The 115,103-nt window shown below is 37.8% G+C and overlaps 4 protein-coding genes and 3 non-coding genes across 11 annotated transcripts; 3 read left to right on the top strand and 4 right to left on the bottom strand.

Annotated features, from left to right (window-relative positions):
• The first annotated feature begins 13,934 nt into the window (after positions 1-13,934).
• ACAT2 (acetyl-CoA acetyltransferase 2) lies at positions 13,935-28,636 on the top strand. Its single transcript, XM_031937540.1, has 9 exons — positions 13,935-14,093; positions 15,850-15,984; positions 21,851-22,032; positions 23,457-23,574; positions 24,570-24,713; positions 25,949-26,071; positions 27,392-27,546; positions 27,898-28,008; positions 28,274-28,636. The coding sequence occupies exons 1-9, from the start codon at positions 14,039-14,041 to the stop codon at positions 28,442-28,444; spliced, it is 1,194 nt and encodes a 397-aa protein (XP_031793400.1). The 5' UTR covers positions 13,935-14,038; the 3' UTR covers positions 28,445-28,636.
• On the bottom strand, positions 28,574-53,816 carry TCP1 (t-complex 1). 2 transcript variants are annotated; one of them, XM_031937539.1, is made up of 12 exons: positions 53,722-53,816; positions 39,411-39,496; positions 39,065-39,193; positions 37,753-37,850; positions 37,109-37,219; positions 35,259-35,440; positions 32,682-32,808; positions 30,930-31,105; positions 30,325-30,448; positions 29,409-29,601; positions 29,156-29,319; positions 28,574-28,955 (listed from the first exon to the last, which is right to left on the bottom strand). In XM_031937539.1, the coding sequence occupies exons 2-12, from the start codon at positions 39,492-39,494 to the stop codon at positions 28,733-28,735; spliced, it is 1,611 nt and encodes a 536-aa protein (XP_031793399.1). In that variant the 5' UTR covers positions 39,495-39,496; positions 53,722-53,816; the 3' UTR covers positions 28,574-28,732. The 2 variants fall into 2 exon arrangements, with proteins under 2 accessions (XP_031793399.1, XP_031793398.1); XM_031937538.1 differs by lacking the exon at positions 53,722-53,816 and adding an exon at positions 41,749-42,146.
• Positions 30,131-30,254, bottom strand: LOC111720961. Its single transcript, XR_002770370.1, has one exon. It is a non-coding gene; the product is annotated as a small nucleolar RNA SNORA20 (small nucleolar RNA).
• LOC111720711 lies at positions 37,323-37,457 on the bottom strand. Its single transcript, XR_002770290.1, has one exon. It is a non-coding gene; the product is annotated as a small nucleolar RNA SNORA29 (small nucleolar RNA).
• Positions 38,130-38,266, bottom strand: LOC111720712. The gene has a single exon (XR_002770291.1). It is a non-coding gene; the product is annotated as a small nucleolar RNA SNORA29 (small nucleolar RNA).
• On the top strand, positions 50,313-55,901 carry MRPL18 (mitochondrial ribosomal protein L18). 2 transcript variants are annotated; one of them, XM_031937541.1, is made up of 4 exons: positions 50,313-50,472; positions 50,826-51,012; positions 54,654-54,885; positions 55,722-55,901. In XM_031937541.1, the coding sequence occupies exons 1-4, from the start codon at positions 50,421-50,423 to the stop codon at positions 55,791-55,793; spliced, it is 543 nt and encodes a 180-aa protein (XP_031793401.1). In that variant the 5' UTR covers positions 50,313-50,420; the 3' UTR covers positions 55,794-55,901. The 2 variants fall into 2 exon arrangements, with proteins under 2 accessions (XP_031793401.1, XP_031793402.1); XM_031937542.1 differs by having other exon boundaries at positions 54,654-54,740; positions 55,726-55,789.
• Positions 55,902-58,505: 2,604 nt separating this feature from the next.
• Positions 58,506-78,806, top strand: PNLDC1 (PARN like, ribonuclease domain containing 1). Of its 3 annotated transcripts, XM_031937535.1 has the most exons (20): positions 58,508-58,777; positions 59,905-59,962; positions 60,707-60,780; positions 63,287-63,326; positions 64,545-64,668; positions 64,868-64,956; positions 66,249-66,349; positions 67,342-67,418; positions 67,737-67,880; positions 69,343-69,412; positions 70,405-70,490; positions 71,656-71,711; positions 72,462-72,526; positions 73,020-73,073; positions 74,681-74,723; positions 74,894-75,043; positions 76,129-76,225; positions 77,179-77,354; positions 77,516-77,614; positions 78,116-78,806. In XM_031937535.1, the coding sequence occupies exons 1-20, from the start codon at positions 58,702-58,704 to the stop codon at positions 78,183-78,185; spliced, it is 1,749 nt and encodes a 582-aa protein (XP_031793395.1). In that variant the 5' UTR covers positions 58,508-58,701; the 3' UTR covers positions 78,186-78,806. The 3 variants fall into 3 exon arrangements, with proteins under 3 accessions (XP_031793397.1, XP_031793395.1, XP_031793396.1); XM_031937536.1 differs by lacking the exon at positions 74,894-75,043 and having other exon boundaries at positions 58,509-58,777; positions 78,116-78,805; XM_031937537.1 differs by lacking the exons at positions 77,179-77,354; positions 77,516-77,614; positions 78,116-78,806 and adding an exon at positions 76,363-76,886 and having other exon boundaries at positions 58,506-58,777.
• Positions 78,807-115,103: the final 36,297 nt, after the last annotated feature.

Genomic DNA, 115,103 nt, shown 5'->3' with positions numbered 1-115,103 from the left:
TGTGTTTAGCACAATGAAAGCCCATTAAAAAAAAAACAAAACAAAACTGGTATATAAGTAAATTTTAAGTCTTAAGTGGTATGTAAAATGTTCCACTAGACTGCCTTGAAATCTTGGTATATATGTAACATGTCAAAATGAATTTCTTAGTATTCTGCACTTGTAATTTTCTTGTTTTATGTTTTAATTTTTAAAAGTAATGATTGGTTTCCCCAAAATATCCGATCAGAATATTGTGTTTTTAAAATAATTGTACTTGTTCTTGAAAACACTGATCCCCCTAATATATCAGTAGTGCAAGCATAGTAAATGTATTAGAAACATTGGATGTGGTAAATGTTGATAATTTGTTTTTACTAGGGTTGTATGCTTCTATTAATGAGTAATATCAAATGTAGATTCTTGAATGTTGTAGGAACTTTTCCCATGTAAATGCATCAATATAATTTCATCATATGAATTTCCTACATATGATCCAGAATTATCAAAATGGTTGATCAACTTGTACAAAGTATTCCTTATTCTCCAGATATAATTTTTCTTAGTTATAGCTTCATAGCTTTAATTTAAGATTCCATTAGTAGTCTTCAAATAAGCAAAAAGGATGCTTTGTCTTTAATTTTTTTCAATGTTGTGCTTTGCTTCTCTCTGAGGATGATGGAGAACAAATGACAGTGTCCTATAAAATTATTCTGTTGTGTTTCCTCTGGGAACACCTAAAGAGAAAAGTTTTATTGAAGCTTCAACAAGGTTAATTCAACACATATGCATTGTAAATCATTGAAATGGAAAGAAAATGACATTCTGTGAGACTTTTCTTAGGGAGGGCATCTGTATCTTTTATGTGTGCCTTTCAAGAAGAATATTTTCCTCCTGTGATGAGTTGTTACAAATTCTACACTGGAGGTTAGTTACAAATGAACATTTATATAGCTGAACACTAAGGAAATTTCAGTAATGTATATGAGGATTTACTTGGCTTTCTATTCATTATACTAAATTTTATTTTTAACAAAGTAGTCTATGATTTCTTGTCTCCCTTATAAACATATCAGCGAAAGCATTTTTTTTACCTTAAATATCTTTTGCAAAGTATTTCTGAATAGAAGGAAAGAATATGCCTTTGCCAAATGTTTTTGCCATAAGTGCTAGCATAAAGATGAGTAATAAGGTATGAGTTTAATAGGCAAGACATTTTGGAAGTTGTTAATTTTTTTTAAAAATGTGTAAAATAATTGTGACCAAAGCTAGAGTACTCTTTTTTGTCTACTCTGTGGTATGACTGGTCATGGAAATCATTCAATCTCTGAACAGTAAGTGCATTTTTCTAATGCTTTTTGTTTGACTAGAGATGTAAAGAAAAACAAGAGATTTAAGAAAGCCCCAAAATGAAGTTAAATATGAATATTATAGGTCACGGCAGATAAATGACATGGCTTGGACATGGGTAGTTTTTGTAGAATAGAAAGGAAGGCTCCAGTGGCAGAACTTGAGAACTCAATGGAAAGTAAGCTAAACTGGTGGTAGAGGAATAGGATGTTTAGAGGAGAAAAATGATTTTAGTATTTCCAACAGCAACAGTACTAATAGATATATGACCAGTAAGCCAAGCAATTGCAAACACAGATGGTAAATGCTGGATATGTAAGTTTAGAAGAAGGTAGGAGATGAAACCATCAGCGGACGAATTTCCTTGAAAGGAAATAGATTGGGACCAGTAGGGGACCTAGGCTTAGAATCCTGAGGATGCTCTCACAATTGAGCAAGAAGGTGAAAAATTACCAAAGACAATTACTAGGGAAGTAGAATTTCATAAAACTCGGGAGAGGGAAGAAAATGGAGTGGGGTGGTCAAGAAGAGTAAAAAGGCATATATATTAGAACAGTTAAAATGATAGTTTTGCAAAAAGTTGTAGAGGGAATTAGGAAATGGGACCTTTGGAATAGAACACCTAAGAATGTTATAAAAAGTACAAAAATAGGATGATAGAGAAAATAGCATAGCCAATATATTGTTTTTTGAAAATACAAATGGATTTTTAAAGCCAGTGAGAAAAAGTAGGTAGAAAAAAAGATTAAAGATGCTAAAAAGAAGTGGGTGAAAGCTTTTCAAAAAATTGCAAAGGAAAATGAGGAAACTTAGCTGTGAAGGGACTAGAATGACCATTGGTTAATAGGGTCATAAGATTTGGGACAGATGATGGGGTCGAATCAGTACATTCATAAATTCATCCTATAGAGTTGAGTTTATCTAGGGCCTGTGAAAGGTATCATGCGTCAAATCTTTGTTCTGGCATTTAGTAGTGATATGTATCACATAGAAGCAAAGAAAATAAAAGAATAATGATCCTTTGATCAAAAGACTAGACTTTTAGGAATATCTAAAGATCAGGAGGGTGAAATAAGATGCTAAGTTAAGTGTTGAAATTATTAATAAAATTTATAAGGCTTACAAATCATCCCAAACCTCAGTAAACCCTCTGAAGTGGGTGCTGTTCCTCTCAGTATGTTCAGAAAGTTATATTCATACCTTGATAGGATATAGGAAAAGTAGGCAAGCCCAGCAAGATAAATCCATTCTATGAATGATGTAGATGATTTGAAGAGTAATAATGGGAAATATTTAGTAGGATTGTAGGGAAAATTGCTGTCAAATTCAAGTGATAATAAGGAATTAACCAATTAACTTTTTGATGTGATTCATATATAATTTTAAACGGCTGTAAGCAGGATTTGTTGCATGGTAGAGATGAAGAGACATTCTCAAAAAAAACAGAAGCTGAAGAATGGAATTGATGTTGAAGGGGCAGTGGGGAGCATATTTTTAGTCCCATTGAATCAGTAACTGAAGGAAATGGCATCTTTGAAATCAGTTTCTTAAATGAAGATTATTCAGAAAGACCACAAAAAAAGGCTTATTTCTAATTGGAATTGGTGAATGAAAGTATCCTCAGGCAAACCACTTAAATATCTCTGAGCCTTAAATTCTTCATCTGCAAAATAGGGATAATCTTTGCATTATCTGTCTCGGGAATTGTTGTGAGGAACCAAATGATCTAACATGTAAAAAACTAAACTGAAAAGCACTGCTGTTTTTCTTCCTTATAGACATGACCACAATTTAACATTTTTAGTGTTTAAGTAAATGTTGGGGAATGATCTGTCCTGAATTGCCTTGAGTCACTTATGCTTTTCTTATTCTTTCAGTATATATAGTAAACCAAAGAACAAAATCTGTTTGAAAGTGGAACACAATTTTACTGTGAAGTACTCTTGTGAAATTTTTTTTTTTTTTTTCAAATAAAAATCTATGAGGACAAAAAAAAAAGTCTCCAACATAGAGGGACAGTTAACAGAACAGGGGCAGAGGAAAGAAGAAAAGAAAGGCATGCAGTGAATGTATAGAAGGAATTGGAGATAGAATATCCAAAATGAGAAGGTAGGATTTGGGGGAAATAAACATATCTACCCTATATTCAATGCTGTCCTATCTCTTCTCCCTTTGATGACCTAAGTTCCTAGAAAAAGCTTTCTGTCTTGATGGTTTCTATTTTCCTTGCTTTCCTTTTGTTCCTCCATCCATTGAGAAGCAATAAAAAGAGTGGAAAGAATACTTGAGTAGAATTCAAAAAGCCTACATTCATACCTACCTGTTACCTAGGCCTGCATAACTTTCAGGGAAACCTATCTCTCTGTGGACTTCAGTTGTTCAAGATGACCTCTGAGATCCCTTTCAGTTATAAACTTGAGATCTGTGATCTTGTTAGAGATTTCTATTTGATTTCATTCAATGGCAATTACTGTCTAAAATAATATTTCTGAATACTTTCTCTTTGATGGCTTTTTGTGATGATGCTCTATCATCAGTCTCTTCCTAGTTGTCTCCTTTACAGGTGATTCATAATATCTTTCTGTATTAGTATACCTTGAAATTATATCCTCAGCCCTTTCTCTATGTGGACTACTGTGATACTATTACCAGGCCCTTTGGATTAAATTATCATTTATATAGATGGCTCCTTTCAACATATCCCATTTTCTATTTCTGTCCTGCATGTCAATTCTGAATCCTTAACTGCTTGCTTGACACCTCTATCTAGATGCCCTATAGTCTTCTCAAACTTAACATGTCCAAAACAATCCATTATCTTTACCCTAAAATCCACTTATGTTGAGGGTACCACCATTCTTGAAGTCACCAAGGTCCCTCAACCTAAAAGTTAGCCCTTTTTTCTATCTTACCTCACATATCCGAATAATGGCCAAGTCTTGTCAATTCTATATATTTGATATCTCTTAAATCCATCTCTGTTTTTACTCACAAAACCACCACAATCCAGGTCATCACTTTTCCTTGGACAATTGCAATAGCCCAATGTCACAATGAGTCAGACATGTCCAAAATGACTGAACCGAAAGTGCTACCAACTGGTGGTCACCGCCTCTTCTCCATCCTCATCAAGTTTCAGCTAAAATTAAATCTTTTAAGAGAAGCCCTTCCTGATATTCCTTAATACTGATATTTTTCCTACATGTTTCAGGAAGGGATTAGACTCAGATGAGTCTGCATAAATTTTAATATTCTGTGATCCTAATGAACATATAGACTTTTTTCTAAGGTTCTGACCATATCTCAATCCTATCCTGTTGTGAATTCAGAACAAATTGAGGAAATCTAAGTGGTGCAGTAGATAGAGCTCCAGGTCTGGAATTGGGAAGACCAGTTCAAATGTGCTAGCTGTGTAACCTGAGACAAGGCACTTCATCCTATCTCAGTTTCCTCATGTGTCAAATGAAATGACAAACCACTCCAGACTCTTGGCTAAAAAAAAAAAAAAAAAACACCAAATATGGTCATGAAGAATCAAACAACTGACTGAGCAATAGCACCTATTTACTAGGAAGGGGGCTAGTGAGGATCAAATGAGATGTTTTAAAAATGTTTAGCACATAGCAAGTGTTCTGTAAATATTAGCTCCTATTATCAAATACAGGAAGCTGACAAAATTCTGAGAGAGTAATCCTAACTTAAGTCTCTTTGGTCCTAGGCTCCTGGCTTGGGCGGAATCACTGTACTCCTAATTCAAGGAAGCATCCTAAACATATTAAATACAAACAGCTTTCCAAGGAATCAGTGCATCTGGGATATGAGGAAGGAATTGAGAGAATTTTGGAGAAGCTGATAGTTCAAAGCACTGCTTTTAGGAAAAAAAATTCAGAAATATTTTGATTCAAAATATCACCATGAAGCTTTCTAGAAAAATACATGCATCCACTTTCAAATGGCTTACAAATCTTGTTATGATCCTTGAGAATAGTTTTCTTCCACCCTCTTCTCTCACATTCCATTCTTCACCCTCCACCCCACTCCCAAGTCCCCACTTAAAGCCAGCATTTTCTCTGCCCTTTCCTTTACCATAATTTTACTGATATAATTAAACCATGATAACCTTCCTGTGGCCTTGGCCACTATGAAGAGTGGGTGGGTGGGGTACAGAGAAAATGCAAATGCTCACAGGATCACAAGTCAAGCAGTTTTATTTTTCACAGGTATATAAACATGGAACTTCTCAGTGCTACAGTCAAAAATGGTAGCTCATGCAATGGAATAAGGTATCCCACTTGGAAACCTAGATCTCTGGATTTCTGCCCTTGTCTTCAATTGTGACTGAGCAGATTCATAGGGACTGAATAGGAAAGAGACCATAAGGGACAGCCAATCATCAGGGAATCTGGACTCTGACCATCCCCACCCCTTTTTATTGATAAGGGCTTTGTGATTAGGAAAGTTTCCTAAATTTAAACGGATTAAGGTAATTTACTAAATTGATTATAATCAGTAGACCCTTGTATTCTTTATCTAAACTTAGCTGGCTCAACTAATATTGCATACTCTGGAACTTCCTGGTACATAGGTGAATCAGTGGTCAAATTGAAGTTACTTCTGTGACATAGGGCCAACTGGTCAGTCTTCACAGACAACCTTTATATTTGTGGGCAGTGATTTCTTCAAGATCTACATTTTGAGACCTACAGCTGCAACTATAACTCAAAATAAGGGCTTTTATGATCCTCACTTTATAGTTATGGAATCTGAAGCAGACACCAGCTAAGTGACTGGCCCTGACTCGGGAGGCCTAGTGACCTGACTTCCTCAATAAGCATTTGGTAAAAAGGATTTAAGGTCTATCCATTCAAATTAAAAAAACAAAAAAAAAAGTGACCCAGATTGCTAGAACTTATCATTTATCCAAAGTTCTAATATTCAAAACTCTTAATATCAGTGATTTCTGAGGAACTTGGGAATACAACATAAAATGTTTTAAAATTTTTCAAGTATGAGGAAAAGATAATTTGCCAAAAATCCATGGCAAATTTCAAGAATATCAATGGGAGGAGGAATGGAAAAAATTCTCACACTATCTTGGGAGCTGATTCTAACTGGGTTACAGAGAGGAATTCCTTCCTGGCATCAAATACATTTTTTAAAATAAAATTTGGATGTCATTACTGAAAAATTATTTGGTAACTCATTTGGCAATGAAAATTCTTCAGCCACAAAGTACTATGGACTATCAACAAGTATGACATATATTATTCTCCTGTACCATTTTCTGCTTTTGAATGATACTATTTGTCACTACAGAGTGTATTTATTTAATAATTTAAGTTAAATTTTATTTGTTTTCAATCAACAGAAATCTGACGACTTTGACTCTTCCCTCATTAAGAAAGAAAGAAAATTTTCTTCCTGGGTTATTTCTACTTTCTGAATCCAATTCTCCCTGTGCAACAAGAAAACTGTTTGGATCTGCACACATACATTGTATCTAGGATATACTAGGACATATTCAACATATATAGGACTGCTTGCCATCTAGGGGAAGGGTTGGAGGGTGGGAGGGAAAAATCGGAACAGAAGTGAGTGCAAGGGATAATGTTGTAAAAAAAATTACCCTGGCATGGATTCTGTCAATAAAAAGTTACTATAATAAAATATTTTTTAAAAAAATAAGAAAGAAAGAAAACTCAAAACCCCTATTGCAAAAACATTTACAATCAAGCAAAACAAATTTCCACACTAGCCATTCTCCATGCCATAATCTTCTCTTGCTCCCAAAAATTCTTTCTGATACACTGAATCTTTCATTGTTTCATATGGATAATAAATTTCATTCTTAGTTATCTGGAATCTTTATATTGCTCAGAGTGCTCAAGTCTTTCAGTTTTTTGTCTTTATGTTACTGTTATCACAGGACAGATTATCTGGGATTCCTAACCTAATCAGAGATTCCTCTGAAAGCTTCCAATTGGGCTAGAAACTGGAACTGAGACTCTGATCTGCTTCTGAGTTTTGAGCCAAACAATTGCTCTCCCCAGTTTATCAGTAGGCAGCTTAGGGCTTGAAACCATTCCTCAGCCTGGCATTCTCCCTCTAGGTACAGGTCCCCTTCTCAGTTGACCCTATATGATACAAAATAGGGTAGTTAACAACAGAGCTGTTAAATGTCACTTGTTCCTGCACATTATACAAAGTCAGGCCACTCTGTCCTAGATCTGGGCCCTCTTCTAATTCTAATGAACAGCCTCTACCTGTATTGAAATGCTCCACTAAGCACTCCTCTGGCCAGATCCTGACCCCAGCAAACAACAGAATTTTTCTATTTCCCTATGGTAACTCGCATGCTAGGAAAACAACTCACTTTTTTTTTTTTCTCGGGTTTTTCAAATAGGATTTGGTCTGGTACATTTTCTTGTAGTTTTGGGTGGTGGGGGTAGAAGGAGCTTGCTATATTTCTTCATATTATTCCAACATCTTAGTTTTCTAAACTAAATGTCTTTTAAAGCCTCTGCAACCTACTTTTGACTGCATCATTCTGCTGAAACTGCCCTTTCTAAAATTACTGAAGTTGCAAATCTAATGGCCATTTCTCAATTCTCATTCCTCTTGACCTTAAGTATGTCAGTCTCCCTCTTTTCCCAGATATTCTCTCCTTCTTAGTTTTAAAGATACTGCTTTTTCCTCCCTATGTAATTGCTCCTCATTCTCCTTTGCTGGTTCATTATGCAGTCCACATCCCTCAGCCTGTTATTTTTAGGATATTATCATTTTATATATTACCTGGGATTTCTATTTTAGCTATTCCTCTGAAAGCTTCACATTGGGGTAGAAAGTGAATTAAAAGATAATTAAAATGAGGTGATATCTATGAAGTGCTTAGCATAGTGCCTGGCACGTAGTAGGCACTTAATACATTCTTATTTCCTTCCTTCTTTCCTTCTACCAGCTCTCTCTTGAAAACCTCATTAGCTCCATGGGCTCAATTGTCTTGTCTATGTGGTTGGTTTCCAAGTTTATATATCCAGCCTTAGTCCAGTTTCTCCTGAGCTCAGTCCCACAATACCAAATGCATTTTTACAACTGAAAACTGAATTGATGATCTTTTCCCCAAATCTACCCCTCTTCTAAACTTCACTATTATTGTTGAAAAACTCACAATCCTCTCACTCAGATACAACATTGATGGCATCCTCAGCTTTTTCTTCTCATTCTCACACTCTCCCAGTTGCCAAATCTTGCCACTGTTATCTTGATGGCATCTCTAATATACATTCTTTCTCTCCATTTAGTCATGCCTTTATAAATGGGAATATGACTGAAGTGCTGCTCCTCTACATAACAACTTCTTTCCAGAGTTTTTCTCTCGATTAAGGAGATTTCTCCTTGAAGAGAATTTGGGACTGCTAATCTCTCTTGAAGCTGGAAGCCAAAAGACCAAGAATTCTCTTCTCCCAAGCTTTCTTAAACTCAAATTTTAAGTAGATGTAAATGCGGTAATCAATATCCATCAATTAGGGAAGTATTAATAATTAGGCTTAAGCCCCTTCTTAATTCCATTTGTTGAGCTGAATTTGCAATCTTCTTTCAAGATATTTTGCCAATAATTTTATAAATATGTATGCATATATTGGATTTAACATATTTCTACCATGTTTAATATATATTGGACTACTAGCTATCTAGGTGAGGACATGGGGGAAGGGAGGGAAAATTGGAATACAAGGTTTTGCAAGGGCTAATGTTGAAGAATTGTCCATCCATATATTTTGAAAAAAAAAAGATACGTTGCTAATCCAGTAAGCCAAAAAACTTTTGCTTTTCCAGTTTGGGCAGAACTGGTATTAAGAAATGTATAGGAAGATAGGTGACATCTGCAAATATCCTATTTGCAAATATAACTGAAACATTGATGAATCTTACCCTTGATACTTATCTACAGATAACTACATAACTACAAATGTGATCAAGCATTTTACTTAGCTATATTTAAGTAAGTTTAAGTTGATATATAAATGCTTTTTGTCATTGTTCAGTCAGTTTGTTGTGTCTGACTCTTTGGGATCTCAATTAGGGTTTTCTTAGTAAAAATATTGCAGTGATTTGCCATTTCCTTCTTCAGCTCATTTTACAGATGAAGGCAATAGTGTTAAGTGATTTACTCAAGAGCCCACGCAACTAGTAAGTTATCTGGGGGTCACATTGGAACTCAAGTCCTTCTGACTCCAGGCCTAGTACTCTATCTGCTTCACCACCTAGCTGCCATAAATACTCTTAGCTTGTCTGAATACAAAAGATAGAGAATAAGGGCCATCATTTGGACAATCAAACCTGCCCTCCTCCTTCCCCTAAAAAAAGATCCCAAAATGATTGACAAGTATTTTATGGACTGAATTATCTAGATAATGTTCTTAATCATCCAATTGACTTTGTACATATGGGATATAATCAAGGGTATGCTGGAACCAGCTTGGATCTGCTGCCTAGAAGATTGTTAAATTTTCAGTGGGAGCATTGACACCTCAGAAATGGGCAAACACTACACATCAGAGTTTTATTTGTTTTGTTGATCATCCAGATTTAACAAAATGATTTATAAAAAAATTTTCCCCCCAGAGAGTCTGTTATTGAATATTTACTTGGGTTCCACAAGTTTTTTTTAATTTTAAGTTTTTTAAGTTTAATTTTAAGTTTTTTTTTATTTTAAGTAGAACAGCATAGGCCAGTTTCCAAAAAGTTACAATTCAATCTTTACTTCCTCAATATAGATGAGAACATTTTCTATATAAATTGACCTTCTAGGAAAATACCAAAGGAAATCTTTTTGTAGAACATATAATGCCTTGAGGACACAAAAGTTAGATGAGAACCTTTGAAAAGCAGAAAAATTGTAAAGGTAAATTTGATTTTATATTTCTCTTTCCTCTGTTCTCCTTCCTCAGTCCCTGTGCCTGACCTCCATACCTTAGGCTTAGGCTTTTAAGGTCTACACAGGCATGAGATTATGGTTGTCCTCCTGTGTTTATCAATATAGGCTTCCCAGAGGTAATCTTGCTGTGACCAATCAATTTATTTCCAAGTTAAGAATGGAGTGAAGGGGAAAAAAAAAAAAGGAATGAAGAAACTGGCTGCCTTTCAGTTAACTCTGCATGTTTGCCAATAATCATTGGCAGGAGGAGGTTTGCTGTCCCTAGGAGATACTGAGTGATCCAAGTCATACAATAGCATTCCAAACTCCTGACAATGTCCCTACATGTTAAGAATGATAACTAACATTTGACTTTTCAATAGAGAGCCACTGAAGGCTTTGAACAAAGACATAATTCAACCAAGGCTGACAGTAATGTGGAGGGTGAATTGGAAGGATGAGAGAAGGGAAACAGAATGGTGAGGATTCTATTTCAATCATCTAGGCAGGTATATAGGAATATTGGAATAGACACTCAGATGCTATAATTGTTTGGATATGAGAAGTAAATAAGAGGAAAAAGGTCAAAGCACCAAAATTTCCAACATGAAAAATAGGATAAATCCTCTCACACGGACAGAAATGGAGATTTCAGAAGGGTCAAGTTTTGAGAAAACACTATTGGTTTATTAACCCAGTTGAGGACATACTGAGTTTTAGTAATTCACTGCCCCACCATAGTCCTTACCCTTGACTTGAGTAAATTGAATACTATATTTCCTGTTTTTAATATTTAATCCCCATCAGCAATCTGCAAAGATTATCTGCATCTCACTTTAATTGACCCCATTTTAATTGTATCTGGGGTCTTTGATACACATTACATAACCAATAAGGCAAGAACTGAGGATTTCATTCCCCGAGTAGAGTATAAAGAACCCAGGAACCATGAAATGATTTTGTTTTAGAGTAATGAAGATAAGAATGGCTCAGAGGTTCAAAAGCTTCCAGACAGAACCTTAAAGGTCATCTAGGCTAAATCTAAGAAAATTTCGGCTCAGAGGAATGAAGTAACCTGCCCTTTCAATTTTAGGTAACTGATAAAAAATCCCTGAGGCAGCAAGGAGAAGGCTCTGCTAGAGATCAGGTGAGCTCAAAAGTTATCTAACTGTGCATACCCTTTGATCCAGCAGTGTTTCTACTGGGCTTATATCCTAAAGAGATACTAAAGAAGGGAAAAGGACCTGTATGTGCCAAAATGTTTGTGGCAGCCCTGTTTGTAATGGCTAGAAACTGGAAAATGAATGGATGCCCTTCAATTGGAGAATGGTTGGATAAACTGTGGTATATGAATGTTATGGAATATTATTGTTCTGTGAGAAATGACCAGCAGGATGAATACAAAGAGGCTTGGAGAGACTTACATGAACTGATGCTAAGTGAAATGAGCAGAACCAGGAGATCATTATATGCCTCAACAACGATACTGTATGAGGATGTATTCTGATGGAAGTGGATTTCTTTGACAAAGAGACCTAATTCAGTTTCAATTGATCAATGATAGACAGAAGCAGCTGCACTCAAAGAAAGAATACTGGGAAATGAATGTAAACTGTTTGCATTTTTGTTTTTCTTCCCAGGTTATTTTTTACCTTCTGAATCCAATTCTTCCTGTGCAAGAAGAGAACTGTTTGGTTCTGCATACATATATTGTATCTAGGCTATACAGTGACATATTCAACATGTATAGTACTGCTTGCCATCTGGGAGAGGGGGTGAAGGGAGGGAGGGGAAAAGTAGAAACAGAAGTGAGTGCAAGGGATAATGTTGTAAATGTTGTGAATAAATTAAGATATATTATCCTTGGCAGGGGCATTATCATATTTATCCAGGTGGCAAGTTAAATCAACATTAATTTAGCAATAAAGAATCAGTTATTTGTCTAGCACCATATGAAGCAACAGGGATACAAGAAAGGCAAAAAACCACCCCTTCCTTCAAGGGCTCATAATCTAAAGGGGGGAAACATGTATACAATACATTCATAAAAGACTGCGTGATAATCCCTGAGGGAATGTATTAGAGGGGGATCCGAAAAGGTTTCCAGTAGAAAGTGGAATTTTAGGAGGCAGAGGGAATTCAAAGCCTGAGATAAGAGTTGAAAAATAGCCAGTGAGTTGAGAGGCTGTTTCTGGTATAAGGGTCTTTGGATCGCAAGGAGGAGAAGTGCTAGTGAGGGGAATTTTCAACCAGGTCCTCCAGCTGGAGAATAGCATTCTATTGAATCCAATAACGATATATATGTATAGCATTTTAAACAGTTCTTACCACTTCCTTCACCAACACAAAAGATGGAATAAATAAGGAAAGAGAATGAGGTTTCTGAAAAGGTAGAAAGGAATCGAGTGGGGAAGGACTTTAAAAGGCAGCTTTTTGGTTTTTCCATCGGGGTAAATACAAAATGCTGTTTGGCACTCAAAGCCTTTCATAACCTAATCCGACCCCTCCCCGCCTCCCGCCTATCTTTCCATTCTTCTTACACCTTACTCCTCTACCTGTACTCTGCAATCACGTGAATCAGGCCTCCAGGTTGTACCACAAGCAAACTAGACCCTCCATATCTCTCTCCCTCTGCTTTCTCTTACTGACCTCCCTGGCTTCCTCCAACTACCAACTAAAGTCCCATCTCCTACAAGACCCCTTTTAATCCCAGCGTCTTCCTTCTGTCAGTCATTTCCTATTTATCCCGTATTTATCTCGCTTCGTATTTGTTTGCATCGCGTTCCCTCCATTAGATTTTTTATTTTGCTTCTTTTTTTATTCCTAGCGCTTAGCACAGTGCCTGGGGCATTGTACGTGCTTATTGGCACATGTGTTGAATTTTATATTTGGAAAAATATATTTTATATATTAAATTATATATTTATAAAATATAAAATATATTTATATTATATATATATATATATATATATATATATATATATATATAAAACCCTGATTTGCTTATATAGAGATAATACAGAGCAAATTGAGATTATTGGATGGCAAGGCGATGTGGTCAAACCTGCACTTCAAGAAATATTAATTTGACAGCTGAATTAGAGACAGTATCCTGGAGTGAGGAAGAGTTTCCTCCTGTGATCATGATATTGAACGAAACGAACACGCAATGATACACATTTGAAAAGACCAGAAATCTTAAAAAGAAAGTCCGGCTCAGGAATCAAAACTCCTAAGTTTTGCATGATTTCACACGTACGACGGACATCATATTGCTTGCCTTCTCAGTCGGTGGGAAGAGACGAGAAGAGAATTTAGATCTCAAAAAAAAGAAACTTTAGCTGCTCCCGGTGTCCAGTTCTGAGGTCTTGTCTCAGGGCTCACGATCGGGAGGTGGCAGGCCTCCTAGCAACGCGGCAGCGCCGGCTAATGCCCTCCGAGGGAGCTCCCTGGCCGGGGAGCCCGCGCTGCCCAAGCGCGACGCAGGTGTGCCTCGGGATGCGGACTGCGCTCCGAAAGGCAGCCCGGGAGGGCCGCGATCCTGCTTCAGTTCCTCCCAGGTCCGGGTGGGCTCCGCCCACCAGGAAGTGCGCACAGGCCCGGCCGGCGGGCCCGGGAGGAAGGGGCGGGGAAGGCGGGGGTCTTTTTCCCAGACCCCTCCTCCCAAGGCGCAGTGCTAGCGCCCCACTCCGCCACAGAAAGACCAGCCTGAGCGCGCTCCAGGGAAGGCCTCGACCAGCAGCTCCCGCCGCCGCCGCCGCCGCCGCCGCCGCCACCCGAAACCATTGAAAGATGAGCGCCGGCTCGGACCCCGTGGTCATCGTCTCTGCAGCCCGGACCCCCATAGGTGAGCGGCCCTCTGTGCGCCCGGAGCGGGGCTGGGATCTTGCAACCCCCATCAAGAGGTTGCGGGGACCGGGGGGACTTTGGGGGCTTCCTGCGCTACACGTACTGCGTGGGGGGAGGTGGGGACGAGCAGGCAAGAAGCCGGGCTCGGCCAGAACCTGTTCGCCGGGACTCGGGGTACGTTCTCCAGGACGAAGGGTGGCCCCGCCCCCAGCCCATTCCGGCATCTCTCGCAGGGATTGGCTCGCCGAGGTAGGACCACCTCGAAGGCTGACCTCGCCATTGGCTGGTGGAGACATACACTCTCGGAACCGGCCTCTGATTGGTCGGCGCCCAGTAGAGCCATCGGCGTGTCACGTTTTCGGGGAGCGGGGTACTCCTGTTTTGGGGCTAGGGAAATGTTCGTCTAAGTAAGAGTTGGAGGTTTCCTCCTTGGGAAATAAACGTTCATTGGATCGTAGTTTTACTGTGGTATTCCTAAGCAGGCAAGAGGAAATTAATGGGGAGTTCTTTGGTTTATAGTTTTATAACGTACACATAGGCAAGCAAGGGTATTGTTCGTTGGATTCTAGTTTTACTGTGGTATAGTTAGACAAATAAGGAATAATAAGGAAAAATAAAGGAGGGTCTGTTGGATCATAATCTAACACAACAAAGTTGTGCTGATAAATGTTTAACAATGATTAGGGGGCAGGGAGCGCATACGCAGGCTTTCAAGTTGAATTAGCATCATTAACACAAATCTAGACCCTGAGCAAAACCATAAATTAATCCCTGATTTGCTTAAAATATGTAAACGTTTTAAGGTCTTCCAGTTAGAACGGGCTCCTACAAACCCTAATAAGAAGAGATTGTGAGCAACCTAGAGAATTGTTATTAACATGTCGGGGATCTTAGATAAGCATGACTAATGGTTAATTGTACAAAACAAGATATTCCAGCCACTGAAATGAAAAAATCAACCAGAACAAGAAGTAGGTGAAAAGTAATTGAAAGCACTGAACACGCATGCTTGAAAAGTTAATTAATAATGAAAAGTTAAATAATAATACGTTAATATTCTCTTCTTCAAAGAAGGAATTTTCTGACATTTTTTGAACATGGGCTGTATGATAAGGGAGGGGGAACATATCGGGCAGTCTATCCCCAACTGATGGGGGCTCATTCTCATGTCTCCAAGGGCATTCACCCAGGGACTGTCCTTGGACTGTCCCCTTCTTGCAAGAATTGTGAATAAACAAATATAGGTCATACACTACTGGCTCCTTTTTATCTCTGTAGCACGTTTCTAAAGGAGACCATAAAAGGTCATTTTATAGATTAGGAAACTAAAGAACAGAAATTAATCTGTTATTAATCAGGATCACACAGTTATTTTCTTTGGCAGAATTTGAAAGTTCAGTCTTCCAGACTCCCAGCTCCAGTCTTTTGTTTATAAGTAAAATTTTCATTTTAGTACCTCAGGAATTAGGAAACTATATAATGTATCTGTTTGTATCATCATTGGTGAGAAGTTATTGAGTCATGTAGCAATGGAACACAAGCCCTGAATAAAAACGCCCAAGCTTCCTTTAAAAGAGAGCTGTCTTCATTTATCATAATTTAATGCCTAACATTAAATAATTAGATATTTTGATTAACAATGGGCTGGGGTTGTAGGAGGTGACAGTACCTTAGAAGTGTGTTTTTTCAAAACTACTGGTTCCCTGTGAGTTCAACTAAGTTTTCAGAATTAATGTTTTAATATTTTCTTTCAGGATCCTTTAATGGTGCTTTATCTACTGTACCTGTCCATGAGCTGGGTCGAACAGTCATAAAAGAAGTCCTCAAGAGAGCCAGTGTTGCTCCAGAAGATGTGTCCGAGATCATTTTTGGGCATGTTTTGTCAGCTGGTAAGCTCAACATCAAATTTTGGAAGTTTGGATTTGTTAGAGATTTTGGCCTTTTAGTACCTACCTACCTACCTGCTCTTGAACATTCTGCTTTAATGTCTACTATTGGCACCTCCATTTCAAGACTTTCAGAAAGCCATCTCAGAATTATGGCAGATTCCCTGATAACTCCCTTCCATTAATGTTCAGGTGCCACAGAGTTTCTTCCATATAATTCTCTTTACAAATTCATAAAATTTTACATTACAGATTCATTCTTTTATGTTAAAAACATTTTTTTCTAGGATCCTCTTTAAAATGTAATTATCCCTTGAGAGGCTAACATTTTAATCGAATAAAATTAGCAAATTAATTTTTCAAGGTGTTAGGGGATCTGAGATACATAGGAGTAATTGACACTCACCCACTGTTCCTTTACCTTGGAAAAATAAAGAAGGAAACGAAGCATTTATTAAGTACCTTTTACATATCAGGTAACATGCTGAGTGCTTTAAAAGCATCTTACTTGATCCTCTTGAAGAAGGTAAGTGCTATTATTACTACCTCATTTTGCAGTTGAAAAAACTGAAGCAGGCAAAGGTTAAGTAAGTGACATCCTCAGGGTCATGTAGCTAACAAGTATGTGAGGCTAGACTTGAGCTTGAGCTTTCTTGACTGCACACCTGGGTGTTTTTTGTAGTTTATCTAGGAGCTGCCAAATAGGCATAAAGGAAAAAAAGAGAACCAGTTTGACCATAGCTAAATCTGCTGTCTTATTTTCTTTCATTTCTTTTTGTTCTTTAGTCATTCCATAGTTGATTGAATCAAAAAAGAAATAAAGATGGGGACTAGATTTAAGATTTCATTGGTTAAAAAAAGGAATTTCCTGATGAGCAAGATGTTCTCAGGGGTGGGGAAAAGCCTGGAAAGTCCTCCATGAACTCAAGCAAAATGAAATGTACTGTACACAAAGTAATAGCAATGTTCTGAGATGACTGTGAATGACTTTGCTATTCTCAGCAGTGCAATCATCCATTACTATTTTGAAGGACTTAAAATGAAAAATCCTATCTATACCCAGAAATGAAACTGATTGTCTGAATGCCAATTGAAACATTCTCTCTCTCTTTAAAAAAGAAATTAATTTTTCTCGAGGGTTTTTATTTCCATTACGGTGGGAGAGCTATATTTTTTTCCCACAATTTGACTTCCATGGAAATATTTTGCATAACTTCACAAAGTGGCTTCTTAATTGTGGATGGGGAAAGGGGAGAGAATCTAGAACTCAAATTTTTTAAAAAACAAGTGTAAAAAAAATGTTTTTGTTTGTTTTGAATATAATGGGAGGTTGGGGGAGGGGAGGCAGGGGAGTTAAATAAATAAATTAAATTAAAAGGAATTTCTGAGGTTGGAGCCACAATATTGCCTGAGGTCTTCCTAACTTCCCTTAGAATCAACTCTAGGTCAAGCCTCTGAATGGATTTCAGAATGACATAACATACAAGCAATTAGAGTATAATAATTTTCCAGCTTAAGATATATTGGAAGGACTTCAGGAAGCCCTGTCTCAATTGGGCAGGGGGAAACTTGACCTAGCACGGTGGGGAGCAGGAGGCTCTTGGCTAAAATACAGCAGTGTTGGCTATTCTGTCCTGCTTCAGAAAGCCAGTGGATCAGCAGACTAGCTGTGAGAACTCCAATGCAACAACAGAAGACAAATTTAGAGCCCCCAAATCCCAGCATAACAGACAGGACTAGGCCAGCCCCAGTGCAGTCATTGAGATACTCCTGTGTCCCTGCAGAGAAAGCTCAAGGCAGTCTCCCCTGTGCCATTCGAACAGAGCTCAACCTTTAAAAATGAGCAAAAACAACAAAGATCTCTGACAATAAAGAGATAGTAGGGAGACAGTAAAGATCAGAACACTAACTCAGAAGACAACAAAGGCAAAATGCCTTCAGGTGAAGCTTCAAAGGGGGATATGAACTGGACTCCAATTCAAAAGAATTTTAAAAGTGAAATAGAAGAAAAATGGGGAAAAGAAAGGAGAGCTGTCCTGGAAAGTTAATGAAACTGAGGGGAGTGGGGGGTGACCAACAGTTTGGAAAAGAAAGCACAGAAATTGATTTGAAGAAAATAACTCCTTAAGTAATTTGGTGAAATGGAAAAAAATATATACTGACAATAACAATTTTTTAAAAAATAGGTGTGGTGAAATGGAAAAAGAAAACTTAAAAAAATTAGGATTGGTGGAATGGGAAATCTACTTAGCAACTCCTTTAAAAAAGTATAATTGACCATATACAAAAAGAGGTTTAAAAAAGCTAACTGAAGAAAACAACTCACTAAAAATTAGGAAATGGAAGTGGAAGACTCAGTGAGACATCAAGAATCAGTCCAAAGAAATGAAAAAAATAGAAGAAAATGGAAAAACTCACCTGGAAAGTAGATCCAGAAGAGAGAATCTAATAATTGGTACTTGAAAATCCTAATGATAAAGAGCCTAAACATCTTTCAAGAGATCAAAAAAAAAACTGCTCTTATATCCTAGAACCAGAGAGTAAAATAGTCATGGAAAGAATCTACTGATCACCTCCTGTGATTCCAGAATGAAATCTCCAAGGAATACTGTGCTAAATTCCAGAACTATTAGATTAAGGAAAAAATAATACAAATAGCTAAAAAGAAATAATTCAAATATCAAGGTGCCACAATCAGAACCTTGCAGTTTCCACACTGTAGGATCAGAGGGTCTGTAATACAATGTTCAAGAAAGGAAAGAAACTTTGACTACAACCAAGAATCAACTATGTAGCAAAATTAAGCGTCATCAAGGGAAAAAGATGGACATGAAGTGAAATAGGTAATTTTCAGTCATTTCTGGTGAAAAGACCAGAGCTAAACAGAAAATTTGATTTCCAAATATAAAACTCAAAAGAAGCATGAAAAATTAATGGAGGAGAGAGGGGACAGGCACTGTTTTTTAAAGATCAAAATATTTCCATCCCTATATAAGATGATATGTGTAATTCTTGAGAACTATTATCTTTGTCAAGGCAATTAAAAGAGGTATATACTTAGAGACATAAGTTGACTTTATTGTCAATTTATTAGGGTTTGAAAAGGGATCGTACTGGGAGGAAAGGAAAAGGAAGGTAAATTGGGATAAATTCTATCACATGAAGAGGCACAAAAGACCTATTACAGTTGAGGGAAAGAAGGGACTGGGATGAACATTGTTTAACCCTTAATCTCATTGGATTTGGCTAACATACATACTTAATTTGGTATAGAAATTTGTCTCATTCTGTAGGGAAGTAAGAGGGGAAAGAAAAGGTTAATAGAAGAGATGGCAGAGGTAAAAGAGGAAAGGGAAAAGAAAAGGTAGAGGGGCTGAAAAAAAGGGCAAATTAAGGGAGGTGGTGGTCAGAAGCAAAATACTGGTGAGAAGAGAAAGGATAAAAGGAGAGAAAAAAGAATAACTTGTAGAAAGTAGGATGGTGGGAAATACATAGTTAATAATTTTAACTGTGAATGGGATGAACTCTCCCATAAAACAAAAGTGGCTAGCAAATTGAATTAAAATCTAGAATCCTACAATATGTTGTTTACCAAGATAAAGTTGAAATGGGTCCATGATTTAGACACAAAGGGTGATTGATAATATAAGCAAATTAGGAGAATAAGGGATAGCCTGCCATTCAGATCTGTGGAGAAGGGAGGACTATATGGCCAAAGAACTACAGAACATTAATTTTGATTTCATTAAATTATTTTTTTCATTTTACTAGCTTTTTATTTACAAATTTTATGCATGGGTAATTTTACAGCATTGACAATAGCCAGACCTTTTGTTCCAATTTTTCCCTTCCCCCTAACCCATCCCCTAGATGGCAGGATGACCAATACATGTTAAATATATATATTAGAGTATAATTTAAATACAAAATAGGTATACATGTCCAAACCATTATTTTACTGAACAAAAAGAATCGGACTCAGAAATATTGTACAGTTAGCCTGTGACGGAAATCAAAAATGCAGGTGGGCAAAAATATAGGGATTGGGAATTCAATGTAATGGTTCTTAGTCATCTCGTAGAGTTCTTTTACTGAGTGTAGCTGGTTCAGTTCATTACTGCTCCATTAGAACTGATTTGGTTCATCTCATTGCTGGATTTCATTAAATTAAAAAGGTTTTGCACAAACAAAATGATGCATCCAAGATTAGAAGGGAAGCAGAAAGCCTTACAGCCAGTGTTTCTAATAAAGGCCTTCTTTATCATTAGTCATTTCTAGTAGTAATAATGATGGAATTTGAGAAAACTGGAACACTGATGTATTGTTGGTGGAATTGTAAACTGATCCAACATTTGGGAGAGTGATTTAGAACTGTACCCAAAGTACTGTATAACTGTGGATACCCTTTGATCCAGCAGTGTCTCTTCTGTGGATCTGTATCCCAGAGAGATCATAAAAGAGAAAAGGACTCCCACGTGTAAAAATGTTTGTAGCAGCCCTTTTTGGGTTTTTTATTTTAAATTTATTTAATAGCCTTTTATTTACAGGATATATACATGGGTAACTTTACAGCATAAACAATTGCCAAACCTCTTGTTCCAATTTTTCACCTCTTACCCCCCCCACCCCCTCCCCTAGATGGCAGGATGACCAGTAGATGTTAAATATATTAAAATATAAATTAGATACACAATAAGTATACATGACCAAAACGTTATTTTGCTGTACAAAAAGAATCAGACTCTGAAATATTGTACAATTAGCTTGTGAAGGAAATCAAAAATGCAGGTGTGCATAAATATAGGGATTGGGAATTCAATGTAATGGTTTTTAGTCATCTCCCAGAATTCTTTTGCTGGGCGTAGCTGGTTCAGTTCATTACTGCTCCATTAGAAATGCTTTGGTTGATCTCGTTGCTGAGGATGGCCTGGTCCATCAGAACTGGTCATCATATAGTATTGTTGATTTATATAATGATCTCCTGGTCCTGCTCATTTCACTCAGCATCAGTTCGTGTAAGTCTCTCCAGGCCTTTCTGAAATCATCCTGTTGGTCATTTCTTACAGAACAGTAATATTCCATAATATTCATATACCACAATTTATTCAGCCATTCTCCAACTGATGGACATCCATTCAGTTTCCAGTTTTTAGCCACTACAAAAAGGGCTGCCATGTAGCAGCCCTTTTTGTAATGGCAAAGAACTGGAAATTTAGTGGATACCCATCAGTTGGGCAATAACTGAATAAATTGTAGATATAGATGTTAATGGAATATTATTGTACTATAAGAAATGACAAGCATGCTGATTTCCAAAAACCTTATAAAGACTTACATGAGGTGATGCTAAATGAAATGAGAGAACATTGTACACTGTTACAAGAAGATTATGTGATCATCTTATTGCTTGTTGATTTGGGGAGAGGGGAGGAAAAATTTGGAATATTTAGTTTTGCAAAGGTAAATGTTGAAAACTATATATATATTTTGAAAAATAAAATACTATTCAAATAAAAATTAAACAAATTTAAAAAAAAAAAAAAAAAAAAAAAGGGAATTTCCAGGAGAGGGAATTCCTTCTATCCTTGCAGGTAGGCATCTTCTCCATAACTTAGAAATTTAGGGACTGTCTAGGATACAGATTTGCTCAGTCTCAAGGTCAGTACATGTCACAGACAGGATTTCCTCATAGAAAACAGCCACACTTCTCAGGAGGACTCTAATCGACTTCCCACTCATTCCTGCTTCTGCTGTCATTAAACTCTCTGTCCATCATGGGTCAAAACTTGCTTTTTTCAGTAGTCCCTGAGAGTGTTTAAAATTTTTTCTAGTTCTAACTCTTGACTCTGACAATCCCTCCTTTTTTTAGGGTGTGGTCAGAATCCTGTTCGACAGGCCAGTGTGGGGGCAGGCATCCCCTATCCTGTGCCAGCTTGGAGCTGTCAAATGATCTGTGGGTCAGGCCTCAAAGCCGTGTGCCTCGGGGCCCAGTCTGTTGGGACTGGGGAGTCCAGCATTGTCATAGCTGGAGGCATGGAGAGCATGAGCAAGGTATGGCCAGTGACCCTTCCCGTGACAAGGAGAAGTGCTGCTTAATCAGTAGCATGACAGACTTCCCACACTTCTTTTAAGAAAGGCTGTGAACTAACCCAAAGAGTGAATTAAGGAGGGAAGTTATGAATTGCCCTGATTTGCTGACCTTTGAATCAAACCCATTTGTTTAATTATTATTTGAGTAACAATGATTTGAACTGAAAGTCAAAAAGACATATACACATGTGTGTTTGCCCTTTTTGTGGGGTGGTGGGAAGAGACTAACTCACTCACTTTTGAATACTGCAGGGAGAAAAGCATTTCGTTTATTTGAGAGTCAATAGTGCAAAGTATATTTATATGTTCCATTCTGCTACTTTTATGACTTTGAGTAAGTCAGTTGACCCCTGTGGGCTTCAGTTTCCTCATCTGTAAAATGAGGGGATTGGACTAGCTGGCCTCTGGGTCCTTAAATCTGTGGCCATTGTTACTTCTGTTTGCATGACAAAACCAACTCCACAAATTCGTTTCTGGAAACAACTCTATTCTGACATATTATTGATAATGAAAAATGATTTGTAGTCAGAAAAAAGTACAGAAACCATATAATAATCTTAGAAGCGTCATTGAATAAAGAAATTGCTATAACCTGGAAATTAAAAGAGCCTGTTAGGTAACTTACATTTAACTTAATGGCCAAGCAGACTGAAATGGAACCATTATGATAACATTAATTTAAATATAAACTTGTAATATTTTACAGAAAGCACAAGATGTTAAAGATTATGAGCAGTAGTACGAAATAAGCAGAGGAAAGCAATGAACTATAAAACCAGTTTAAAGAAATCTTGGAAAGACACCGCTCTAAAAGTCCTCTAGAGAGTACTTAACCTGTGAACTAAGAACAGTTTGAGGTTGAAAATAGAAAGGAGAAGCAAAAGATCAGAAAATATTGCAAATAATTTTATCACAAACTTTATTCACCATCCAGGATAATAGAGCCAGCACACTTGAACTCAAACAGGACAAAGGGCAAAGAGATAGGGCTGGATGTGGTGAATGTCCATAATCCCTGCTATTGGGGAAGCTGAGGCTGTAGGATCTTTTGAGGTCAGGTCTGATCTGCAATGAGTTTAAGCAGTTCAAATCTTGTAACTAAGTTTGACATTAATATAGTGAACCCCTAGATTTCACTTCTATAACTATATCCATAACACACATTATGCTCTCTACATTTCTCCCAAATGGGGCCAGCTGCAGAATGTCACCTGTATTTTTACTAAGATCAACTCATCCTCTCAGGCTTTTTCTTGTAGTGCTTCTTATGCTGGTCTTCAAAAAGGCAAGCCTGTGTAACATATGTTGGCCTAATATCCTGAGGAAAGGACTCAGTTGGACTCATCCACTTCTGTCTAACTCAATGGTGTATTTCTTGTTCCCAGGCTCCTCATTTTGTTCACTTGAGAACAGGATTAAAAATGGGAGAGACCCCTTTAAAGGATTCTGTGATCTGTGATGGTCTTACAGATGCATTCCACAACTATCATATGGGTATTACAGGTAAGGTAGTAAAACAGTTTGGGTTAGAAAAAATGATAGAAATGTATGATTGTTGTGAATCAATTATAATTATGTCCCTGTTATTATAGAGTATTGGAGATGGAAGCAACCTTAAAGATGATGTGCAGCTCCCTCATTTTACACGTGAGGAAACAGGCCTAGGGAGCTTACAGGATTTACCATAGGTTAGTCAGCTAGTGCTTCTATAGGACAAACTCTACTCATCTCCTTACCCACTCTGTCTTTTTCTGTTTGTTAGCCCAATGAGGTTAACCAGATCTTTGGGAGGGGTATTCCTTCTACCCTCCCAAAATTATGTTAGATTGGTACATAATGGTTTCAAGTTCTCAAATATATAATTTCTTTTTTATAGGAGAATTCTTAGGTTATAGCAAGTTATATTCAGTTTCCCTGAAACTGTTGTTCGAGGCTGTAAAGACTACTGTTAATTCACCCTAAAGTGTCTAATTCCTGAAGGGTTAGTGATGGTCACAGAGGCAGGGAGTGGAGGATAGGAGCAGGGAAAGAAGGACAAGTTCTCACAGAGAGAGGAGGCTTCATTTTCTGATGAGCTGAGAGTCAGACCCTGGGCTCCACTCAGGGGCACAGAACTTCATAGACTAAATTAAATGATGCCATAGGGTTTTACTGTATTTCTCTCTGGACTTTTGTATACCTTTGGCCTCAATCTAAGCTGATTAGCCATTCAAATCACATCTGTGCCTTCTACATATTCCCAACATTGCTTTTTTCATTTTTTTTTGTAGGTAATGATATAAATTGTGTGGGAAGAAAATAGTTCTGATTAGACCAATTTCCAGCCTCAAAGGCTTAAGAACAATATAGAACAAGGATTAAGAGAAATGGTTTAGATAAATCTGTGTAAATGTTGCTGTTGAATAGTAGATGTTTATTTTTTAGTAGAAGACATTTCTGTTTTTAGCAGCCAACTATGTTATGACAATATATTTTGTTGCCTTGTCCTTTTCCAATAGCTGAAAATGTGGCTCAAAAGTGGAAAGTGAGTAGAGAAGACCAGGATGGATATGCTGTCTTGTCACAGAATAGGACAGAGAATGCTCAAAAAGCAGGCTTTTTTGACAAAGAGATTGTACCTGTTTCTGTGCCTTCCAGAAAAGGTAGGTATAGATTGCTGCACGTAAAACACTAGAAGGGATATTTAAATTTAGGAAAAAAATCATATAGTAAGGACATGCTGGAATTTCTACAAATACGTTTTTCTTAATAGCTTTTTGTTTTTGTTTCATCTAAATTTCCTTTTGTACCCCTTCCTCTCCTAGACAACTGTTACATAATAAATTTTTTAAAATTAAAAGTGAGAGGTGGGGAAAAAATTAGATCACCTAAAAGTATTTGCAAAGTTGCACTGCTTTGGATATTTCCCTTCTGCAGAGAAGTGGAAGGAGGCCATGCTTACATAGGAATGTTTTAGAAATAGTCAAGGGGAAGTAAGTAACCTACAGCTTTATCCCTTAAATCAGAGAATAGGAACTGTCTTGTAGAGAATCTGCGTCTCAGTAAAGGGACCAGAAATCATAAGCTAAGTTAGACAAGCATTCGTTACGCATCTACTATGTGCAAAAGTAAAAGATCACTCCAGCCCATCAGTTTATCCAATACTAAGGGACGTGGGTCACATAGTATGTTAGTCCAGCCTTTGATGAGGAAACAGAAGCTTAGAGATTAAATGTGTAATCCCAGAGTTACAGTTCTTGATTTGAAATTACAAACTTAAATCTTCTGGTCTGACTCAGCATCATGCTTTTTACCAAGCTTAGTAGTTTTATCATCTGAAGCAGCTGCTGGCTGGTTTTTTAGTTGGGTTTTTTTTTTTTTTTCTTCCATTTTCAAGCAGAAAAATGCACTTTTATAAAGCAGCCCCTGGAACATAATTTAATAGATTCATCTAAAGATTACATTAATGATTATTGAGACATTTAGTACTGAAAATCTTTTTGATTAGGAAAAGGCAAAGGTTTTGTCTAAAGAAATTTCAAAATGGATTATAAGGAATTATACTTCATAGTCTCCCTTTGTAAGCAAGCTTTCGAAAATTCTGTTTGCCAGTTGAAGTGATGTTTCCAAATCCATTTGAGATCATAGTTTTGATTTGTCTTTGTTGTAACACTCTTATCCCTTTCTCCTCTTTGAATTAAGTTAGTATCTGTTGACAGTATTAATAATAGTATTTTAGATTTATGAGCTGTCTTCCTTCTATGGAAGTCTGAACTGTTTTTAATGTGGATTATATTCCCTAAAGATCACTAGGAATATGATCTGAAGTTTCTCCTCAAGCTCAGTGCCATGTCAGTTTACGTAACAACTCTCAGAGAGTTGTTTTTCATTTTTTAAGGGCCTGTGGAAGTTAAAACAGATGAATTTCCTCGCCACGGAAGCACTTTAGAAGTAATGTCCAAGCTGAAGCCTTGCTTTCTGACAGATGGATCAGGAACAGTAACTGCTGCTAATGCTTCAGGTGAGTTTTTTGGGGATTGGTAGAAAAGACCCCAAGATCGCTGATTTTTATGGCTATGCAGTCATCTTATTCATTTCTTTCATTGTGTTGCTGCGGTTTTGGAATCATGAGAAATTTGGGATTATTTATTACATGGCCTTGGGCCAATCACTTTTGAGGTTCAGTTTAAAAATGGGTACAGTTAACATTTGCCATACCTACCTTGTGGTAATTGAGAAAAAACAGTAAACAACAAAGCACGACCTTAAGGCAACTAAGTTTCTTGTAACTTCGTTGTTGGTTCCTTTCAAAAATATCAGTCATTATATATTCTTCATCCAGTCCTAAAACTGAACTGTTTCTTCTAACAAAGAAAAATGATACAGTAACATTGTCCTGAAAGACCCCTAATCTTTCTGCCAGTATTAGGGACTTTCTTTCTTCTTAGTGACCATTATTTCAGAATTCAAACTTTTCTTTTTTTATATTTTCCTAGTCATTTTAATGTTTCCCTTCTAATTTTGCTTATTTCTCTCCCATGTTTTTCTGTATATCTCACCACCTTCATGTTTGCTCAACTGTTCCCCAATTGATCCGCATCCACTATAATGTTACTAGAGTAATTGTTACCTTTTTTTCAAATTTTGTTGCTTTATTATTGAAGTACCAATTCAAGTAAATCTGGAATCTAATCATAAAATCAGCCAGCACAGATGGGTTTTTTTTCCTCTAGGCAGCTGATGGTTCAGTAGAAAGAATGCTGGGTTTTAAGCCAAGAAAACCCGAGTCCAGGTCATGCTTCAAATGCTTACTGACTTGTATGGTTAATACTATTTCCCCAACTTTGTAATTTGTAATAATATATACTTTGAAAGGTTGTGAGGATAAAATGAGCTATTTGAAAAAAGTGCTTAGCACAGTGTAGCTATTATTCTCTTCTATTTATAACTTCACTTTTTTCAGTTGGAGATTCCTAGGGTTTACTCAAAGCATGGAATTTGGAATTTTACCCAGTTTTGGTTGAGGAGAAGTCAGGGTTATATGGATACTCTGGGAATAAAGTGGTGAGAACTCTGCTTATCAAACTTACTTCATTCTAGTTTTTTTTTTTTTTTTTTTTTTGAAGGGCTACTACTGTGTTAGGGCATAATTACAATTGTCAGTTATCTTCCATATGTAAATTTTGGGATAAATCTGCAAAGCATTGTACATGAAGATGAATCTGATAAACAATTTTTGAGAATTTATACTGTATATAGGATATTCTATTAGTAGACAAGATTTGGCATGGTTTGAGAATTATATTGTTTACCTTGAAAACATCTACCTAATGTTATATAGGTATAAATGATGGAGCTGCTGCTGTGGTTCTCATGAAGAAATCAGAAGCAGAAAGACGAGGTCTTAAACCATTAGCACAAATTGTATCCTGGGCACAAGTTGGTGTAGAACCTTCTATTATGGGATCAGGACCAATTCCAGCAATAAAGCAGGCTGTAAGTACTGATTTTCAACTTTTAATCAGGATTTTATGGGTAGAAATGACGTTAAAAGATAGTGATTGTAATCTTAACCTTTCATTTTATGAAAGATTTAGGGGTTCACTCAAGTTAATTTATCCAAAATGACCTTAGACTCAAATCCATAGATTCCAAACTTGTCCAAATACTACTCATCCTTTTTCCTTTAGATTCCTAAATCTTATTTAATGCCCGCTTAACAGTCTGCAAACACACCTGTTCTGTGATTTATAGCTTTAAGACAACATGACAGGTTAAGTCAGTTGCAGTTGGAAAAAAATTTCAAGTCGGACTATTCAACAATATATTATTACCTTTTTCACTTAGGTTGCCAAAGCAAATTGGACACTAGAGGATGTTGATGTGTTTGAAATCAATGAGGCTTTTGCATCCCTTGCTGTGGCAGTATCAAAGGAACTTGGATTAAACCCAGAAAAGGTGAGTATGTTGTTTTGATATTGTTATATGGCCAAATGACAATATTTGTAAAAAACCCAGGACATACATAAATTCCATATAAATGTTTATTTCCTTGCTTGCTTCATGGGTGACAAATAAATGATCCTTCTATCAGAATTTTCTAATGATAACTTCTCCCATTGCTATATTATAGCATTCAGCTAGATGTTCTATTCCTCTAAGCAAATGATCTTTATAGCAAATGTAGAAATTTTAAATATGTTCTTCCAATTGTTTTTTTAAGGTCAACATTCAAGGTGGCGCAATAGCTTTGGGACACCCCATTGGGGCATCTGGATGTCGGATTCTTGTTACTCTGTTACATACACTGGAACGAATTGGAGGAACCCGTGGAGTTGCTGCTCTCTGCATCGGAGGAGGGATGGGAATAGCAATGTGTGTTAAAAGAGGATGAGAGGAAAAATTCTAATAATCTTAGACAAAGGGTTGAACAAATTGTAAAATTAATCACATTTTAACTTTTTAAGTCTTAAAATGAACTAATTTAACTACCTATGAAAACATGTTTCAGGGACCAAAAAAAGCAGAGGAAAGATGTTTTATTTTCTCTTTCATCTCCCTTATAAAAACTCAAATCATCATGACAGAGGTTGTTGTATTTTTTATGTCTATACACTAAGTGCAAGACAAAATGGTACAGGATGAAACTAATCAGTAACACGTATAAATAAAGAAAATCACATCAGTCTTCAATAGCCCCAGAGTGAACTGCATCTTCATAACTCCCTCCTCCTCTTTTGTCATCTTTATTTTCTGGATGTAACTTAATGAGGTCATCAATTCGAAGAATGGTAATTGCAGCTTCTGTTGCAAATTTCAAACTCTTCACTTTAACCATGGTAGGTTCAAATACACCACTCTGCCTGTTGTCTCGAGGCTTGCCATTGACTAAGTCAAGACCAATCCTGCCAATTGAAATGAAGTATTAAAACAGACGGTTTCAGTTGTTACAAAACCACCTCCCCCTTCCCAATCCTACAATTATTGGGTTTTTTTAATCCAAATACTGCTTGTACATTAAAACAGACTTCTGCAAAGCTATTCACTTCCCTAAAAATTTTTGTGGTACATCTAAGTACAATGAAAGCAGAAAATTTATACTTGCCATTTTAGGTTCTTGCGTTCTGGGTTAACCTGAGCTTCATTATGAAAAGCTCTCAACTTGGCAACCAAATCTGTGGAGTCTTGGGCAGCATTAACGGCCAATGTGTTGGGAATAATGAGAAGAGATCTGGCAAATTCTGCAATAGCAAGTTGTTCCCGTGATCCCTGAAGGAATAAAAACCCAAATTTCACTGAAAAATGGAAGTAGGTTCCCCTCCAAAATACCACCTTCCCCTCCCTGCCACTCTTCTTACCATACTGGTTGCATAGTTCTCCAGATAAATGGAAAGGGCTGCCTCTACAGCACCACCACCCGGCACTACAGACTTTGACTCCAGGACTCTCTTAACCACACAAAGAGCATCATGCAAAGAACGCTCCATCTCATCACACATGAAGTCATTTGCTCCACGTAAGATGATGGAAGCCGACGTCCGAGCTCTTGTGCTGCAACAAACAGGCCCGGTTAACCAATTCTTTACAATAAACCAGAATTTAAAACTATTTTACAGGGCAGCTGTTCAATATTTCCTTCAAACTTTTCCTTCAAACACTGAGGTACATTTTGCTTAACTATTAAATCTTAATACTTCCTTCAAACTTACTGAGGTATATACTATAAAGCCATTTTGCTTAACTATTAAATCTTGAAGTATTAAGAAGTTTCATTTATCAGACTTACTCAAGACTTTTGGAAAGTCAACTCAGAATTCAAGTCCTATCTACAACATGCCTAATGAATAGTCATTTACCCCCTAGTTGAAGGTCTCTGTAAAGGGGCTAAACAGGCCCTTTTTTGTCACCCACTGCTATTCTGAGCCCAAGCTAACAAGACAAGCCTTTGGTGCTAGTGCTTTAAAATGATCCTGTGACACAAACAAGATAAGGGTCCTCTCTAGATGATCCCAGGTTACCTTCTTGGACTCTCTCCTAACTTCTCAATGTCTCCTAAAATGTGTGAAAGTATTAGCAAAGACAATGTGATAGTCCTTGTAATACAGATGAAATGTTTTCATCTTAATTTACAGGACTAATCTTACTGTCTCCCATGCGTATAACTGCTCATACTACTGAAAGAATGGCAGCAAATAAATGGGAAATTAAGTGATTCCAATTTAACGAGAATAAAAAGAACTTGCATAAGCTTTGGTATTCTGTAGTATAGCTTACTTTTTGATTAAAATTAGCTCATCATCACAAATCCTTTCTTGTACTACCTCTTCTGCTTGTCCCAACATTGACGCTTCAAAACTTTCTTCACCTTCCAGATTAGCCAGGGTGGACAAAATGGTTGCTTTTAAATGAAAAAGAATTAAAACTTTTACATCCAAATTTCTGATTTTTCTCATACAAAAAATAAAGATTTTAAAGATGACCAATTCTGTTACCACATGAATTCTGCTTACTTTCCTACACAGTAAGAAAGGGAAGGATGTTGGCTTGCTAGGAGCCAAAGGAACAAGATTCCCCACAAATACCACATTTTAAGAAAAAGGACCAATCCATACATCACAAAGATTAACATGCTATTTTGTGCCCCCCCTTATATAATTGTTAAAAAAATTATGAGCTTAACACTAAGGTGAATCAAAAGGAATACTTAACCAAAATGAAAAGGTTTCACAAGGCCAGTATTACATTTCAGAAGGGCTAATAAATTCCTCATTAAAGATTTTAGAGATGACAAAGCACCTTTTAAGGTCATAATTATGGAAAATCTTTTTTAAGTTTTAATTCCCACTGAGAAGAATTAGTCCCTAAACATTCAGACTTACCTCCAGATGCTTTAGCAATTCGCTTAAGGTCCCTTTTTAAAACTCTTCGGACTGCTATAGTTGAAGACTCAACAAAGTACTTTAGACACATATCATCAATTCCACCAGTGGTTAGAATAACATTGGCACCAGTGGCCAGTATTTTTTGAATTCTCTCCTTCGTAATATCTGATTCTCTAAAGAGACAGGATTATTACCATTAATGTAAATTTCTTTTAATATAAAAGTTTTGAATATTTTGAAATAAACAATTCAAGAAAAATACTCATAAGCTACTCAATTTCAATAACTAAAATCACTCAACCAAATTATTCCCTTATTCCTTTAAGATTACAATATCTGCCTAAACCAACCTGCTTTGCAGAGTTTTGTTTTGTTTTTTTAAATAATTATAACTTATTGACAGAGCCCAAACCTGGGTAATTTTTTACATTATCCCTTGCACTCACTTCTGTTCTGACTTTTTCCCTCCCCTCCCTCCGCCCTCTCCCCCAAATGGCAAGCAGTCCTATACATGTTAAATATGTCACAGTATATCCTAGATACAATATATGTGTGCAGAACCGAACAGTTCTCTCGTTGAACAGGAAGAATTGGATTCAGAAGGTAAAAATAACCCGGGAAGAAAAACAAAAATGCAAACAGTTTACATTCATTTCCCAGTGTTCTTTCTTTGGGTGTAGCTGCTTCTGTCCATCCTTGATCAATTGAAACTGAGTTAGATCTCTTTGTCAAAGAAATCCACTTCCATCAGAATATATCCTCATACAGTATCGTTGTTGAAGTATATAATGATCTCCTGATTCTTGCAGCAAGTTTTAAAAGGTCCTAATAGTTTTCATACTTCAAATGTGAAACTTTATTTCAATTAAAGATTCAAAATATCTAAAAACTGTATTTTTCAAATATTTTAGTCTTAAACTGTCAATTTGTTAGATTTTGTACTAACAAACATGAAATATTCTGTATACCTACTACCCAAGTTATTTGCTATAAACAGTGTGCATTTATGTGTATAAATACACATGCACTATAAAAACATAGCTCAAGATTTATAGGCAATGTTATTCCAAGAAGTTTCATATTTCTTCAAGTGTTTTATCTTTTACACATAAAATTCTCCACAATAATTTTAGTAATTGTGTTGGCAAAGTCAAGTGTAAAGAAACAGAAAAACATGCTCAAGGCAGAAATTGTATGCTTTACAAAGCCATTTGTGGTGGCAAGAAATAAGCAGGGTTTCCATGCCTTTAGGATTAATCTTAAGCAAGTCTGTCAGTTAAGATTATCCCACAATCTCACTTGCTATACATTCCTTGTTGCTTTTGTGTAGCTTCTACAAGTAGCACTAGTTGTTCTGTCTTTTCATGAAATTGGTGATTGTCACCTGCACAATTATATTTGTAGTTCAACAAAATACAATGCAGAGTTTGAACCTCATGCACAACCAAAAAAAAAAAAAAAAAAAAAAGGGTGGGGGGGGGGGGGGGGGATATAGATAAATCTTTTGGAACGTGTTTGCTAAAATTGTACTATATTTTTGGTATCTCAAAGATTTATGTAAAATAGATTATTAAATTCTAAAATACATATTTTCTTTGAAGCCTATTCTTAAGCTAATTACATAAATTTCAGTTCAGTTTACTGAAAACTCTTAATATTATCCTGCTCAGATAAAAGCACACTATTTACATATCTACATACCTTTAGACATAAAAAAAGGGAGAAGAGAGGGAGAGAACTCCAACCTACCTCTTTCTAATTTGATCCAGTTTTTCTGGGTCTGTGATAACCACCTGCACACCAAGCTTCATTTTTGTTTTCTGTAGGCTAAAGTCCAGGCAAGCAATTTTTGCATTAACTATTCTTTTAGGCATGCCTACAAACAAAATGGAAAAATCAAATTTTTAAAGACATAATATTTCCTCTAAACTAAATCAATTCTAACTTTCAACCTCAACTCATTTTAAAAGTACAGATTTTCTAAAAATAGAGATGTCTTCTACTTTAAGGAAGAATTAGACTTCTAATCCAAATAAAGAGTTTCTTTAAGACAATTCTTAAAGCTCTTTATTGTTAAATAAAGTCATTTTCTGAATTAAATTCTCCCAAACCACCAGTTCTGAAAAATAAAATGCAACCACCATGACATATTAGCTTAAATTATATGGAAAACAGCTAACTAAAAGGCTGACCAGACACTGGAATATACACTCAAAATGTCCATGGTGTTTTTGCTATTTTCCCTACACTTTTTAAAGAGTAAAAAAGCACTTATCCAGTGGCCTGCCAACAATACATGAATGAATTAAGCATATACTATGATTTGTATTATTTTTCTGTCAATTACAAATAATATAAATTATTTGTAATTATTTGTAATATAAATTATTTGTAATTGACCTGTTGTTTAAAAAGGGGGGAGGGGGAAAGAGAAGAGGTAAAGAATGATTGCCAGTATCCCTTACCTGAACCATTCATTCAACAATCATTTCCCTACTACCTATTGTGGATATGGCAGTAGAAAACCAAAAACTTACTCAAGCTTACATTTAAACAGTAAAAGTAAAAAACAAAATATGTATAATACAAAATAACTACGGGGATCCAAGAGAATGAAGATCAGGTAAGATAGGAAGCAGAAATAAGGGGGTAATAGCAGTCCTAGCAGCCAAAACCACAAAATGCAATACAAGTGCACAGCCAACAGTAGGGTAGTTTGGCTAAATTCAAACTTTGAAGGGCTTTAAGATAGTTTTCTTTCTTCTATGTAACAGGAAGCTACTAGTTGTTCTTGAGCAAGAGTTGTATGGTCTACCTTTTTTTTTTTTTAATTATAGCTTTTTATTTACAAGATAAAGGCATGTGTAATTTTTCAGCATTGACAATTGCAAAACTCTTTTTTCTAATTTTTCCCTTCCTTCCCCTCCACCCCTTCCCCCAGATGGCAGGCTGACCAATACATGTTAAACATGTCAAAACATAAGTTAAGTACAATATATGTATACATGTCCATACAGTTATCTTGCTGTACCAAAAGAATCGGACTTTGAAAAAGTGTACAATTAACCTGTGAAGGAAATCTAAAATGCAGGCAGACAAAAATAGAGGGATTAGGAGTTCTATATAGTGGTTCACAGTAATCTCGCAGAGTTCTTTCACTGGGTGTAACTGGTTCAATTCATTACTGCTGTATTGGAACTGATTTGGTTCATCTCATCGCCAAAGAGGGCCGCACCTGTCAGAATTGATCATCATATAGTATTGTTGTTGAAGTATATAATGATCTCCTGGTCCTGCTCATTTCACTCAGCATCAGTTCATGTAAGTCTCTCTGGGCCTTTCTGAAATCATCCTGCTGGTCATTTCTTACAGAACAATAATATTACCTAATATTCATACATATGGTCTACCTTTTGATCCAGCAATGTTACTACTGGGCTTATATCCCAAAGAGATCCTAAAGGAGGGAAAGAGACCCGCATGTGCAAAAATGTTTGTGGCAGCCCTCTTTATAGTAGCTAGAAACTGGAAATCGACTGAAGGAAGAATGGCTGAATAAATTGTGGTATATGAATGTTATGTTGTTCTATGATGCCAAGTGAAATGAGCAGAACCAGGAGATCATTATTACTTCAACAACAATACTATATGATGATCAATTCTGATGAACATGGCTCTCTTCAACAATGAGAGGATCCAAATCAGTTCCAATTGATTTGTAATAAACAGAACCAGCTACACTCACAGAAAGAATACTGGGAAATGAATATGGATCACAACGTAACATGTCCACTCTTTCTGTTATTGTTTGCTTGCATTTTTATTTTTTCTTCTCAGGTTATTTTTTTAATCCAATCTTTTTAATTCTTTTTAATCTTGGATTCTTTTTAATCCAATCTTTCTTGTGCAACAAGATAATTGTATAAGTATACATAAATTGTATTTAACATATACTTTAACATATTTAACATGAATGAGACTACCTGCCATCTAGGGGAGGAGGTGAGGGGGTGGAGGGAAGGAGGGGAAAAGTTGAAACAAGTTTTTGCAAGGGTCAATGTTGAAAAATTACCCATGCATATGTTTTGTATATAAAAAGCTATAATCATTAAAAAAAATAAATAAATAAAAGAGTTGTATGGTCAGACTTAAATTAGGCTCTCAGAATTTCATTTGGGCAGTAGTGTGGAAGAGAAATAGAAGGAATAGAGGGGGATGTAACACTAAAGAAGCAGAAAGAAATATACTCAGATGCCAAAAATGAGGGGCTAGTAGTAGAAAAAAGTGTGAAGAGTTAAGAGATCAAACTCCTTGAAATTTACTTACCCTGGGATGCCACCACACAATTCAGAGCATAACCATTTATAAGCATACTTTCCTTCTGACTTCGCCCATGGGCCTTCAAAACATTAATAGAATTTACTGGAAACCGAGGTTGACCTTTCACATCTGTATATTTAACTGCAAGTACTGCATCTACCACCATATTGGCAAAGAAATCACCATCACTAAGCCACAAGAAGTGTCAAGGATATAAAGAATGGGCAATGAACTAATTATAAAAGGGAATTTTTTTAAAAAAAATCTTTGCTGTTCAGCTTTCCAACATCTCAACCCTCCCCGGTAGCAACAAGCACTAACCCATAAACCAATAAAAACTGTTTTCCATTGATGGTGTTTTGCAATTTACAAATCATTAATATAAACAAAGTATTTCTGTAAAGTACCATCACTTCCATTTTACAGATTAACTCAAAATTAAATGAGTTGATCAAAGTTACAGGACTAACAATTGGAAGAATGAAAATTGAACACCTATTTTCTGACTTAAGTTTGGTGTATGATTATACTTGTCTTACTTAAGAAATGGCACCTTACACATTGTATATAGGACTCAGGAAAAATGTGATCCATCTCCAGAGAAATATCTGTTGAAGTCTGAATACAGATCAAAACACACTTTTTCTTTTCTAACTTTCTTAATTTTTCTTTCTTTCTTTTTTTGGGAGGGAGGGTGGGAAGGGGAAGTTTTTTTTTTTCTTTTACAACATGTTTGGCTTGACTGCCTATATATTTAATATCAAATTGCTTGCCTTCTCAATGAAAGAAGGAAAAAGAATTTGGAACCCACATTTTAAAGAAACAAATATTAAATATTAAGAGGGAAAAAAATCAGTTTTTGCCTTCCCAATTTTTAAATCCAAAGAAATGCTTATATGTCTCTATACAGGGCCCCTTCATAATTATAACTACTTCTTGTCTTCATCTTACCTACATTGACTCTTTCAAACCCTTTTGGCACAACTCCATACCCTGAAACAAGCTTATTGTCCAACTACTTTACTCACTATATTCCACTTGTAGAAAGAAATGATGTGACCGATGATTTAACTGTGGCAAAAACAATGGTCATCATAAAGCTAAAGTACTGCTACACTCCTTTTACAGGCAATTATTAGCATTTCTAGGTCCCCTTTGGAAACATTTTTAAGCTAATGAACCTTTTTTAATCCCTTTGGTCTGACAAGCATTCTTCCTTATTCTAACCAGTATAGCCCACAAATTTAGTAGTGGGCAAAAAAATCTCCCCTTTTAGACAACATTCATCTAAAAGTGCATATCTAAGAACAGGCCCTTCAGAATTAAAATTATATTTCATATTAATACCCAAACTGCTGGAGTCTTTAGTGTGTATGTTTAAATATATGTAAATATAATCCTACAACTAATCTGTTTTTCTAAAAAAACATGATATATTTCTCCACCCAATCCTTTATAAGCACTTCAAAAGGACAGAAATTTTTAGATTCTTAAATCTAGAACACTATCAATAAATAATTTCGCTTTCCTTTTTCAAAAATGAAAATCACTATTCCAAGGACATCTACCACTAGAATTCCTTTCATCTCATGTAACAAATAACACACTGAGAAGAAATATTCAATTACCTTCAAACAACTGAGAAGTCTCAGGTGTGAAGAAACTTCCTTCCAAGTTATATCTCATTTTCAAGACAGAATTTTTCCTTGGAAATTACCTGCCACACTCAGATATTTCCAAATATAACTTCCATATGCTAGAATCATAGAATTGAAACATCAAAATTAACATACTAAAAGGGTTCAGTTAATTTAAATAAATAGCTGTAAGCTACAACCAACACTACAAAAGGATACATTCCAATTATCTTAGAAGACATGGATGTTTTTGCAGCATTGATGAGACAATCTTTTCCAAGTTCATCTGTGTTAATGATGAGGTTTTCGTTGATATACCGCACTGCTTCCCTATTTAAAACATTTTTAAAATATAGAAATCAATACTTATCCATTTTGACCATGGATATCACAAATAGTTGTGGTTAACAAAACCATTTTTATATGAAATACAACTATATTGTTCTGCCATTTCATATTGGAAAAAGACATGGTCACTCTTTCTCCTTCAGACTATGGCAGCTGTATTTTATCCCATAAGCATAGCCACTGAATCTATTAAGTGAAAAAGTGGTAGTCAAATGGGAAAATACTAATCTGGTCTCTCTCCGAATTAGTCAAATATGACAACTGCCAACACCATAACTTTTTCATCTTATCCTAAAGTAAATTAACTAGACAATTAAAACTAACTAGTCAAGTTTTCAACAAAAATTTTAAGATTCTTTTTCCTTTTCACTATATCTATAAAGTATTTTCACAATCAGCCTCTGAAGGAGTTGAAGATATCACATAATATAAGAACTATTATGTTTTACAAGACAAGCAAAGGAAGATTAGTATGAGACAGTTCAATTAATATGAATTTTCTTATGAATGCATACTTGCAAGCAAGCCGATAGCCACCAATAATTGATGTGGGGTGAATTTTCTGCTTGACTAATTCATCAGCATTTTTCAGAAGTTCTGCTGCAATAATAACCTGTTGAAAGAAAAAATGTTCATAGCACACCTTTTAATATTCACTATATTAGGGTAGTACGTACAGTGTTCCAGAAACATGAAAAGTTTTTGTTCTACATCATTAACGTATCTCTCTTAAATCTTTGATTCAAAAAAGTTCAATAGGAAGAATTTTTGAGCCTTTCTGTTTTTAGCTACTCAATCAAAAGATTGTCTGCTATTATTAAGGTTGCCAAGGATATTACTATAATTGTGGTTAATTAAACATTATTTTTATATTTGTACAACATACAGTAAAGCTAGATTGTTCTGCCATTTCATATAGGAAAAAAAGACAAGGCCACTCTTTCTCCGGCAGATGATGGCAGCTATAATTTATCCCATAAGCATAGCCACTGAATCTATGAAGTGAAAAAGTGGTAGTCAGATGGGAAGACACTGATCTGGTATCAGCTTGTCTCCTTTTAAGTTGCTCCAATGTAATGATTGCCAACATAACAGCTGTTGCCCTCAGTTCAAGCTTTTGATTTCTTCTAGTCTATTAGAGAAGACCAATTTTGTGAAAGATGGGTCATCAAGGTTTTAACTCACATGCTCAGAAAATACCTTGGGAAATATCATGACTCCAGGAAAAATCTAAATGACCCTGATTTTATTTAGGTTGGCCTGAGATCGAAAACTAACGTCCTACCAATGTCCTTTTTTTTCCCCTTGAAAGATCAGAAACTCATCTGGTTTTTTAAATTGGGACTAAGTCCTAATCCAAATTTGAGGATCTCCAAACTATCATAGTAAACATGGTAAAACAAAATGATTAACATAAGCAAATTACAATCAACTATATAAAGTTGTTTTGTCCAAAATTTTATGAATTCTTAATACCCTACATAAAGAGGAAAAAAAGGCAAACTGACCACTGGCATTTGAAAATTCTTCAGAATCCAAAACAGCCTTCTTCTGTGTGCTAATCCAATTATAGCATCTAAGAAACTAACCATTTGAAAAGCTTATAAAATGACTCAAAAATCTCCAATGATAGAAATAAAATGTGATTTCAAGACTTCCAGACCAGCAACCCAGAAACTAAACCAAATTAATTTTCCATTTCATTTTCGTACTATGTAATTAATACTTGTCTCTCTTCCCAACTTTTCTTTCAGACGCAATACATCAAGATGATGTATTTATTTAATTTGCAAAATCAAGTACAACAAATTTTTAGTGTCTACCTACCACAGATGTAGTCCCATCTCCAACTTCTTTGTCTTGCAAATCAGCCAATTCACAGAGCACTTTAGCTGCAGGATGTTCTACCTCTAGCAATTTCAGAATGGTTGCCCCATCATTAGTAATAGTCACATCCTATTTTGGAAATTTAAAAAAAAAAATGTTAAGTTAGCATTTTATGTGCCCATGAGAGAATATTTAAACATTTTTAAGGAATTTCTCATAAACATATTATTCAGTTCCACAGTACTAACAAAACTAAAGCATTTATGTGACAATCTATTGAACAAAACCCTACAAAATCTCTTATCCAAAAACCACCAGGTTGTCTTAAAATTATATCTGTACTTACACCAATATCATCCACCAACATTTTATCCAAGCCAACTGGGCCAAGAGAACTTTTTACAATATTGGCAATGGAAGCTGCAGCCATAACTGTAAAAATAAAAAAACAAGATAATTAAATGAGCTACCTCCATTATTTCAAATGTTATTTGTTGCCAGTATAATGCTGGCTTCAATTGGCCTTTTCACAAGAAAAATAATACTTATGAGAAAGAAAAATCTTAATAATCTCAGAAGTTCCCATGTATAACAAGAATTAGGATACAATTATTTTCTCCTAGAAATAGATTGGTATTTCAGTGAATATTTTATTCACTGAACCTGGGATTAAGAAGATGTGAATTCAAATTCAGTCTCCCATACTACCTAGCTCTATGTAAAATGAGGATAAATACTATCTACCCACTAATTGTGATATTAGTAAAGCCCTTAGCAAAGTTCCTGGCATTTAATAGATGCTTAAGAAATGCTTGTGGGTCAGCTAAATGGTGCACTGGCTCTGAAGTCAAGAGTACCTAAATTCAAAAGCAGTGGCATACAGGTAATACTTCCTAGCCGTGTGACCCTGAGCAAGTTACTTAACCCTAATTGCCTAAGGGGAAAAAAAAATAAATGCTTGTTCCTTTTCCTCTTTACTATCCCAAATTATATCAGATAGGCAGGCAGTTATTGTTACACCAATTATAATATATTTGTATTGCACTTTAAAATAAGTCAATCAATATAACCCACACTTCCTAAAATACAATCACTTCAAGCATTTCTGTTGAAAATTAGACCCATGAAGCTTACTAAGCCAACCTTAAATCTATTCTCTGGAGAAAAAAATGTCAACTGTTCAGTTATTCAAGCAAAATATATTTACTATGTGAAGAAGCTTTGGTTAATATTGCCTGTTTATTATAGTCTACAATTTCACACAGGAAAAAAATAAGCATTAGCTTTCTCCTCCAAACTTTGGGAATTCCTTCATTATACCATTAGCAGATCCTCAATCTTGAAAAAGCTTTTTAAAAAGTTTCATTGATATCTTTTCAATTTATACTTGTCATTTATGTAAATGTACTTTTAGCATTCTAAATGGAAACTTTGCTTGAGCTTGTAATAAAAACTAGACAAAACCAAAAGATATATAGTATCAAAGACCGACAATTGCCCTAGTCTTCCTTCTCTTAAAAGGTGGAAGGTTATTTTTTTAATCACCAGTTCTCTGACACTATTCAAAATTTATGATAGGTCCCAATCCAACATCTTCAGAATACTTCATCAAGCAGCTCTGTGTAAAGTACGTGGTAAGCAACTTTCCAAGTCCATAGTGCAAGAGAAATATATTAACAAAATTATCCAATTAACTAAAACTTATTCCTTTTCTCATAACTCTTGGAAATAAATAAAAACTGTCACCCAATTTAATTTTGGGCATTTTTAAAATGAAAAGTTACAAAACTAAGAGGAATCGGAGAGAGGTGGGTATGGCTACACTGGATCGGGCATGGGGATCCACAATCAATAACATCACATCCTCAATCAATTGGCTCTAGGAACCCCCCTCTTACTCTATGCCTTTCCCACAGGGAACGCGTTCTGGATGGGAGAGTTTCTACAGCTTTTTGAAGAACGAGACTTCTAGCCATGCTTTCCCCGCGGTCTCCTCTTCTGGAGGCTGGGAATGGGGAAAAGAAAAAGGGACGGGGTGTGGGGCCCCGAGCGCTATCACTTTCTCCATCTCTTGGAACTCAGAAATGCCGTCACCCAGCGTTAACTCTGGCCGTCCTCTTAATGCAGGGCGAACGTGCGCTCGGCAGTGGCGTGGGGTGAAAGCCACCGGGGTTCATTCTCCTAAGAATAACTGTTTAATGTTGATGAGGTTCCCTAAAAGGCCACGATTTCGGTCCAGCACCGGGAAGTAAGACAAAAAAGCTAGGAAGTGGAGGGGTTAGGAAGAGCCGCGTGCCACCTCCTCATGCCCCCACAAGGTGCATACAGGCCCACGTTCCATTTTAGGTACCTAAGAGGCCCGGCCTAATTCGGCCCAAACGTGCGCGCCTCGCAGGCCAGGACGGTCTTCTCCTGGCAGGGGGCCCGTTTCCCCCGCGAAGAAAACGTGGCCGCGGGCGGCTCCCGGGCCACCCGCCCGGCCAGGCCCGGATCGGCCCCGCAAGTTTTCCCTCAGAATCTAACTCGCCCCTTGCTCCCCCCGACCTCAGGCTGACGGACCGCGATCGGGCCTTCACGGGGTGGGGGGTTGGGGGTGGGGCCGGCTCGGCTCCGCCATCTAGGCCTCAGGCCGCGCCGACCCCGGGGAGTAGGCCTTCCCCACCGCCCGCCCAGCTCGCCCTCACCGTTCTGGGAGCGGATGGACTCTCCGGTAGTCCGTTCCCCGAACACGGACAAGGGCCCCTCCATCTTCCCCGCCACACACACACGCCCGCGAAGAGGAGAAGCTGCAACAGCGTGGAAACAGGGAGCGGGACAGGAATGGTGAGCGGCGCCGCAGGAGCTGCTGGGTAACCCCTTTTCCCCGCCCCCTCCTTTCTCCGGCCTCGGAAGAGGGGAGGGGGGGGAGAGGAAGTGTGCGCAATCACCCAGCCTAAGGAAGGGGACTCCAGCCGGCAGAGAGGGTGACGCGGACCGAGTTTCGGTCCAATTAGAGATCGGCTGTGAAGGCCAGCGCTCGAGGATGGGAGGAGTTGGTTTCCAGCGCTAGCGGAAGGAGGAAGGACAGTTGGGGGAGGGCCGCGGGCGCGCGGGCGGCCTGGGACATTCTAGTGGTTTCTAGAAAGCGGTTGCTGGGTGTGGCACGGAAGCTCAAAGGTAGAATTACGGCGGAGTCCCCATGCGGCTTCCCCCCCCCCCCCCCCCCCCCCCAGGATTTTCTGTGTACGAATTTTGGATTAATGGAGCGCGCTCCAGTAGTGTAATAAAAACTCGCCTAGGGCAAAGCAGCGTGTGCTCTTCCGTGTGTGTCCCGGGGCTCAGCCGGTGCCCGGCCCCTAAATGGAACGAGGAGGCTCGCCCCTTCGTCGGAGCCTGGGGGTGGGAAGCCCTGGGACTCGTAAACCCCTAATAGTACACTCGGTCATGCAGCAAAAAGGCTGTTGGATGTGGAGGCGCTGCGTCCAAATCTTGCTGGATCCAAGCACTGGGGAGGGGCTCACACAGAAGAAAGGGGTACATGGCGGACCCTTCCATCTCCCCCCTTTGGGACGGAGCCCTTGGTGCAGCTCCACATCGTCCTCCCCCTTCCCTGCTTTCCCCTGAGTACCTCTTAGAGTCAGCTCCGAGCTCCCTCCCTCCTCCCCACAGAGTTCCCAACAAGTCCCGGTGCTCCTTGAGAGACTACTTTTTCTGTGTCTTCTGGACCTTAGTGCAGTATCCGTAGCATAGAAAAGCTTGCTGGCTGTGGAGGCTTGTTGAGATCTAGAGGATCAAGAGCTTTGAGTCTCTTGTTCCTTATATTGGAATACTAATATTTGTGGTAAGAGTATTTAAGAGCTAGTGAATGTCCAACGCATCTCCAAGAAAGCCTTTCCTAATTATGCCAGGGATGATCCATCTCACACACTTGTAACATAATTTTAGGAGTAGAATGTTCCTCTCTGGGAGATGACTAAAAACCATTACATTGAACTCCCAATCCCTATATTTATGCCCACCTGCATTTTTTATTTCCTTCACAAGCTAATCGTACAATAATTCAGAGTCTGATTCTTTTTGTACAGCAAAATAACGTTTTGGTCATGTATACTTATTGTGTATCTAAGTTATATTTTAATATATTTAACATCTACTGGTCATCCTGCCATTTAGGGAGGGGTGGGGGTAAGAGGTGAAAAATTGGAACAAGAGGTTTGGCAATTGTTAATGCTGTAAAGTTACCCATGTATATATCCTGTAAATAAAAGGCTATTAAATAAAAATAAATTAAAAAAAAAAAAAAAAAAAAAAGGAGTAGAATGTTCCTGAGCTGGAAAGGATCTCAAAAGTTTGTGTCCTCTAGAACAATGCAAAAAAAAAAAAAAAAAGACTAGACCACCATAGATTTTAATCCAGGAATCCCACCGCTAGGCACTGTGCCCATTGTGTGGCAGGCACTGTGCCAGGGGTTCAAGGAAAGTCAAACTATTTTCTTTCAAGGAATTCACCGTCCAATGGGGCAAACAACCTATAAATAACTATGTACAGGCAACTAGATAAAGGAAAAGCGAAAGATAATCCCCAAAGAGAAGGCGCTAGAATCAAGGAGAAGCAGTCGAGTCTCCCTGCAGGTGGGGTTTTAATAGAGAACTGAGGGAAACGAGGATGCGTAGATGAAGAGAGAAGAGTTCCAGACATGGGAAAGGGCAGAATATGCAATGGGAGATGCAATTTCCCGCTTGAGAAACAGCTAGGAAACCAATGTCAGCCAATGGGTTAGGCAGAGGCTGGGATAAATGATCTCTTCAGGAGACTGAGAAACTCAAAGGGACAGGATTGCAAAGGATCCCAACCCAAGCAGAGAGCTCTGTGTTCTATCCTGGAGGTGACATGGAGGAGTCAGTGGACTTTTACTGACTATGGGGTGAGACCCTACTTTAGGAATCATACTGGCTAGGGTGAGGGGCTCATGACAGGCGGAACAACCAGGTTTAGGTGTGAGGAGGTGACAGGCCTGTGCCACACAGGTGGCAGTATCAGAGAAGGGAAGGTAATTGAAAAATGGTCAAAGGATATGAACAGACAATTCTCAGATGAAGAAATTGAAACTATTTCTAGTCATATGAAAAGATGCTCCAAGTCATTATTAATCAGAGAAATGCAAATTAAGACAACGCTGAGATACCACTACACACCTTTCAGATTGGCTAAGATGACAGGAAAAAATAATGATGATTGTTGGAGGGGATGCGGAAAAACTGGGACATTGATGCATTGTTGGTGGAGCTGTGAACGAATCCAACCATTTTGGAGAGTAGTTTGGAACTAGTTATCAAACTGTGCATACCCTTTGATCCAGCAGTGTTACTACTGGGGATTATATCCCAAAGAGATTATAAAGAAGGGAAAGGGACCTATATGTGCACGAATGTTTGTGGCAGCCCTTTTTGTAGTGGCCAGAAACTGGAAACTGAATGGATGTCCATCAGTTGGAGAATGGCTGAATAAATTGTGGTATATGAATATTATGGAATATTAATGTTCTGTAAGAAATGACCAACAGGATAATTTCAGAAAGGCCTGGAGAGACTTACACGAACTGATGCTGAGTGAAATGAGCAGGACCAGGAGATCATTATATACTTCAACAACAATACAATATGATGACCAGTTCTGATGGACCTGGCCATCCTCAGCAACGAGATCAACCAAATCATTTCCAATGGAGCAGTAATGAACTGAACTAGCTATGCCCAGAAAAAGAACTCTGGGAGATGACTAAAAACCATTACATTGAATTCCCAATCCCTATATTTATGCCCACCTGCATTTTTTATTTCCTTCACAAGCTAATTGTACAATATTTCAGAGTCTGATTCTTTTTGTACAGCAAAATAACGTTTTGGTCATGTATACTTATTGTGTATCTAATTTATATTTTAATGTACTTAACATCTACTGGTCATCCTGCCATCTGGGGGAGGGGGTGGGGGTTAAGAGGTGAAAAATTGGAACAAGAGGTTTGGCAATTGTTAATGCTGTAAAGTTACCCATGCATATATCCTGTAAATAAAAGGCTAAATAAAACAAAAACAAACAAAAAAAAAAATGTTAGGAAGGTAAAATTGACAGGCCTGGGAAACAGATGGCACATGGAAGGCAACTGAAAAGGAATATTCTTGAGAATATTAAGTGAGCCGTAAGAATGGCACCTAGCTTGTGAGCTGGGGTGACTGGGAAATCAGGTACCCTCCGTAAAGTGATAGGAACATTAGGGAAAGGAGGGAGAATAGAAGAAAATTATGAATTCAGTTCTGTACATGTTAAGTTTAAGGTATCTATGCAATATCCAGTTAGAGACATCCACTAACTGGTCAAGAGAAAGGTTAAGAGTAGTATACATAGATCTGAAAATCACCAAAATAGAGATAATCAAATTCACAGGATCTAATAAAATCACTAGGTGAAATAGTATGCAAGAGAAAAGGAGAGGGGCAGCCAGGTGGTGAAGTGGATAGAACATTGGCCCTGAAGTCAGAAGGACACCTGAGTTCAAATCCGACCTCAGACATGTAATACTTCCTGGCTGTGTGACCCTGGGCAAGTCACTTAACCCCAATTGCCTCAGCAAAAAGAGAGAGAGAGAGACAAAAGAGAGAGAAAGGGAGAACATTGAGGAACACCTGTAGTTTTAGTGGATTAGCCTTAGATGAAGACTGAACTGAGGAGACTGAGAAGGAGGTTATATAAAATCCCAAAAGATATCAAAAGTTTATTTTTAAAAGTCATTTATAGTCCAACCATGGTATCTACTGAATTCCTGTTTATTATCACCAACTGTCTGGTGGATATTTTGAATTGTCTGTTTTTGTAAGTTTCTCAACCTGTCTAAAACAGAATTCATTCTTTTTTTTTTTTCCTCTAAGATCCACTCTTCTGAACTTCTCTATTTCTTTTTTTAAACTTAATTAATTGCCAATTAGATGCCCAGGCTATTTGGCCCACCACTTTGTTGAAATAAAACTTTGACATAAAAGAGAAATCTGTGGCAGTGTTCTAACCTGACTCTGAACCAAATACTCTCCCAAAACACTTCCATATATCAGTTCTTTCTCTCAAGGTGGATAGCATCTTCCTTCATGGGTTATTTGTAGCTGATTTAAATGATCACATTACTTAGAATATAAGTTTTTCACAGTTTCTGTTCAAATAATATTGCTATTAAAATGTTCTCTTGGTCCTGATTTCATTCAAATCTTTGTGCTTTCCTAAAACCAACTGGGTCATCGTTTTTAACCTCACAGTAGTATTCTCTCACAACCATATGCCACTATTTGTCCAGCCATTCCAAACTTGATGGTCATTTTCTCAATTTCTAGTTTTTTTCCATCACAAAGAGAATGACTATATTTCAGAACATATAGATTCTTTCCCTTTTTCTTTAATTACCATGGTAATCTAATGGTGTAATTGCTAGGTCACCCTTATTACTACTTACTTGGCCTTCAAATTGATCTTTTTTTCCTCCTGAGGCAATTGTGGTTAAGTGACTTGCTCAGGGTCACATAGCTAGGAAGTATTAAGTGTCTGAGGCTAGATTTGAATTCAGGTCCTCCTGACTTAAGGACTGGTTCTCTATCTACCTAGCTGCCACTAAATTGATCATTCTTAACAAGATTTCTCATTGCCTTTCCCAGTGCCCCACTCCTATCTTTTTTTTACACTGCTAACTTAGAATTTCCTTAGATTTGATTATCCTAGTTTATATAACTTTACTATATTTATTGTTTCCTTGGTTCTACAACTTTTTTGCATTATGTACAATGTCTAATCAGATTTCTCTGATATTTGTACATTCGTCATATCATAAGGCCCAGAAGTATTCCATTACACACAGATTAGTGAGGAAAGTATTATATTTGGAGTCAGTCCTGCCTCCTCTACTTTATGGGACCAGAGCAAGTTGTTTAACCTGTTTCCTCCTTTGTCTAATAAGGACTAGATGATCTTAAAGCTCCTTGTAGATCAAAATTTGAGTCTATGATGCTATGTTATGCTGCAGATTTATTCAGTGCCCATTTTGTTTCCAGGTTTTGAGTTTTGTTTGGCTTCCACAGAGAATGCTGTTATAAATATTTGGTTATATAAATAATTTTTGTTTCTATCATTGACTTATGTATAATATATATCCTAGATTAAAAGATGTGAAATTAGCACCTTTTCTTATCATAGTTCTAAAATATTTTCTAGGAAGTTTGAACCAATTCACAGCTATAACAATAGTGAGTATACCACAGCTCAAGGTTCTTCTCATTTTTTTCATTGATAATTTGATTGTTGTGTACATATCTTTAAAAAAATCTGGTTTATTGATGAGTTTAGCTTTTTTCAACAAATATTTATTACACTCTGTGATATTCTAACATAAAAAATTTGGAACGTAATTTCTGAGTAATTAATCATTTTTTAAATTATTGCTAGCAGATGATTAATAAAAGGAGTCAGTAGCACTCTCAAATGCTAAAGACCATCATGACAGCTTTTAGAGGCTTATATACCCTTTGAAAAGTGGGTGTCAACTCAATTAATTAGTTAATAAAGAGAGAATGAATACTATGAGAAGTGGGCCTATTCTGATGAGGGGCTAGTCAATGTGGCTCTCAAAGGACCCCTTAGCCTAGGGCAATTTAGACCGAGGATCTATACCCCTACCCATGATTGAATGGAACACAATAAACTTCCAAGATTGTGGAGCAAGTTAACCTAATATCATTATCAGCAACGTCCTTCGGATGCTGGCTTGACTTGTAGAGAGTGAGGAAATGGAGGGAAAAACCCCTGGATCTGTCCAATAATTGATTTATTTAATAATTATTTCTCTCAAAACTGCTTGTTTTTACCTTTGTTGTTCTTTAGTCATATTTCCTAGTTTTCATTTCTGAATTTCTTCATATGAGTAATTCTACTTAATATATAATGTGATTCTATCACTCTACCTTGTTTATTTAAACTGTTTTGCCACATTTCCATGATGGTGTTTCATTCTAAGTTTCTGATATCTATAAGTTCAAATTTGACTATTTATGTTGAGCTTTGTAATTCATTTTAATTGGAAGGGACATCAGAAGACTTGTACTCCAATTGTGACTAAACAAGAATCCCTTCTACAATGTTCTTGATAAGGGATATATTGCTTGAAGACTTCTAGTGAGTGACTAATGGATTCATTATCCCCAAGTGAGCCTGCTCTTTTTTATAGCTCTAAGTGGTAGGAATTTTATTCCTTATGTCAAACCTAAATCTATCCCTCTACAGTTTCTATTCATTGCTCCAGTGTTTTTAGGAAACAAAGCAACATATTGAATTCCATCTCAGTGGAGGCAGCCCATGATTCTGAAACCAAGACTTCAAAAAAATAATAGTATCCCACCCAGATAGAGATACTGAGGACCCAGAAAAGAATGTTCTTAGTGATGTGGAATGTTTGTGTCACAAATGGATTTGATCTTCCTGAAACAGATCTATGTCAGCTCCTTACTCAATGAAATCCAGTGACTCTCTAAGTTATAAAACCCTTTGTTTTGCATTTGAAGTCCTTTATAACCACTGCCACTTTCTGCTTTTTCAGTCTTCTTATACCAAATAATACCACTGAATGTTCTACATTTCAATTTGCTTCCTAGCAGGTCCTTAAACAAGATAGTGGCTGAATATTTTCACCAGCTGTTCTCTTCCATCCTCATTCTGCCTTTTGACTTCCTTCAGATCTTGACTAAAATACCATCTTCTACAGGAAGCCTTGGCCCTCAGTTCTTTTGCCTTTGTTGATTACCAATTTCTCCTTTTTAAAAGGAGAAATAGCCTGTATAAAGTTTGTACATAGTTGTTTACAAGTTGTCTCCATCCATTAGACTCTGAATTTTTTAACTGAATGGATGTCCATCAGTTGGAGAATGGCTGAATAAATTGTGGTATATGAAAATTATGGAATATTACTGTTCTGTAAGAAATGACCAACAGGATAATTTCAGAAAGGCCTGGAGAGACTTACATGAACTGATGCTGAGTGAAATGAGCAGGACCAGGAGATCATTATATACTTCAACAATACTATATGATGACCAGTTCTGATGGACCTGGCCATCCTCAGCAACGAGATCAACCAAATCATTTCCAATGGAGCAGTAATGAACTGAACTAGCTACGCCCAGAAAAAGAACTCTGGGAGATGACTAAAAACCATTACATTGAATTCCCAATCCCTATATTTATGCACACATGCATTTTTGATTTCCTTCACAAGCTAATTGTACAATATTTCAGAGTCTGATTCTTTTTGTACAGCAAAATAACGGTTTGGTCATGTATACTTATTGTGTATCTAATTTATATTTTAATATATTTAACATCTACTGGTCATCCTGCCATCTGGGGGAGGGGGTGGGGGGTAAGAGGTGAAAAATTGGAACAAGAGGTTTGGCAATTGTTAATGCTGTAAAGTTACCCATACATATACCTGTAAATAAAAGGCTATTAAAAAAAAAAAAAAACCCAGAGGGAAAAAAAAAACAAGTTGTCTCCATCCATTAGACTCTGAATTTTTTAAAAAGAGACACTGTTTTTTTGACTTTTTCTATGCCCAGCTCTTAGCTCATTATTATTAGACCAGTTATTGACTCTTAGATTGATAGACCGATGCAATTAAAATTTCATCTTTTGTAATTGCCTCTATCTTTTGTTTAATTAAGAAAATATCTATATGTAACCCTAAGATTTATATGATCTGCCTCTCTTAATTTTTTTATGGTGCCATCTTTAATATTACTATTTATGATGTCATCAAAAGCTGATGTAAGCCTAAATTCTACCAAGCTGCTTTCCAGTTTCCTCAGTGTTTTTGTCAGTTTTTTTTTAACGTATATCAGAAAGTGTTGATGACTGCTGCTTTATAACAGATGGAAATCTAAAAATGCAGTTCCCCTTCACGACTATATTTTAAACATTATTTCCTGGGATTGTCTTTTTTGCTTTGTTTTGGAGTAAGTTCCTTTATTTTCTCGATTTACGTCATCTCTTTGTTAATTTGATTGGTTAAGTATTGGCCATTTTTACACTCCTAACAAATTGGCGTGGGACGCTCGGAGGCTGCTCCAAGCACTAGCTCAGGGTCACACATCCCACTGAGGCACGGGGAAACGCTTGCTTTTGATTGGTCGGGGCCAGTGCGGGGCCATCTTTGTTTAGGCAAGCGTCGGGGGCACATTTCGGTAATGAGCATGCGCCGCATTAGCCTGCAGCAATATGGCTGCGCCCAGGCGGTCCGCGCTGCTCCTTTGACAGAGCTGCTCGAGTCGCTTCCTCGGAGGTCATCGGCGCGATGGCGCTGCGGGCGCGGGGCCGGGACCTCTTGGCTCTGTGCAGGAAGCCCGGTAAGAACCGAGGCCCCGGTCCTCAGCGTGACCCCGAGGTGACCTCTCGGGAGTGGCTAAAGTTTGCACTTGCGGAGCGCAGAAACCCGGCGGGGAGGGGCGGACCGGGATGGGGGGGGGGGGGGGGGGGGGGGGGGGGGGGGGGGGGGGGGGGGGGGGGGGGGGGGGGGGGGGGAGCGCCGCGTCCCGCGCTCCCGTTTCTGCAGTTCTGGGGCCGGGCCGGTGGGCGGCGGGAGGGAGAAGAGGGCGAGGGGCCCGAGCTCTCCGCTCGCGCGCGGCCGGCGCGGGCCCGGACCCTGCGGGTGCGTGAGGGCGCTCTCACGACCTTCCCCCCGGTTTGCTGGGTCCCGCAGGATTTCGGTCGGCGTTCCTCACCACCAGCCCCCACCCGGCCCCGGAGCTCGAGGGGGACACGAAGGAAAATGAGGCGATCGCGCCAGAATTTACCAACCGGAACCCCCACAATCTGGAGCGCTTGGCCCTGGCCCGGAAGGAGCGGGGCTGGGCCACTGTGTGGCCGCCCCGGGCCTATTGGCACCGGTGAGCCGCGGCGAGGGCGGGGCGCGCGGGGGAGGGGCGCGGGACGCTCGGAGGTTTGCTGAGAGCCAAAGGCGGACCTCGGGAGGCTTGTGGGGGGGGCTCTGCTGAGAACATAGTTAGCCGCAAATGACCAGTCCGTTTCTCTGGACAGCTTTTTCGGGGTGTCTTTAAAGGAAGGGAGTGAGACAAGAGACTCTCTCAGGTCTTATCCAAACTTATGACTTGAAGGACAAATGTGGCTGAGTTGGAATAATTTATTGTACTTTTAGGATTTACGTTAAAAAATTCTTCCTGCTCTAAACCCATGATCTTGTGATTCCCTAGAAGAAATCTGTGGTGCTGAGAAAGAGGCAAGTTCGAGGTTAGAGAGTTTTTAATGTTTTATTTGAAAGGGAGAGACTTACTGGGACCAAACGGATCCACGGTTTGGTCCCAGGGCTGAATGAGACTACAATCTCCAAGAATCCAGCACCATTGTGAGTTCTCCCTGACATATACATAACGCCTGGCTCAGGCACAGGAGGTGGACCACGTCAGGTCTACAGTTGGGGAGCGTCTCAGCCAGAGAAGCCAGTTTGAGATGGACAGTTCACTGTGAGTTAGGTCTGTGGTCATTTGTGCATTTAACTCAGCCTCTGCTTATATAGGGAGTATCAGTGCTCAGGACAGTCCGGCTGCCCATCCTAAGAGGAGTGCCCCAAGTGTGTCAGGGACTCCAAAATGAGTAGCTCTACCTGTCCCTTCTCAGCAGAATGAGAGCTGCTACTAGGATCCAGATTTCTGAGCAGATTATGCAGTTGGACCAAGGCAGGCACCTCCAAACTATTAGAGGTCTGATACCAAATTGCAAGGTCATTTGAGAATGCTGAAATGCTAATTAAGGTACTGGGGTAATAGGAGTGGAGAAAGAGATCAGAGAGACTGCCAGTCCCAAGATAGGTGTCTGATTTCTGGTTGTTTCTAAAAATTAATCCCCAAAACTGAGTCTGCCAGGGCAGTTCCAACTGAATAAGGGATTCCATAGTTAAAACATAACCAGAAAATCATAGTCCAGTAATTTTAAGCAAACAAAAAGGACTGTTTAAATAATTTCCAGTTCAATCTGAACTAATGAGATAGGGGACAGGGCAGAAGTGCCTAAGAAAAATAGGTCAGTTTCCCCAATTTCCTGACCAATTTTTTCCTTTTTTTTTTCTCACGGAAAGGAATTATCTCCTTTTTATTCCCTATTTCTGAAAAGCCATTTTCTTCTTTCGTCCTCTTCTCACACCATCTCTTCCTGTCCCATCTCTCTCCTTTCAATACCTACTTGCTCAAACCTTGTCTGACATACTTTAAACACTCCCAAACCAATAACCCTTTTAACTAACTGCTCCATTTAAACTATTAATTGCATTTGCAAATCAATCTTTCTTGTCCCTTGTCTTTAAATCACTTTTTAAAAAACTTTAAACTTCAAGCTCACAAATAACTTTGAACCAAATTTTATAAAACATACATATACTCAACAGAGCTGACAGATTTTTAAGGCATAACTCATAGTTTATAAATTTCCCAATACTTCTAGAGAGCAACATACCATCTAAATACAGATACAAACATAACCTCCCAAGGTAAGCATTTTATTTTAATTACCTATATTTTAACTTAAAATCCAATCAAATACAGCTTTAAATTCTCAGTAATTTAAAACTGCTTTTCCGATCATATTTCAAATAATGAATTTCACTAAACATCATAGTTTTTTTGTGGTTTTTTTTTCTCTTTGGCACCACGTGGCCATTATTCCCAATGAACTTTTCCTAAGCTCTAACTTTGGCCAGAGTTGGAGCCTTTAGAAAAGTCAGACCCTTCTTTGCCTAATTAGAGGCATGTGACTCCTTTCAGGCAAGTTAACAGAACTTCTTTAACAAGATATTGTTCTTTTAAGATCTTTTATTTAAAAGATAACTAAATCTAGCCTGCATAGACAACAGTAAAATTATTTCCCACAATTTAAAAACTGCCCAAAAGAATACTCAAAACAAATCTGGTATGCAACGGCAATAGTGAAATTATCTCCCACAGTTTCAGAATCATCCTAAAATTACTAATCAAATGTTTTCTCCTGCCTGAGTTTCAGTCAGATAAGGTTTTGTTGAACCCTTTGCTCTAGCAGGCTTTGAAAACCTACTCCAAGGAAAAACCATCTGCCTTTTTGTTCCTTTTACTCACAAATTAGTACAACAGGTTAAAAAGTTTAAAATCACAAGCAAATTTTATACTACACACAATTGCAACATTGAAATAACCAATTCCCAAATTTCTTAATCATTGTTCTTAAACTTAACAGAGCTCTTAAATTAACAAAACAGACAGACAAATCACACAGACATAAACTTCGAAGTTATAACATTAAACAAAACATTTAACACAGAGACTAGGTGTTATCTGGACATCTTAGAATAACCCTGAGAGAAGTTGTTGTAGCTCGAGAGTCTTTCCTCCCAGAATCCAAACAGGAACCTTTTTAGGCTTCCAGGCCTTGGTTTGGTACATTTCTCTGCCTTCACAGAAAATGCCCAGAGATAACCAGATAATACAAAAGGTACTTAGAACCAGATAATGCCACATAGCATCCTACTGGCATTTCCCAGAGTTATATGGCTCATCAACCCAACTTTCTAGGGACCCAGATTTGCTAGCAATCAGACCAGACAGAAAACTTACCCAGCAAGGATTTCAGACCAGATTCTCCCTTGGCCAAATGGAGTGTCCATCATCAGGCATCAAGCATGGTGGTGGCTGAAAACTGCTGTCTTTCCTGGAGACTCTAGAAAAAAATATCCAGATGGCCAGTCTATCCAGGCCAAGAACTCAGATCCCCAGCTGCCCCGAAGTTCAAGGCGGAGACCTGAATGTCTATTCTCTAATCCTGCTCTCATTTTCTAGTATCTCAGTGGGACCTCCAAAATGTAGAGAAACTGAGGCAAGATAGAGATTAGAGAGTATTTAATATTTTATTTGAAAGGGAGAGATTTACTGGGACCAAATGACCAAATGGATCCATGGTTTGGTCCCAGAGCTGAATGAGACTATAATGTCCAAGAATCCAGCAAACAATCTGAGTTCTCAGTGACATATATACATGTGGCTCAGGCACAGAAGGTAGACCGAGGCAGGGGCAGAGTCAGGGTGCTGAGAGCGGGAATGGGACTCTGACGGGGTGGATGAGCCTCCACAGATTAGATGACATAATGGGGGGAGGAACCCAAGAGATGGGGGGAGGCAATCTTGATAAGACAGTATCTGATATTCTAAAATATAAGATCTTTTATCCTTATCAAATATTCTGATTAAGAGGGAGGGGTGGTTTTGTGGGATTGAGCAGAACAATTATAAACTGAGGCAGAACAATTAGGGAAACCAAGGCAGGATAATTTAGGGAAACTGAGTCAGGATAATAAAAGAGAACTGTGGCATAACAATCTAAGTCAGACTTGTTTGCAATAAATGATAGTACACATCATTCCTAAAAAGACAGGCCTTTAAGTCAACTATTTTAAGGAATCCAAGTTGAAATGCTAGTTGATGAAATCTCTAGGCAGTTCAATAGTCTGTTTCAGCAATTCCTCTTTCTTTTCCCTACTTCCTCTATCTAGGTTGCGAGTTCGGCGCACTCAGCACCACATAGAAGCTTTTGTTGAGCATCACAATGGGGATGTTGTGGTTTCAGCATCTACCCAAGAATGGGCAATTAAGAAGCACCTATACAGAACTCGAAGTGTGAATGCTTGTGAGAATATTGGAAGGGTTCTGGCCCAGCGGTGCCTGGAGGCGGGAATCAATTTCATGGTCTTCTACCCCACATCTTCGGAATCATCCTCTGAATCGGCATGTTGTTTTGAAGTTATTTAGATGAAAGTTAATTGTTTTTAGATAAGGTTGAGGAGCTATATATTGAATTTTTTAACCAACAACAATCCTAATATTTGGGAAATATCTTTAATACTTTTTATCTTTTACATATCAAGAATCTAAAGGTTTTTGGCACATTCATGTTAGTCAAAGATTATCAAGACCAATTTATTAATAGTAGGTACTAATTATATATTCCTTTTTTTTTCCTTGCTGAGGCAATTGGGGTTAAGTGACTTGCCCAGTCACACATCTAAGAAGTGTTATGTGTTTGAGGCCAGATTTGAACTCGGGTCCTCCTGACTTCAGGGCTAGTACTCTATCCACTGCTTCACTTAGCTGCCCCCCCATATTCCTTTAAAAATAATATTATTACTGAGATATTACTCCTTATTACTGAGAAATAATATTACTGAATTACTACTCCTAATTACTGAGAAAATAATAATTATTACTGAGATATTATTCCTTATTACTGAGAAATATTATTTAAGGAATATACGGGGCAGCTAGGTGGAGCAGTAAATAGAGCACCTGCCCTGAAGTCAGGAGGACCTGAGTTCAAATCTGGCTTCAAACACTTAATAATTCCTAGCTTTGTGACTCTGGGCAAGTCACTTAACCCCATTTGCCTCAGCAAGGAAAAAAAAATATTTCTTTAATGGGAAAAATTACCCTAAATGCTGGTATTGTTTTGTTTAACTATTTCTTTGGGAACACTAATAGGTATATATATTTTCTTTATGCTATCGCTTTCCTATTGAACCTCAGTGTAATGCTATCTTTTTTTTCTTTCCATATCTGAAAACCAGATACAGCGATTTCAGAATGCCATGAAGGAAGGTGGGATGGTACTACAGGAACCCCGAAGAATCTATGAATAAAAGAAATTTCATTTCTTTTGGACTTTTAACTTAAAGATACCCTTTTATTGGTGGGATAATCATCTTGGTATTTTACATTACAATAAATGTGATACTTTTTAATGTTTTTTTTCCTTTTGTCATTTTCTTTTTTCATTCAAGCCAAATCCACCTCTCTTTTGAATCTAATTTTAATTCTTTCAGACACATTTTCTTTCAAGCATGAGATCTGGCTGATTTTAAAGTACCAGTTAAATGCTCTAACGTGCCAATTAAGAAAAAAGATTTTAAAATATTTTAAAGAAATTTTTGTCACTTAATTCCTTTATCTTTAACATGGGAATAATACTTGCCAGACTCCGAATTTTTGTGAGTAATAAATATGAATTTATGTGAAACATTTTATAATTTTCACAATGGTATATATTAATGTTAAGTTCTATGTGCCTAATTTACTAAATTCTGGGTCCATATCAAGATACTGGTAGGTGTGGCATTTTTTCATAAGTGTATGGGGAAATCAAGACAAAAAAATTAGGAATTCAGGCAAAGAAAATTAACAAGTACAAATAGTATGGATGGGAGTGTTGAGGCAATACTATGTTTAAAGAACTGAACACAATGGGCTGGATTCTAAAATAGAGTTAATTATGGAAAAGATTTCATTTGACAAAAGGTAGGGATATAAATAGAAAAGAGGGATTTTCTGAAGGGGGAAGGGCACATAAGAAGGTAAAAGCATCTACTGAATCACAAAGTAAATTTCCTAGCTGAGCAAATCCAAACTGAATTTGACATGATGTGAGCTGTCTGGATCCAAAAATTTAGGAGAAAATAATGGAAGACCTTGTACTACAGAGTAATTACTACTGATTTTCCTTCATTTGGATGTTACAGGCTTTAAATAGGAAATAGTCTCCTTGTCTCATTCCTTCCCTAAAGTGATAAAGGAAAGAATAAAGAAGGAAGCATTTTTATTAAGTACCTACTATGCCAGACACTGCTAAGCACTGGGGATACAAAAATGGAAAAACAAGTCTGACTCCAAGATGCTGTAATTTAATGGGGAAGGCAACATGCAAACATTGATGTCCATAAGTGTATATATAATAGTTGGATGCTAATTTCAGAGGGAAGACACTCATTAAGGGGATTAGGAAAAGCTTTCTGTAGAAGATGACCTCTTAGCAGTAACTTGGAAGTTAGGAAATAGGTGAGGAAGATTTCATAATGGGAAATGGCCAGTAAAAGGGTTTGGAATTGGGAGGTGGAGAGCCTCATGATTGCAATAGCTAAGGGGCTAGAGCCACTGAATTTTATATGAAAAGATCTGAACGATAGAAAGGGGCTAGAGCCACTGAACTTTATATGAAAAGATCTTTAAGATAGAAAGGGGCTAGGCAATGAAGGGCTTTAAAAACCTTACATCCTAGTGGATTTCCCCCCCCCCCCCCCCTTTTCAAAGGCTAGAAGCATTTGGACTCGGAAGAGACCTTTGAGAGCACTGAATCCAGGGCACTTACTTTACAGATGAGTTTATTGACCCAGAGATTTACTGCCTTTCCCAGGATCACAGAGCTAGTAAGGTCAAAAGCACTAAAACTTGGATCACTTTGACTTTTGAGAGCTCTATGTTCTATGCACCATACCATGCTGCCTCTTCTCTCATCCAATACCCTCATTTTATAGACGTTGTTGTGTATCTCAGTGGGTTGCAACAGAAGATAAATAATCCCAGATCTTGACTTGTCCAAGATCTCAGGCTACATTGTGTAATTATTTCTGTGCCCTCATTAGATAGTACTGAGGCATATACTAGGAATCTTGATTTGATAAATACAAGGAATTGGGAACCACTGTAACTTGATAAAGCAAGAGAATGTATTCAAAATGAAGCGCTCAAGCATCTAGCTGCTGTGCTAAAATAGATTTGATAGGAAAATCTTATAAAAAGAGCAATATTACATTGCTAAAAGAAATTCCAAGACAAGCCTCAATATGTGGGTAAAGTACTAGTTCTAGACTAAGGTTACAAAGAGCAGATGGAGATTAGGGACTATCAGATTTATTTTGTCCCTTCTGACTTCCAGCAGACCAGGTATGGAAAGAAATGGCTGCAATGTTGAGGCTGGTGGAGAATTTGGAAAGGGACCAGAGGTTTATAAATTTCGGTATTTGAATTGACCCTCTTGTCTTTTCAGCCTGGCTAGGGATGAAGACCACAAAAGGAAATACAAAGACAACTCTTCCACCTCTTAACCCTTTCCTTTGTATTTCCTCCCCTCCCCTTTTCCCTCTATCCTTTTCCTCTCCCTCCTCCACTTCTCTTCCTCTTTTTTCTTTCTTCCATCTTCTTATCTTCCTCCCTCCTCCTCTACCTTCCTCTTTTCTTCCTCCTTCCTCTCCTTCTTCTAGCTTTCTCCCTTCCCCCTCCTCTTCCTCCCTTCTTCTACCCTTTTTCTCCCCCTTCAGCTCCTCTTCCCCTCCCCCTCTCCTTCCTCTCATTTCTTTCCCCTCCCTTTTATCTCCTCCCCTTTCTCCCTTTCCCCTCCCCGCTCTCGTTTCTTTCCCCCCCCTTCCTCCCATTCTCCTCTCTCCCTTCTCCTCCCTCTTATCCTTTTCCTTCCCTTGTTACCTGCCCCTTCCCTCCTCTCGTTACCTTCCCTTCCTCTCCCTCTTCCCCTCCCCTCCTTTCGTTACCTTCCCTTCCCCTCTCTTCTCTCTTCCCCCCTCTCCTCCCTTCTTTCCCCCCTCCCCTTTTTCCCATCACCCCACGTGCCCCTCGAGGAGCTCGGCGGGAAGGGAGCCCCGGCTGGGCCTGGCCTACGGGCCGGGGGCGGCACTGGGGGCGCTTCCCCTTTAAGAGGCCGAGGGTCTCCCGGCGCAGGAAGTGGGCCCGCGGCCGGCTTCAGTGAGCACGTGGTCGGCCATGGAGCTGGGCGCCGACGGCTTTGAGCAGAAGCTGCCCTTGCTGGAGGAGCTCATCTTGGGCTCGGACTTCTTGGGTAAAGACCTCCCGCGGCGGCTCTAGTCTGAGCCTCAAATGCACCGGCTCGGTGGGGGCCCGGACGGGGATCTCGGAGGGAGAGAAGGGCGAGCGCCTGTGGCGGGCCGAGGCGGGCCGGCCCGGGCTGCCTGCTGCCTCTGGGACCACCGGGTTAGAGGGGCGGCAGAGCCGCTTTGGGATCCCGGCTCGGCCCCCCGGGGAGAACAGCTGCTGGTAGGCTTCCTCCTCTGTAACTTCAGGGGAGGGGGAGGGCTGTCAATCATCTGCGAGGACTCGTCCTTATGGCCCACGGGCTTGTCCCCTCTCCCATTTTCCTGGCGAGTAAACTGAGGGGCCAGAGCTGGGCAGCGACCCGGGGCAGGGTCCTGCAGCCAGTGAGTGGCAGAGGCGGGATCGGAACTCGCTCCCCTTTTGCCCTCCCCACCCCCCTCGCCGCCCTGACTTCCCTGCCGTTAAGCCTAGTCCGCCAGCTGGGAAGTGCCCGCCCTTAGCAAGCACTTTAATGCGAGCCCTCGCAGCCCCAGGAAGAGGAGGATGCAGGGGCCGGGCCCTGCAGCAGTTCCGAGACTTCCTGTTTCTCCTTTCCTGGCCTTTTGGGTGCCTAAGTTTTGCAGGATCCTGAAAGCAGGCGGGACGGGCTCCCGAACTGGGCCGGCCCACGGCCCTGCTCTGCCCAGACCTGTGTCCTGCCTCCTGGGCCACCCCTTCGGTGAGCTCACGCTCTGGCCAAGAGACTTTTTTTTTTTTTTTTTTTTTTTTAAATACACCCTGTCAGTTCTATGGAGGGTCATGGACAAGAGTTAGAGGGGATGAAACACACATGAGATCACAGATCCGTGTGAGTGTGCCCCCTTGAAGGGCGACAGTTTGGGAAATATGTTGTATATTGTTTTGCATTGATCTTTTCAAAGAATCGATTTTTGTTTTTAATTCCAAATTCTCTCACTCTTCACCATCCATTATAAAGGCAAAAAATACAGTTCCCATTATACACATGAAGCCATTTGTTTTGCATTAGTTTTACAGCATCCTGCCTACTGAGTGCTCCCTGAATACTGCCTGGTGAGTAATGGGATCCTGCTGTTCACAAATGGTTTCTTTTCCTTTTATGAATTTCACCTGTAGGTTTGGACATAGAATTCACAGGCTTGAGGTCCATCTTTCCAAAAGGCCAGCAAACAAGGTAAAGTGGTGAGACTCACTTGAGGCATACAGGGTGGCCAGTGGGTAGAGCATTAGGTCTACAATCAAATCTTCTTTTCAAGAAGAATTGAGTTCAAATTTCATCTCAGATACTTTAACTGTGAAATAACCAGGCAAGTTATTTCCTCTGTTTGCCTAAGTTTCCTTAGTTGTAAAAGGAATAGTAACAGTATCTATTTGGAGAGGTTGTTGTGAAGATCAAATGAGATAAGTTTTTTATGTATTTAATCTAGTGCCTAGCATATGATATTTGCTATATGTGTGTATTAGCTTATTCTTCTTAGAGAGACTTCATCTAGTCAAATTGAAACCAAAGTTGAATAGAAATTCTTTCTACAGAATGATCCTTTAATATTTGTATTGATTAGTGCTAACAACAATAATGATGATAATAATAATAACTCAGTTATACAGTGTTTTAACATTTACAAAGTTTTCTTAAAGATTCCTAAAGTTTTCTTAGTAAGTTCCCAAGATATTCTTTATAACCCTAGGAGGTACGTAGTGAGAATATAATTTTACAGATAAGGAAACTGACACTCGGCAACATTTTTAAAAACCTCACTGTTATAGATCTAATGAATATTAAAGTCAAAACTAGACTTTAGATCTCTTAATTTCTGTCTCTTTCTACTACTGGATACTTTTCTTAATAACAATAATGTAATTATCTTATTTGGAAACATTGTCATCAGTGTTTGTAAAATAATGTCTCTCTTAACAGTCTCTTTGACTCACCAGCAGAGTGGTATCTAAAGACCAAGCAGAGCATTCAGCAGTTTACAGTGTGTCAGATTGGTGAGTTAGTTGCTTAAAGATGATAGTAGCCTTAACATCTCTTTAAATTCCTGAGTTAGTTGCTTAAAGATGATAGTAGCCTTAACATCTCTTTAAATTCCCTGCTGTTCTAATGTATTAGATATATGGGAGGTGAAGAGAGTACTAGGTTTGAAACCTTGTTTTGCTACTTAATTCCTGTGTCACCCTGAACAAATCACTTCATCTAGAAAAGGTATTGGTCCCATTTTTAAAATCTACCATCCCATTATCTTTAGGAACACAGAGGAGGAGTGTTACAAAGTTGGTTTATTCTATAGATTTGTTGTTCGCTTGGGTAATAGTTTTTGGTGCCCTCTTATTCACAGTTCCTTAGATTAGGGTTTCCCTTCCTGAATTGAGCAGTTTCTTTGGAATAATCTTTATGTAGCTAAAAGCATTAGTTTAATTTCAACAAATACTTGTTTAAAGAAGGACCTGTTGATTGTCAGGTTTTTTTTGTTTTGTTTTGTTTTGTTTTTTTTGTTTAGAGATGAAATTTTTTCAAGTTCCTTGATCATCCTTTGATAAATCTAGAAGTTTTAAAAATGTTTAACTTTAATTTTGAAGTTTGAGATTCTCATGTTTTCAGATTATCAACAAGCTAAAGTTTAGTAATGTAAGTGTATATATCATGCTTTATGTTTCCTGTAATCTTGACATATTTTCCTTTTAGATTTCCATAAGTTAACAAGCATTTATTAAATGCTTTGTGCCAGATACTGTGCCAAATGCTGGGAATACAAGGAAAGGCCAAAAATAGTTGCTGTCTTCATGAAGCTTACAATCTAGTAGGGAAAATACATCGTGCAAACAATTAACATACTTATGAGTAGTATACAGGATAGATATCTAGGTATATACAAGGGGATAATCTCAGAGAAAGAACCCATTTTAAAGGGGAGGAAGATGAATGGAGGTGGGATGAAAGATATTTGCTGAGACTTCAGAGAAACCAGAAGGTAGAGATAAAGAGGAAGAGAATTCCAGGCAATGGAGATAGTCAATGAAAATGCACAATGAGGAGAAGGCAAAATTTTCTTTCTTGTGAACTTTGCTTAAAAATTAATCTCTTCTGTTAACCTAATCTTTTTTTAAAATAATATTTTATTTTTCCAAATACATGCAAAAATAGTTCTCAACATCCACCTTTGCAAAATCCTTCATTCCAAATTCTTTCCCCTCTCTTTCCCTCTCTCCCTGATCCATGACAAGAAACAGTACCATATAGGTTAAACATGTGCAGTTCTTCTAAACATTAATTATCCATATTTGAAATACTGCACACACGCAAATCAGATCAAAAGAAAAAAAAAAAAAACATGAGAAAGGGAAAATATAAGCAAAGAACAAAAAGGTGAAAATGCTATCCTTTGATCCACATTCAGTCCCCACGGTCTCTCTCTAGATGCAGATGGCTGCTCTCTCCATCACAAAGTCTATTAAAATTAACTGAATCACCTCATTGTTGAAAATAGCCAAGTCCATCACAGTTGATCTTCACATAACCTTGTTGTTGCTGTGTACAATGTTCTCTTGATTCTACTTAGTTCACTTAACATCCAGACCTTTCTGAAATTATTCCTTACAGAACAATAATATTCCATAATATTCATATACCATAACTTAATCAGCAATTCTCCAGCTGATGGACATCTATTCATTTTCCAGTTTTTTTTTCACTACATAAAAGAGCTACTACAAACATTTTTGTACAGGTAGGTCCTTTTCCCTTTTTTATGATCGCTTTGGGATATAAACCCAGTAGAGACACTGCTGGATCAAAGGGCATGCACAGTTTGATAGCCCTTTGGGCATAGTTCCAAATTGATCTCCAGAATGGTTGGATCTGTTCACAGTTCCACCAACAAAGTATTAGTGTCCCAGTTTTCCCACATCCCCACCAACATTTATCATTATCTTTTCTTGTCATCTTAGCCAATCTGAGCGGTGGGAGGTATCTGAGTTGTATTGACCCAATCTTAATTTTTAAACAAGACACATTCTACTTTATAGAAGTGTGAAGTCTACCAACATGGAACAGCTTCTTCTTGGCCAGACTGTTGGGATATGTTCTGTCCTCAAACAATTGTTAGTTTGCCTGTCTCCTTTCTATTTTGTTCCTAAACATTCCCATAGAACTATTGAAACTTGGCCTATTCCTGATTTCTTTTGCATCTCTTCTTCACTTACCTGTGAATTCCTGGTCTTGAATATTCATTTCTCTGCCTAAGAGAAAACTTAACTGTTGTCTTCTGAGAATTAATAAGCCTTTACTCAGATGTGAGTAGAGAACAACCTCTAGGGATGCCTCCTATAATAGCATGTTTAGGAACTATGTTTTCTTTTTTCTTTTTTTTTTTTTTTTTGAAATGTGGATACATAAAGTATTAAAAATGTAACTTAATTTGTGGTTTGAGGAGATGAAGAATGGACATTGTTTGTTATAACCTCTGCCTTTCCCCCCAATCTTCTGTCATTCTTTTAGGATTGTCAATGTTTTCAAGTATGGGAAGAAAGTCAAACAAGTAAGTAAAAAATTTTTCAATAAAATTCAACAACTAAGTATGAACAAGGTATACTTCATGTACATAGCCGGTACAAAATATGGTATATTCTTTCAGACTTGGTCAGCATTTTGGTTGTTTTATATACAAATAGAAATTTAATATTTAGAGCGAGGAAAAGAGCATTTGCAAAAAGAAACCCCCTTTAGAAGGAAGTCTTAGTGGTGCTAAAGATGCAGCCATTTATATACATGAAAGGAGTTTTCTCACAATACAATCATTCATAGATTTTGAGAGAATCTTCATGATTAGCATTTCTTGGAAAAATTCAGGTGACCCTTTGGCCCTGTGGGAACGGTTATTGTCTCATATTTTGGGGATTGTGGCCACATTTCAGGGCACAGAACCAGAAGTCTGAGAATGGAACAAGAGTGCGGTACCTGTCAGTGACAAGTTACAAGGATTGTAAACATGTGTTGAATGACTTGGGAAATAAGAGGAGCCAAATCCCTCACTGAATATCTCGATGCAGGTTCAAGTAGTACACTGCCAGAGGAAGATAGCCTGAGCCCAAAGGATTGTTATGCCAAACTCGGGGCACAGCCTACTTGCTGAGCCTTAGCTCTGGGAAACAGGGTATCTCAAAAATATTTTGAAAGTGTTGATAAATTGAACTTTTCTGTAATTAAAAAAGAAAGTTCTTTTTTGGTGTCGAGACTGGGAAATGTCAGCAGTGTAAGAAAAAAATAAATAAAGCCACAAGAGGCAGCATAATAAAGTGAATGGAGAATAGGCTGCAGATGCATAGGCAAAGGGTTTGAACCCCACTTCTGACATATACTGACTTTATGGCTCTGGATAATTTCACTTAATCTTTTAATGTCCTTGGAAACCCTTGATAAGTTGTAGAGGAGGTGCAGAATTACTTTGGTGGAGAACATTTCCTCATTGATATGAAATGACAGATCTCTGCTAAAAATTGTTAAAAAGAAAAAAAATTAGAAACTGCTACCACTAAAACATAAATCAACCCTTCCCCTCCTAAATTTTTCTTTAAGTATCTGCCCTTGTTTTATATTTGGCATTCTGTAAGGCCACTGACCTTGGTCTTTATTTTATTTTGGTATAAGTTACATTTGAGTTCAAGTGACTGAAAATTACTTCAGTCTACAAGTGTCCAGTATTTAGAAAAAAAAATTTCCCTTGTGTTTCTTTCTTTTCTTTTTTTCTTTAAAATAGGTATATAGCCCATTCATATAACTTCTTTCTCTTCCCCACCACACTTGGGATTATGGATTCAGAGTTCTCCTTCCAGGCCTCTAGTATTCTATTTTTGAATCAGTATGGTTTCGATTATAATAAGGTATGTTAGTTGTTTTTTTTTTCCTTTGCTCAACTTTGGTTAATGCAGAAGGTGGGGAGAATACAATATCAAAAGGACTTATTTATAAGGAGACAGGACTATGACCTTTTCTTGACTGTTATTAACAACCATCAAACCAGTTTCCTTTTAGCTGGCATATCAGATAATGTGTGAATTTTTTTCTTTGTATTTTCTTTAGTTTCTCAAAAATGGGATCCCATATATGAATGAAGAACAGGAGAAAAAGATTAAGCAAGATCTTCTAACAGGGAATTGGAAAGTTCGTAGGTAAAGTCTTTTCTCCTCAGTTTATATAGCATTCTCTTATGTATAAGCTGAACTTTTGTAGTTATATATTTAATACTAGTGTACCAGAGGGAAGTATTCACTATCATTGGGGAGAGCAGTCTATCTTATATAAAAGTTACTTATTAGCTATTTGTGAAAGTAGTCCATGTGTGACATCAGTTTCATAGAATCAAAACCAGACGGGACCTTGAAATTTATCTACTATTTAGAAATGCTGAAGTTTCCCCCAACATTCTGATTGTTTTTATTTCCTTAATTAAAAAAGCATTCCTTTTTAGAGAAGAAAATCTGAAATTTCAACCTTATCCTCCTTTTTTTTAAAACATCAGAGCAGGTAATTGCCCTTGTTTTCTAAGTAGAGGTTCTTTTTTTTTTTTTTTTTCTTAAATCCAAATAAAAGAATAAAAAGGCATTTGATAATAAGCACTTTTTGGGTACCAAAAACACTTGGCTCACATGTAGAAAAGCAATACAGTCTCTGATCTCAAGCAGCTTATATTCTAATAAGGGGAGACAACACATAGAGAAGGGCAAAAAGAAAAGTCCTGTAGTCCTGTGGGTGCAGTGGCAAGACAGATGATAATCCAACCTTTTTGGACGTCTTTTCCATCGGTAATAATATATTTTTTTTCTGTTGTCAAACCATTTAAGGATGCCAAGGACTTTGGTTTCAAGAACTCTTTTTTCTCATTTTCAGTAGTTGTAGCTGTTGAGGAGGAATAGTTTATAGGTACCAGGTTGCATCTCTACAAAGGATTATTCCTCTAGATGTTGGCTGTGTTTCAAGCAAGGCTGATGAGATGAAAGGATAGAGTGCTGGTATTCCTAGGGCTTTTGGGCACAATCCTGGGCTGTCTTTACCAGGCTTGGAGAGCAGGTGGTGGTATTTTTGACATAGATGAGCCTGTATTTATCAGGATCTAGCTTTTGTTGTAGTTTTTTTACTATTATTTTTTAATCATATAGTTCTTGTCCTTTGGATGTGATACCAATAAGGATTTTAGCATTGAATAAAACCCAATTTTTTTCCTTCTTCATAATGTCCTTATAAGGCAGGAGGGGAATCAAGAAACAACCCCTTTAAAGGGAGAAATAAAGATCTTTTAAAAAAAAAAAAACTCATTGTTTACAACTTGTATATCAAAGCAGCCATAGGAATCAGTAATTTACTTTTGGAGTCATCTTGTTTCATTTGGTTGTCTAGCTTATTTGAAATTGGTTCATTTTCTTTGTATTCTCATTTCCTTTTCTTCTTGGAATTTCATTTGTAGTACATTGGACAAAGACCAAATGAAGGTGGTGATTGATGAGGTAACTCGGTGGTTGGAGATGGCACAAGAAGGCGATTGGATGACTCTTCCTGATATAACTGGTAGGCGGGAGAATTTTTGTAAATAGGTGAGGGATACTCTGTGACATCCACCCACCAAGCTGCTAGCCAGATTTTAAAAGACACAAAAATATTTTCTTTATATTCTAAATCCTGCCTATTGGGGAGGGGTGGGTCACAGAAGGTAGGTCTGATATGTATCTTCTCTTTGGGTAGCTTAGGGTCATGATATATAGAAGTGTGATCTCTATCTTGAGAACAGGATTTATTCTGGATTGGGGATTCATAAATGCAGAGGCTTTCAGGGACCTCTTCCTAAGGGAAATCCTAAGTACTTTTCATATTGATCTGTTCTGTTTTTCCTTTCACATTTCCTCTTTGCTTAAAACTTCTCTTGTGTAACACAAATAGAAGATGCTGCTGACGGTTTGTATTAGACATATATGACTATAACATATCATGTGGGTATATGAAGATAATTTTTTTCATTATAATAAGTTTATTTTTAATACATCTTTATGAATCATGTTGGGAGAGAAAAATCAGAGGAAAAGAGAAAAACCATGGAAGAGATTAAAAAAAAAAAAACCACTCAAGAAAAAAGAAGTGAACTTAATCATGTGTTCATTTACATTCATTTTCCTTAGTTCTTTTTCTGGATGTAGATGGCATTTTCTGTCCAATGTCTATTGGGATTGCTTTGGGTCACTGAACTGCTGAGAAGAACCAAGCCTTTCATAATTGATCATTGCACATTCTTGCTGTTATTGGGTACAATGTATTTCTGCTTCTGCTTGTTTTGTTCAGCGTCAGTTCATGTCAATCTTTCCAGGACTTTCTAAAATCAACTTGTTCCTATGAAAATGATTTTTCATTTGTTCCTACTGTTGTCTAAACACTTTGAGATTGTACATTTAGGAGAGAGAGTGGAATTTTTTGAAAAAAATTTTTTCACATGAATTTTTTCAAAACTGAATATGTGACCTGTGCATTCAGTGCTTGTTTTCCTTCTTGCTTCTTCTTCTTTGTCTCAGGGTTCCAGGCTTTTGAGGTACAGTTGGTACTGAGGCAGGCTCTCCCCACAGTTTGGACCCTTATGAAAGACAGAGGGGTGAGTTGGGAATTCTGTGCTTTGAGACCAAAGGATGTTTTCTGCCTTGCTCAGAAGAAGCCCTTGGTAGCCTCTTAATTCATCAGTCTTTGTTACCTAGCCAGACCTAGGGTGAATTCCTCCTCTGTGAAAGGCCCATCTCCACAGGCCAGATGCCAGGGTTCCTCAGTGCCAGTCTGGAAAAAAGATTGTTTTGGGGAGGCTGGACTAGCCACCAGATGATTACAGCTTGCCCTCCAGCTTTCCTTTCTCCGACCATCCCCACCTTCTTGCTTAAGCTGGAAGGTTCTTGTTCTTGTCCTTGTTCTCTCCTGGCAGGTGCTAGTAAAGAAAGTGAGCCGTCAATACCGCTGGTGTCTGGAGAACTCCTCTCGTGACCATGATGACTGCAGGAGGGAGAAGATCCTCCTCTCTGCCCGGGGTTTTGCTGTCTTTTTCCAGATGCTGGTAAAAGCCAAAAAGGTAGAGACCCACATCTGTATTGCTGTAAACAGTGATGCTTCTGGCCCCGAGATGAGCTCCCTCTTCCTGTTACTTCGGTTTGGGCCAGTAGGAAATGAGTTAATAGCACGGACTCTGTCAGGAGTTTGATGCTTGCTGTGTGATTCTGGCCAAGTCTCTTCACTACTCTAAGGCTCAGTTTCCCCATCTGTAAAGGGGTGATAATAACAGCCCCTCCCTCCTTCCCTTCCCGGCTTGTTATGAAGATTGAATGAAATCATATTATAAAACACATTACAAACTTTAAAGTGCTTCCTAAATGTCAGCTAAAACCATTATTATACTACTTTAATTACTGTTGTATTTATCAGTGTTAATCCTTTACTCTTTAATGCATATTACGATCCTCCCATGACTAAGTAACCAGTCTTCGTGAGCTTCTGTGGCTAAAAAATTTAATTTCCTTGTGGCTACTTTTTCAGTGATAATATGTCTCTTAGCTAAGCTAAGACTGCTGCTCAAAGTTCTGCCCACCCTGGAAGACGTGGCCTATTTCCCTTTTTTCTTTGTTTTCCCAGAAGCTTAGCAGAATACCTGGCATGTAATAGGTGCTAAATAACCGCTTCCCTCTTTCTTGATCTTCTGTGGTAGTTGGGTTGTTAAAACCTTTCTTGGTTTTGCTATATTCATCTTAATTTCTCATAAAGTCATTAGCCTCCATTTGTTAATTCTATTTTTTAAGAATTCATTTTCTCAGTGGGCTTTTGTATGTCCTTTCCCAGTTGGTTAATTATGGTTTTTAAGGCATTCTTCTCCTCATTAGCTTTTTGTATTCCCTTTTGCTGTTGATTTTTCTTAATTTCTCAATGATTTTCCTAATTTTTTCTTCATTTCTTTTACTTGATTTTCAAAGTCCCTTTTGAGGTCTTCCATAACCTGAGCCAATTCTTATTTGGAGGTTTTGGATGTAGAAACTTTGACTTTGTTAGTATCTTTATTAATAGTGTCCTTGTCACCCTAGTAACTTTCACTGGTCAGAAACTTTTTCTGTTGTCTGCTCATTTTCATTACTCAGTTTTTAATTCTTTGTTAATATAGGATTCTCTTTCCAGGGGGAAAGGTTTACCCCAAACTTCAGGGGTAATCCTTCTGGAGTGCCCCCGTCCCACTCCCACTGTAGTGTAAGATCTAGTGTGCTCTAAAACTCCCCTGGCTTGGGATGGCATGCTGGGCTCCTACCCTGGTTCCACAGGCCTTTTCTTCTGACCTTCCGGTCTTCTTTGGTATCTCTGGAAGCCACCAGGATTGCTGAGGCCAGCCTGGGGAAAAATTTCTTTCTTAAAAGGAAGAGAATGATGTGGGAAGCAGATTGGAGAGGTCACCTGTAGCTGCTAGATAAGCTGACTTGTTTGTAAGAAAATACTGATGACATTGGATGACTTTGATTCATTTCTTCTGTGTCTCTTGGCCCTATTCTTTCCAGCCTTTGGTGGGACATAATATGATGATGGATCTTCTGCATCTTCATGAAAAGTTCTACAGACCTCTCCCAGGTAGGGAAAGAGATGTCCTTGCCAGTTTTCCATTCAGCAACTTTGGAGAAGAAGCTTGACCTGAGAAACCACACAATATTTTAGTTTTTAGGGGGTTATGGGGACTGGGATCGAGTGGAGGAATATACCCTGCCACACACTTGCCTGGCCACACACTCCTTCCCTCCACCCCCACTAATACAGACTTCTCATCAATATCTTGAGGACTTAGATAGGCTGCTTTATTGTGACTCATTTTTTGTTATCTTCTTAGAACAGAAGACATTCACATCATTCTGCCTTTTACCTCCATCACTAGGCAGGTGGCTTTAGCTGCTTTTGGGAGGAAGTCCAAGCTCCTCACTGGACACTGCATCTCAGCCAAACTTAGTACATGTCATTTTCAACTTCAAACTTAACTCATGCAGTTCTTAAAGTGAGCCCTTTCACCTCTTTTTGAATTGAAATTCTGCATCCTGTCTTCAGCCGACACCATCTTAATTTATGATTAGTGACCAAAATTTCATCTTCAATCTAAAATTGTTTTAATTTTAAAATTAAAAGTTTTAAAATTAAGTGTAAGTTCATTCCATTCCAAAATGATAAACTGAATTTTGAATGGGAGTAACTGTTTCCCTTAGAACTCTGAGCAAATTAAACTGCTTATTGCTCCATGAGAAAGGGTAAAACTATAAAAGGGGACAGTAGTTTACCCATACATAGAAAGTCCCCAAAATCTTAGTACAGTTTTAAGCTTTAATAGTTTTAGAGACATATACATGCATATATATGTGTGTGTGTATGTGTATGTAGTTTATATATATGTTTGTGTAGTTTAGGCAAGGGAGATAACGTGTGTATACACACACACACACATACATATGTACACATAAATATACACAATTATGAATTTCCTGAGGACAGAGATTTCACTCTTAAATTATCATTCCCAGACCATCCCTGGTATGTGGTAAAATACTTAATAAATGTTGATTGATCAAATTTCTCCTTAGAATCCTACGAGCAGTTTAAGTTGAACATCCATAGCTTGTTTCCTGTCCTCATAGATACCAAGAATGTGACAAAAGAGATCTGGAAGGTAAATGAACAAACTACATTTTGAAAATTTGTTAGTTTCATGTATATATTTCTTCTTTTGTCTTTAGTTTCCTAATAAAGTTTAGAATTCAGATTCTATTATCTATTATTGTTTTGCCCTGTGCAAGATTATGAATGATGACAAAATTAATTCTGTCTTTTATGGGAACTTCTGTGCTTTTTCCTATTCATGTTTGGTCTTTTTTGTTTATTGAGATCATCAGGGCAAGGACCCTCTCTAGTCTTTATTAATGTTCCTCATATTATAGAATTCTACAACTATCTACATAACCCTAAAGGGAAATATTTGCCTTTTAGGTTTGGTATCAGTTGAGTTGTGTTTAGAAAAAATGATTTAGAACTTAGATAGAAACTTTACCCATCATGTTAGAATTGGAAAATGAAGAAGGAATTGAACAAAATTTACATGATTTGGGGGGGATAACAAAAATGGCAAAAAATATAACTGCTAAGTCCCAAAGCAGGGCACAGTTGTTTATTGAGTGAATAGTCCACTTTCCAAAAGAAATGCATTTTTTCCCTAGGAAGCAGTATGACTGTTCTAGCAAGTGGAATGCTATATACCTAGAATCAGGAAAACTTGTTCAAATCCCTCCTGAGGCATTTGGTATTTGTGTGGACAAGTCAGTTCATCCAGAGCCTCAGTTTCCTCACTTTCCTTACAGGGTAGAAGGTGAGACACAGATGAAACAATGCATATAAAGTGTTTTGCAAAACTTTAGAAGGTTATGTAAAATATCAGATGTGATGATGGGGATGGGGATGAAGATGCAAAATGAAACTTCTTAGATGCTGTTGGACCAAAATTCCCTTCTTGACTCTGAGGTTATCGGGTCTTACTGAGACCTGGAAATCCTATGGAGTGTCCTGGGTCTCTGCCTTGAGGCTCAGATCATGTCTTTAGTAAACTGGTCTCCTGGCATTGAGGTGTGTCAGTCTGCTCTGTGTTGTGGTGATCAGTCTTTCTACTGCTGGTCACTTGGATGGATGTGTATTCAGTCTTGATTTGGAGGAACAGGGATGGCGGCATTAGAGGGAACAAAAGGGCTATTATATAGGTCCTGTAGGGCATATTTAAGATGAATCCCGGCTGACAAGTCTTTCTCATGGCCCAGTTTTGTCTCTTGTTTTTTACTCCCTTACAGGAACTCAGTTTCCCAAGAGCTTCAAATCTTTTGGAGGTTTATGAAGTCCTAAACAGGCAAGCAAAGCTTTGATGCTTCTCCTTGAGGGCAGGAACTGTAGCACCTCAGGCCCAGCTCCTTGGTGGTGGGAGGTATCTGTGCACTGTATGGTTTTAATTTTAACTCTTTTTTGATTAGAATAATATAAGCCATAATACAGAGAAGTGGAAGATACTCTTGTGGAGAGCTAACCTTTGTTAGGAGGAGGAGTTGCCTGATCTTTGCCTAACTCTTTGAGTTGATATGGATTTGCAGATTGACTGAAAAGCCCCCCTTTCAAAGAAGGGAGGCATCAGCAGAATTTGGTTCTCGGTGGGGAACCCAGCAAGTTGTGGGGTGGGGAAGGGAGAGGTATGATAGCTACAGGTGGTTTAGAGACTTGGTAGGGAAAGCTTCTAGATCTGCTTTAACAACTATTAACTAACTGGGGATTAATGATCTAGATATACTTTTACTTCTGTTCACGACCAGGGCCAAAAGGTAGAGTATGTTTATCAGAAGTTAGGGGTGATAGAGGAATTCGGCAGCTACCTCAGTAGTGGGGTTTGGTCGTAGCCAGTGTTCCCATGTAATTTTTCTTGTCCTTTTTTCTCAAAAGTCTTTATGTGCTTGAATTCAGAGCCCTCCCTTTAAGAGTCACAATATTTTAGACTCAATCTTAATTTAGTCAAAAGAAAAAAAGGACATGTGGCTATATTCATTGTTGTAAAAGAGTTAACATTTGCAGGTAAGAGAAAAGCCCTGACCTTTTGCTCTTTTTTCCATAGTGACTTGAATCCTACCAAGAATTCTTGTCCAGTGATCATCCATGCAAGCGAGTGTATCAAATATGGTATGTTCCAGTTAAAGTAAGGCCTGCTTACAGGCCCACTGATTTAGAGAGCTAGATTTCCCTGACATGTGCCTTATCCCCAGCAAATGTTGGGCAAATGGGCACCTTCTTACCCAGTATTCCTCACCTGATTTAATTCAAGAAGCATTTATTAAGCACTTAGAGTGTTCTAGGTACTGGGGAAATTGTGACTGCTTTTATAATATAGTTTCTCAGTTTTCTTCTATAAGTTATTTAGCCTCTTAGGAAAATCTTTCCTGTGCCACTCCTTTTCTTCTATATTTACTTTTTTCTTTGGCACAATTAGGAAGAGAAAAAAGGAAGCATTAGGTAGGGTTTTGTGGAAAGGCTGGTACGGGCTAGGCATTTGTAGTTCTTAATGAAAGAAACTTGGTTGAACTGGGGTCAGGAGTAGATAATTGCTGGTCCAGATTTTGTATCTAATCATGGCTCAATTCTTTGTTTTTCTACCTTGTTGGGGAAATGTTTTTAGTTGAGACCAAATACCCTCATGAAGCAGCATATGACGCCTTCCTTTGTGGATCAGGTAAAAAAGAAACTTAAAAAAAATTCCATTCAGTTATAAGATACCTACTGTGTGCAAAATATTGTGTGGGGAAGTTCAAAGTGAAAGAAGACACAAGCCCCTCCTCTCTGAATGCCTGTCTCTGTGAGATAGACATGTACAAGAAAAATAATGCTCATTATAGTTAATAAGTACAAAGGAGCAGTCCAAAAAAATGTTTGAGACTCCAGCAGGGATAGGTCACTTAAAGCTTGAGAGATTGAGGGGAAGGACTGAGCATTTGAACTAGACCTTGAGAAAGGGAAGGCTTTCCATTGTTGGCATTATGTTTTAGGTATGTGGGTTTAGCAGGATATGGAGTATGTGAAGGAGAAAGGCTAAGAGAAGGATGGAAAAGTGATGTGAAACCAGGTTGTCAAAGCCTAGGATCCCAGCTAAGACATACATATTTGGTAAGCTGAGGAGAAGTTTTAGAATTGGGAAGTGATGTGTTCAAATCCTGCACTGGGGTAAATGATGAAAGAAAGGAGAGACCAGAGTGAGGGATGCTGGTTAAGAGTCTGGGAACATTGTCCACAGAAAGCTGGGGCTGGTGTTCTTGGAGGCAGAGGTTGGTGGGTTGCATAGGTTGGATGCATTTTGAGCTGCAGTAAGGATAGAGCTTAGGCAAGACAGGAGGAGTTAATTTCATAAAAAAAAATTTTTTTTAAAGTCCCAAACAATAAATGATAGTACAGGACAAAAGCAACTGGAACCCTAATGAGAATGATAATATAGGCATAGAAAAGAATGACTAGGAACAGGATATATGGTGGAGTTAGAAGGCCTGACAGTTGTTTGGGAATGGGGATGGAGGATAGATGCAACTCAGTAAGAACTTGGGAGGTTTTGAACTAGAATGACTTGAGAAAATGGTGGTACCATGAGGAGAAAAATGTATATTTATATACATGGAACTTTCCACCTTTCAGGATAATAAGAAAAATCATGTGGTGGCATTCTGAAATTGGTAGAGGATAAAAAATGAAACTGGGGAGTTAATACTTAAACATTTATCAGATGCTTGTTTTGTGAGAGGCACTGTGCTAGGTACTGGGAATACAGAGTCTAAAGGGAAACAGTCTGCCTTCAAGACACTTAGCATTCTATTGGTAGAAAATGTATAAGTACATTTTATGTAAAATAAATACAAGGCAACTTGGGAAGGGAGGGAACAGACCTGGTTTGGGGAGGGGGGTGGAATCAGCACAGGCTTCATGTAGAATGCAGTGCTTGTGCCAAAATTTGAAGGAAAAGGGGGATTTATAGATAGGAGGCCCAACTAGTACAAAAGCACAGAATTGGAACCCATTTGTCCTCTGTAAGGAATTGCAAGAAGACTAATCTGTCTGGACCTTGGAGTTTGGGAAAGGGGTTGAGTCCAGGCTGTGAAGGGTTTTAAATACCAAACGGATTTGTATTTGTTTCTGGAGGCTATTGGGAGCCACTGGAGTTTATTAAATAGGGGAGTAACCTCCTTAGACCTGTATTTCTGGAAAATCACTTTGGCATTTGAGTAGAAGATAAATTGGAGTATCTAGAGATGTGAGCTGGGAATCACTTATATTTCAAATTTTCTTTCCTTCCAGTTCTCTTGAAGGTGGCACACTTACTACTATATAGATCAACTGGGTGAGTATTTTTCATCTTACCCTTTTTAACAATAGATCAGCAAATATTTTCTGAACACTTACTATGTACCCAGCATTGTTATGATTAGGGGAGAATAATGAAGACAGAGTCATCACTAGTATGGGAAACCCCTGACTTGGCAAGTTCTTACTGATATTCTCTTTTTCAAGGACCTCTTTGCTTGGACAAAAACTCAGCTTGTCTCCTTTTCTCACAAGACTGCTACCAAGGATTTCTCTCCCCATCTTCTTTCCTCCTGCTTACAGACCCCTCTGCTGGCTACCACTGCTCAGATTAATCCAGTCCAAAGCAGACAGTGGGTAGGAGAAACATAATGTTACCAATAGCCCTCATTTCAGCTCCTAATCTGCCCAAACCCTTGTTTTTATTCTTATTCCAAAGTTGAAACTCCTCACCCTTTTTATCCAGCCTTTATTTTCCCTGCTCCTCTTTGGAATGTTAGTGACCCTTGTCCTAAGGCCAGGTCCCCTGCCAAGAAAACCATTGCTGGTAGTGTGAAACCAGGGGAATCCTTGTTTTAGGATTTCAAGGTAGAAATCTTGAATACATTTTTCTTGTGGAGTTGATGAGGACCAACTGGTACTAGAATAATCGGAACCCACAGTCACCCCTATGCCACAATGAGCTATCAAAGGTGTACTATTTTAGTGGAGGTGATAATAAAAATTTTATTATTTGATACACTATAGCTCATGATAAATTATCCTAAAAACTTAGATTTTGTAACTGAGAAGCATTTCTATTTAAACCAGTAAATGCTTATTATGTGCTAGTTGTTGGGGCTATAAAGAAAAAGCAACATAATCCCTGCCCTCAAGGGGCAGTTTACTTAATTATATAAACAAAACAAGTTGATGCTAGATTCATACTTAGGAGACAGAGGGTAGCTACCAGGAGAAGGCATTCACTGCTAGTGAGACCAAGAAAGACTTTATATAAGAGGTAGCATTTTTTCTATCTTGAAGGAAGTTTGTGATTTTAAAAAAATTTAATTTCTTAATAATTAACCCTGTGAAGTAAGTAGAATGAATAGTAGTGGCCTTATTTTTTAGAAGAGAAAAAAAGAAGCTTCTTAAATATGAGGACAGAGTTCCTAGAAGAGCATAGAGCAGCCTTTTCTAAAGACCCATGGAAGGCAGTGTGCTGGAATGAAGCATTCTGGGTTTGGAATCTTGAGACCCAGCTTCAAATCCTGGCTCAGTTACTTAATACTGAGTGATCTTGAGCATACTCCTCCAGACCTTTGCAAAACAATGAGATCTCAAAGAAGGGCCTAGTTCTTTATCTGTAGCCCCATACAGTATTCTTTATTGGATGCAGAGGATTCTGTGACCCACTCTATGTGTCGGGACTGACTGGGGGCTTCCTCTTTCCTATCTAACAGTGGTATAAAACTGGAGCCCACCTTCCCTCAATATCTTGATGTGCTGGGTCCCTATGTGAACCAGGTGAACCTTATCCGAGCATGTATCTCTAAAATCGTGAGTAGTTGTGTGTGTGTCTGACCCTTTACTTTATTTGGGGGGCTCCAAGTGGGGAGTCACTTGGTGGTGGTTGGGGCTGGAGAAGGGGTGGAGGACTGGGCATAGGGATCCCAGCGGCTTCTCCCTGTCTTCAGCATAAGGGCAGTCCTGGATGTAGGCCACTGCAAGCTCACTGTGTGTAAGCTGGGTGGGATGGATGTTCCCTCAGGGCCAGAGAGCAGGAAGGCCTTTTGGTAAGTTGTTTGTGCAGACATGAGTCCAGTCCTTAACTCCTTAGTCTCCATCTTGATTGTCCTGAACTATTGAGGTCTGATCATCTTGTGTTTACTTTACATGTGTATATATACTTTATATTTACTGGCTATCTGTGCACATGTTTTTCCCCAGTAGACTGTAAGCTCTTTGAGGACAATGGCTCTAAATTTTCAGGCACTTCACAGATGCTTGTCAATTTTACCTCTTCATACCTACTCAGAAAGCAGAACTCATGGTAGAAAGAAGAGTGCTAGCTTGTGAACTGTATCCTGACAAATTAAAAACTGAGCTGACCTATTAGTTGTTGGGTCTAGTCTCTCAAGTTTTCTTGAGCACATAGGATATGATAATATTCTCTTAAGGCCCAATCCATCCTGGCTCTGCCATTTTCTAGCTTTGTGATGCTGGGCAAGTCACTTAACTTGTCTTGCCCTTAGTTCCCTCATTTGAAATATAAAATAATTGAACCAGATAACCTCAGTGTTTCTTTCCAGCTCTGAGTCCATGATCCTGTAACCCTTTAGTTTGTAAGGCCTGAGAACTGATGGTGGTCTAAGGATCTCTAAAATAAAAAATAGTGACTAAATGTAGCTTATAGCCTTTGAGTTTCTAGAGATAATAGTAATATCAGATTTGAAATTTAAACCATATATTTCTGTGTACAATCCATTTATAATGTTTTCCATGTTTTCCAGAATTTCTCTGGCCCAGATTCTCCCAGCAGCCGGCCACCCACCCTTATCCTCAAAGTCAAGAGGTGGCCTGGAGTAGATGAAGAACAGATCTATTATGAATTCAAAGACCTCTGTAAATTCGATGTCCGGCGATTCACCCGGAACCAGTTTTTGCTTATGACCAACAAGTTCAAGGAGTAGGTGGCTCATGGGTTCACTTGTCCCTTCCTTGAAATTTCATCTTTTTACCCACTTTATGTGTTTTTAGCCTAATGGGTATAATTTTATCTCCTCACTTGTGTAGTACTTTGCCAAATTACTAAATAACTAAGGAAATTCCTTTTTACCCTTTTTCAAGTGTCAGAATTGTGTTGCAAGAATACAGATATCACCCTGACCTGCAAGTGACCCTGTATCGATACTGGAGGCATTCACCTAATATCAACTGCATTCTACAGTAAGTGACTAGGATCATAAAGTGGCATTATCTACTTGCAGATGGAGATGTCATTTTGTTGAAAGATGACATGTTCACTAGTTGATTTATAATGAAAGGGAACAGCTAATCTCTTTGAGCTATATAAATGAAGATACTGTCATCTGAACAAAACTTATACTTTGCATGTTTCTATAAAAATTGCTCCCTTGAAAGCCAAAGAAATCAACTTTTAATTTCCATGAACCTCTATAAATTTACTAGGAAATTTAATTTTCAGATCACAAGGGCACCATCTTAAGGATATATGTATATACATTTGTGTTTAGTGTGATAGCACTGGACCTTCATGGGTAGAGCATCTTCTTCTAGGTAAACAAGATTCAGGAAGTAAAGAGAGAAGAATACTCAATCTATGTTATCCCTCTGATGGTTTTTTTTTTAACCCATAAACTTGTGTAGGCTAGAAAAACAAGTAATCCTTGATTTGATGGCCATTTATCTTCCATCATTTCCTTGCAGAATCTCTGGAATTGTTACTGCTTGGGCCTTTCTGGCTTTTATTCTCGGAGGATCTCCATCGAATGTATAGTGATGTCTTCAGGAACTATTGCCTCGTCTCAACTTTGCCCTTGGAATGCCAGTCTGCATGATTTGGCTTTTAAGAGTGTTTTGAGATGGACTTGTGAAATCTTTACCAGGTTTCTTCTACCTCACATCTCTTGAACGTGTCCTTCTCCAGAGCTCTGGTGCCATGAAATTGTGGATTGAGCATTGTCTCAAAGGAGAAAATTCCTTCCCAGAAATAAATGGGAAGAAATGTACTCTTGGGACAAAAGCCCAAATCATTTTGATGACTGCATTTGTCAAGTGAATTCATTAATCAGATTCCAGGGTGGCTGGTAAAAAAAGATAAAAGGGTATGCTAACTTTTTAAAAAATATATACTTTTCAACATCATGAGAAGAGTAAATGACTGATGGGTTTAGGGTAATTTTGGTTCTGTTTAAGACTACTTTTCCAAGTAGATTTAATAAAGAAAAAGTTTAATTGGGAAGAATAACTTGTCAGTGGTCTTTTGGAGGAGGAAAAAATGTAACATTAGGTTAGACTCTGCCTTGGAGGGATGCCTGAATGCTCTTTGATCAGTGTTGTGGTTTCCCCCACTCACCCCAGGCAATTGGGGTTAAGTGACTTGCCCAGGGTCACATAGCCTGGAAGTGTTAAGTGTCTGATCCCAGATTTGAATTTGGGTCCTCCTGACTTCAGAGTTGGTGCTCTATTCACTGCACCACCGAGCTGCCCCTTGATCAGTGTTTTTAATTGCAAAACGTATTTAGACTTTTATAAAATATCCAGAAGGCATGATCTGCACTACTGGTATCTTATATCTCAAAAACTCGGAGTACAGTAAAGGAAATTTATTTAGGCTTCCTCTAACTTAGTTAATCCATACTTAGCTTCACAAAAAATCTTCTTTATAATCTCCTATTAAATGACATGTTTTCCCAACACTAAGCATTTGTGTATTGATGCTGTTTCTCCTACACTCCCTCTCTGGGAAAAATAGAAGCAATAGTTTTGAGTTATTGCCCAGAATTGCCTGTTTCAGGACAAAAGACCTATCAGTCCTGAAGGGAAATGTCTTGTGACTCTAGCTAGGACATCCATATCTCATTTGTACTTCATAGCATGGATTTATAGCCATTAGTAACTAGAAAAGCTGAAACAGCTGACTTTTCAGCAGTTGGTCTTTTATACACTGGCCTAAGCACAAATCGTTGATGATTTCTTCCTTATTTCTTCCTCAATTTCCCCCCACCACCTTTTTTTTTCCATGATTCCACTATAAAGTTTTTTTTTTTTTTTTTTTGGTCCATATATTATTGGGTATATGGTCTTTTTTTTTTTTTTTTTTTTTTTTGGGTGGCTACCATTATAAGAAAACTGAAATGGAAAAATCCATCTTTTAACAAACAAGTTAGAGAGTGATTGACAATTCCCTTTATAAAATGGATTCACTCCAGAACTCCTTTAATCAGGAGCTCTTCTCATACATTTAAATATTTGCTTAAAGAGAGGGAAGGAAGTAGACAAGTGAAGCATAGGATCACAGCATCAAGAATTACTATTCCTAGAACTTATCTGAAATAATGTAGAGTCTCTGGGTAAATTTGTAGAAACTGAATTTACACTTTGCTTCTCAGAAATTCTTCCAATGAAATCTCAATAAAACCTGTATTTCTTTGATTAAAGAAGAGGGATAGATCAGAAGGGGGAAAAACAATATTCAGATATGTTTAATTCAGGGAAACCACAGAATTTTGCTTGTTTATGCTGTTTTCTAGTCCTAACCTCAATGAAAAACAAAATTGGAATGTCAGAATTCCCTCACAGAGGTGCCTTCTGTTCAAATCCAACAGGAATATGCTTTTTCATCTTTTTTAGAGAAGCTTTTTCTGTCAAAAGACCACTACACTTGCCTACCCATTTTTAAAATTGCACTTGAAGTAACGCTTTGGACTTTTGAACCCTTGGAGTCTGCAAACTCTATCTGACCAGCCAGCAGGCCTGTTTTAGTACAAGTAAGAATGACTATTATGTATTAAAATATACTAACACTTTATTTTAAAATGTAAAAAAGATAATTCTCAGCTCAAAAGGGCAAGACAAAATCAGGATATGGATTATAGGTCCTAGTTTCCTGACCCCTTGTCTAGATAGTGACAAACAATCCATGTGTTTTTGGTAGGCTCCTTGAACCTCTTTTTTGTATCCCCAGCTTTTATCACAGAGTCTGGAACAAAATAGATACTTAATAAATGTTGATTGATTAATATCTCTTTGTATTTAGTAAATAGTAGGGAATCAAATGTTTGTTAAATTGATGAGTGCCACGTTTCCTTATATATCTGCCTCTACCTGTAGATTATACGTTTTCCAACAAGGTCTTTTCATATGGTAATGGAAAGAGCTCTAAATTTGGAATCAGTTCAAATTTGGTCTCAGTTATTTATTACCTGTATAGTCATATAGGGCAAATCACTTAAATCATCTCTCTGGGTTTTAGTGTTGTCATATCAAACCAAATCTAACTGGAGGATGATGGACTAAATGACCTCGGATGTCCCAGCTCCAGATCCATGATATTATGATTTTTTATTGTACTTTTTGGTTGATTAGTTAGAGAATCTCACTGGGTCTTTTGTGAACTTGGGAATGAAAATTTTACAAAATAACAGAACAAGACTAATCCTTGATTCATATCACACATGAATAGCTTTTGAATAGCCACTGTTTCAGTTCTCTTGGAGTTTTTCTTTTAACTTCCTAGATTCTTCTCTTTCTCCTTAACCTCTATCTGATGAAATTTAAGTGTGAAGGGCAGGGACTAGGACACTTAAAACGTTTATAATTTTAGCTGAATATATCACATTATCTTTTACTTCTTTTCTTCATTGCTAAAAGTACATATTTGGTCTGTGTGTTTTGGTTTTTTTTTTCATTTCTAAGGCAACAAAGGTACTTGAGTTGTCTTTTGTCATTAAATACTTTACCCTTTTTATCCAATTATCACTTATCTCTTTTCAAATCTTCAAACTTGGATGATTCCTACCATTACCTTGTCTGATGCTGAATGGTATTGGAGGAAGTCATTCCTGTGCTGACTGGGTCCACTATATCTCCAGTGGTGGGGTCTCCATTTGTGAGAGATGGCAAGTTCAGGGATATGATCATCTCTCTGAGATACAATGGAGGAATGAGTCATGGAAAATTAGTAGACTGAAGTACTGGGAAGTCTGGGTTTTGAGGGAATTATATATGTTGAAATTCTCCACAATGAAGAGGTGGAGCCAAGATGGCAGAATAAAGGCGGGAAGGAAAATTCTAAATTCTTTTAAATGATGACACTAAACAAATTTTAGAGCATCATAACACCAAAAAAGACAGACTAGATCATTTTCTAGCCAAAAACAACTTAAAAGGGTAGCAGAAAAGGCCTGTGGTACCAGGCCCAGCCCCTGCTAGCAAAGCCTCTGAATCAGCAGCAGAAAGGCCATTTCTAGACCTCTTAGCCCAGAAATACCTAAAATGATTTGGGAAAGTCGGCAGAAAAAGTTTATCAATGGGATGAGAGGATCTTGAAAAACCAGCAAACCAAGAGTGGGCGGGGGTAGTGATGTGATGGCAGCTTCTGGAGTTCTCAGCTCATAAGGGGTCTCTTAACACAGATGGACTCTTAAAAAAAAGGGCTATTGCTTTAGCCCTTTAAAATTATTAAAGTATATTAAAGCCCTATTCTTAAAGTATAAATTGTTGTATTGGTTCTGCTGACTCCACTCTGTATCAGTTTATATGAGTCTTCTCAGGTTTCGAAACTGCCCCTTTTGTCATTTCTTAGGAAATAATGTACCTCATTACATTTGTTCAATCATTCCCTAGTTGATGTACACCTTAAGTTTCCAGTTCTTTACTGATACAAAGAGCTGATATATTTTTGTGTAAATGGGTCCTTTCCCTCTTTTCTGTTTTTTTTATAAAGATATGATTTATCATTTATATCACTTATCTTCCCTATGAAAATTTATTTTTGCTTGCAATTTTTACAAAATACTAGTAACAATAGAAAATAATCACCCTGGGGTAGTTTATATTGTAGAAGTAATTTGGGGCTGCCTTTTAAAGGGAAAAGAAGCTGCCTTTTTTAATCTTAAGAATATGAGTATTTAGAAGTAAAATTACCAGTCTTCCTCTCCACTTTTTTTCCATTCTGATATCTTTCTATATAATAGGAAGTCATGGGAAACAAGATACAAATTTTTTTAAAAATTTCTCTTTAGTAGTGAATAGAATGTTGGCTATTAGAGAAAAAGGGTTATTCTTTACTGTTCTTTGTACCCACAGTGCCCATTTCTTGGCCACACATGGTTAATAAATGTTAATAACCGATTGGACCAGAGAGACTTACCTGCTATGTAATTAGACTGAATTAATTTAATTCAATTTGATGACAGTTTCCTCTAGATTCTTTTAGGGAAACTATTCTATAATCTAGTAGATTTTAGCATTGGGGAAGATATCCTGAAATGCTGTTCAATAGTACTCATGACCCCATTTAAGATTTTCTTGTCAGAGTTATTGGAGTTATTTGCCATTTATTTCTCCATCTCATTTTACAGATGAGGAAATTGAGGCAGAGAGGGTTAAGGGACTTGCCCAGGGTCACACAGCTAGGAAATATTATGTATCTAAGGCCAGATTAAGTATCTGAGGCTGCTTGCCCCATATCTTAAAATATCTAGGGTTTAATCTTTGAAGCTTGTAAATGATACCAGAGGATAACGCTTTTCTACTTCTTCCCTTCTTTTCTTTCCCTTTCTGCCAAGTCCTATTGACTTAATTTTATTTGTGTATCTAAAAAGGGTTTCTTGTCTTCTTTTTTTGGGGGGGGGTCTGTGTGTCTTTTTTCTTATTAACAATAACTAGAAGAAGAATGAAAATCAGTGACATCCGGTCCTAACTCTGGTTAGTACATTTTTGAGTTCCCTTTGTAGGGGACATGTTAATGTTATTCTTATTAAGTTATTATGAGATAAGAGGGAATAACAGTTGTATTTGTGATATCTCTACTGCCCCTCCTTCCAGTTACTTAGACTGCAAGCTATTAGTCTCTGCAAAGATTTATACATTTAAAGTTGCACATGTTACTGACCGGGTTCTTAGTGGCAGTCAGAAAATCCCCTTTTCATTAGAGGTGCAGATTCTTCATGAAAGAATTCACAAACCTGAAACATTAAGTGGCAAAAATGGAAGCTTATTGTTGGATGAGAAATCAGCTTTGCTGGGAGACTGACTTCCTAGTGGCAAAGTCCTATTAAGTAAATGGAGGCTGGCACTGAGAAGAGAATGTCTTCTTGGAGTGCAGGAGTCCTGGCAGCTATGTCAAAGAGGCAAAGCGTGCTACTTTGGACATTCTGCAAAAAATGAGTGAACAGAAACCTATTTTATGAGCAGATCCTGGTGCGGGGGTGGGGGCAGTTTGAGCTGATTATCAGACCAAGATCTTTTTTGAGAATCTGGAATTTCCTGAAGAAGTGGCACCCCCCAAAAGATCAATGGAGTGCTTTTGACCAAGATTTCCAAATGAGTAATGATATTTAACTTGTCTGAGGAGATATGCTCTCTCTCAGACTGTATGGAGCCTAGGAGGCTAGGAATCAAAGGGGACAAAATCAGTAAGTTTGCTGGAGAACTTATCCCTCAAACTTCCCCTGTGTTAATGGCATTACTAAAATCTTTACCTCTTGATTTGGAGATGATCTAAGCCTGCAAATTCTTTTGACACCAGCCTGAGTCCCCATATATTTTTGGGCCCAACTCCCACTTCCCATACAGGGAAAGTCCTGAAACCTTCTATTTTGGGGGATTAGAACTCCTGTACTCCCCCCTTCTTGGCACCCCATCAGATTGAACACCAGGCTCGATGTCTAGAAAATTCATCTTCCTAAAATGGAGAAGGAAATGGCAAAAGACTCCATTATCTTTGCAAGAAAACTCCCAATGGGGTCATGAAGAGTTGGATGTGACTGAAACGTCTGAAAAGTAACTTGTCCTAAAAATGAAGTTGGCTAGTCATATCCAGTGAAAGACAACACATGGAAGGGTACTGAAAGAAGGGGGTGGAGCAGGAGGCAGCCTCAAGGAACAAAGATGGCACTGGCCTGAGCCTCCCCCTGGAGGGAGGCTCTGAGGTCAATTAGCTTTTCAGAGGAAAAGGCCAAGGCAGGGGAAGGGTACTTCTAATGTGTGAAATCCTTCATCCTTCTTCCAGGGTGAAGAGGTTTCTGGGCTGCTGTAGTTAAAGACCACAAAGGTCAGGAGCGAGCCTGGGAAGAGGTGAAGGGTCAGAGAAAGGAGTTTTGTTTAGTCATTTTCAGTCAGACTTCCTGATTCCATTTGGGTTTTTTTGAGCAGAGACTTGCCATTTCCTTCTCCAGCTCATTTGACAAATAAGGAAATTGAGGTGAAGAGGATTTTGGATTTCCATCAGTGAAAGCCATAACAAGGGCTTCAGAGTGGGAATATGAGATCCTTACTGGGGTGAAAACCATTACAGAGACATAGTGTCCAGCAAATGACCTTGTGTGTATCTCAGAACTTACTCAAACAGGCCAGCATATAGTGTCAAGTTCTGAACATCTAACTACCTGTACTGGTCTTGCACGGGCATCCTGGGAACCAAGCCCAGTTCCCAAGCAGTGAATCAAAACGTTAGCCAGCCTATATTAATGTACCCATGATGTTCTGTAGCTCATCCTTCTGTCTGATTTCTTTAGTTATGAGATTTTTGGGTTTTTTTTTGACCTGGATCCACTGGGTGGTACCCCAGCCTGCATGATGGCAGGGATTAGAGATCCAACGAATTGTCTGACAGCTGCCCCCAGACAAACTATATATAAATAAGCCGTACTGGAGCTCTCAGTCTCTTTCTTTGGTATCAGTCTACTTCTCTGGTGGAGAAATATCCTTTAGCTGGGAGTGGAGAGGCTCAGAGTTCCCTTGTTTGAGGAACATCAGACCTTACAGAGGGTTAAGTGACTTGTCCAGAGTCATACAGCTAATAAGTATCTGAGGTCTTCCTGACAACAGACAATTTTCTATCCATTTCACCACCCCAGCTACCTTAGAGTAAGGATCAATAGGAAGGAAAAGAGGGAATGAACACTTATTAAGTACCTACTACATACTGGGCACTATGCTAAGTGTTTTACAAATATATTTTCTAATCTTCACAATAATCCTGGGAGGTAGGTACTATTATCAGTCCCATTTTATAGGCAGCAGGTTAAGCGTTCTGCCTAAAGTAACCCAACTAGTGTGTTTGAATTCAAATTTGAAGTAATGGTCTCCCTGAATCTGAGTACAGATCTCTAGTAACTTCATGCTTATCTGCCTCCGGTTGAACAGATATCATGCTGTAATACAAAGTCGCTAGTAATCTGAAGCCCCAAGATCAGAACTGGAAGAATCTTAATGGTCATTTAAGTCCAGACCTCTTATTTTACAGATGAAGTCAGGACTAGAGAGATTAATTTCCTCTGGCTATCTTTGTAGGATGACAAAAAGAACACTCAAAAGGCATAGGTGACTTGTGATAATTCTAATGAAGTGTTAAAAGGACTGGGGTTGTTGAGGAGCTCTCTCATGCAAACAGTCCCCTGAGCTCCAGAGCATGCATTCTCAGTACCAATGTCTCTGCCCTGGGAAACCTGCCCTCAATAACCTGGGAAAGTGAACCGTGAAAAGTTAGCTTTCTCAAGGAAGCACAATCCAAAATAAAATGTTTGCTCTAAACTTAGCTGGACTAGTTCTGCTCATGAGAAAATTTGTACTTAGCCTTGGGCAACCCAAGTTGCACTTGTAATTTTAGATAAACAACTTATTTAACTATTCCTACATCCAAACATTCTGCTTTACTTTCTGTTGAGGGTCTCAGTACTCTCCACCTGAGAATATAAAATTATGAGGTCTTGAGAAGGGAAGGCATTATTAGCAATTCCGTGGCCCAACTTGTTCTCCCCCCATATCCTTCCTCTTCTTCTTTCTCCTTTCCCTCTTCTCTTCCCCTCTCTCTGGTCTTCTCTTCTCTTCTTCCTCCTCTTTCTTCCTTCCCTTTTCCCCTTCTTTCTTCCTCCCATCCCACAAACTTCCCTCCTCTTCTTTCTTCCCTTCTCTCCCTTTCCTCTCTTCTTCCCTCTCCTCTTACTTCTTTCCTGTCCTTTCCCCCTTCTTCTTTCTCCCTGCTTCCTCTTCTTTTCCTCTCCCTTCTTTCTCTCTTCCCCTTCCCCCCTCCAACTTTCCTTTCTCCCCCCCCCCCTTGTCTGTCCTCCCTCTTCTTTTTTTGTTCCCCTTCCCCTCCCTTTCTTTCCCCTTCTCTCCTTTTCCCTCACCTTTCTTCCTACTCTCCTCTCCTCCTCCTTTCTTCCTCATCCCTCCCCCTCCTTCCTCTCCTTTTTTCTCCCTTCTTTCCCTTCTCCTTTCCTCCTTTTCTCCCTCCAACTTTCCCCTCTCTCCCTGCTTCTTCCCCTCTCCTCCTTCCTCTAGCTTTCCCCCTCCTCTTCTTTCTTCTCTTTCCTCCCTCTCCCCCCTCCCTGTTCCCCCTCCCTGTTCCCCCTTCTCTCCCTTCCCACTCTCTCCCCTATTCTCCTTCCTACTGTTTCTTTCCCCTCGCTCCTCTCTCCTCCCCCTTCTCTTCTTTCCCCTTCCCCCTTTTGTTTCTCCCTCTTCCTTCTCCCCTTCCCCTCCCTCCTCTTCTTCCCCTTTACTGCCCCCTTCCCTCCCTCTTTCCCTTATTTTCTCTTTTCCTCCTTCCTCTCCCTCTCCCTGCTTCCTCTCTCCCCCCCCCAACTTCCCCTTCTCCGCCCTGCCCTCCCTCCTCTCATTTTTATTCTCCCTCCTCCTGCTCCTCTTCCTTTTTGCCCTCTCCTCTCCTTTCCAGTCCTTTCCCCTTCTCCCCCTCCTCCCTCCTTGTTCCCCCCTTCTGTTTTTCCTCTCCCTCCCTCTGCCCTCTCGTCCCTTCCCGCTGTGGCCCCACGTGCCCCTCGGCGGGAAGGGAGCCCGGCCCAGGCCAGGCCTATGCATCCGGGCGGCACTAGGGGGCGCTTCTCCTTTAAGAGGCCGCGGGCCCCGGAAGTGGCTCCGACAGGTGCGCACGTGGTCGGCGCGCGCCGGGCGCCGACGGCTTCGAGCAGAAGCCGGCCTTGCAGGAGGGGCTCGGACTTCTTGGGTAAAGACCCCGTGCGCCGGCTCGGTGGGGCCCCGGCGGGCCGGCCCGGACTGCCCGCCGCTCCCGGGAACCCTGAGTGGGAGGGGCCGGAGAGGAGCTCCTCGGCTTCCCCCTCCGGAACTTCGAGGGATAGGCGAGAGCCTGTCGGTCGGACCGTATGGCCCCCGGGCTTGTCCCCTCCCCCATTTTCCTGGCGAGTAAACTGAGGGGCCAGAGCTGGGCAGCGACCCGGGGCAGGGTCCTGCAGCCAGTGAGTGGCAGAGGCGGGATCGGAACTCGCTCCCCTTTTGCCCTCCCCACCCCCCTCGCCGCCCTGACTTCCCTGCCGTTAAGCCTAGTCCGCCAGCTGGGAAGTGCCCGCCCTTAGCAAGCACTTTAATGCGAGCCCTCGCAGCCCCAGGAAGAGGAGGATGCAGGGGCCGGGCCCTGCAGCAGTTCCGAGACTTCCTGTTTCTCCTTTCCTGGCCTTTTGGGTGCCTAAGTTTTGCAGGATCCTGAAAGCAGGCGGGACGGGCTCCCGAACTGGGCCGGCCCACGGCCCTGCTCTGCCCAGACCTGTGTCCTGCCTCCTGGGCCACCCCTTCGGTGAGCTCACGCTCTGGCCAAGAGACTTTTTTTTTTTTTTTTTTTTTTAAATACACCCTGTCAGTTCTATGGAGGGTCATGGACAAGAGTTAGAGGGGATGAAACACACATGAGATCACAGATCCGTGTGAGTGTGCCCCCTTGAAGGGCGACAGTTTGGGAAATATGTTGTATATTGTTTTGCATTGATCTTTTCAAAGAATCGATTTTTGTTTTTAATTCCAAATTCTCTCACTCTTCACCATCCATTATAAAGGCAAAAAATACAGTTCCCATTATACACATGAAGCCATTTGTTTTGCATTAGTTTTACAGCATCCTGCCTACTGAGTGCTCCCTGAATACTGCCTGGTGAGTAATGGGATCCTGCTGTTCACAAATGGTTTCTTTTCCTTTTATGAATTTCACCTGTAGGTTTGGACATAGAATTCACAGGCTTGAGGTCCATCTTTCCAAAAGGCCAGCAAACAAGAAAAACCCACTTTACCAGTGTATAGAATGCTGGTGGGATTTACTATGAGTCATTGTTGCTTCAAACAAACTGAGATCTGGGAAAGATCTTAGCTTAAAGAGTTCAAGGTCTTCCACAGCATCCTGGGCCATTATTCATTGTCTTGACTTATGTCTTGCTGATAAACTCTGACTCTACATGAGAGTGAAACTATTGCTTTTGTGCAGCTCTCTCTCTTTTAAATTTAACTAACTTGCAATGTAAGAGATTACCATCCTGATACCATGGGTCCTCTTTGAGAATGGAAGAATGAAAAATAACAATAAATAAAGAGTAGGAGACCCCAGAAAGATTATTACTTTTCTAAGTCACACACCTAGTTAATGGGAGACATTAAACTGTAGTCAGCTAACTTCTACACTAATAATTGCTGTCCACCTGTATTTCTTTTTTCTTTCTTTCTCTTTCTCTCTTTTTCTTTCTTTCCTTCCTTCCTTCCTTCCTTCCTTCCTTCCATCCATCATGTCTTATCCTTCCTATCTATCTACCTACCTACCTGCCTGTCTACCTATCTGTCTGTCTGTCTGTCTATCTATCTGTCTATCTATCCATCCATCCCTGGATCAGGAGTGAGAAGCAGCCTAATATAGTGAATAGAGATTGAGAACCTGGATTCAAGTCCTCCTCCCTCTGACACACACTGTCTATGAGACACAGACTATTTCTGAGTTGTAGAGATGATATTGATTTGCATTTGCTTGGGGGGAAATCCTGTGTGTGTGTGTGTGTGTGTGTGTGCACGCGCAATTTAAATATTCACTGTGCCATGTATATTGTGCTAGAAGAAAAAAAAAAAAAAAGTTTGAGAATCACTGAGTTAAGCCAACCTAGGTGCATGCTGTGGGAGCCTCCATCATCAACTGCATTCTTCTATATCCACCTAACTTAGACAGGAAATTAGCCTGCCTTAAAACTGCTCAAATCATGCTTACTCATCTTCCAATGAAGAGAAAGCCATTACAGTTCTGTAAAGCAAGCTCCTGGTGTCCTTAGTTCACTCAGGAAAACATACAACACTTGAAACTTTTTTCTGCTCCCAACTATTAGTCCCCACTTTTCTTCAACCAGGGAAATTTTCTTCTCTATTGAAATATAGCATTTGTAAACTCTTTCAACTTATAATCACCATTAAAAAGATGTTTAGAAATTATTATTATCAATAGTAATTCTCTTTAAACCTGAGAACTATTAAGCTTATCAGTGAGTTTTCTCACCCAGATGCTGCATTGTGTAATCAATCTCATAGCATGATTTATGTTACGGATATACAAATTTGTGAATATTTATTTGTGTGTATATGTTTACATATGTGTGTATATACATATATATGCTATACACACACACACATATATGTATATGTACCTCTCTCACTTATAAGCCAGGCCAACTGACATGGCTGGCTCCCTCGGGCTACCTAAAACAATAATAAAAGCCCTCTTTGCTTTTCTTTCTCAAGCCAGGGATGATAGTAGAGAGCAACAGGCCCTTGAGAAAGGCTTCACCTCTCTCCAACGGTAGGTGGCACTGAAGGGTAACAGATGTCAAGAAGTCCTTGACAAGTCCGTGGAATCTCCCACCCACCAGCAGCAATCACTTAGCTGCAGCCCTCCAGCTGACAAGAGTCTTAACTACCACAATCCTGACAGCAACCACTTTAGCCCCATGCTGTGTGTCTTCTTGGCTTCCTGTTTCAGCATTCTGAAATTGTTATCTACCTTAATAGCTTAAAAGATAGGCTCCTGCCTTTCAGTGACTCACCTTTCTCTAAAAAAGGAGTAACCCCAAATTTCTCATATCAATAATCCTTTAAAAATCTTGCATCAGCATTTAGCTGTTTATATGGTTTCGAATTGTTAGTTTCATCCTCTTAAATCATAAACATGCAAATAAGGTGAGGGACCGTAATGTTCTCTCTTTAAAGTCTTTATTCACTGGTTCTCTGTGTCCTTCAAACTATTTCTTTACACTCCCTTTCCTCCAGTTTTTAATGAATATAAGCTCTATTATTAAAAAAAAAAAATCAAGCTATTCTCACACAAGATTATTCTACCTCATTCACCTTTAAGAGTTTTTACATTATATTATATATTATATTAAAGTATTTAGCTTTTATTTTTAAAAAATTTTTATGTGACTTTCCCAACAGTCATACATTTTCTTTTCTTTTTTTTCTTTTTTCTTTTTTCTTTTTGCCTTAAGTCTTTATTTTTGTTATTAAAGCTTTTTATTTTCAAAACATATGCATGGATAATTTTTCAACACTGACCCTTGCAAAAACTTGTGTTCCAAAGTTTCTCCTCCTTCCCTCCCCACTCCCTTCCCTAGTTTAACATGTTGAACTTATTAAAAATATATGTTATAGCATTTTTACTTATTCTGTTGATGTTTGCTTGCATTTTGTTTTCTTTCTCAGGTTTTTTCCATCTTTACCCATTTTTTCTTGTGCAGCAAGATAACTGTATAAATATGTATATATAGATATTGAATTTAATATATATTTTAACATATTTAACAAGTATTAGACTACCTGCCATCTAGGGGAGGGAGTGAGGTGAAGGAGGGAAAAATTTGAATGAGAAAGTTTTGCAAGTATCACTGCTGAAAAATTACCCATGCATGTGTTTTGTAAATAAAAAGCTTTAATAAAATAAATAAATAAAATATTCAAAAAATATGTTAAATCCAATATATGTATACATATTTATATAATTTTCATGTTGCATAAGAAAAATCAGATGAAAAAAGAAAAAAATGAGAAAGAAAACAAAATGCAAGCAAATAACAAAAAGAGTAAAAATGCCATGTTGTGATTCACATTCAGTTCCCACAGCCCTCTCTTTGTATGTGGATTAGCTTTTATTAAGAACAAAATTGTTTTCTTACTCCTTTTAGAAATCAAAATGTTTATCTGTGACAGTTGAAATATCTTTCATTTTTTTCAGTTGATATTCATCTTTTCCTTCACTCAAAAATGCTTATTCTAACAGATTGAAGCATACTTTTTAAATTTTATTTTTCTTGAGGGTTTGTTTTGTTTAGTTTTGTTTTTGTCAGTGCTTTTACAACATGATTATTATGGAAATATTTTGCAAGACTACCTATATATAATATATATTGCATTTAACATATACTTTAACATATTTAACATGTATGGGATTACTTGCCATCTAGGGGAGTGATGTGAAGGGAAGGAGGGGAAAAGTTGGAACAGAAGTATTTGCAAGGGTCAATGCTGAAAAATTACCCATGTATATGTTTTGTCAATAAAAAGCTATAATAAAAAAGATAAGAAAAACTATAGCTTCAACATTAGTTAAAAAAAAAGACTACATTTGCAAATCAGCAATAATGCACACATTAACATTTTCAAACAAAACATACCTATCAACAAATAAAATGAAGCATCAAATTGCAGTTGTAAATGAATATATCATATGAAAGCATGGTATTGAACTATATGTAAAATTACAGATTTTAGGGTATCATATGTAAGTCTAACATTTGACTTACTACTTCTTATACTCTTAATCTTATTTTAAAAAATTTTAGCTGGTCTTCTGAACTTATTTTTTTTGGGGGAGGGGGAGGGAGAGACAGGTTCCTTCTACCTGGCATGCCTTCCCTTTTCTGGAATCTTTTGGTTTTTAAGTTTCCTTGTCCTATGTAACCTCACTCAATGGTACCTCTCTACTTTATAGAATATAAGCTCTTTGAGGACAAATATCCCTCCCACCACCATTTGCCTAATTTCTCTTATAATTTTAGCTGCATTCCTTATGCAGAATTCTTCAATTTTATGTAATCAAAATTATCCATTTTATGTCTGGTGAAATTTTCTATCTGTTTTGATCATAAACTCCTCTGCTTTATCCATAGATCTGACAGGTAATTTCTTTCTTGTTTTTTAATTTATGACATTATCATTTATGTCTAAATCGAACAAATTTGGAGCTTGTCTTGGTATAGAATGTGAGATGTTGTTCTATACCTAGTTTCTGCCACATTGCTGTCTCATTTTCCCAAAAGTTTTTGTCAGATAGTCACTTATTGAGCCACTAACTGGGATTTGGAGGTTTATCAAACACTGTGGAATTCATTTCCATCTGTTTCATTGGTCAGTTTCTCTATTTCTTACTCCAATACCATATTGGTTTTATGGTTTCTGCTTCCTAATATAGTTTGAGATCTGGTGCTCTTAGGCTTTCTTCCCTCCCATTTTTTTCCCCTATTAATTCCATTGATATTTTTGATCTTTTGTTTCTCCAGAATAGACAAAAGTAGAGAGGTCAGATGACAGGTTTGGGATGGATAAACAAATCTGAGAATCATCTGCCTAGAGGGGATAATGAATCCCTGGAAACTGATAAAATCACCAAGTGGATCAAGGGAGAAGAGAAGGATCAGGACATTGCCCTGAGAGACACCTTTGGTTAATGGACACAACCCAAGAAAAACACTTGGTGAATTGTATAGGCCCATATAAATATCAGGGCACTTCTCAGTGTCAGCTTATGAAAGCTATACCAGATTCAAAGCATGATTTAAGTTCCTGGGTAGTTAAAGCCACACTTCATGTGGCCCCTATCCAGTACTCCTGAACCAAAGGAAACACCTATAAACTCAAAGCAAAGGTATTTAATTAAATATTATGGTAAGATAAGTAATGAGGAAAAGCTGTCCTTTCCCCTACGATGTAGTTAGTCAGTGGAAAAGGACACACATGTAGTCTGTCCCTCTCCTATTTGGGCTGCATCCTACCTGGAGCCCTCCTCTGCCTCTGAGGCTGCTGCTTGCTGCTTTCATGCAGGGCTGCTGAAATCATCTGCTCTTTTACCAATCAATGTCTTCTAGGCTATTCTCCTCTTTTGGTTCTCCACTGAGCAGTTGCTATTGTTACTTGGTGATTCTCTTTTGAGTGGCATATAAAATGCACTCTCTTCTTCCTAGGGAGGGGAGGACCACGCTGGGAGGAAAGCAGACAGCTTCATAAGGCGTTGGCAGTTTTATTTGCAAGTCATATGTACCTTCTCTCCCTTCTCCCCGCTGAATAATGAGAGTCTACCAGGACAAATCTTTCATTCAGACTCCTTTGTTTCCCTGTAATAAGCAACTTCCCCACTCTACTCTGATATTTGTGCTAAGCAGAATAAATTTCTTTCAGTTTCTACCGTGACCCTGACAACTAGCATTTTACCCTGATCTAGGCACATTACTCTCAATTTTCACTTAGTAAAAGCGGAGGTAACAGGATGGAAACTGAGATTGTTCTTCCTGCAAAATTATCCTCTCCTTACACATACTTAAGATTTTAGAGTTGAAATGAACAGTGGTCATATGGTCTAAGCCCTCTGTTTTACAGATAAGGAAATGAAGGCTCTGACTGGTGAGGTCACTTGCCCAGGTGTCACACAGGTAATTAAGCGGCAGAATTGAAGATTCAAACATCTCCTGTATGCAAATCCAGTGCTTTTCCTACTGTTCCATATTGCCTGTTTCTTTCCATGGCAATAAAAGGGATTTTTGCCAAAGCTAACAAAAATCTGTGAGTAATCCATATATGATAGGACTATCTGATATGAAAACAGCTTGTACCCTTAAACATCTGGGCAGAATGGAACCGACTCAGGAACAATATATTGATACTTTGCATCTTAGAAATTTTATTGAGATTCAGCTCAAATTCTACTTCCTTAACACCTTTTACAACCTTCCCAGCTGCTAATGTCTTCCCTCCTGAGATTACCTTTTATCTAGTTTCTATTTTCTGTGTACCTCAGTTATTTACCTGTTTCTTCCATTAGAAGGTGAATCACCCTGAGGGAAGGCACTTTTTGCATTTCTATCCTAAGCACTTAGCATAGTTCTTGGCACAAAGTACATGCTTAATAAATGTTAAATAAACTGCTCATTGGGCTAGCTCCCTTTTGGTAGGGTGTCTCTACTAGGAGAGTTCCCTATTAGTCTTAGCCAAGTCCCATGGTTCTGCAGGGCACATATTCTTAGGGGGGGGGGTCACTCCACTGATCTTATGCCAACTCTCCCTCTCTTAAACATAAACCCTGGTTTGTAACATTTGCATCCTAAGTGTAAATGTTCACACTGAAAATTCAGATATTGTCAGGATTTGAACTGGCACCAGCACACCCCTTTATCTATCCGTATGATTAGGAGGACTTTAAATTCTCCTATTACAGATTACTGTCAGATTTAGAGTTCGCTATTCTCAAATAGTTGGGCTATTACTTTAACGTGATCTAAAACAAAAGATTCCCTCTAAAGCTGTACTTCCATCTTTGGTATTTAGATTACTAAAGATCAATGTAGCTGAAAGAGTAACAAGAACATAACCAAGATACCTGTCTGGGAAGCTTTATCTTGGTCAGTAAATGAACTCTTTGTCTTCCTAAATGTAAAATGATAAGGTTGGATTAGGTGACTTCAAGGATACTTTCTAATTCCACAAGTCTGTATGTGTAGAAGGAAAACTATCACTTTTTCAAAAAAAATATAATACCACACAAAGCACCATATGATGGTACCTATAATGAGAGGTGAGCTACAGTCAGCTTTTATTATTTAACTGTAGAAATGAGCAAATGCTTTAAATCAGGGCTTCATTTGTTGTTTTATTGCGTCTAGGCTTAATAAAGTCATGGAGAAAATATCAGTAATGCAGATTAAATTTAAAAGTGTGTTAAGGATGTGGGGATTAAAATTATTCAACCTCCAATAAGAGACTGAGGCAGAGCACTGAGCCAGTGGCACTTTATTAAGGGGGCCAAGGTCCCCCTTTAATGGAGTTGATCTTGGATCTTTTTCATGATCTGAGATGCCTCCTCCTTCCAGGGTCCTGTTTTTATAAAGCTAGATATCTAGGCACTGGATAAGAATAGCTATACCAAAGACAGGATAATTCCATTGATTAGCATATGATGCATAAGCTAAAATAAGCAAAATAGTATGTCATCAGGATCACAAGTCAGGCGAAACAAAGAATCTCTTCACTAGTTAGGTGGTCTTGGGACAGGCTTGAGATGGTGCAAGCTGTCACAGATTGGGTGAAGCGTAGGGTATCTCCATTAAGCAGTCATGAGACAGTCGTTCCCTTGTGTTGGACAAGAGAGAATGGTCCAGTGGTATAAAAACCAATTGGAGAGAGAATTTTCTCTAAAACAAATGTCAATTATTTTTTCTTTGAGCCAACTCTGATGAGAAAAAATAATTGACATTTGTTTTAGAGAAAATTCTCTCTCGCCTCATTAAAAACGGGGGAGAGGAAAAGGGAAAAGAAAAAGAGTAATAAGGGAAGGAAGGGGAAAGACTCAAAGGGGGGGGGAGGGATTATAAAGAGGATAAGTATCGTGATACAAGAGGGGTACATAAGTTTAAAAGGGGAAAGAGGGTTGGAGGCAAGAATAAGTAAAGCACAATCTGGGGTTATTAGGATGGCAGGAAATACAGATTTAGTAATTCTAACCGTAAATGTAAATGGGATGAACTCCCCATAAAGAGGAGGCAGATAGCAGACTGGATCAAAAGTCAGAACCCTACAATATGTTGTTTACAAGAAACACATTTAAAGCAGGGGATGCATATGAGTAAAAGTAAAAGGCTGGAGCAAAATCTATTATGCTTCAGGTGAAGTCAAAAAGAGGGTAGCCATCCTTATCTCAGATCAAGCAAAAGTAAAAATTGATCTAATTAAAGAGATAAGGAAGGTAACTACATCCTGCTAAAGGGTAGCATAAACAACGAAGCAATATCAATATTAAACATATATGCACCAAGTGGTATGGCACTCAACTTCCTAAAGGAGAAGTTAAGAGAGTTGCAAGAAGAAATAGACAACAAAACTGTAATAGTAGGAGATCTCAACCTTGCACTCTCAGAATTAGACAAATCAAACCACAAAACAAATAAGAAAGAAATTAAAGAAGTAAATAGAATATTAGAAAAATTAGGTATGTTGGATCTTTGGAGAAAATTGAATGGAGATAGAAGGGAATATACTTTCTTCTCAGCAGTTCATGGAACCTATTCAAAAATTGACCATATATTAGGACATAAAGACCTCAAAATTAAATGCAAGAAAGCAGAAATAGTAAATGCTTTCTTGCAGATCATGATGCAATAAAACTACATTCAACAAAAAGTTAGGGGGAAATAGACCAAAAAGTAATTGGAAACTAAACAATCTCATCTTAAAGAATGATTGGGTGAAGCAGCAAATTATAGATACAATTAATAATTTCACTCAAGATAATGACAATGATGAAACATCATACCAAAATTTGTGGGATGCAGCCAAAGCGGTAATAAGAGGAATTTTATATCCTTAGAGGCTTACTTGAATAAAACAGAGAAAGAAAAGATTAATGAATTGGGCTTGCAACTAAAAAACTAAAAAGACCAAATTAAAACCCCCAATCAAATACTAAATTGGAAATTCTAAAATTAAAAGGAGAAATTAAAATATTGAAAGTAAAAACTATTGAACTAATTAATAAAACTAAGAGTTGGTTCTATGAAAAGCCAATAAAATAGATAAGCCTTTGGTAAATCTGATTAGAAAAAGGAGGAAGAAAATGAAATTAGTAGTCTTAAAAATGAAAAGGAGAACTTTCCACCAATGAAGAGGAAATTAGAGAAATAATAAGGAGTTATTTTGCTCAACTTTATGCCAATAAATTTGATAACCTAAGTGAAATGGATGACTACCTCCAAAAATACAGACTTCCCAGACTAACAGAGGAAGAAGTAAATTGCTTGAATAGTCCCATTTCAGAAAAAGAAATAGAACAGGCAATTAAACAACTCCCTAAGAAAAATCCCAGGACCAGATGGATTTACATGTGAATTTTACCAAACATTTAAAGAACAATTGGCCCTAATGCTATATAAATTATTTGATAAAATAGGGAATGAAGGAGTCCTACCAAATTCCTTCTATGACACAGACATGGTACTGATACCTAAACCAGGTAGGCTGAAAACAGAGAAAGAAAATTATAGACCAATCTCCCTAATGAATATTGATGCTAAAATCTTAAATAAGATATTAGCAAAAGACTACAGAAAATCATCTCCAAGATAATACACTATGATCAAGTAGGATTTATACCAGGAATGCAGGGCTGGTTCAATATTAGGAAAACTATCAATATAATTGGCCATGTCAATAACCAAATTAACAAAACCATATGATCATCTCAATAGATGCAGAAAAAGCATTTGATAAAATCCAACATCCATTCCTATTAAAAACACTTGAGAGTATAGGAATAAATGGACTTTTCCTAAAATAATCAGCAGCATCTATTTAAAACCATCAGTAAGCATCATATGTAATGGAGACAAACTGCAACCATTCCCAATAAGATCTGAGTGAAACAAGGTTGCCCACTATCACCGTTACTATTTAATATTGTATTAGAAACGCTAGCTATAGCAATAAGAGCTGAGAAAGAGATTAAAGGAATAAGAATAGGCAATGAGGAAGCCAAATTATCACTCTTTGCCGATGACATGATGGTATACTTAGAGAACCCCAGAGATTCTGCTAAAAGTTATTAGAAATAATCCACAACTTTAGCAAAGTTGCTGGTTATAAAATAAACCCACATAAATCATCAGCATTCTTATATATCACTAACAAAATCCAACAGTCAGAGTTACAAAGAGAAATTCCATTTAAAGTAACTACTGATAATATAAAATATTTAGGAATCTATCTGCCAAGGGAAAATCAGAAACTTTATGAGCAAAATTACAGACCACTTTTCACACAAATTAAGTCTGATCTAACCAATTGAAAAATATTAAATGCTCTTGGATAGGCAGCAAATATAATAAAGATGACAATATTACCTAAACTAATCTATTTATTTAGCGCTATACCAATCAGACTCCCAAAAACTATTTTAATGACCTAGAAAAAATAACAACAAAGTTCATATGGAAAACAAAAGGTCAAGAATTTCAAGGAATTAATGAAAAAAATCAAATGATGGTGGCTTAGCTGTACCAGATCTAAAACTATACTATAGAGCAGCAGTTACCAAAACTATTTGGTATTGGCTAAGGAATAGATTAGTTGATCAGTGGAATAGATTAGGTTCAAGGGATAAAACAGTCAACAAATATAGCAACCTAGTCTTTGAAAACCCAAAGATCCCAGCTTTTGGGATAAGAACTTACTGTTTGATAAAAATTGCTGGGAAAATTGGAAACTAATATGGCAGAAACTAGGCATTGATCCATACTTAACGCCAGACACCAAGATAAGGTCAAAATGGGTTCATGACCTAGGCATAAAGAATGAAATTATTAATAAATTAGAGGAACATAGGATAGTTTACCTCTCAGACCTGTGGAAGGGAAGGTTTTATGACCAAAGCAGAACTAGAGATCATTACTGATCACAAAATAGAAAATTTCGATTATACAAACTGAAAAGTTTTGTACAAACAAAACTAATGCAGACAAGATTAGAAGGAAGCAATAAACTGGGAAAATATTTTTACAGTCAAAGGTTCTGATAAAGGCCTCATTTCCAAAATATATAGAGAATTAACTCTAATTTATAAAAATCAAGCCATTCTCCAATTGAAAAATGGTCAAAGGATATGAACAGACAATTCTCAGATGAAGAAATTGAAACTATTTCTAGTCATATGAAAAGATGCTCCAAGTCATTATTAATCAGAGAAATGCAAATTAAGACAACTCTAAGATACCACTACACACCTGTCAGATTGGCTAAGATGACAGGAAAAAATAATGATGATTGTTGGAGGGATGTGGAAAACTGGGACATTGATTCATTGTTGGTGGAGTTGTGAACGAATCCAACCATTTTGGAGAGTAGTTTGGAACTATGCTCAAAAAGTTATCAAACTGTGCATACCCTTTGATCCAGCAGTGTTACTACTGGGATTATATCCCAAAGAGATTATAAAGAAGGAAAGGGACCTGTATGTCACGAATGTTTGTGGCAGCCCTTTTGTAGTGGCTAGAAACTGAAACTGAATGGATGTCCATCAGTTGGAGAATGGCTGAATAAATTGTGGTATATGAAAATTATGGAATATTACTGTTCTGTAAGAAATGACCAACAGGATGATTTCAGAAAGGCCTGAGAGACTTACACGAACTGATGCTGAGTGAAATGAGCAGGACCAGGAGATCATTATATACTTCAACAACAATACTAGATGATGACTAGTCCTGATGGATCAGGCCATCCTCAGCAACAAGATCAACCAAATCATTTCTAATGGAGCAGTAATGAACTGAACTAACTATACCCAGAAAAAGAACTCTGGGAGATGACTAAAACCATTACATTGAATTCCAGTCCCTATATTTATGCACACCTGCATCTTTGATTTCCTTCACAAGCTAATTGTACAATAATTCAGAGTCTGATTCTTTTTGTACAGCAAAATAATGTTTTGGTCATGTATACTTATTGTGTATCTAAGTTATATTTTAATATATTTAACATCTACTGGTCATCCTGCCATTTAGGGAGGGTGGGGGTAAGAGGTGAAAAATTGGAACAAGAGGTTTGGCAATTGTTAATGCTGTAAAGTTACCCATGTATATATCCTGTAAATTAAAGGCTATTAAAAAAAAAAAAAAAAACAAACAAACAATTGGAGGACTTTCCACATAATTGAGTCACTTCTGCCACACTGAGCTTGGTCACTATGACAAGGAAAAACAAGGGAGGAGGATCTCTATTAAATTCCTGAGATAGTTAGTGAACTTAAAATCTTCAGCTCATAGTTCTTGGGCCTAATATAGATAACTTAAAATCACTACTTCTCTGGAATCATATCAAATTGATTAATACTGATTGGAACAGAGTAGTGGTCCAAATGAATTATTTCTTACATCCCCTCCTTCAATCTTCAGTCTCCTTACTGAGGCACAAAGGTGATGTTTCAGGAAAAAGTATATATGTTTAATGCCATATCAGGGAATGAAAAAGGAGGCCTGGATGGTTCATGAGGAACAACAGGGGCTTTCTGATTGTAATTTGAGGCTTCAGGTGGAACAGAAGAAGGAGCTAGATCTCAGATTTGATCATCATCTGGCATGACTAACATATACACTGGGGAATCCTTCCTCGGCAAGAAAGTCATAATGGATAAGCAGCCAAATAAGCAACATCTGTGAAAGCCTACAGTAACAAAGAAAATGAGAACTTAAGGGTCAGTGAAGAAAAAGTTTTTTTTTCCAGTGATCCAGTTTAACCATATAATATCAGGAGGGATTGAAATACAATCTGATCTCTCAGAGTTACAGAAGGTGCGAATGAAAATCCAGCTTCTCATTTGAATAGAGGGATGTCCATCACTAAGGGAGTAGAAGCTGAGGAATAATTTATTCATGACTTTAGAGAGAAAAGGAAACAAAGACAAACTTTGGATACGTATTTGAAAGCTATCCTATAGGCACATGTACAGCAATTAATGCACACCCAGGAAAAAATGATAGTACACCAAATAGTTAAGGCCCATTTAAGAATCAGCACAAAAAAAATTACTTCACCTTGAAAGAGAGAGGCAATTCAAGAGTGCCAGAATGAAAGGTGCTACCATTCTTCACCACTTGCAAGCACATGAATCTGCTGTACTATCTGCCTAGTGTCATTCAGAATTCTCTGAAGTTCATGTATGTTAGTAATGACATCTTGACATCTGAATTATTTCCATAGGAATAGCAGTATTGATAAATAATAGCACACAGCAGTCAGGATATTTAAAGCCCTTTGGGATTCTCCTTTGCCATGTGAAGGTAGAACTCAATTTCTGCCTGTAGTCCTAAAATGGCAGCAGTGATATGTAGAATAATAGCAGAGGTATCTTGGGCAAGATTCTCTAATGTACAGACAAGTTCCTAATAAGAGTTTATTACCACAGCCATACCTATGAGTAACCACAAAAAATGATGTTTAGGACCTAGCTTTGCCATAGGATTGCTATTTGCTCAAAAATTATTTTACTTCTGGCAATACAGCCATGCTCCCACATTCTTAGTTTCTATTCCTATCAGTCCAGTAGAGTAATTAGTTAACAATCACAGGTGGGATCAAATAACTTGTCTCACAAGTTCTATATCATCCTGTTAGAAGGGAAGAAAAGGCAACACCAGCACAGATAAAAAATTGTCCAGTGGTCACCAGACCCCATGGAGTTCAGGGATTTTGAGAGTTCCATTAGTGAGGTCATGCCTATTATAAGTGACAGTGGCAAAAGAAATGTAATTGTCATATAACCTTTTAGTCAATGCATGCACAAAAGAGGAAACATTAATATCAGGGATGGTAAAGATAAAAATCATGCTTTACTGAATTGCCCACAAATATCCCAGAAATTGTAATTTTGCATTTGTTTTATACAGAATAAAATTTGGCATAAGATGAGCTATTATCAGTGGAGGAAGTCTAGTTTTGTAGCTTAAATCAGGTTGAGTCAAGATATGGAATTTCATCTTAAAATATCGAAGAGGCCAAATCCTCATGGGAACAAGAAGATCTAGTAGTATCCCAGGAGCCATCACCACTGATACAGTGAGCCAATGAAAAGGGGCAAATGGCCCAATCCTTATGAATATGCTGACAAATCCAATCCCCATGTGTTCCAATCACATTTGCATGGTGTTTACTTTTTGACTTATTTGACCATGTATTCCAATAATATGATTATTCAAAACCTGCTCATTCTTGGGTGTGTAAATGAGGATCTTCTATCCCATGTGGGCTTTGGGAATTTGGTCATAGTTGATCCAGAGAAATTTTTCCTTCTTGGAAGCAGATTTTAACTACCAAACAACTCCTGTTCTGGGTGTGGTTAGAAAGCTCTAAATTCCTCAAGGCTCTCTGACACTAACACAAATGAGACCTTTTCTCTTCTCTAGGGGCACAAACATATACGATGGAATTTAAAAACATTGTGCGCGGGATGAGATTCCTCCTGATGATATTAGTTTCTCTTCCTTTCCCTAAATAACAGATAACTTTTTAAAAATAGCTTCAAAAACCATTATTCTTAGGGGAAAACAAAAGAAGCAGTCCTATGTAACAAGTATAATGCCAGGGCACTTCACTTTTTGCTCCTTTGCATTTCATTTTCCTCAGTCTGCCTCACTAGTTTCACTCTTCCTCCTCTTTAATTTTTAAGGTCAGAATTTCAAGGTTCACTTCACTCATCATGAAAGAATCCTCATTATCTGATTATATTTTTTTTTTTTTTTGGAGATAATCAACATTTTATTTTTTTTTCTTTTGAATTTTTTTTTCTTTTTTTTATTTAATAGCCTTTTATTTACAGGATATATACATGGGTAACTTTACAGCATTAACAATTGCCAAACCTCTTGTTCCAATTTTTCACCTCTTACCCCCCCCCCACCCCCTCCCCTAAATGGCAGGATGACCAGTAGATGTTAAATATATTAAAATATAACTTAGATACACAATAAGTATACATGACCAAAACATTATTTTGCTGTACAAAAAGAATCAGACTCTGAATTATTGTACAATTAGCTTGTGAAGGAAATCAAAAATGCAGGTGTGCATAAATATAGGGATTGGGAATTCAATGTAATGGTTTTTAGTCATCTCCCAGAGTTCTTTTTCTGGGCATAGCTAGTTCAGTTCATTACTGCTCCATTAGAAATGATTTGGTTGATCTCGTTGCTGAGGATGGCCTGATCCATCAGAACTGGTCATCATCTAGTATTGTTGTTGAAGTATATAATGATCTCCTGGTCCTGCTCATTTCACTCAGCATCAGTTCGTGTAAGTCTCTCCAGGCCTTTCTGAAATCATCCTGTTGGTCATTTCTTACAGAACAGTAATATTCCATAATTTTCATATACCACAATTTATTCAGCCATTCTCCAACTGATGGACATCCATTCAGTTTCCAGTTTCTAGCCACTACAAAAAGGGCTGCCACAAACATTCGTACACATACAGGTCCCTTTCCCTTCTTTATAATCTCTTTGGGATATAATCCCAGTAGTAACACTGCTGGATCAAAGGGTATGCACAGTTTGATAACTTTTTGAGCATAGTTCCAAACTACTCTCCAGAATGGTTGGATTCGTTCACAACTCCACCAACAATGAATCAATGTCCCAGTTTTCCCACATCCCCTCCAACAATCATCATTATTTTTTCCTGTCATTTTAGCCAATCTGACAGGTGTGTAGTGGTTATCTGATTATATTTAAGGAGAACTGCATCTGGCTTGAGATCTCATCACTTTTAGCTGGGTCAGAAACATGCTCATCCCAAAGCTATAAAATGCCTATGATAGTAATAAATTCCTAGACCACCCAAATCTATGGCACCATTGATGCAAACACTCTATAAATCAAATTCAGAGAAATATATTTTCCCAATTTCCCAAAAAGTCAGTCTAGAAAGAAAGGCTTTCTGCTTCCATTGTCTGCAATAAAATCAATTGTCAAATTGGCAGGATTATTGTGAAAGATTTAGTAGTTGAATTTTCATAGGAAAATCCATTAAGTCAGATTATGCAAAGCATGTGGACCTGACAAATTTCTGATCATAATTTCAGTCAGAGTTGTAGGGAAATTATTACTAGTATCATAATTGAGGGTTGTATTATATCCAAGCAGTTGTTTATGCATGCTTTTTAGTGAGGCAGTATTAATATTTGGCTCTTGTGTGGACTGTGACATGGATGTAACAAGCTCTGTAGAAGGTCATACAGGGACAAAAGGAAACAGTACCTCTCATGCACAGACTGCTGCCTCCTTAAAAAAATTTTGCATCTCATCAACTATGATGGACTTGGCTCTTTTCAGCAATGAGATGGAAAAGTGCCATCTGTATCTCCAGAGAAAGAACTATGGAGCCTGAATGTGGATCAAAGCATAAAATTTTCACCCTTTTGTTATTGGTTTGCTTGTGGTTTTTTATATCTTGTAATTTTCCCCCCAATTTTAATCTGATTTTTCTTATACAGTATGACAAATATGGAAATATATTTAGAAGAATTGCATGTCTTTAATCTGTATTGCATTACTTTCTGTCTTGGGGAGAGGATAGGGAATAGGGAGGGAGAACAGTTTAGAACACAAGGTTTTGTGAGGTTAATGTTGAAAATGATCTTTGTGTGTATTTGGAAAAATAATATAATAAAAAAATTGTATCTCTATGGATAGGTTGCAGTAACACTTTTAACTGTATTTCCTTTGTCGGTTGTTGCTATGGGGGGGGGGGGGGGGGGGGGGGAAGAGATCCATCATTTTGTTCCTAGCATATTATGTTAGAATTACAAATAAGACTTCCATCCTTTTTAGTCTTACAGTTGTAAGGTAGATACCTGTGTAAAGCAGAGACATTAAGGCTACCATTAGCATTGGAATGTTTGCCGAGGGAGGCCTGTGTCCCCAAATAGCTTTTCTTGATTCCTGTTTCATGGTGAAAAACAGTAAGAATGTTAGAACTACTAAATAGCAGGCAGTTTCTGTCTGTTGCAAAGGAAATAAGGAAGCTGCCTTTACCTTTCCTTTACAAGGGCAGATACATGGCAAGTATTAGGTAACAGTATTAAAAACACAACCAAAGGTTTTTAATTCATCTAATGCCATTGTAAAATATAAAAGCACAAAACTAACAACTGCTAACATATTGAAAATCACCCATACCTAATAGGACAACAATGATTTCTTTACATCTAAGGGTCTTATTAAGAAAGTACTCAGAAGAATCCCCTAAAAATATTGACTGGAAAAAACAGCACAGATATTACGTGTGAGCAATAAATAGATCCATAAGTCCTTTTCTCCTATTTTTATGGCTGTTGAAGTTGTCAGCAGGACTTAAAATGGTTCCTTTCAGGAAGGGTTGATTCCACTGGTCCAGTGAAAATTCTTAATGCAGAAGTCATCATCAGATTGGAGCTTGTGGAGAAAGAAATCTAGTGGCCTGGTTTGTACCACAGCTCCTGTTTGTTATGCTGTAACTTCCTGGATAAAGAAGTATCCCCTCCAGGCAGTGAAGTGTATATTAAAGAAAAGGGTTTTGATTTTATTGGAGGGTATGCAAAAAGCATTTCATAGGGGAGATATGACATTCACTCCTTGGTCTACTTCTGATGGAACAGGGCTAAACATCAGGCTATTCCAAATGGGTTTCAGAATAGTTTTTCAATAAGGTACTCTAATTACTTATTCATATGCACAACCTGAGCAGAACTGAGGATGATATGGAGAATGGAACTTAGGAGAGGACAGTCAGTAAAATGAATTTCTCTATTAGAATTGATATAGGCAGGTGGATAATATCTGGAGACAATTTCATTAAACAGCATTTTAGTAACAAGAGCTGTGGCTTTTGAAGTAGGCAAAACTTCCACCCATTGAGTCAATTTATCAACTATAACTATAGTATTTTAGATGTCCTGCCTTGAACATATTTATGAAGTCTCATTGTAAAGCCTCAAATGGAATGTAAGCAAGAGGATGGCATTAAAAGCTGTAGTTTTTCTCCCCATTCCTGTTTTATTATTTTTTTTCTGATTATACATGTATATTGATTTTTTAAATACACATTTATGAATCATGTTGGGAGAAAAAAATCAGAACAAAAGGGAAAAAGCCATGAGAGGAAAAAAAACACAAAAAAGGAAAAAAAACATGAACATAGCATGTGTTGATTTACATTCATTCTCTGTAGTTCTCTCTCTGGACCCAGATGGTGTTTTCTGTCTAAAGTCTATTGGGATTGCTTTGGATCACCAAACTGCTAAGAAGAACCAAGTCTTTTATAGTTGATCATCACACATCATTGCTGTTATTATGTATACTGCATTCCTGATTCTGCTTGTTTTGCTCAGTGTCAGTTCATGTAAATTTTTCCAGGCCTTTCTAGAATCAGCTTGTTCATTATTTTTTATGGAACAGTAATAATCCATTACTTTCATATACCATAATTTATTCAGTCATTCCCCAATTGATGGGCACCTACTCAGTCTGATTCTTTGCCATCACAAAAAGAGCTACTACAAACTTTTTTTTTTTTTTTTTTACACAGGCTACTTTTCCCTTATATAATTTCCTTAGGATATAGACCCAGGAGTAGCACTTTTGGGTCAAAAAAGCTTGTCTTAACGACATGTTGATTAAAAGTGAGACAGGTGGGACAATGTGAAATTATATGGGCAGCACCTGAGGAGCACTTGCTCATGCCTAATTGAATCAGCTATGTGCCATTACAATCACCAGAAGGAATTCAAAGACACTTCTGATGATAAAAACTCTGAGGGAGGAGTGGTTTACCTTTAGGGGTGACTCAGACCTCAGAGTCCTTTTCTGCATTGTATTGCTGCCTCCATTTCTCACAAAGAAAGACTGGGATCTTTCTGTAGATTGAAGGAAAAAATTTAAAAGTTGATTCTTTGAGTACTCCTACTCAAACTCTAATCAGCATTAATTCATTCTGATTTCATAAGGGGCAATAATTGTTAGAAATTCTATTAATATATTCATCTAGTAGTACATATCTAGTCAGTTATTTAATGTCTAAGAACAAGCAATGTATTAACCCTTATTTCATATAAGTTACATAGGAATATAGATGCTAATAGGAAGGCCCTATAATAAGCCTCAAACTTTAATATAATGATTGTTGCTTGTTTTTCAGTCATGGAAATTGCATAATCATAAAAACATTGACATGGATATCTCCATTCTATTTTGCTCAAATTCCGTGATCAAAACAAATATGGGTGGTGGCACAGTATGGAAGGTCCACCCAAAATATTTTGGGGGCTTATGTATAGTATTTCCACTTGCCCAACCTAAGGAGTAGCTTATCCATCTCGTAACGACCTCATCATCAGAGATAGTTTCTGCTTCATCTAATCTGTGAGCCTGCTGTCATATAATTTTGTTTATTTTAGTTTATGTATCATATGCCAATCAATAGAATTACTCTGTATATGGTATAGATATTCTTGGACATCTAGATATATATAACCCTATAAAAATAGGGCCCTAGAAGGGAAAGACATCTCAGACGGAAGATTTCCATTAGAAGGGGCCAGGTCTGGGTCAGAGCTCTGCCTCAGTTTCTATTTTGGTAATTTGGGGTGATTTTTCCCCACAAGCATTTTCCCTCCCCAGAAAATTGATTAAATAATTACCAGCACATCCCTGTTTATAATCCACTATCTCAGGAGGCAAACTTCACCTTCAGTGCTGTTGTAATCTAATTTAGATTATTGGTTATCTATCTTTAGGTTTGAAAGGATTAGGATAAGAGAAAGAAAAGGTTTTGGTTTTTTTTTTTTTATTATTATAGCTTTTTATTAACAAGATATATGCATGGGTAATTTTTCAGCATTGAAAAACCTTTATTCCAATTTTTCTCCTTCTCCCCACTCCCTCCCCCAGATGACAGGTAGACTCTGAATACATGTTAAATATGTTAAAGTATATGTTAAATACAATGTATGTATACATGTCCTAACAGTTATTTTGCTGCACAAGAAGAATCGGACTTTGAAATAATGTACACTTAACCTGTGGAGGAAATAAAAAATGCAGGTGGACAAAAACAGAGAGATTGGAAATGCTCTGCAGTGGTTCACATTCATTTCCTAGAGTTCTTTCATTGGGTGTAGCGGGTTATGTTCATTATTGAACAAATGGAACTGATTTGTTTCATCTCATTGTTGAAGAGGGCCACATCCATGAGAACTGAACATCATATAGTATTATTGTTGAAGTATATAATGATCTCCTGGTGCTGCTCATTTCACTCAGCATCAGTTCATGTAAGTCTCTCCAGGCCTTTCTGAAATCATCCTGTTGGTCATTTCTTACAGAACAATAATATTCCATAACATTGATATACCACAATTTATTCAGCCATTCTCCAGTTGATGGGCATCCACTCAGTGGTTATTTCTTTTAATGGAAATTTGACCAGCAGTAAAAAAAGAATTCTTAAAGCAGGAATTCTTAACTTTTTTTATGTCATGGACCCTTTGACAGTCTGGTGAAGCCTTGGGACTTTTTTTCAGAATAATATTTTTTAAAATAAAAAGATATATAGAATTACATATGTATAATATTACTTTATATTGATAAGAAATTATCCAAATATAAAACAAACAAAAAAATTTTACAAACTAGAGTTAAGAATTCCTGCTTAAAGGGAATCTTCAACAAATTGAATAATTTCAAGGAAATGATTTTCTAAAGGGATGCAAAAAAGTTAAATGTTTGTTGTTTTGTTTGATGAACAATATAGTCATTGAACTTTACTCAGATATTTGAACCTATATTTTATTATAGTGGATTGCCTGTTGTTTTGAAATTATCATATATGGAAACTCAATGATGGCTTTTTAGAGCATAATTTTTCAGGGTCATGAGGTGATTTTAGCTATCCTTTGTACTCTCTAAGTAAAAATAGTTAGATTAGAATAATCTAAACAGACAAAAATTGTTTCTGGCAGACTTTTACTTAAAACATGGAGTACTGAATTTTTTCACAATGGTTATTAATATTATTGAACAGTGTTATACATCTTAAAGATAAAATACTAGTCCCATCAGTAGCATAGATCTATGACAGAATTGAAAAGATGTTGGGGAAAAGATGTTAAGACAACTTTAGCATGAAAATCTTTCCCCAACCTTATCTGAGGCTGAGCAATATCCATTTCTCTTCATACTTATCCAATATCCAAGTCTCTTCATACTTCTTGCAAAGATTTCTTTGGTTTATTATAATTTTTTTTTTATGGTTTAGGAACATGCCACTTTCCAGTGTTACCAAGGAAATAAGTGTGAAGAACTGACTAAGGTGAAGCATGATATTTCTTTCTGAATTATATTCTGTCTCTAAGGTTATGTTCTTATTGGATGGTTCTAAGATCTGTTCTTTACTTTCTAAGTTTTTGGATATTAATTCTAAGGAAAGTCAATGTACAGGGATTCTTATTTCTTTTTTTTTATTTTTTATTTAATAGCCTTTTATTTACAGGATATATACATGGGTAACTTTAGAGTATTAACAATTGCCAAACCTCTTGTTCCAATTTTTCACCTCTTACCCCCCCCCCCCCCTCCCCTAAATGGCAGGATGACCAGTAGATGTTAAATATATTAAAATATAACTTAGATACACAATAAGTATACATGACCAAAACATTATTTTGCTGTACAAAAAGAATCAGACTCTGAATTATTGTACAATTAGCTTGTGAAGGAAATCAAAAATGCAGGTGTGCATAAATATAGGGATTGGGAATTCAATGTAATGGTTTTTAGTCATCTCCCAGAGTTCTTTTTCTGGGTATAGCTAGTTCAGTTCATTACTGCTCCATTAGAAATGATTTGGTTGATCTCGTTGCTGAGGATGGCCTGATCCATCAGAACTGGTCATCATCTAGTATTGTTGTTGAAGTATATAATGATCTCCTGGTCCTGCTCATTTCACTCAGCATCAGTTCGTGTAAGTCTCTCCAGGCCTTTCTGAAATCATCCTGTTGGTCATTTCTTACAGAACAGTAATATTCCATAATTTTCATATACCACAATTTATTCAGCCATTCTCCAACTGATGGACATCCATTCAGTTTCCAGTTTCTAGCCACTACAAAAAGGGCTGCCACAAACATTCGTGCACATACAGGTCCCTTTCCCTTCTTTATAATCTCTTTGGTATATAATCCCAGTAGTAACACTGCTGGATCAAAGGGTATGCACAGTTTGATAACTTTTTGAGCATAGTAGGGATTCTTATTTCTTTCCAAGTTTGGCTTAAACATTGAGAACATTAAGCAGTCTTCTCTTGGGTTTGTCCCATTAGGTGTTCCTTTATTCTTTTAAAAAATATTTGGGGGCAGAGCTAAGATGGAGAGTAGACAGGACTTTACCTGAGCTTTTCCTAGCTTCCTTCAGAATCAACACTAGAGCAAGCCTCCAAGTGGATTTTGGAGTGACAAGAGCCACAAATATTTGAAAAGTAATCTTGGAAGGACTTAGAAAAGATCTGCCTCAGTTGGACAGGGGGTGGCCCAGTGCAGGTTTGGCCCAGAGATCAGCAGACTAGTGATGAGACTTCTAGTGCAACTTCAGAAGTCAAATAGTGAGCCCCCAAACCCCAGCATAACACGTGAGATTTTTTTTTTTATTTAATAGCCTTTAATTTACAGGATATATACATGGGTAACTTTACAGCATTAACAATTGCCAAACCTCTTGTTCCAATTTTTCACCTCTTACCCCCACCCCTCCCTAAATGGCAGGATGACCAGTAGATGTTAAATATATTAAAATATAACTTAGATACACAATAAGTATACATGACCAAAACATTATTTTGCTGTACAAAAAGAATCAGACTCTGAATTATTGTACAATTAAGCTTGTGAAGGAAATCAAAAATACAGGTGTGCATAAATATAGGGACTGGGAATTCAATGTAATGGTTTTTAGTCATCTCCCAGAGTTCTTTTTCTGGGTATAACTAATTCAGTTCATTACTGCTCCATTAGAAATGATTTGGTTGATCTCGTTGCTGAGGATGGCCTGATCCATCAGGACTGGTCATCATCTAGTATTGTTGTTGAAGTATATAATGATCTCCTGGTCCTGCTCATTTCACTCAGCATCAGTTCGTGTAAGTCTCTCCAGGCCTTTCTGAAATCATCCTGTTGGTCATTTCTTACAGAACAGTAATATTCCATAATTTTCATATACCACAATTTATTCAGCCATTCTCCAACTGATGGACATCCATTCAGTTTCCAGTTTCTAGCCACTACAAAAAGGGCTGCCACAAACATTCGTGCACATACAGGTCCCTTTCCCTTCTTTATAATCTCTTTGGTATATAATCCCAGTAGTAACACTGCTGGATCAAAGGGTATGCACAGTTTGATAACTTTTTGAGCATAGTAGGGATTCATTCTTATTTCTTTCCAAGTTTGGCTTAAACATTGAGAACATTAAGCAGTCTTCTCTTGGGTTTGTCCCATTAGGTGTTCCTTTATTCTTTTAAAAAATATTTGGGGGCAGAGCTAAGATGGAGAGTAGACAGGACTTTACCTGAGCTTTTCCTAGCTTCCTTCAGAATCAACACTAGAGCAAGCCTCCAAGTGGATTTTGGAGTGACAAGAGCCACAAATATTTGAAAAGTAATCTTGGAAGGACTTAGAAAAGATCTGCCTCAGTTGGACAGGGGGTGGCCCAGTGCAGGTTTGGCCCAGAGATCAGCAGACTAGTGATGAGACTTCTAGTGCAACTTCAGAAGTCAAATAGTGAGCCCCCAAACCCCAGCATAACACGTGAGATTTGATCAGGCCCCCACTCAGCACAATGGGAAAGCCTGTAGCAGCATTGGCCCTAGCTCATCATGAACTCCCTTTTGACAATCTCCCCTGTGCTCTAGGAGCAGACCCAACCTTTAAAAATGAGCAAAAAAAAAAAGCAAAAAAGAATTCTGAACATAAATAGCTATTATGGAGGCAGAGAAGAACAGAACCCAAATCCTGAGGACACTAAAGACAAAATGCCTCCAAGATGAAACCTCAAAGGGGGATACAAATTGGTTTCCAACTCAAAAGACCCTCTTGGAAAAATTCAAAAAGGTTATTAAAAGAGAAAAAATGGGAAAAGAAATGAGAGGTTTATTTGGAAAGTTTGGAAAAGGAAACAAATTGACTGAAGAAAAGAACTCCTTGAAAAATAGAATTGGTGAAATAGAAAAAAAAAAAAAAAACAATGAATAAAACAATACTTTTAAAAGTACAATTGGCCAAATGCAAAAGGAGGTAAAAAAATCTAACTGAAGAAAATAATTTACTAAAAATTAGAATTAGACATATGGAAATGAATGACTCAGTGAGACAAGAATCAGTCAAATTGGGGCAACTAGGTGGTGCAGTGGATAGAGCACGAGTCCTGAAGTCAGGAGGACCTGAGTTCGATCTCAGAGACTTAACACTTCCTAGCTATATGATCCTAGGCATGTCACTTAACCCCAATTACCTCAGGAAAAAAAAAATCAGTCAAATCCCCCAAAATGAAAAAAATAGAAGAAAATGTAAAATACCTAATTAGGAGAACAACTGACCTGGAAAATAGATCCAAAAGAGATAATATAAGAATTATTGGACTACCTGAAAACCATGATGAAAAAAAAAAAGTTTGTATGACATCTTTCAAGAAATCATCAAGGAAAACTATCCTGATATCCTACATCTAGAGAGTAAATTAGCTATTGAAAGAAACCACCAACCCTGAAAGAGATCCCAAAATGAAAACTCCCAGGAATATTGTAGCTAAAAAATATTCAATTTTATTTTATTTTCAAGTGGGAAGAGGAATGCATAAATATTGTAGTAACTCCTATGTACCAGGCTCTGATCTAAGCACTTTATAAATAGTATCTCTGCATTTTTTTTTATTTCAATCTCCCCTTACTCCAACCTCCCCCTACCTTCATGAAGAAATCAAGAAAAACAAAACTAATTACAAACATGTGTAGTTAATTAAAACAAACTCTTCCTTGGTTATATATATTTTTAAAAGTGCCTTAAGAAGCACTCTTGAAGCCATTACTGTTCTCAAGAGGTTAGTTGCTTGAGATGAATCTTCTGTAATTATGATTGGTCCTTGTATTGATCAGAGTCCCCAAGTCTTTCAGAATTGTTTGCCTTTACAGTATTGTTTTCTTAGTTCTAGATATTTCATTCTTCGTCAGTTAATATGAGTCTTCCTAGGAGTCTCTGAAATTCCTATCATAATTTCTTTTAGCACAATAGTATTATAACACATGAATGTACCTACCACAGCTGGTTCAGATATTGTCCAACTTATAAATACCTCCACAATTTCCAATTCTTTGCCACTACAAAAAGAGCTGCTATAAATATTTTTGCATATATGGATTCTTTTTCTCTTTCATTGATCTCTTTGGAATAATGGGTATAACTAGTAATGGTATAACTGGGCCAAGGGGTATGCCTAGTTTATTGCCTTTTTAGGCATTAGTTCCAAATTGTTTTTCCAGAATGACTACACCATTTGATGGCCCATTAATGTAAAAATCTTTAATATACTTCCTTTCCCATAACCTTGCAAGTATTTGTCATTTTCCTTTTTTTGTCAACTTTACCAAACTGATGAGTATTGAGTTGTTTTGATTTATATTTCTCTAATTAGTAATGATTGAGAGCATTTTCATTTAGAACATTGATAACTTGTGTTTCTTCCTCTGAAAGCTATTTATTCATCTCCTTTGAACACTTATCAGTTGGGGAATGGCTCTTATAAATTTGAATAAGTTCCCTATATTTTAGAAATGAGATCTTTATCATAAAAATTTATTGCATCCCCATTTACCCGTTTTTTAATCTCATTTTAGTTGCATTTTGTTTATACAAAAAATTTTTCATGTTATATAATCAATATTGTCCATTTTGCTTTCTGTGAGTCTTTCTTTGTCATGAACTTTTTCCCTATCATGTTATTTTTTTCCCCACGTCCATTAATTTGTTTATGCTGATCCCTTTTTATGTCTTAATCACATACATATGATTGTCTTGGTGTACAGTATGAAATGTTCTATACCTAATTTCTGCCATACTACTGTTCAATTTTCCCAACAATTTCCTAATTATTTTGTCAGATAATGAGTTTTTGACCCAATAGTTGGGATCTTTTTATTTATCAAACTCTAGGATAGTGTTCATTATACTTCTATAAATTGTATACCTAATCTTATCCATTGATCAAAACAAATTGTTTTGATGATGTTTCATGGTATAGTTTGAGATCTGTTCCTGCTAGACCTCTACTCTTCCTTCCCAATGTTTTTATTAATTTCTTTGATATTTTTTACCTATTTTTTTTTCTTCAGATGTATTGTGTTTATTTGTATTCTACTTCCCATATCCCTTCCAGCATGGTCATTTTTCTTTTTTGTCAATGTAGGCAATCTGATGCGTTAAGCTGGGATTTCACATTTGTTTTAATCTGGATTTCTTTAATTATTAGTGATTTAGAGCATTTTCTCATAGACTATTGATAGCTTTGACGTCTTCCTATAAAAACTATTCATATCCTTTGACCACTTATCAATTGTGGAATTTTCTTATTCTTATAAATTTGACTCAGTTCTCTCTATATCTTAGAAATGAGACCTTTTGTTGTAAAAAATATCAGTTTCCTACTTTTTAAATTTTACTTGCCATTGACCTTATTAATTCAATTAAAAAATTTATGTACCACAAATGTTTTTTTCTTATCTTTTATTAAACTTTTTATCTCTTATTTGTTCATGTATTCTTCCTTTATCTATATATTTAACAAGTAATTTATTCCCTGTTCCACTAACTTGCTTATGTAATCTTCATGTCTAGCTTGTGTTCTCATTTTGAGCATGTGGTTTGAAATATTGGTCTAAGTCTCATTTCTGTCATACTGCTTTCAAGTTTTCCCAACTTTTTTTTTTTTATCAAATAGTGAGTTTTTCATTCAATAGCTGGGATGTTGGAGTTTATCAAACACTAAATTAACTATGCTTATTTGCTTTGGTATGTTATGTACATAATTCATTC

This window comes from Sarcophilus harrisii, chromosome 4, assembly GCF_902635505.1.
Source record: "Sarcophilus harrisii chromosome 4, mSarHar1.11, whole genome shotgun sequence".
Taxonomy (NCBI): domain Eukaryota; kingdom Metazoa; phylum Chordata; class Mammalia; order Dasyuromorphia; family Dasyuridae; genus Sarcophilus; species Sarcophilus harrisii.
Note: the sequence above shows the minus strand (reverse complement) of the source record. Positions and strands in the feature narration are given on the sequence as shown.

Coding starts and splice junctions, on each gene's coding strand:
- PNLDC1 (XM_031937535.1), top strand. CDS start 58,702: ATGGAGCTGGGCGCCGACGGCTTTGAGCAGAAGCTGCCCTTGCTGGAG. Junction 70,491..71,655: donor TGACAAAAGAGATCTGGAAG/GTAAATGAACAA, acceptor ACTCCCTTACAG/GAACTCAGTTTCCCAAGAGC. Junction 75,044..76,128: donor CAGTCCAAAGCAGACAGTGG/GTAGGAGAAACA, acceptor CCTATCTAACAG/TGGTATAAAACTGGAGCCCA.
- MRPL18 (XM_031937541.1), top strand. CDS start 50,421: ATGGCGCTGCGGGCGCGGGGCCGGGACCTCTTGGCTCTGTGCAGGAAG. Junction 50,473..50,825: donor GGCTCTGTGCAGGAAGCCCG/GTAAGAACCGAG, acceptor TGGGTCCCGCAG/GATTTCGGTCGGCGTTCCTC. Junction 54,886..55,721: donor CGGAATCATCCTCTGAATCG/GCATGTTGTTTT, acceptor TCTGAAAACCAG/ATACAGCGATTTCAGAATGC.
- ACAT2 (XM_031937540.1), top strand. CDS start 14,039: ATGAGCGCCGGCTCGGACCCCGTGGTCATCGTCTCTGCAGCCCGGACC. Junction 14,094..15,849: donor TGCAGCCCGGACCCCCATAG/GTGAGCGGCCCT, acceptor ATTTTCTTTCAG/GATCCTTTAATGGTGCTTTA. Junction 27,547..27,897: donor TTCCAGCAATAAAGCAGGCT/GTAAGTACTGAT, acceptor TTTTTCACTTAG/GTTGCCAAAGCAAATTGGAC.
- TCP1 (XM_031937538.1), bottom strand. CDS start 41,812: ATGGAGGGGCCCTTGTCCGTGTTCGGGGAACGGACTACCGGAGAGTCC. Junction 37,851..39,064: donor GAGATGGGACTACATCTGTG/GTAGGTAGACAC, acceptor TTCTTTCAACAG/GTTATTATTGCAGCAGAACT. Junction 28,956..29,155: donor GAACGCAAGAACCTAAAATG/GCAAGTATAAAT, acceptor TTCAATTGGCAG/GATTGGTCTTGACTTAGTCA.